Source organism: Sitophilus oryzae, unplaced genomic scaffold (assembly GCF_002938485.1).
Source record: "Sitophilus oryzae breed Bouriz unplaced genomic scaffold, Soryzae_2.0 scaffold_864_pilon_pilon, whole genome shotgun sequence".
Classification (NCBI taxonomy): Eukaryota; Metazoa; Arthropoda; class Insecta; order Coleoptera; family Curculionidae; genus Sitophilus; species Sitophilus oryzae.
The window spans coordinates 305,210-416,019 of NW_022147488.1; the positions used below are offsets into that span (position 1 = coordinate 305,210).

At 33.7% G+C, this 110,810-nt stretch overlaps 3 protein-coding genes and 1 long non-coding RNA gene across 4 annotated transcripts in view; 2 read left to right on the forward strand and 2 right to left on the reverse strand.

Annotated features, from left to right (window-relative positions):
- The first annotated feature begins 6,206 nt into the window (after positions 1–6,206).
- Positions 6,207–73,011, forward strand: LOC115890446. The gene is made up of 24 exons (XM_030910675.1): positions 6,207–6,301; positions 48,855–48,983; positions 50,238–50,415; positions 50,503–50,675; positions 51,398–51,679; positions 55,089–55,233; positions 55,317–55,447; positions 55,658–55,759; positions 56,831–57,025; positions 57,088–57,310; positions 57,376–57,495; positions 57,603–57,686; positions 60,345–60,575; positions 61,108–61,277; positions 62,825–62,990; positions 67,892–68,044; positions 69,600–69,766; positions 69,852–70,003; positions 70,224–70,390; positions 70,462–70,698; positions 71,004–71,180; positions 71,364–71,631; positions 71,806–72,082; positions 72,215–73,011. The coding sequence occupies exons 2-24, from the start codon at positions 48,908–48,910 to the stop codon at positions 72,469–72,471; spliced, it is 4,131 nt and encodes a 1,376-aa protein (XP_030766535.1). The 5' UTR covers positions 6,207–6,301; positions 48,855–48,907; the 3' UTR covers positions 72,472–73,011.
- LOC115890445 (cytochrome c oxidase subunit 5A, mitochondrial-like) lies at positions 15,007–24,428 on the reverse strand. Its single transcript, XM_030910674.1, has 4 exons — positions 24,323–24,428; positions 24,075–24,262; positions 17,101–17,323; positions 15,007–15,155 (listed from the first exon to the last, which is right to left on the reverse strand). Exons 2-4 carry the CDS (start codon positions 24,260–24,262, stop codon positions 15,057–15,059), a joined length of 510 nt encoding a protein of 169 aa, XP_030766534.1. The 5' UTR covers positions 24,323–24,428; the 3' UTR covers positions 15,007–15,056.
- Positions 73,012–79,939: 6,928 nt separating the features above from the next.
- Positions 79,940–110,810, forward strand: part of LOC115890442 (mucin-5AC-like) — a 45,907-nt gene continuing 15,036 nt past the window's right edge. The window contains exons 1-5 of the mRNA XM_030910670.1: positions 79,940–80,162; positions 96,519–96,738; positions 97,716–98,839; positions 99,213–99,435; positions 99,649–99,813. Coding sequence (XP_030766530.1) covers positions 79,986–80,162; positions 96,519–96,738; positions 97,716–98,839; positions 99,213–99,435; positions 99,649–99,813 — 1,909 coding nt within the window. The 5' untranslated portion in view covers positions 79,940–79,985. The remainder of the gene's footprint in view (positions 80,163–96,518; positions 96,739–97,715; positions 98,840–99,212; positions 99,436–99,648; positions 99,814–110,810) is intronic.
- On the reverse strand, positions 93,831–94,565 carry LOC115890447. The gene is made up of 4 exons (XR_004051646.1): positions 94,530–94,565; positions 94,225–94,481; positions 94,070–94,170; positions 93,831–93,973 (listed from the first exon to the last, which is right to left on the reverse strand). It is a non-coding gene; the product is annotated as an uncharacterized LOC115890447 (long non-coding RNA).

Sequence of the window (110,810 nt, forward strand, 5' to 3'; positions counted from 1 at the left end):
ATTTTCTACTGAATAAAGTAGAAATAAACCGAGGGTGCCATTTAAAAATCAAAAGTTGTGGTGAAACAGGAAGTGACCGAAAACAATTCAATACGTCAATCAATCCTGATTTTTGTCATATACTAACATACCAAATCTCGTTTATTTATCTGAAAAATTAAAACAGTTATAGGGGTGGGCCACTTTTGAGACGTACCCGGTATATCTAAAACTATATACATCTAAAACTCTCCCAGAATGGCAAAATAGCAAATTAGTTTTTTTACCAGCTAAAAAGTTTCTTTGATAATGTGTGTAACACATTATTGCAATATTAATGCATTTTTACCTTATTTATGAAGATAAGTACCGTATGATCGAAAAAATGGCGTCAGTTGGCTTGGAAATGACGATCGATGACATTTCCAATATAATTTTACATATAAAATGACAGCGATCTTCATTTCATAGCCATCGCTGACGCCGTTTTTATTCGATCATACGGCACATTACATTATTTTAGAGTTATATTATATTATTTTTAGAAAACAAGGCAAATAAAATTAAAAATATATATATACAGGGTGTTTCAAAACAAATGCGAAAAACTTCAGGGGGTGATTCCTTGTTCAAAATAAAGGGTAGTTTGCTTTATAAACGTTGGGTCAAAAGTCAACCATTAGGGAGATATCGCGGTACAAAGATGGCGGAAAAATAATGTTTTTATTTTTTATCTTGAAAACGAAAAGAGATAGACTAATGAAATTTTATGGAAGCATTACTGTTATGAAAACACACTTTCTGGTAATTTTTTCACTTTTTTAAAATGAGTGGAAGGGGTTGCAATAAACTACCCCTATCATTCTTGTTAATGAAATTTAAAGAAAAATCTTATCAAACACATGCAAAAAAAAAATAATTTTGATAGTTTAGTTTATTTAGAAACTTTTTTATCTCTTGTGTTTTTTTGATAGAACTCACCGATTTGAAATTAAAAAATAAAATGTAAAGCATTACATGTCAGGACAAAAAACATTTTTAGATAAAGAATCTAGTGGGCAGCTGTAATTTTTTTAGGAAAAAATCTAGTCGGCCGCTGTCACTTTTTAGGATGTTTCTATTATTGTTTTATTTGACATTACCCTACTGCAATACGTTATTATCTAGATGATTATTATTATCATTATTATCACTAGATTCTTAATCTAAAAATATTTTTTGTCCTGACATGTAATGCTTTACATTTTATTTTTTAATTTCCAATCGGTGAGTTTTATCAAAAAAACACAAGAGGTAAAAAAGTTTCTAAACAAACTAAACTATCCAAATTAAAGTATTTGCATGTGTTTGATAAGAATTTTCTTTAAACTTCGTTAACAAGAATGATAGGGGTAGTTTATTTCAACCCCTTCCACTCATTTTAAAAAAGTAAAAAAATTACATGAAAGGGTGTTTTCATAACAGTAATGCTTCCATAAAATTTCATTAGTCTATCTCTTTTCGTTTTCAAGATAAAAAATAAAAACATTATTTTTCCGCCATCTTTGTACCGCGATATCTCCCTAATGGTTGACTTTTGACCCAACGTTTATAAAGCAAACTACCCTTTATTTTGAACAAGGAATACCCCTGAAGTTTTTCGCATTTGTTTTGAAACACCCTATATCTAAAGGGTATCCCATTAAAAAACGTAAGTTTCGGTCATATTTCAAGAATAACAGCTCGCAGCAAAGATCTAGTTACGCCACTAAATACTACGTGAAAAACTCTTTAATAATAGGACTCAGTTTTCACCTTTTGGATAAGATACAGTACGTCTGTCCGTTCTGTAGCTATGGGGTATCCGTGAGAGGAAACGATATTCTCTCGATGTTTTCGTAAAAATTAGACGACGCGTCCCATCAATAAAAATTCGACAAATTTGCAAGTAGCCAATAAAATGAGTGGGCGGAGCGATTTGCGGTGACGTACTCGTCAAGTCGACGAATAAAATATATTGCTGCTTATTTAAATGTTTTTGTCCGCATTCCTTTCATAGACACAGATCCAGCAGACGTACTGTACAAGATACCGAGATACGAAGGGGATCGAAAAATGCAACATTTATACTGTAACTGTATAGTGTATATACTGTATACTAGCGTGTACCAGCGACTTCGTTCACGTCGAATTAATCATTTGTAATGGTGATGATAAAGCAAAGCAAGAATTTCCATTAACATACAAACTGGATAAAAATATTATTATATAACTTGGTAATATTTGAGGGGTAGTTTCATCTCGTTGGAATTTGACTTTCCAAAAATCAGTTTGCAAAAAATAAGCTTTTTACGTCAAGCAGTTTAAGCAGAATCGTGGTTAATCAATTACCCAACTTTTTGGAACACCCTGAATGATTTTTTAAAAAATTTCAAAATATGTAAAAAACCCAAATAAATTATGCCAAATTTTGTCCAAGCGTTTTCCCGAAAGGCTAACCGTTTTTTAAATAACAAATATTGTAATATTTGAGGGGCGTTTTCACCCTCTTGGAATTTGAGATTCGAGAAACCCCTCCTTATCGAACCTCTACACCCCACAGTCAATCCGTTTGCCAAAAATCAGCTTTAAACGTCAAGCAGTTTAAGCAGAATCGTGATTACTCTATGGTCATATTTTATGAAACACCCTGTATAAATTTATAAAAAATCTTAAAATATGTAAAAACAACAAAATAAAATATACGTGTTTAAGAGTTTTTCCGAAAAACTCACCGGTTTTTAAATAAAAAATATTTTAATATTTGAGGATAGTTTCACCCCCTTAGAATTGAGTTTCGAAAAAACCCTTCTTATCGAAGCTCTACACCCCAAAGTCAATCTGTTTTCCAAAAATCAGCTTTTTACGTCAAGCGCTTTGAGCAGGATCGTGATTAGTCAATTACCAGATTTTTCGAAACACCCTGTATACATTTTTAAAAAAATCTTAAAATATGTAAAAAACAAAATAAAATATACGTGTTTAAGCGTTTTTTCGGAAACTTGACCGTTTTTTAAATGACGAATATTGTAATATTTGAGGGGTGGTTTCACCCTCTTGGAACTGGAATTTCGAAAATCCCTTCTTATCGAACCTCTACACCCTAGAATCAACCTGTATGCCAAAATTGAGCTTCTTACGTTGACTGGTTTGAGCAGGATCGTGATTAATGAGTATGTCAGTCACTTAAGGATTTTATATATTAGTATAGATTTCTAGGCAAATTTTTATTACTGTAAACACAACTTCTGACAAGCAGCGTCCGTTTAGGTTTAACGCCAGAAGTGTTTACAAAAAATAACTATTTTATTTTGTAGATTTTTCTTGCAGTGCAGTGGCGAAAAACCCATAAGGATTTTTTTTGGATAGATGAATCCGCCACATAGGTATAGACATTTTTTACAACGAGATTTTTCTGGCAATTATTAATACTCTGCTATAAAAAAAATACTTCCCTGTATATTAATGTCGCATCATCTAGAATTGTACATCGTATAATGCCTTTCCAAGATATATTAACAGTTAACGTTTAGTTGATATCACCATGATCTAAAATTTAAATGAATAATTTAACCACCAAAAAATGTACAATCCTGTTCAACAATATTAATCAATTTAAATATATATGAGAATCTTTCTAGTCTGTTGAATTACCAGGAATATTTTATCCAGAACATGTTCTCTTGTTAAAAATAGGACAAAGCAGAGTCAAAATCCGAATAAGGTCAATATCTCTTTTATCTCAATTAAAAATTGGTTCGTCAACTTTATTATCTGATGTATTAATCTCTAATTAGCAAAAACGTCCAGTTTAATGTGTATTTAAAACAAATGTAGTGTTTTTCTCGTTCAATCAGTGGCGTAACATTTTTTATTACTTTTTTTGTGCCGCACATTAATATTAAAGGTATTCCAATATGATATCCAAGAGAATGAAGCTTTGTGTAAGGGAAATACTGAAGGAAGGAGAACCCGAGTTAGTTACCTATGCGATAGTTATCTATGAGTAGTCTGTTATTTTAATTTAAGCTGCTTTAAATTAAGCTTTAATTAAAGTAAAATAAGCTTTAATTTAAGCTTAATTAATCTCTAACCTTGTAAAATGTCGATAAGCTTTAAACATTATCTCTAGTGGTATATTGTCTTCTATAAATTTGTTTCAGCTGCGTATCACTGAAATAACCTTTGAATAAGAAGACTAAGGAAGGAGCATAATGCTATCCATGTATTCATGCATGGTGGGCGGAAAAAGCACTCTAGGGTGGGTATCCTTGACAGTTCTGTTTGACGATTCATTTGACACATTTGAATTTGATTTGAAATTTTGTGGATTTGTCAGTCTTTACGGAGCTTATTTTATGTTATTTATTATTTATTCTACTACTGATAGTTGTATAAAGGTAGTAAATCTAGATAGAAATTGTGGCAGAACTTAAATTAACAGTGACACTATCGCGATTTATCGAAAAAACTCTAAAATAGTTGGTTGTGTAGCGTGCGGTAGATCTCGGCAAAAAATCGAGTGAAATAATGGAACATACGTCTTGCTTAAAAATAAATTGCATTTATTTAAATTTGCCGCCACATTTGTTACTTTCCTGGGTGGCTAGATGGCGCCACTTCAATATACAGATTACAGATTTCTTTACAAATTTGAAACCGTTTTGAAACTAAAAAATGCATGGGAGTTAGCGTTCTTCTTTAGTGTGTTCTGTGACGTTAATTTGACTTACCTGCTTCAGTAGCGTATTGGATGTTTGTGTTAATAAATACTTATTATAACACCTATTTTTATTAGAATTATATATTTTTATAACAATTTTAATAACTACCAACATTTATTCACAACGTAAAATAAAACATCAAATTATTGAGTCTACCCCACGTCTACCCTACATCATACTTTTACATTTTTTATATAAAATTAGAATGGCACTAATAAACCGGAATTTAAGTCGGCCATATTTGAGGCCCATCGCGGTGTACCTAAGATTTTTGATATGCTCCTTCCTTAGTCTTCTTATTCAAAGGAAATAACAAACCCGGGCAAACTATTTTTTGGATTTGGAAAGCAATGATCTTTCAGTCCATTCTTTAAGCACTTCAAAATACCACTAAGTGAGGGCATTGGGAATTTTATTTCACGCAGAACAAAAATAGAAAGGAAAACTAAACGGTGGCAAATCGTACATCCTTAATAAACCGCACTAAAAATGATGAAACAAACTGGATAGTTTTTGATAAACACCTTTTTGTTAAGAAACAGACAAATCGAAAGCTAAAATTTACCTTTTCTTACCTCTTTTATAAAAAGGTAAACTAAAGTGGAGGAGGAACAGGAAACAGGAAGTTTAATTACCATCTTTGTTCTTATTTTGCGAGAATATTTGAAATTAAAGTAGCGGTAATTTTTGGTGCATATAAAAGCTGCCCCGAGAGTGGAAAGAGCATGCTTAATTGTTTTAGCGTTTATGCGTAGGTTAAGGGTAGTTTTTTCCATAACCTGGAATTGATTAGGTTAGGTTTGGTCAAGACAACGGCCTAAGACACTCGAAAAAATTTCGCAGCATTTACGACCGAGAGAAATCCAAAGATTTTCCATGATTTAAGTAAGAACAATCCTCGGATTATCACGGGTTTTTTAACAGGACACTCTCTAAAAAGAAGTATAAAAAAGACTCAAAGTCTCCCGGTTTCAACGTTTATGTTAAATTAAACAGTGACACGTGTTTCGTTCATACGAGCATCATCAGACAAATACAATAAAAGTCAAACCACACACACGTTCACATTTTACATATTAAAACAACACTAAAGAGTGTTGTTTTAATATATTTCAAATGTATCACGACACCCGGTGTGAGCGGGTCATGGTTTGGTTGGTTAATGTCTGGGAACGCACGGTAACTTTTTTTGTCAGATGTATTCTCGGCTTTAGATGCTGACATAAAAAATCTTAATCAGTTCCCTGTGCCCTTTACCTACACCGCTGGTACCACATATTATCGCTCCGCAGCATCAACGATGACAGAGAGAGAAAAAGAAGTCGATGGTCATCATCGGCGGCGTATCGCGTGTGAGCAGCATACCGGCCAGCGGCCGCGGCTTTCCCGGAAACCGCTTTGTTCCGTACTTCCGGACGCCAAGGCTCCGGGAGCATCTGTCACTTCGCATCTCCGCGCTCTCACAGTTGCGAGTACCATCCGATTGGGGCCGTACCGTGTTACACACTTTTTCGTTATTGGAAATTGCGTTATTAAAAAAAGTAGTGCGCTTGGTTATAACTCACGACGGATAATACTTGGTAAGTTTCCCATCTTCTTTTACACGTTTTTATTAGTTTCGCCCATAAAATAATTAACTAGAAAGAAGTGTCAACTCTGTGTTAAATCGTGGAAACACGATACGCCACCGAAAGCCTTCGTTGTCGTCTGGAGAACTAATTTTCCAATTGACAGGTTGACATGATAAGGACATGATGGCTTAATTTTCATTTCCGTTTCCGGTTATTCAATGGCGGGCTCTCTTTCAGTTCAAATGTATTTTGTATTTTATCTTTTCATAAATAAAACCAAAAAATAATTTATTCACATATATTTATTTGAAATATGGAACAACGTGACTAAATAAATATAAAAATATAGAGGATTGTATTGTTTCAATACCAATTAGTTAATTATATGTACTTTTAACGTAAATTAGTAAGGTATAAGCATGACTTACAGTAATTTGTAAATAAACACACAGGTAACATTAATATATCTGCATGACTTCAAGGAGAAAACGGACACAGGGACATGAAAACGGGAGCCTTATACAAAAACCTGGCTATACCAAAAGGCATCCTGAAAACAGAAAAACAAATTTTTTATACTAAAATTAACAATGTAATAATATCAATATTAAATTTATTTAATATTGATATATTAGGTATAAATTATAAATATACTGTTTAAAAAGCAAGCGTCCATTATTCCAAAGAGACTTGGCTTATAAATCAAAAAGCAACAAAAGAGACTTTTTAATCGGATAACATATTCAAATTATAATTACAAAATAATTATAATTGCTTCTACAGCCCTCCATTCAGTTCAATACAGTAACATCTTTTTCTCAGATTATCAGTCCGATTTATTGCATTATTGATAATAAATCGCACATACTGGAGATAACCGTAATGTTGGCTATAGTTAAAAATGATCTTACCTTGTTGTAAATTGTTTCTATTTTTCAAAAAATCGCCGATCAAAGAGGTGTTAACACCATTTTCTTTGCATCTAAAAAATGTAAAAACTGTTTATTTACTACCTATTTTTCATATTCATGGGACATACCTATTACTGCATGAAACGTCATTTTCTCCAGGATTCTTCATGTAATACATATTTTATATACTTTATTACCTTTATAAATTATAAATTTCAGCCGAAATATTAAATTGAACTTTCAAAACGAAACTAAACGGAATGAATTAAAATGGCGTCGAATATTTTCGAATTTGTTCTAGAACAAATCTGAAGTTGTCTCTGAAACTGAAATCTGTCAATTCTAAACTGTGAAGTTAGACAAGAGTTAAGGCGGGTTCTCACTTGTCAGTTTCGCTGACGCAGTCTGACTGATTCATTATCAATGAAAAATAAAAATCAACGATTGTATTCACACGTTTCATGTTTTGCTACATTCAGTATTCAGTTGGTCCAAACATTTTAACGTGGTGATTTCGCAGACATGAAAATGGTTAAAACAAAATTGAAACCAGGTGTTCGCGAAGTTTGTTTACAATTAGCAAATGAATTACAGAATATTCTGGTGAATCAGAAAAGAAGAAAACGTTTTTTTTTAAAGCAGATACGTCTACAAGAAACCGTTGACGTTCTATTTTAACAGAACGTCAACGGTTTCTTGTAGACGTATCTGCTTTAAAAAAAAGCGTGTTCTCATAATAGTTTGAATTTAAATATTTTAAAGAGTTTTTTTTTCTTTATTCTTTGAATTTTTTTTGGTTCCGACGATAGACTTTCCGAAACGTTAAGCATTTTTTTCTTTGTTAAGCCAATTTGTATAACTGTAAACATAACTTCTGACAAGCAGTGTCCGTTTAGGTTTAACGCCAGAAGTGTTTACAAAAAATAACTATTTTAAATTCTCATAGCTTCTCCCTGCTTGAAGATAGTTATCACCCACTAAACAGATAATTTTATCCCTAATATTTGTAGATTTTCTTGCAGTGCAGTGGCAGAAATACCCATAAAGGATTTTTTTGGAGATATATATTAAAATAATTAATTAACTTTAACTTGTAAACTGAACAAATCACGAAAATGTAGTTCTCACGCTTCAGTTTCTATTCATTATTCGATAATGATCAGTCAAAAATGAAAAAAGTAGAACTGGTTTTCACTTTAACTGAAAGTACGAATTTACTGATCATTTAACATGAAAATGTGTTCTGACGTTCATTATTTGTTCAGCATCACTGAATCAGTCAGACTGCGTCAGCGAAACTGACAAGTGAGAACCCGCCTTTAGACAAAAACAATGCTGTCCTTGTCTAGGCGGCCATACTTGTCGTGAGGAGAATGACAGGAATGGCACTAATGACTGTTTCCAATTTTCCTATTTCACTGTCACCCCCCTGGTTTCGCCTAGTGATACATGAGCAAATGCATATCATATATATATAAGGAAAAATAGTTTTAATCAAAAACGTTTTTGCCTAAAAACTGTTTCATGTGGTGCCTCAGTGCAAATTAAATGGCTAACGCACACTGATTAGTCTCTAGATGTAAGACAGGTTTAGTTTTATGTTATGTTAAAATATTTTTAGTCGCATCCCGTTCTGTATCTGATGCCGTGGATGTTTAATTGTAAATAAAATATTTTATGTACAACCACATATGTAATACTGACATTACTGACTTTTAAAAAATTTGAAAGTGTCAAATTATCTACATTTCTTTCTATTTCGCTCACTCATTTCCTTCACTCGGTTTTTCTTATTTCTCGCCTCGTTTAATTAAGCAAAATATATTTGTAATATCTTTATTAAATGTTTATCTAACATCAACAAAAATAAACAAGAGGATTAACAATAATAATTCAAGATTTTAATACATTTATTTGTTGAAGGTAAAAATGCTAGACTTCTTTGGCTTAAAACCTACATTCTGGCGTTTTAAAAAAGCAACGAGTTTGTGATATTTTGATATGTCAGTCTTTTCCCTTAATTCTAGCATTGTCCGTATCATGCTGTACGTAGCCTGAAGAGTAGATGGATTTTTCTGCCTTGCCATGTCGCTAAAATATGCCGTCAATACTGTCTCCGAAGAAATATTCTTAGCATTTCTTTCGGCACACCATTTTTCGTATACATCAATGCTATTTCATATCGTCCCCTACTTTTTCCCCGAAGTAAACCGGCTATTTTTGCAGCTTCTGTAAGTTCTGGTGGAGTACCAATATTAAAGTACTCTTCATTATCAGAACTTTCCGACAACATTCTGGTTTTCTATGTTATTAGTCATGGCCGGAACAGCGATTTTTTAATAACAGGTACAAGCTGTTCCAGTTGCAAAAGATACCTGTTCCAAGAAAAATGTTCCAGTTCCAAACTGTTCCAAAACGAAAATTAATACCGTACTTGCGTCGTTCTGATTCAGTGAGAACTACTGGGGATTTTTCTGTTTTCTCTAAATTTAATCTACTATCTATGTTGCTATATTACCAAGATATAATGTTTTTTAACTAAAAATTAAAAAAAACTATCAAATTTTCGAAAAATATAAACTTTTCAAAAACATGTTTTTCCCAAAAAAACTCATGAGAATCGAAATATACAACCCCTAAAAATATGTGCACTTAAGATCCACCCTGTATAAGCACTAATGAATATAGATTTATAATTTTGTTATATACTTAAAAAGTAAATTCTTGGAAGGGTTTAATTTTTTTTAATATCTACTATATTTATAATACAAAACAATAACCGACTGTTCTTACTCTGTATTTTTCAAAAAAAAACTATAATGCGATAATTATATTGCATTTGGCAACATCGCCAGCATTTTTTTATAATAAAAAATGTTCCTTACCTATTCTGTTTCTGTTTACATTAAAAAAATAAAATATTTAAAAAAATTATTATAAATTTAAAATTTATAATAAGAATTTAGTTGAATTTTAATGAAATATTTTAAATAATGGCAACAGCCACACTTGTTTTTTACGCCCCTGTATCCCGATAACACCTGAACGGTCGCGTCCGCTAGACTTGGCTAGACTAGCGAAACCGATATACGACCTCGATTATCAACCCAAACCAGTTCTTTTTACTTAACTGTTTCAAACAGTTCCAAGTTCCTAACTGCTCCAAGCCCTAAACTGTTCCAGGTCGCAAACTGTTCCAAGTCTCAAACAGTTCCAAGTCCCTAACTGTTCCAGCAGCAACTGTTCCAGTCCCTAAACTGTTCAGGCTCGCAAACTGTTCCAGTTCAAACTGTTCCAAGTCCCACTGTTCAGGTTGGGACTTGAAACAGTTTAGGGCTTGGAACAGTTTAGCGCTTGGAACAGTTAGGGACTTGGAACTGTTTGGGACTTGGAACAGTTAAGTACAAAGAACTAGTTTCAGTTGAGCAACGAGGTAGTATATCGCTTTAACGACGCGGTCGCTTGGCGTTATATTATCGAGATTGAGTGCGAGTGTACTAATATAGTGCATAGATATAGTGTTGGGAAAATTCGAATTAAATAATATGACTAATTCGATAGTAAATTAAAACTAACTAATTCGAATTATCTTTTTCGATATAATCGAGATAAAAATTAGTAGTATTTTATATTTATCTGTGGTAACCGAATTACTCAAAAATTATGGAGTCTAAAAGCCCTTTTTAAGCCCTCCATATCAAAAATCTTAGGTACACCGCGATGGGCCTCAAATATGGCCGACTTAAATTCCGGTTTATCAGTGCCGTTTTAATTTTATTTAAAAAATGTAAAACTATGAAGTAGGGTAGACGTGGGGTAGACTCAATAATTTGTTATTTTATTTTACGTTGTGAATAAATGTTAGTAGTTATTAAAATTGTTACAAAAATATATAATTCTAATAAAAATAGATGAGTTATAATAAGTATGTATTAACACCAGCATTAACACAAACATCCGATACGCTACTGAAGCAGGCAAGTCAAATTAACGTATCAAAATTCTTTGACATCTAATCTTTGACAAGTAGTAAATAAAAGCTAAAATGCAAGAAAATATATAATTTAGTTAATTTAAGTGAATTTCATAAATGATCGGTTTACTACACGTATGTATATTATATAGTCACTTACTAGCGAAAAGTTGTTCCATTATTTCACTCAATTTTTGCCGAGATCTACCGCACGCTACACAACCAACTATTTTAGAGTCTTTTTCGATAAATCGCGATAATGTCACTGTTCACTGAATTTAAGTTCTGTCACAATTTCCATCTAGATTTACTACCTTTATAGAACTATCAGTAGTAGAATAAATAATAAATAACATAAAATAAGCTCCGTAAAGACTGACAAATCCACAAAATTTCAAATCAAATTCAAATGTGTCAAATGAATCGTCAAACAGAACTGTCAAGGATCCCCACCCTAGAGAGCTTTTTCCGCCCACCATGCATGAATACATGGATAGCATTATGCTCCTTCCTAGTCTTCTTATTCAAAGCAAATGAACATAAAAGATAACCTCTTATGGACGAATACGAATATTAGTAATTAGTATAGTACTCTATTAGTAGTATTCTTTCGTTCTGAACGAACTGAAAATTTTCAGTTAAACTGATTTATAAAGGGAATCGACAAAGAAAGGAACGATCCGATATAGAAAAATCCAGAAATCATTGTTATTTCCTATACCACGTAGGAATAAATTAGTTTAAGTGAAAATTTTCATTTGTTCAGAACGAAAGAATACTACTATTATTTGGTTCATTTCCATCTCACCCAAATTTCACCGAACACCTGCCGAACACTAAAATTAATTTTCTTCTTTTATCTAAATAATTATTGATTGCAACTGATAAAATAAAAAGAAATACGAACCCTGTACGAACCGCACGTAAACAAGGACATACTTATATCGTTTTAGAAGAAGCTTTTATTTTAGATATGAGCTTTTCAATAGGAATTGAAACAATCATAAACCGGCACTTTTAAATTTAAAACTTTAAATTATGGTTTAATTTATTAAACGGCTTCGGCACAGTTAATAGAATACATTGAATAAAGAATATTTTTTTTTTATTTTTTATTCAGTGATAGAATATAGCTATGGCAATGGTTCAGATTTGTTTAAAATAGCCCCTAGACGAACACTAGCTGGGACGAATTTATTTTTAGGTTAAATTTATAATACTACTAAATAATTCGAATTATTAATTCGATTGTGAAATATGAATTATTACTAATTATTCGATGGTGAAAATAATTCAATTATTCCCATCACTACATAGATGTAAAAAAAACAAGGGTGACGGTTTTCGCAGCGTTGCCGATATTTGATATATTTAATTAAAATTCAACTAAATTTTTATTATAAATTTTAAATAGGAAATCAATATTTAAAAATAGAGAAAGAAAAGAATATCTAATATTTACTATTTAATATATGATAAATAGTAAAATACATATATAAAATAAAAATAACTTACATTCCTAGATAATAAAAACAAGCGGTTCCTTTGTCGGTGTGTATACATTTTTTACGCCGAGTTTTTTTGAATGTAAACAGAATGGGCGAAAAGAATTTCTTACCATTAAAAAAACGTACTGGCGATGTTGCCAAATGCAATATAATATATAATTATCTAATTTTGAAAAATACACTATTAAGAATCTAGTATCACAAATATAGTAGATAACATAATTTAAACAATTCCAAGAATTTATTTCTTTAAGTATTTAATTTAAGTTGTGGTGGTTTAAAACAGCTGGAACAGTTGGAACTGGAACTGGTATAGGATAGCACATAAACCTGTTCCAAGCCAGTTCCAAAACAAACCTGTTTCGAAAATAACAGATCCTGTTCCAAAGCGTCATCACTATATGTTATATAAATTCGAGAAAGCGAACGGGAAATTCAAAACTGTCACTTAGTTGTTTGTTTTGCTGTTGAAGGTTTGCGCCATAATAACCACTGGTAATATTGCTTCCCTTCGAAAAAAAATTTAATAAAAGACCAAAAAAATTTTACCCGGAACAAAAAAGTTTTTGACTAAAGCAGTCCCAAGTAGCATCTATCTGACTTTGAAATAAATCTGACCTGAAGCGACGTCAGACTTTGTGCAAATTTAGGTCAGGTGCTGGTGATACGACCGGTGACGTCGCTTTCCTATTAAAAGCGACGTCGTTGGATCCGAGTCGGGAAATCCAACGATCTGTCGACGTACAAAATAACAACGTACCATTTTTATTAATTTCCCAACGTCGTTCCCACGTTGGTTTGCACGACATACATATACTTGAACTAGCCCGACGTCTACCCGTTGTCCGAATAGGATACGTCTCACTGATAATCCCTAAAGTAACGTCCAATTATATTTTGTTGTATTTTATGTTCATATTTATAACCTAATTTACGTATCTCTATTTACGTCCGTAAATACAACCCATTAAGTAGCATTTGCGACCTAATGAACATCATGAACATAGCCTAATAAAAAGTTTTAGTAAACAAACTTAATTTTTAAAAAAACACTAAAAAGGCACTTAGACATTCATCTACATTTTACAGAAAGAGGTCGAGGCTTTTGCAAAATAATAATAGTAGTAGTGATGTCTTGCCTCCACCCATAAATGCTTTTTATCCGGAAGAGATGCTGCATTACACTGGTTGTAACACTGGTGCATCTTAATTTCATTTTTTAGCTTAGGAAACCAGCAGACCCTATCCCCCTCCCACATGTGAGGTTAGGCTTAAAAAAGTGGCTGTCCATTTTTTTTTAAAAAGAAAACATAAACTAAAATATAGTTGCACAAATCCACAAATCGCAAAGTGAGGTTACGTGGCGTACGTTGGAATTATATACGTTATAATACGATTGCCGGTCGTCCGGTTTGATAACTTCGGTCGTGCGAGACGACTAATGTTGGAGACCCGGTTGAAATTGGTATATTGGTAGTTCATATTAAGTCGGACACAGAAATCCGCCATTCTTAACCAGTATCCGATTGTCAGCCATTTTAAAATCGTTTTTTGTTTTTAAAATTTATATTCACATTTCGATTTCTAGTAGAATAATATTGATAAGGTTGAGTTTGGGGGGAACCACAGTACAGTTTTATGATTAAACCAGCTAGAAAATTAAAAAATATTTTTGCGAGTTACTTTTTTATAGATATTTTTATTTCATAAATCTACCTAATTTTGAAGGCGCTCGTTGTTTTCCGGAGTATTTTAATCAGATATATCAAAAAAGTGACTTCCGTTGACAAAACTGATGTCTGGATTAATGATTCAGAATTATTATAATATGAAATTAGATAGGCACTTATATTCGAGGAGTGATTATGAATCCATTTGTAATTAGGTAGTTTGGTTAGGTTTTTATGTATTCTTGGTAGCGAATATGAAACCAAACGTAACGTAAGTGCTTAGCGATGAATTTTAAGTGACTAAAATCCAACGTAATATGACGTTGGTAATTGGCAGAATTACATTCCCTATTAGGTCAGATACCGACGTCGAGGCGACCCGAATCTGTATTCCCCATTTAGGTGCAAATAAGGGTCGTCAGGCGGTCGAACCGACGTTGGTACCCGACGTCGGGTTTATTGAACGCGACGTATACCCAACGTTAGATAACGTCCAAATGCTACTTGGGGTTGCTCTTTCTGGGTGCGTCCAGCCTAAGTCTACGACACACAGAAAGCTACTAGCGTTTTAGCGTGTAAAGCCTTTGTAAGGCGTCCTTTTGCGACTAGAAACAAAATAACACTTAGATTATATATCTAAGTTTATTATATATTCTAAACGGTAATACATATATACCAGAAAACTACTGTCAAAAAACTTCTTCACATTTCATATACCGACTCTAACCAAAGCTCTGGCTTGTCATACCCTAGATTCTCTGGAAAATCACATCCTAATTCGGCTACTGTAGGTCCAACCTCCTAGACAATCAAAAAATTGTTTTAGTTTAACTAAATTTGTTTAAAAAAGGGATCTGAATCAATAAAGTGTGACCAAGACTGATTCAGTATTACTGAAAAATGGAAAACGGCTTTTGTGTTCACTTTGCTAGTTGAATATATTCAGATGGTCTAGACATCTTTCGTTGATCTCGTAAACATAAAATGTCTACCAAATCACAACCAATTGTTCGAGAAGCATGTTTATAATTAAGGCGCTTAAGGGATACAAGTGACTTTTTTCTAAATGCAGATTTAGATACTTTAAGTACCTACCAATTTATTTGGTATAAAATGGAATTAAGTAAATTCTACAGTGGCACTAAATAGAGCGTAGAATTTACTTAATTTCCTTTTACACTAAATAAATTGGTATCTAAAGTGTCTAAATCTGTATTTAAGTCCATTTAGAAAGTCACTTGTAACTTGTATCCCTTTTACTCTAAGCCCCCCAATTAGCATATTAATTATGATATATCTTGATGTATCAAAAACGACAAAAATGTCTTATATGCTTGCTTGGAACCATTGTCATCTGTTCAGTTTTAATTTAAAAATAGATGCAGTTTTTTTTTTAAATTACTTAAAATAGGCTTATCTAAAAAACTCAGATCTTTTTACTTTTTACGACTTCGCTGTAAAATTAACAGGGGAGCTAATACTCGTGCATAATAGCATGCCATTTCCTATGTTTCCAACGACGATGAACACCCGGTATATTGAAAGAATTCGTTTTATCATCAGTTAGATTGCTTTAGAGAGATTTATAAGTGACAATCCGGCTTAAGAGCTCTATACAGGGTGTTTCAAAACAAATGCGAAAAACTTCAGGGGGTGATTCCTTGTTCAAAATAAAGGGTAGTTTGCTTTATAAACGTTGGGTCAAAAGTCAACCATTAGGGAGATATCGCGGTACAAAGATGGCGGAAAAATAATGTTTTTATTTTTTATCTTGAAAACGAAAAGAGATAGACTAATGAAATTTTATGGAAGCATTACTGTTATGAAAAACACACTTTCTGGCATTTTTTCATTTTTTGAAAATGAGTGGAAGGGGTTGAAATAAACTACCCCTATCATTCTTGTTAACGAAATTTAAAGAAAAATCTTATCAAACACATGCAGAAAAATTAATTTGGATAGTTCAGTTTGTTTAGAAACTTTTTTATCTCTTGTGTTTTTTAGATAAAATTCACCGATTTGAAATTAAAAAATAAAATGTAAAGCATTACATGTCAGGACAAAAAACATTTTTAGATTAAGAATCTAGTGATAATAACGATAATAATAATCATCTAGATAATAACGTATTGCAGTAGAGTAATGTCAAATAAAATAATATTAGGAACATCCTAAAAAGTAACAGCAGCCGACTAGATTTTTTCCTAAAAAATTACAGCAGCCCACTAGATTCTTTATAAGAAAATGTTATTTGTCCTGACATGTAATGCTTTACATTTTATTTTTTAATTTCAAATCGGTGAGTTTTATCAAAAAATAGAAGAGATAAAAAAGTTTCTAAACAAACTAAACTATCCAAATTAATTTTTTTGCATGTGTTTGATAAGATTTTTCTTTAAATTTCGTTAACAAGAATGATAGGGGTAGTTTATTTCAACCCCTTCCACTCATTTTAAAAAAGTGAAAAAATTACCAGAAAGTGTGTTTTCATAACAGTAATGCTTCCGTAAAATTTTATTAGTCTATCTCTTTTCGTTTTCAAGATAAAAAATAAAAACATTATTTTTCCGCCATCTTTGTACCGCGATATCTCCCTAATGGTTGACTTTTGACCCAACGTTTATAAAGCAAACTACCCTTTATTTTAAACAAGGAATCACCCCCTGAAGTTTTTCGCGTTTGTTTTGAAACACCCTGTATACAGTCGATAGAGGTTCCTTTAGCACCCTATTATAATGGTATATACCTGGACGATATAAGGATATATCTCGGCCTCGTAGTTGCCGCACTTGAGCTTGACCATCTCCAAGAAGCGCACGGTGAGCGCGTAGTCGTTGAGGCGGCGGCAAGCGTGCAGCGCCGCTATAATAATCCGGGGCTCCGGGACCGAGTCGTAGCCCGCGATGTCGTTCATGGCCTGGCGCACGTCCCAGCCGTCGGCGTCGTCCCGCCCGAAGATGCACTCGTACCTGAAGGGGGGGAAAGAACAAAGGGAACAGATAGGACACAGGACTAGGGTTCAGAACCGGGTAATCCCGGCTCCGAAAGTGCCGGAAATTCCCGGTTCTTTTGAGCCATAAAAAACCACTCTAATTCTAATAAGAAGAAAAATCTCTTCTAAATATGTAGTGATGCCAGAGAGTGATGCTATTTCTTATAGTGCTTACTTACTTGCCCTTGGGTGACACTTGCGCGAGATTATCCTCCAAAAGTGGTACACAAGCTACCACCTCCCCCAGCAAATGTCGGGAACCTACCTCCAGACCCAATATGCGACACAAGCAGTGCCGGACTTAGGCCTAGGCCAACTAGGCCCGGGCCTGGGGCGGCAGATTTTTAGGGGCGGCAAATTTTGAGCATACCAAAATATTTATCTTTTTTTTAACTTTTATTTGTTCATAAAATATTTCGAATATAGCCTTAGCCGATTTCATATTTATTTATAGTAAACGCCACGAATGTTTGGGAGTGATTCATCGGTCGCTACCATGTGAACTAATCTGTTCAAGGTCACATAAAACTCAATTCCAGTGCCGTGGTGTTTCAAGTCATTAAATAATCAATATATAATCTGTTGTAATTTGTTGTTTTAACTGTCAAAGTCTTGTCAAAACATATATTTGGTTATAAATATAAAATGGAATGCCCCATTGGTCGCACTACAAGCACACCAATGGACTGACGCACAAAAACGAATCAATCAAAGAAACGTGATATAGTATCGTCTTTGTCAATCACGCTAACATTTTAGAATAAGTAGGAGGAGCGCAGGCAGATGATTAGACCGGGCCTTTGAAAACCTACGTCTGCGGTAAAAATTTACGTTTTTAATGTAAAAATGATAGCGCGCGTGTCGATTCTAACTTCATCAAGCGATGAATCACTCCCAAACATTCGTGGCGTTTACTACACTTAACTATTATTATTGTTTAAATATACAGGGTGTTTCAAAACAAATACGAAAATCTTCCGGGGGTGATTCCTTGTTCAAAATAAAGGATAGTTTGCTTCATAAACGTTGGGTCAAAAGTCAACCATTAGGGAGATATCGCGGTACAAAGATGGCGGAAAAATAATGTTTTTATTTTTTATCTTGAAAACGAAAAGAGATAGACTAATGAAATTTTACGGAAGCATTACTGTTATGAAAACACACTTTCTGGTAATTTTTTCACTTTTTTAAAATGAGTGGAAGGGGTTGAAATAAACTACCCCTATCATTCTTGTTAATGACATTTAAAGAAAAATCTTATCAAACACATGCAAAAAAAATAATTTTGATAGTTTAGTTTATTTAGAAACTTTTTTATCTCTTTTAACGTCTATCTCTTTTCGTTTTCAAGATAAAAAATAAGAACATTATTTTTCCGCCATCTTTGTACCGCGATATCTCCCTAATGGTTGACTTTTGACCCAACGTTTATGAAGCAAACTACCCTTTATTTTGCACAAGGAATCACCCCCTGAAGTTTTTCGCATTTGTTTTGAAACACCCTGTATAATTCGCTTGGGTTATTTTTTACTGCATTATGCCATGCAGTTAATAAATACATAAATACCTCGAATATAAAATCTTTTAACGCGAAATTTACTTTTAACGCGAAATTTACTTTGAAATCGCCGCAAAAAAGAAGGGCATAAGGAGGGCCATAGAATTGTTAGGTGAGAAAGAATATGCGGCAGATAAAAAGAGAAAAGTGAAAGGGAAACGACAATTTAATGAAACCAGTGATAATGAAACTCTATTTAACGCTAGGAACCAATGGGCACCTACCCCAGTATCCTTCAGGCAGAAATTTGCGCTATCGAAAGATGCGTACAATTTATCTTGGATAGGAACTATCGAAAACAGGAAATTGCCATCCTATCCGATAGTCAAGCAGCACTTAATGCGATCAACTCAGTAACCATCAATTCGAAGTTGGCCAAAGAATGCCTAGAGAAGCTTAACAAATTAGGCAAAGAAAATAAAGTCGGTGTAGTTTGGGTGCCTGCTCACCAAGGGATAGAAGGCAATGAAAAAGCAAATGATCTAGCTAGAAAAGAAGCGAACACTCCACTAACTGGACCAGAACCGTTCTGTTTTCCTAACGGGAACCAACTGAAAGCGGAACTGAAGAATCTGGAAGACTCCATCCGTAATATAGAATGGGTGTCCTCCAACGGTCTAAGACACTCGAAAAAGTTCCTCAGAACTTACGACCGAGAAAAATCAAAGGTTTTCCTTGATTTAAGTAAAAACAATCTTTGGATTGTCACGGGGTTTCTAACAGGACACTTTCTCCTCAACGAACACCTCAGTAGGCTGAAACTGAGAAACAACGGCGAATGCAGATTTTGTGGGGAAAATGGGGAAACACCAGAACACCTTATCACTGAGTGCGCCGAGACGACAACCATTCGTGCCATGAACCTTGGTACGTCTGATGTCGAGGATGGAGAGCTGGCCTCTGTGGAGCCGTCTCAGATAGTGGCTTTTCTTAAAGCCCTGAGACTGTATGATGAGTTATAACTCGTTATAACTCAAGAAAGGGGAACACACAATAGATCTATAAGGTCGCGGTGATTAACTCCCCTTCTAAACATTCTACATTCAACGCTAGGAACGATTTTAGGATAAATGTATTTAATGTTATTATTGATAAATTAATCCTTGAAATTTCCTACAGGAAAAATGCCTACAATGACTTTTCAACCAAATTTGGTTTCTTTTTTTAGTGATTTATCTACTTTAAGTACTGACAACATTACCGATAAGTCCAGACATTTAATAACCTGTTATCCAAATGATTTAGATGAGTCAATCAGTCAATGCCTAATGAACTAATACGTTTTCGTGAATTTATAAAATGCATTAAGTCAGCAAAACCATCTGCTAGAGAGCTTCTTAAAGTAATTTATGAAAAAAAAACGCTCAAGACCTGTTTCCAAATACTTTCATAGCATTAAGAATCTTCACATGTACTTTTATTACTAATTGTTCTGCTGAACGCTCGACACGCTGCTTTGACACGTATTAAAACTTATTTACGGTCCACTATGGAAACAGAACGTCTAAATCATTTAGCAGTTTTACATATTGAGTCCGACCTTTTAAAAACTAATAATTACGATGAAGTAATTGATAATTTTGCGAACAAAAAAGTACGTAGGAAACCTTTATAGGCATATAAGCAAACCTTATACGAGTATGTAGTTTTGTTGTTCTTTTGTTGTCATTTTATATGAATATTTTAATATTTATTTTATGTTCTGTGTTGATCTGTTGTGTCGGTCTATTCTGTTGTTGATCCTGTATTCAAATAAATGTTTTTATATCCGTAATTTTTTTAATTAAAAAAAATGTTAAGGGGCCTCAAATTTTGTTTAGCCTGGGGCGGCAACTTTGTTAAGTCCGGCCCTGGACCCAAGCTACCGTTTTGTTTACAAAAACCTGGGTGAGCCAGGCGTGCTAGACGATCCTCTGAGAGTGGATCTTAGTGGAGCAGAAGCACGGAGATACCTCCGTCTGCTCCACGAAGGACTTGCTCTAGACGAAGCAAAAGCGAAAACACGCCTTGGAAAAGGGGAGAGTAAAGGAACCAAGAAAGAGCGTGGCGCATTTCCACCAAAGGGCAAGAGAGGGAGTGAGAACCTCTCACCTCTGCTCCGGCAAGGAGGGAAAAACACCATCTACACAAGGAACAAGGCGAAATACACCATCTACTTGCTGGGCCTTATCCAGGCTCAACTGCAATGTAAGGAGTTGGCGAGTTATCAACTCGAGGGAGGAGGATCATGATCCGGCCCTTACAATAGGAATTGCCCTCAAATCCAAGGAGGCAATAGAGAAAGAGGGATAAATCCTCTATTACAGATACGGGACAACACCGGTGTCAGGTCTAAAGAGAGACCAAGTTAAAGAGGCGGAGAAAATGGAGACAGATCCTCCAGCCTCCACCTCTATAAAATATAAAAGTAGTAAAGTTTGTATAAATGTATGTCCTAAAATGCTTAGTTTTCGAGATACGCACGGTGTAGAAGTTTCATTTTTATTTCGATTTTTTCCAAATAATTTCTGCAGTAACGTCAATATTTGGATGAAAATTGGTGTCTGGGAGTTTTTTGACATGAGAAATTTGATTTTGATGGCAGTATGACTCCTACTAGTAGAGGGCGCCACCTACATATTTTTAACTGGTTTGAAGAGTAATAACTTTTCGTCCTTACCTGTATAAAACTACTGTGTAAAAAAATATACATTTACGTTTTTTACGTAAAAAAGGTCTCTTGGTAAAAATCGCTATGAGTATTGGTTCTCGAGATATTTGGAATCGAAATTATGAATACCTGTCATCATTGACAAATTAAATATGTTGACTAAATAGTTATTAAGGCCGCCTCAGACACGCATGCTTTTCGATCGTTTTACTTGCACAGTCATAAGTTGCAATGCAACACTGAACGCTGGCAATCCTTCATACACTCCGTCTTAAAGTACAGTTTTCTCTTCAGTCATCAGTCTTCAGCTTTCAAAATAAACATGGACCGTCAAAAATTAGCTGTTTGTTCAGCAACAGTCTTGATCATTAAAAAGAAAAAAAAAAGGAGAGACCCCGAAAAAGATGGTCCAAAAAATGGTTGCTATTGAGAGAAAAATTTACACATTTTAATTTGTTGAATGAATTGAAGTTAGAACCTTAAGTTATTTTTGTCGGAATATTCCTTGCTCTCAAATTTTCCACAAACATTCATGATTTCTATATAATTCAATGAAATCTGAGAGAAACTCTCTTGACATCAGTCTCAGGTCAGCCATTTTAAATTAAGTAAGATGTAATGCAACACTCTCTGAAGACCAATCAGACTCAACGTCTTCTTCGCAAGCAAGTTGGAACGCGAACGAAAAATCAACCCGCGGTTGATTGCGTTCAAGCCAGTCAATTGACGGTACACCATAAACAAAACGGACGACTTGAGGCTTCACACACACCATCTTGCATAGCAACTTAAGACTGACTACTTAAGATGCTTTTCCGTTTTGCTTGCACAGTCTTAAGTTGCAATGCAACACTGAACGCTGGCAATCCTTCATACACTCCGTCTTACACTCCGTCTTAACGTGCAGTTTTTTTTTGCTAGGAAGCGAGAGACTGGAGTTCGAATCTCGGCCGGGACATAACTTTTTATCTATTTTTTTAACTACTGTTGTATTCTATAGTTTATTTTTGTAGTATAAAAAAAGAACTATTTATTCTGTTATTTTTTAATCTCCGTTATTAATATAAATTGATTGTTGGTACAATACCTCATTTAATATAAAATAATATTCTACTTTTTGAAATGTATCGGGCCCTAATTGTACTTAAAAGTAATATATTTTTAGTGATATACCATATTGTAAACTATTTAATATTTCACTTAAAAAGTTAATTTGCACTGAATAATTGCCTACCATTAAAGGAAATTTGAGCTATATAATCCTTGATGGGCATATTCTGGGTATGCAAATACTTCCTCTAATTTTTTTTTTAAATAAGACGTAATGCAAGACTGAAGACCAATCAGACTCAATGTTTTCTTCGCAAGCAAGTTGGAACGCGAACGAAAAATCAACCTGCGGCTGATTGCGTTCAAGCCAGTCAATTGACGGTACACGATAAACAAAACGGACGACTTGATGCTTCACACTCACCGTCTTGCATAGCAACTTAAGCCTATGATTATAACATGAGTTGCAATGCAACACTGAATGCTGGCAATCCTTCATACACTCCGTCTTAAAGTACAGTTTTCTCTTCAGTCATCAGTCTTCAGCTTTCAGAATAAACATGGACCGTCAAAAATTAGCTGTTTGTGCAGCAGCAGTCTTGATCATAAAAAAGAAAAAAAAGAAGAGACCCCGAAAAATATGGTCCAAAAAATGGTTGCTTTTCAGAGAAAAATTTACACATATTAATTTGTTGAATGAATTGATGTTAGAACCTTAAGTTATTTTTGTCGGAATATTCCTTGCTCTTAATTTTCCACAAACATTTACGATTTCTATATAATTCAATGAAATCTGAGAGAAACTCTCGTGACATCAGTCTCAGATCAGCCATTTTAAATTAAGTAAAACGTAATGCAACACTGAAGACCAATCAGACTCAACGTCTTCTTCGCAAACAAGTTGGAACGCGAACGAAAAATCAACCCGTGGTTGATTGTGTTCAAACCAGTCAATTGACGGTACACCATAAACAAAACGGACGACTTGATGCCTCACACACACCGTCTTGCATAGCAACTTAAGACTGTGCAAGCAAAACGAACGAAAAGCATGCGTGTCTGAGGCGGCCTTTACAAAGAGATGTCCCTCGGTAGTTTTATACAGGTACGGACAAAAAGTTATTACGCTTCAAAACAGTTGAAACACATGTAGGTGGCGCCCTCTACCAGTAGGAGTCATATTGACATCAGAATCAAATTTATCATGTCAAAAAACTCCTAGACGCCAATTTTCATCCAAATATTTACATTATTTCAGAAATTATTTGGAACAAATCGAAATAAAAATGGAACTTCTACACCCTGTATCTCGAAAACTAAGCATTTTAGGACATATATTTATACGAACTTTTTTACTTATTTTTATCTGCAGAATATTCTGCCGAAGTTTCCGGAATACAGTTCGGACCACCCTGTATCATTCGTGAAATAGAAATTCATATAAGTTACTGACTGTTTTATAATACTAACCTACAGATCATTTCTTCTACAGATTCATCTCTAATAGCTAAATGACTAATAAATCTCAAATTCTCACTGCAATACACCGAGGGATTTTTAAGCAAAGCCACACGTCTGGGTGCAGAAGAAATAGTTTTGAATACTTGCCCGATGTGATGACGTATTATCGGTCGAGTGAACATCCGTGCCAGTGCCATCTGAAAAAAAAGGAAAATAATATTGAAAAAAACGTTAAATAACAGTTAATCGTTCTCTACCTTTTCTTGAATTCAAATCAATGTGTATTCGAGAGTTTGCTTTTCTTCTGATAATGACAGATATTTTTTATTGACAAGTTTGAGTGAATGCTATAAGTGACAATGTTGATGTTCGTGTTTCCTAAGTTACGTCGCTTTAGAATAAAAAAGGAATATACAATGTAAGTCAAAACCTTTGAATAAAAAATTAAGGAAGGAGTATTTTACATCGGGGGATGGACATAAAGAACCCCCAATTTTGACAGTATTGTTTGACGTTTCAAGAAATACATTTAAATTTGATTTGAAATCTTCAGAATTTTCTAAGCTTATTTTATGATATTAATTATTTATTCTACAATTGATCTAGTTTAAATGTAGTAAGTCTGGAAGGATATTGTGCCAGAACTTAAATTAACAGTGACGTTATTGCGAATTTTTATTTATCTGCAAAACTCTTCTACCAAATTACCTCAACAAACAATAGTAAATGTCCATTTTTCACCATACTGCAATCTGACATTATTAAAAATAAATTTAAATGTTACAAAAACTATTAGATTTAAGTATACACGGTGTTTCTAATTAGGCTCTCGTCATTGGAAATTGGAATCTCGGAAACAGTAAGAGATATCGGATGGCTTAAATTGGTTAAAAGTTGCCTTGTTAGTGAGCCCAGTGGTAATCGGTTTTGTGGACAACAAACTGCAGGAAAGAAGATTGGGAATTAGAACAGATACGACGGCGCGGCGGTCTGTTCGACATAAAAAGACTCAGGGAAAAACACGTACAAAATTCATAGAACAGAACTTCAATACGCTGATGACTGCATTAGAGTTGCAAAAACGTTACAGCGGTTACAAGAAATGCTGAAACACATATTCCTGGGCATACGAGGCTTTGGGTCTTAAGCTGAACATCGACAAAACTAAAATCATGTGCACTCCCCCAGGAAGATCACAACAATGCTATAAAAATCGGAGAAGAACTATTGGAATATGTACCGGAATTCAATTACCTCGGCAGTTTGATTTCGGAAAAGGCCAATATCGACTCTGAAATTCAGCACAGGATTAGCAGCGCAAAAACAAAATTTGCAGTGTACTGAGGAATAATAATCCCCACCATATTATATGGAAGCCAAACAAATAATTTAAAAATATCGTATTACTTAGCTGAACCCAAATAGGGGGGGGGGCTTGCTATTGCTCCAAAGTTACCCTGTATATCTTACCGTTTCCGAGATGCAATGGTGAGAGTAGAATTTGAAACACCCGGTATACCATGATATATATGACATAAAAAAAAACAAAAAATGTAATATGCGCCACACTTTTTTGAAATACCCTGTATACTTAAAAAACTTAAATGTTTATCTTAACAGTCCCTCCTAACTTTTCTATTTAACATTTTTTTCGTAATTCTCAAAACCCACGAGATAATGAACTTGTATCTATATCGTTGACTCATCCTGTAGGTATACATATCGTCGTCTAAGTCCGTACGTCGCGTACGACGTCACGACGTGTAGTGGCTCTGGTTTAGAGATGGGCAAAAGTAACCGGTTTTTTGAATAACCGGTATTTTCCTCTAAAATAACCGGTTATTTAAAGGTAGTTTTTTTTTCACCAGTTAACCTAATAACCTTGCATTACGTTCAATAACCTATAGCCGGTTATTTTTTAAAAAATCGTACTTGTTTAAAACAAGTAACAATTAAATATTAGCTGTTTGAATCGTAAATTTCGAAGGAGCGAACGGCACGGATCTTCCAGATATTACGACGATAACGGGAGATCCCGCTCCCGCTCCCAAAACGAAAATATATGACATCAAACATCAAATGTCAAAATTAAATCAGGCATCAGGCGAACGCTGATAATAATCAAAACAACAGCCGAATGGCCCTGACAGGTCAGGCCGTAAAACAAAGTACTAATGCCATAGACTACTACTAGCCACCAGCTAGCCAAGTGATACGAACCTAACTTCAAATAGATTCTCTAAATTCTATATTTAAATTTTAACCGACTTTAACGGAATTTCAACGGTTCTTCAAAAGTTTTCCATGGTTTCGCCCAGTTTCACCGTAAATATATTTTATTTGTAGTTTGAAGTCTCTCTTGAAGCTTAGACTAAGAATACAAAATTGAAGTTCAAGTAACGAATGAAGATACTCTTTCATTATTTATTCATTCAGTCTCCTTATTTTTCTTTGGTATTTGATTAAAATAACTTGGTTGTAGATTGTAGAACTTGTGAGTTGTGTGGTTTATTTGAACGTTAAGTAATTACTAGTTTTAATATCATATCCATGTCTACTCAAAAAAAATGAGGTTAGCATTTTTATTTAAATTCATTTTGTACATATACATACTTACATTGCTACAATCTCTATTTAATCATGCGATTTAACTAAGTTTATTATCTAAATTTGAAGTAGACCTATGGAGTGTAGAGGTAAGTAAACCTATGGAAAACTAAATATTTAGTTTTGCTAGGTTAGGTTATTTGAATAACCGGTTAATTTGTGTCGATTAATTTTGTCAAGTTATTATTTTTTAAAGATAATTCCGGTTAACCTATAACCGGTTTTTTACCAATAATCGCCCATCTCTACTCTGGTTCTGGCTCTAAGGACCTGACGGCTGCACGCATCGCCCGTCTCCAATTTTCTCTGTTTTCAGTTCTTCGTAGTGATGGGAATAATCGAATTATTTTCACCATCGAATAATTAGTAATAATTCATATTTCACAATCGAATTAATAATTCGAATTATTTAGTAGTATTATAAATTTAACCTGAAAATAAATTCGTCCCAGCTAGTGCTCGTCTAGGGGCTATTTTAAACAAATCTGAACCATTGCCATACCTATATTCTATCACTGAATAAAAAATAAATAAATAAATTCTTTATTCAATGTATTCTATTAACTGTGCCGAAGCCGTTTAATAAATAAAACCATAATTTAAAGTTTTAAATTTAAAAGTGCCGTGTTTATGATTGTTTCAATTCCTATTGAAAAGCTCATCTAAAATAAAAGCTTCTTCTAAAACGATATAAGTATGTCCTTGTTTACGTGCGGTTTGTATTTCTTTTTATTTTATCAGTTGCAATCAATAATTATTTAGATAAAAGAAGAAAATTAATTTTAGTGTTCGGTGAAGTTTGGGTGAGATGGAAATGAACCAAATAATACTAGTATTCTTTCGTTCTGAACGAAATGAAAATTTTCACTTAAACTGATTTATTCCTACGTGGTATAGGAAATAACAATGATTTCTGGATTTTTCTATATCGGACCGTTCCTTTCTTTGTCGATTCCCTTTATAAATCAGTTTAAGTGAAAATTTTCAGTTCGTTCAGAACGAAAGAATACTACTAATAGTACTATACTAATTACTAATATTCGTATTCGTCCATAAGAGGTTATGTTTTATGTTCATTTGTAATTCGGTTACCACAGATATAATATAAAATACTACTAATTTTTATCTCGATTATATCGAAAAAGATAATTCGAATTAGTTGGTTTTAATTTACTATCGAATTAGTCGTTTTATTTAATTCGAATTTTCCCAACACTAGTTCTTCGAACGGCACCCTCCAGGTTGGTATTCATAAGTTTTTCAAACATGTCCACCCATCTGGTTGGCGATCTTCCTCGGCGACGGGATCCTGCAGGTTTCCTGCAGGTATACATATAGGGCGGCTCTATATTCACTTATTTCTCTGAGATAATTATCCTCGAATGGTCATTCTAATGTCACACCGCTGCGATGGTCGTTCTTAATTACGGGCATGAGCTGTCGCGCGATTTTGACCGTTTTCCATCGGAATGTACCATTGACGATTCGGTCGATGGCCTCCCCCTTCAGGATGCCCACATCCGTTCTTTTTTACATAAATTGTTATTTGCGCGTACGTACCCATTTCGATGGGCATCGACAGAATCGGTGTTAATTTAATACCTACCCAATAATTTCTATTAAAATTATATCAAACTCCTAGGCAAAATATCCCGACACCCTATATTTTGTGTCAAATTTAATGTTCTATAATTTTCTTTTTATTTCTTATTTTCATTTTTTTCTTCTCTTTTTTTAATTTTCTTCTAATTTTGATTTCCATTATTTCCTACCATCGATCGCTATAAAGGTTAAGAGGAAATTGATTATACAGGGTAAATCTTAAATATAAGTACAAATATTTTCAGGGCTGGCTGGTAGATCTCGATAAAAGAATCATATTTTCTCTTTGCCGGTTTTCAAATACGTCCAAAATAACTGTGTTATTCAAGTTTGAAGTTTTTTAAAAAAATTGATTTATTTCGAAAAAATTTGGGAGCCACCGGATTTCTTCTGTATTTGCGTCTCTATCATAGACAAACAAATAAACAGAGACTGACATATCCCATGGTAAAGAGTGGGACCGCGTTCCCGTAGCGCAACTCAGAATAACAATTTTGAAACCAATTAGCAGGACCATGGCAGGACGTACGTCTTTATTGCTATCTTTCTTTATTATGTGTACTTTATATGAAAAAGAAAGAGATATGTATAAAACGTATCGTAAGACATTATCGCACATTCTGGCTGGCGGAAAATTTAAATTAGCCATTATTAGTAGTATTCTTTCATTCTGAAACTGAAAATTTTCACTTGAACTGATTTATATTCCCCTATACCACGTAAAGAGAGGCGTGGTGTAGGGAATAAATCAGTTTAAGTGAAAATTTGCAGTTTCTTTCAGAACGAAATAATACTACTATTATAAGGGAAATTATAAAAAAAGCAAAAATTGTACTGTTTTATAAACATATTTATTTATTCATAAAAATAAATAAACTTTTTATAATATAATAACAAAAAATAAGAGTGTTTATTCCACCCACCTATCAATTTTAAATGCAGAAGAAGACTGTTACAGGAAACAATCGGCCAATTTTTTTAAAGGGCATTAAAAATCTCATTTTCAAAAAAACTGCCCAATTGGAATAACAAAGTGAATATCCAAGCAAAGAAGACTTTACAAGAATCATGAACCTGAACCATTTTCAAGTCCAGTTTTAATCCTAAAACAAAAGTAAAATAGGTATATTAACACAGATATTAATAAAGTTTCTGGTTACTATAAACCAGCTATAAATTACCTACCCAAAAAATGAAAAAAATTAATTGTATTAATTTGTTATGTTAAGAGAGGTTCGAAATATAATAATTTAATTTTTGACACTACTACTTCTACTTTTTTCTTAATAAGATGATAAATATAACTATATACTTACCTTTATTTTACCGGGGGTCTTTAACATATCTATCAGAGAAAGGGGGCACCAGTACATGATACAAAGAATACAAGGTATGATATTGCGCCGGTTGGTCACTACGTCACAGGTGATAAACGGCACCATTGGTCGACAAGCTCTGCGCGCCAATTTCAAATTGTCAAACAGATTGTGTCATCTGTGAAATTTGATTGTGTCAAAATGTGAAAATAATTTTTCAAATGTCAAGCTCGATGATTTGACGTAACTTTTGGGGTCCTAATTCTTCCCTATTTTAGGTCTTTTTTTATTAGTGGCAATTGTACAATATGGATATTTTTTTGTATGGCGTATGACGTCACAGGTGGTATGCGCAAACTTAACGAAATTGGAGCCACTATCGATCATACCTTGTTTTCTTTGTACCATGGCACCAATACATATAGAAAATAGATGATACTGGCTCCTGCAGCAAATAAAATAACAAATATACTCTGTTTTTTTTCTCAGGTAAGATTTCGACAGACTATGACAGAAAAAAAGCAGATGACTTCCATACCAATCTATTTATTTTACTAAAAAAAGTTTCTAATAATTTTTAAGTTAACTATGGATGGGTTTAAGTATAAATTCGTCATGCGTCGTCTCTTGTTGTTTTTAACCAGTTTTATTGGTTTATTTTAAAAATGACAGATCGTATTTCAATTTTATTGGTTTGACGGAACGATGAACGACAAACGGACGCCGATGCGTATGAACTCGCCTTTAGATTTTTGACGTTTGTCAAAGTCTTGCCAAATTATAGGTTATAATTTTGTGACAACTTTTGTCAAATACCCTGCGTTTTGGAAGATGATGCATTTTGATTCGTGTTATTACGTGTGTTTTGTGTCTTTTGAAGTCAAGTGGAGGAAAAATCGAGTGAAAATTAACTGTAGAACCCAGAGCACAGTTTATGGTTAATACTCGCTGCCCAGGCAGAAAGTCTTATACAGATACACCAATAAAGTTACTATCAATAAAGTTCGTATACCATCTCGTCGTAGATAAGTGCATCTCGAATATGGTAGAGGACCATACTAAACACAAACACATACTAAAAAACTGGAGTAGCTGTAAAATATCGACATCACACGATAGGTAAATAATGGATTTTAGTACTGCAGAAAAATAATGTCAAAAAGTTAATTAATCAACCTGTGAGGTATAAAATTTGGTTTGTTAAGTAGTATTTAAGTGTTATTATTAATAAAATAGTTTGTTTTATTTATGTTGTTTTATTTATTGCTGCGGAATATTACAAATTTGTATTTGTACATAAGTTATATTGATAAATATAATCATAAATGCGGAAGTTTCATAAAGCTTGAAAGTAAGAAGTAGTTCTTTTTTATATTTTTTGGTATGTGGTGTCTTGTTTTTGTTTGTTTTGTTTTAACACATACCGTTTTTTATTAAATAAAATAACTCGATTATATTTTTCAGTTTTATACAGTTTTTTTCACAATATTTTGAAGTTACTTGTCAGTCAAATTTTAAATACATATATTAATTTCCTGCTATGCGTTCCAGTTGTACCAACCTATTTCTTTGTAAAATAAAATAAACTACTTTGAAATTAAAATGACAGACACATCTATCACTGTCAAGGATCTTCTCGTTGGACAGACTATAACTTCGATCTACTGAGGTGTTTATTGAGTAGACAGTGCCCTGTTCTTTGATTTTTCTCGGTCATAAGTCCTGAGAAATTTCTTCGAGTGTCTTAGACCGTTGGAGGATTCCCATTCCAGACTACAGATGGATTCTTCCAGGCTCCTGAGTTCTGATTTAAGTTGATTTCCACTTGGGAAGCAGAACGGTTCTGGTCCAGTAGGGTATTCGCTCCTTTTCTAGCTAGATTATTTGCCTTTTCATTACCTTCTATCCCTGGGTGGGCTGGCACCTAGAGTAGGAGGACTTTATTTTCTTTGCCTAATTTGTTCAGCTTCTCTAGGCATTATTTGATCATCTTCGAATTGATGGTTACTGAGTTGGTCGCTCTGAAGGCAGCTTGACTATCGGATAATATGGCAATTCTCAGTTGATCGCCAGGTACATTTTGACCTTAGATATATAAAAATTATAATAGAGTATCTAATAAACAGTTAAAAATACTAAAAAATGTGCAATAAAATGAAATAATAATTACATAGATGCCCTGATAATTACATAGTTTTATCAAATTTGACCTTCCGTACTCCCATTTACCGTACTGACGCAATAATATCGTCAAATCATAAAAAAAATGAAAAAAAAAGGACATCGACCATGATGATATATCGATGAGCCCATGCATGTCGCTGTGTGTCCCTCTCCCGGGAATGGTAATTAGGACAAATAATTGCGTTATAGTGAAGTACCGCTCGACGATTTTTCCCATTGTACGCTCTCAGTACATTTAAGTACCGTTATACATAGAATTTTTCGATTTTTAACGAGATCATTTTTTATCATACTCATAACGAATATACGATATTCGATATAAGAATGCTCTCTAATACAGGGATGTCTTAAGCTAGAAGAGTGAAAAGATGATTAAATGCATGGGTCTGGGGACGAAGAGGTCCCCACTAATTAGAGCTGTAATAAAATAACATAAAAATAATAAGTTTTTATATATTTTTCATTTTTTTTTATTGGCCAATCTACTGACTTTTTTGGAGAGATGAATCCGCCACAGAGGTATAGACATTTTCAAGTAATCCTAGTATCATTTACAGTACGTCTGCTAGATCTGTGTCTAGAATAAGACTTCTTCGTCTGGCACAGTCTTTAATTCACCTGAAGATTTAAACACTTACTTTGTTAATGTGGCTAAACATTTAGTGAACACCATAACTCCTTCCCATGATTCACTTTCATATCTCTCTAAAGCAAATGAGAATTTACACAGTTTCTTCTTCACGCCCGTAACATTAGATGAGCTCCGTAGTACAATTAAAAGTACTAAAAATAAATTCTCATCTGGGACTGATGGGTTTACTCTCAAAATGTTCTCTGAACTTCCGGAATGCACATTAATCTATCTTACTACTTTAATTAATGAGTCATTCCAAAAAGGAGTTTTTCCAAACTGCAATAATTATTCCTCTTCATAAAGGAGGAGATAAAGATCAAGCTTCGAACTATCGCCCAATTGCTCTCCTGCCCACATTATCTAAGATCATTGAAAGATTGGTTAAAAAAAGGCTTCTATCTTTTCTCCTTAAATATAAAGTACTTTCTACCCATCAATTTGGATTTCTAAGTAACTAATGCTATGTTCGACCTTTTTAATAATGTATACTCTAGCCTGTGAATAACCATCACTCTACAGCTACAATTTTCTGTGATTTCTCTAAGGCTTTCGACTGTGTAAATCATAATATCTTAATTAACAAATTGCAATACTATGGATTCAGGGGAATGCCGCTCGAATGGCTTAAGTCGTATCTTGGCAACAGAAGGCAGCTTGTGAGGATTGATACGTCTATATCTTCTTGTAAGCCTATAGAATGTGGTGTCCATCAGGGTTCAGTACTTGGCCCTATTTTATTTCTGGTGCTTATCAACGACATTGCAAATCTAGGCATTAGCGGTAAAATCTGCCTCTTTGCGGACGATACTAGTTTCACTTGGAGCGGCCCAGATGTTACGGCACTATATAATACCAAAGATAATACTATATCCAGTGACTTACGCACCATTAAATCTTGGTGCGATTCTAATCTCCTATGCCTCAACCTTTCAAAAACTAAAGTTTTGTCATATAAAAGTACTATACAACCTTTTGTACTTAATAACACCACTATTGACGTCGTGGACTCTGTGAGATTCTTAGGACTTGTAAAATGGGACTTGCACATCGAAGCCTTATCAAAGAAACTAAGCTCTGCCTGTTTTGCGCTAAGATCAGTGTCTAAGGAACTTAACTCATCAACCTCTAGAATGGTCTATTATGCCCTTTTTGAGTCGCATCTTCGTTATGCCCTTCCATTCTGGGGTACTTGCTGCGCGACAAAATTTGATCGTATTTTCAAACTTCAAAAGAGAGCAGTTCGATACTTATTGGGACTAAACAGTAGAACTCACTGCCAGAATTTCTTTAAAAATTTCAAAATACTGACTCTTCCTTCCTTATTCATTTTTGAATCCGTTTGCTTAATCCGCAAGCACATATTCTCTATTCCGGAAAGGCCTTCTCACAACTATCCACTTAGGAATGCGGAGCACGATATTTATCTGCCAACCCCGAGCTCAGAACTAGTTAAGGGCTCAATACTGTACAATGCCAAGAAAATGTACAATCATTTGCCTTCGAATATCAAGTCACTTTCATTCTTTCCCGCATTTCGCAAAGCTCTGAAATCATACTTACTGGAGAGAGCCCTATATGCGGTAAACGACTTTTTTGTTGATGTTTAATCATGAACAATTTAGAATTTTAATTTTAATATTTTGATCATCTCACACACTGGTTAAAGGTCTAGTATTTAATATTTTATAACTCTTGATTTTATGTTATTATAACATGATTTTATCCATTTACAGTTTTCCTTTTGTAAAATTTTCTAGATACGCCTGTGTTCTTGCAATGTCCATATGTTTTGTATTTGTACTCTTATGACGTATTTTATTTTGACATTTTTATTGTATGACATTTTTTTTATTATGTGTATATTTGTTTTTGTGCTTTTTTTTTTGTTTTGCTTTGTCGATGAAGCTATTTTGGCCTTTTGTACAATAAAGCGTTGTTTTTTTTCTATGAAAGCAATGCGGACAAAAAACATTTAAATAAACAGCAATATATTTTATACGTCGATTTGACGAGTGCGTCACCGCAATTCGCTCCGCCCACTCATTTTATTGGCTACTTGCAAATTTGTCGAATTTTTATTGATGGGACGCGTCGTCTATTTTTTTACGAAAAACATCGAGAGAATATCGTTTCCCCTCTCACGGATACCCCGTAGCTACAGAACGGACAGACGTACTGTAATATTTCTGATCAATTTATCAACCAATTGATCAGAAATATTAAGTGATGCTATATTTATAATTGTTTTGATTCGTTTCATGAGTTTTTTACAATTTTTCACAATCTTTAATTTTTGTTAAATTAACAAAAGGTATATCACACAGCCACCTACAGTACGTCTGTCCGGTCTGTAGCTACGGGGTATCCGTGAGAGGGGAAACGATATTCTCTCCATGTTTTTCGTAAAAAATTAGACGACGCGTCCCATCAATAAAAATTCGACAAATTTGCAAGTAGCCAATAAAATGAGTGGGCGGAGCGATTTGCGGTGACGTACTCGTCAAGTCGACGTATAAAATATATTGCTGTTTATTTAAATGTTTTTTGTCCGCATTCCTTTCATAGACACAGATCCAGCAGACGTACTGTATATCTTTTCAAATAAGAAAGATCTACGAGCCCTAACAACTATATGTTGGGACAAGGTCATATTTTGGAATTATTGCCCTGGTTTTTCAAAATGACTGAAAAATATATGTTTATTTTTTTAAATATAAACATAGCCATATATCCTAAACAATTTGACAATATTTTTATGAATTTGTAAATCAATCCATATTTACAGTAGCGGATTTTGTTCATAAAAGGACAAATTTGTCTGACAACTAAATGTTGGGACAAGTATTTTTAAATAATTAATATCATAGGCGGCTTTGCTATAAACGTCACAAATGTCGCAAACTGTTTACTTCAGCATTGACAGCTTGTAAGTGACTCGATACTTTGAGTAGTGAGGCTTACTGTAAGTAATTTTAATTTTATTAATTTTCAATTTTGTTAATTTAATCCAAAGTAATGGTCCGTGGAAAAACTACAAATCAAAAACTACGCGAAATTATCATTCGTCAATACAGTACTGGAAAAACAATTCGAAAAATCTCTGATGATTTAAGTATTCCAAAAACCACGGTCTTTAATATAATAAAAAAATACGGCGAATCTGCCAGTGTAGGCGTTAGAGGTAAAAGTTCGGGAAGGCCAAAAGTTGTATCTCAGAGAGATTTACGAAATTTAGTAGAAATTTGCAAGTCTGCGAGAAGAAGTACTCTTCGCGAAGTAACAGTTAAATGGAATACTGTAACTGGATTAAATATATCAAGATAATGTTGCCGAAAATATATCCATAAATGCGGTCTGGGGTTTTACAAGGTAAACTTTATTTTGTGTGGATACTCAATTACCTGAAGATTATTGATACAAATTCTTATTTAGGCCAAAGAAAAACCGCTACTGACAGAAATTCAAAAGAAAAATCGCTACAATTGAGCAAAATCTAAATTATCGTGGACACAAAATGATTGGAATAAGGTCATATTTAGCGATGAGTCTAAATTTGATGTTTGCGTTGGAGTTTATCGAAAAAGAATAATACGAAATAATGCAGAAGCCTTTCATAAAGATTGCTTAAAGAGGGTTGTTAAATTTCCTAAGGGGATTATGGTTTGGGGTTGCATGTCAGCAAGAGGTTTGGGCAAATTAAATTCTATAGATGGCACTGTTAACGCCCAAAAATATAAACATATATACTTGAGACCTCACTTTTGCCTAGTGCTCAAGAATTGTTTCCAAACGAAGACTATATTTTTCAACAAGATGGAACATCGTGCCATTCAGCAAAATCAACTAAAAATTGGTTCGGTAATAATAATATAAAATTTCTATCCTATCCTGCAAGTAGTCCGGACCTCAATGTTATAGAAACTGTGTGGCATTAAGAAACCACCCTCAACGAACAATTTTTGATTTGCGGACAAAACTGCAGGAAATTTGGGATAATTTTTCTCCTCAAATGTACCAATCTTTGGTAAATACAATGCCATTAAGAGTTCAGGCAGTTGTTAAGGCGAAAGGTGATGTAACTCCGTATTAAACGAAATTTCTTGTTGTGCTGTCCCAATATATAGTTGTCAGCAAATTTGGCTTGGAATTTGGCAAAATAAGCTATTATCAAAAGTGATTTGTTTGCAAAGTTATAAAAATATAGTAAAATTGTCCAGATCATATTGCAATGTGTGAATTTAGAATAATAAACAAAATAAATTGAGTCGTTTTAACACATTATTATTTTTATTGCAAAAAAGACCTTGTTCCAACATATAGTTGTTAGGGCTCGTACTGACGCAATCACATAAAAATTAAAATATCTAGGAAAATCTTTGTCTGAGGGGTAAGCAACCTTAATAATATTTTGAAGATATATAAATTCCCCATTAAACATCGGAAAAATATACTGGGTGTTCCATTTAAAAAAGGAGTAACATGCTTTTAAAAGCTTTTAAAAACTCACTTTGCTGAAAGAGATCGAAAGACAGAAATCGATTAAATGAACTAGAGACTTCCCAGCTACCTACTCCTATTAATTTGTAATAACTGTGGTGCCTCTACAACTAATGCCCGGTGTGGATGACCTTAAATTCCAATGAGAGCACACAAAACAGCCTTTACATTCGCACTGATTTGTAATGCAGAACGACATACATCGCTTACACAGAGCGTTTATTTCTGCCAGTCTTGGATAACCTTCGTTTCGATCGCCAGACCTGAAAACTCATCCGATTTCACGCCTATCCGACACAGAATCTTCAAAACGGACGCTCTCCTATTATAGATCATAATTACAAATAAAATGACGAGCGACTGCTGGCTCTTTATTTTTTATTTGCGAACGATCAGTTGGAGGGCAAATTTTTCTCTATAATATTGTGTGTGTGAGCATTGAGACTAACAGTCCCAATAAAGTTACTACTATAATTTTACATTCATTGTCGACTACTACTGCTAGGCCAGTATAAGCGAGGATAAAAATAGGGTATTACCTCCGAATTCTTGGCACCCACACCGATTAACGTGGAATTTTAACAGTGAATAGAGATATATGTATGAAACAAAAGTTACATAGTAGCGATGTGTGCTTTTACCCTGGGGGTGAGTGCCACCCCTTCTCGGGGGTGAAAAATAAATCATCTATTTTAATTGCAAAAATTAATAAAGGGATGAATTCTAAGTAAAAAATGTTCTATAACATTTTTTCAGAAAATTAATATATACCGAGTTATTTAGGATTTTAAATGTTGATTTTTCATCTAAAAACTGCATATTTTTCTGAATATTTGGGAAAAAAACAGCAAATTTCGCCTATTTTTAAAACGCTCCCTAATTCCATTATAATCTATTTTAGACAAAAAGTTTTCAGATAAAAGTTGTAGATAATCACATCCTTAATGAGACTGTGTGCTCTGTTTTTTCTAAAGCCTGTCATATTTGACATATGACATAAACATATGTTTTTTTTAAATGGAAACCATAGTTGGCCATGACTTCATAAAAAGCGTAATTTTTAAAGCTTTCCAGCGATAAGCTATAAAATGTTTTTTTTTTTTCGAAAAATTACTGAGATATTGCCAATTCTTATCTTGTTGACTAATGTCACATAGTTGGTATGGTATTCTTATTCTATTATGATTTATAACTTATAAAAAAAAAGAATATTTTTTAAACGGTTCTTTATAATTTACATTAAGCAAATTAAAACTTAAAAAACTACTAATACACTTTAGGTCATTTTAGTAAATGTTCAAAAATTCCGCCGAGTACATGAAATGCATCTTTTTAAAACTAAATTACAAGTTTTTCTCACGTACCGCCTCTTTGAGTGCCTCTCTTGATTCAGAAGTTCTCTTATAAACCTTGTTAACCATAACCAGGTGACCGAGGAGGCCCATGCAATTGGTCCACCTCTTCCTATCCCTGAATCTACATAATTATGATATAAAGAAAGCGTATACTGAAAGTCATATTGGAATCACTCTATTGATGCGCGAGTCTCTAAATTTAATTTTTTTAACATGTCTTGAAAACCGTTCTCTTAAAGTTCACCGGTCAACGTATCCTCGAAAATGTATTGCCAAGAAAAGTTGAACTAATAATCCTACGCTTTTAGTCATTTGAAAAATTCATATTTACAATTTAGTTGGTTCTCGATAAAATATTTTTATTAGTATTTTAATAAAGCACGCTTTTAGATGTTTCAAAAAACTTTTAATAAGAGTAACTTTAACTCTACATATATGTTTCGGCTTGTTAGGCCTTTTGCCATAAAGAATTCTTTTGAGTTGCTAGATAATTTGAAAAATATTGAAGTTCCACATAATGCAACACTCGTTTATTTCGATGTCAAAAGCCTGTTCACTTCTATCCCGACCCATGAATTGTCCTCTATTATTTATGAACTAATTGATAAATCTAATCTTAATATAACAGTAAAAGCAGATTTAATAACAATTATTGAAACTTGTTTAGAACAAAACTATTTTCAGTATAACAATGAAATATTTAAACAGAAAGATGGGGTTACCGATGGGTTCCCCAATTTCACCGTTATATTCGCAGAAATATTTATGGCAGATTTTTGAAAAGAAGCTATTTAAAAACAAGAGTAGTTTAATATCAAAATAAATTATTGGGCAAGATATGTAGATGACATTTTTGTATTTGGTCAGGGCACCGAGAGAAATTTAAACAGTTTTTTAACATTATTAAATTCAATTAACCTGAGAATACAATTTACTATTGAAAAGGTATTAATACCATCAATTTTCTTGATGTTACAATTATAAAACAGTCTAATAGATTACAATTTGATATTTACAGAAAACCCACTACCACAGACACTGTAATACATAGTCAATCACACCAATCCTGGCAAATCATAATGTCACCCTTTCATAGTTTAATTCATAGATTAGTAATGTTTCCACTGAGCCCAGAGAATTTTAAAAAAGAGTTAAATATTATTAAACAAATCGCCATCAACAATGGATATAAATGTTCCCTTATTGATAATATGCTAAAGAAAAAACAAAAGAAAATATTAATGAAAAATTTTTATTTCGCTAATTCTAAAGACAATAACAATTATCGACTTTTAAACTACATTCCTAATTTAACTAACAAAATATCAAATAATCTCAATAAAATAGGTTGTAAAACTATTAACGTAAATAAAAGAAATTTAGGTCAAATTTTATTAAATAATAAAGAAAAAACTAATGTCAAAAATAAGTCGGGTGTATATAGGGTGGATTGCAATGATTGTGATGCCGTGTACATAGGCCAAACAGGTAGAAATTTAAATATAAGGATTAAAGAACATGTAAAGTCTATTAATAATCTCCAGCATAGTTCTGGTCTTGCAACTCATTGTATAGTAAATAATCACAAAATTAATGAAAACTCAATTAAGTTACTACTAGGGTTCCCAACTTGAGCATCGGCGATTCCGGGACAATTATTTTTAAGTTTTTAAATAATTGAAACAAAACATTAAATATTAGAAATTCAAATATATTATATGTAAATGTGATTTTTTTGGTCCCGGCCAAGGCAAAATTTTCGCCGGGACAACTTTCTGATTCCTGGTTAATCCCGGTCAAACCGGGACGGTTGGGAACCCTAGTTACTACACAGAAAAACAAAAGGTAGACGCTTAAATTACATTGAACAGTTAGAAATACTAAAATCTGTTAAAAACGAAAATGATGTTAACGACCAACAAGGATTTCTAAACACATTTTTATTTACCCCTATTGTAAACTCTCTGAACCCACCCCCATAGCAAATATATATATAGTTACAGTGTAGTTAGACGATTAGTTCTTAAAAAACTCTTGAAAAAGGCCTAACAAGCCGAAACATACATGTAGAGTTAAAGTTACTCTTATTAAAAGTTTTTTGAAACATCTAAAAGCGTGCTTTATTAAAATACTAATATTTCAACGATGTTTCACAAGGAACCAACCACAGCTTCAGTACAAATATTTTTATTTGGATGTGACAGTTTGATATCTCTAGGAGCAACGAGCGCGACGATTGAACTTGTTTCCATGGCTAACTAAGTAAAATTGTTTAAAAAAAATAAGGATTGGCTATAACTCAGTAATTTTTCGACAAAAATAGTATATTGTTTTATTAGATCCCTTAATTTAAAGCCTTAGATTGACGATTTGATGACGTCAGTCCACAAAAATAGTTTTTTTCTGGGCTATTTTTGAGAAATTTAAAATAGAAAACCATATGTCTCCAATATCCTTTGGCACATTATGCCCTAATTTTCTAGAATACGAGCCCTAACAACTATATGTTGGGACAAGGTCATATTATGGAATTATTGTCCTGGTTTTTCAAAATGACTGAAAAATATATGTTTAATTTTTTAAATATAAACATAACCATATATCCTAAACAACTTGACAATATTTTTATGAATTTGTAAATCAATCCACATTTACAGTAGCGGATTTTGTTCATAAAAAGACAAATTTGCTGACAACTAAATGTTGGGACAAGTATTTTTAAATAATTAATATCATCATAGGCGGCTTTGCTATAAACGTCACAAATGTCGCAAACTGTTTACTTCAGCATTGACAGCTTGCAAGTGACTCGATACTGTAAGTATTGAGGTTTACTGTAAGTAATTTTAATTTTTTTAATTTTCAATTTTGTTAATTATTTAATTCAAAGTAATGGTCCGTGGAAAAGCTACAAATCAAAAACTACGCGAAATTATCATTCGTCAATACAGTACGGGAAAAACAATTCGAAAACTTTCTGATGATTTAAGTATTCCAAAAACCACTGTCTTTAATATAATAAAAAAATACGGTGAATCTGCCAATGTAGACGTTAGAGGTAAAAGTTCGTGAAGGCTAAAAGTTGAATCTCAAAGAGATTTACGAAATTTAGTAAAAAATTGCAAGTCTGCGAGAAGAAGTACTCTTCGCGAAGTAACAGTTAAATGGAATACTGTAACTGGTTTAAATATATCAAGAGAATGTTGCCGAAAATATATCCACAAATGCGGTCTGGGGTTTTACAAGGTAAACTTTATTTTGTGTGGATAATCAATTACCTGAGGATTATAGATACAAATTCTTAATTAGGCCAAAGAAAAACCGCTACTGACAGAAATTCAAAAGAAAAATCGCTACAATTGGGCAAAATCTAAATTATCGTGGACACAAAATGATTGGAATAAGGTCATATTTAGCGATGAGTCTAAATTTTATGTTTGCGTTGGAGATCATCGAAAACGAATAATACAAAGTAAAGCAGAAGCCTTTCATAAAGATTGCTTAAAGAGGGCTGTTAAATTTCCTAAGGGGATTATGGTTTGGGGTTGCATGTCAGCAAGAGGTTTGGGCAAATTAAATTTTATAGATGGCACTGTTAACGCCCAAAAATATCGACATATTCTTGAGACCTCACTTTTGCCTAGTGCTCAAGAATTGTTTCCAAATGAAGACTATATTTTCCAACAAGATGGAGCATCGTGCCATTCAGCAAGATCAACAAAAATTAATTCGGTAATAATAATAAAAAAGTTCTATCCCGTCCTTCAAGTAGTCCGGACCTCAATGTTGTAGAAACTGTGTGGCATAAAATGAAGCAATATTTAAGAAACCACCCTCAACGAACAATTTTTGATTTGCGGACAAAACTGCAGGAAATTTGGGATAATTTTTCTCCTCAAATGTGGCAATCTTTGGTAAATACAATGCCATTAAGAGTTCAGGCAGTTGTTAAGGCGAAACGTGATGTAACTCCGTATTAAACAAATTTCTTGTTGTGCTGTCCCAATATATAGTTGTCAGCAAATTTGGCTTGATTTTGTCAAAATAAGCTATTATCAAAAGTGATTTGTTTGCAAAGTTATAAAAATATAGTAAAATTGTCCAGATCATATTGTAATGTTTGAATTTAGAATAATAAACAAAATAAATTGAGTCGTTTTAACAAATTACTATTTTTATTGCAAAAAAAGACCTTGTCTCAATATATAGTTGTTAGGGCTCGTAAATATCTAAATAGATATAGAAATTAAATAGCACAAACTATCACAATACAATAATACTAACGTAAAACTATTAAAAAAGAAGAGCGGAGAAAGCCTATTAAGTCCATTTTTCTAAATTAAAAAAACGCGGTCCAGTAAATCGCGTTTGTTATCGGTACATGAGAACCCGGAACATCGCTATTGAACCGCGTAAAAGGTTATTGTGACATTTTTTTTTCTCGTCCAACTATTATCGCCCATTGGGCAATATTGCGTCCACCGTCCAGTGGGTCGGCCATAGCTAGAATGCCCAGCTTTCTATACACGATTAGGCCGTGGATCCTTTATACATAATTTAATTGCATATTGTATGTTTGCGAAAAAATACAAAAAAAAGTCGCACAAAAAACATTAAAATATGATTATTTCCTCTCATTTAATCTTTTTAGAATTAGATATGGAATATATGAGTGATGATGTTAATAATAGATATTGCATACAGATTCGATTTTTATGCCTAGCTTGTCGCTCTATTTATTTAGTAGTAGGTATTGCAAAAATGTATTAGGTTGCAAAAATTTGTTAGGTTGGTAAACTACGGTAAAAGCAAATGATCTAACTAGAAAAGGAGCGAACACTCCACTAACCGGACCAGAACCGTTCTGGTTCCCAAGTGGAAACCAACTTAAACCGGAACTCAAGAACATGGAAGACACCATCCGTAACCTGGAATGGGAATCTTCAAACCATCTGAGACACTTGAAGAAATTTGTCAGAATCTACGACTAAAAAAAATCAAAAATTTTCGTTGATTTAATTAAAAACCATCTTCGCATTGTCACGGGGTTTTTAACAGGACACTGTCGTCACTGTCTCCTTAACGAACACCTCAATGGATTGGAGCTAAAAACAACGGCGAATGCAGATTCTGTGGGTAAAAGCCAGAACACCTCATCACTGAATGCGCCGAGACGACAACCATTCGTGCCACAAGCCACAAACTTTGGTACGACTGATATCGGAGATTGGGAACTAACCTCTATAAAACCGTCCCAGATATTGGCTTTTGTCAAAGCCCGGAGACTGTATGATGAGTTATAACTCAAGAGAAGGGGACACAATAGCTCTATAATGTCGCGATGATTAACTTCTCCCCTCCCATACAATCTACAATCCATTAGGATAAAAAAGAGACCATATTATCCTAATGGAAAGTACACTGTCAGAACTGTTACGGGTTTTTACACTATCGCTATTTGCTTTAGCAATAAAATGTGTAAAAAATGTCTATACCTATGTGACGGATTCATCTCTCCAAAAAAATCCTTTATGGGTATTTCGCCACGGCACTGAAAGAAAATCTACAAAATAAAATAGTTATTAAAAAAATTTTAAATGTTAGAATTAAAGAACATAAAGATTATTTAAGAAAGGGAGATTTTCACAAATCTAAGATTTGTCAGCATTCATGGAACACAGGGCACAGAATAAATTTTAACAACGCCAAAATTATAATGAAAGAAGCGATAGCCTCTAAAAGAAAAATAAACGAGGCTTTTTTAATACAATATACAATAAAAATAAATGTATTACTAATAAAAATTAATGTATTACTCATGCATCTGTAGATGTTAGTACTGTATGGCAATCGCTTCTTTGATTTTAAAGATCATAACATAAATAAACATAACATACGTCAAAATTAAAAATAATCATACAGAAAGTTTGAGGCTTTTTACTTTTTAAGTTATTAAGGAATTATTGTCATCAGGTAGTAATTGTTAATTTTGAAGTTTAACTTGATATAATGTCATTTTAACAGAACGTCAAAGGTTTTTGTAGACCTATTTGTTGCTATTTGTTTCATTTATGTATGAGACGTATCTTGGACGTATCTGTTTTAAAAAATTAAAGTGTTCTCGAATAGTTGCTTAAATATTTTGAATAGTTTTTCTTTATTCTTTGTGTTTTTTTTTGCTTCCGACGCACAGTGGGCAAAAATCCAGAAGTATGTTGCAAAAATTCTTTTTTTGTACGATTTCATTCAAATTAGGTAAAAACATTCTATGCTAGTAGCCCGTGAACCCAGTTAGTTTTGGCTGACTTGAGGGTGGCTGGGGGTGGTGGGGGGGATTCATAAAATGGAAAAAATCATCTATTGACTAATACAGCTACCAAAAGGCGGTAAGAATATTTTATATTTCACTAAATTTTACGATTTTTGGCAGAGCCAAGATGAAACAGACAAATATTGAGCAATTATTACTCCTCCGGCATATACAGGGTTTGTTTTATATATTGACAACCTCTGTATCTTTTTTATTCGACGTTTTCGAAAAAAGTGTCTTGAATAAAAGTTTAATGGTTTCGAATACATTTTTCAAAACAGTCTTCTTTGCATATACAGGGTGCCTTATAAATCCTGTGCGTGGCCCAACTTTCTTATTTCAAATTAGTACCCAATTTCTTATTTGATTTTTATTTTCTCCTAAAAATCCTAACTACTTTTTATGTAGCATAGCCTATACCCTTGTTTATATATTCTTCTATACCTAATTTGAAATAAGATAGTTGAACCATGCCCAGACTTTTTGAAGCACTTTGTATATGCAAAATAGACTTTTTTGGCAAATTTATTCAAAACCACTTTCATTTGAGACAGTTTTCGGAAACGTCAAATAAAAAATATAAAGGGGGTGTCAATGTATAAAAGACAACCCTGAGTATACTAATCCAATCTATTCAAGATTGTTTATCATTTCAATAAGTTGGGTCTCTAATAATACCAGACAATATGTGAACAATATTTTATTATTATATTTTAAATAAGTAACCATATTCTGAGAATTAAACAATGATGATTTAGAAAATAACAGAACTTATACCTATTAAAAATATCTAAATTTTATTTTACCATTTACTATTTACTGATATTTTGTTTTATAACAGCTGGATGCAATGGTCACGAAGTGCACACATTTTTAAATCTGAAAGAAAAATCCATTTCATTTAATTTAAAAAATTTGGTACTGTCAAAATTTGTCAATTTGTCAAAAAATGTCATTTGACATTTATGACATACCTCTTCGGAAATCTTGAGAAAAAATACGTAACTTTATATTTCAAGTTCTTCTCTAGCTACTATAACAATTAATTTATGAGAAGTATCCACATAAAGGATCTTACTATACACATACGCATGGAGGCTTACGCTTCCAATAAATTTAATGTTGCGATTTTTTGCGATTTTTTTTGCGACTCAACTTTTCTAAGATAGAATATATGCCACTATCAAAAATACCTTAAATGATTATGTTCTACTTTGACCTTTACCTAGTTTTTATCCAAAAAATCAAAATAAAAGATACTTTTTTACTTACCTTGACATTAAATTTACCGCAACCGGGATTCTACGTAAAACACGTTATGACAATTTCACAATAATTATTGACAGCAAGCTAAGGTCGTCCGATTCAATTGTTATAATACTGTGTCACTTGAATGCAACGCCTACTATTTAAAAAATTGTAGAAAAAAGGCAGTTATTGGACACAAATTAACTGAAAATGTAGGTTTTGCGCAAAGTTCGTTTTATAGCCCCTCGAAAGAGACTCCGAATATATTTTTTTGTTAGTTTTATGTGGTTTTAGATTATATTTATCAATATAACTTATGTACAAATACAAATTTGTAATATTCCGCAGAAATAAATAAAACAACATAAATAAAACAAACTATTTTATTATTAATAACACTTACCAAATTTTATAGGTACCTTAAAGGTTGATTAATTAACTTTAATCTTAATTTTTTAAACCAGTACCTTTGGCATTATTTTTCTTGTGCAGTACTAAAATCTATTATTTACTTATCGTGTGATGTCGATATTTTACAGCTACTCCAGTTTTTAGTATGTGTTTAGTATGGTCCTTCTACCATATTCGAGATGCACTTATCTACGACGAGATGGTATACGAACTTTAATGATGGTAACTTTATTGGTGTATAAGACTTTTTGCCTGGGCAGCGAGTATTTAACCATAAACTGTGCTCTGGGTCTACAGTTACTTTTCACTCGATTTTTCCTCCATTTGACTTCAAAAGACACAAAACACACGTAATAACACGAATCAAAATGCATCATCTTCCAAAACGCAGGGTATTTGACAAAACTGACAAAAGTTGACACAAAATTATCAAGAACGGTAAACTAATTATTTATTAGGTTAACTCACGGGGATGTCACTTGTATGGGAAAACAGGCAACAGTCAAATTTAAACGTGCCAGGACCAACGACAAAGAAAGCAACATCTGCCAGGCATTGGCTTTCTTTGTCACTCACACTGTTTAAATCATGATACCGCGGCCATTTTGCCAACAAAGAAGTTGACCGGGCTGTCCTGGCAAGTGATTTAAAACAATTTTGCTTTTTTACAATATTAAATTACCATTTGGATGTATTTAATGCGATTATTCAGTTAACTGGTAAGTCAGAAATTACACACAAATACTTTATTCGTAAATACAACTAAGATGTAAACGTATTTTTGTATTTTTAGATTTCAACTTTTGCAAAGACCCGCCGATAGAACTTGCCTGGCAGCGTACCTATTTAACTAAACGTATTATTTCCTGATTATAATATCAAAACACGTAAGTACCTCTATAATTTATGATGAAAAATGATTTTGATTATGTTTTATATTATTTAAATACTTTCTAACCTCAAATAATAGTAAGATCCTTGTTTATATCGCACAGCCCGTTCAAAACTGTATTGTCTTCAAAAAATGTTTACAAAACAAACAATTATTACAAAAACAATGTCCTTTTAATCTGATTTATACCTCAGAAGGATGCCAGTAAAATTTTATTAAATCAACATTATATTATTTGGCCATTAATATGCAAAAAGGAGCATATTGCTTTAACTTAAATTTTCTTTTACTTCTCCTGACAATGTTCTCTATATTCTCTATTTTGACTTTTGAACGGGATGTGCGATATATAAAATACATAATATATCCAAGGGTATGATCTGATAAAAGTATTTTTTGATGCATTTTTTGGTTGTTTATGCACGTTGGCTTGGTTTATGTTTTATTCAGCTTATATTTATTTGGTATAACAGTTTTTTTTTACCTTTGGAATGGCATGCATTGAGGCTAGATAGTGTTTCATTAGATCATTAAAGGAATTTAAATTAGCATATATTTTTTGTGATATTAGTGTGTTATCATGATACAGGTAGCATAGTGCCTTATGCATGTTATTTACCTATTATATACTTATGTATTATCAGTAAATAGATGATAACATACTACTAAAATGTCTTATTAATAGTATGTTTATCTCTCCAATTCACTAGTTATTTGCAATGTATTTTGAACTAATTTAAGTCATTAATTGATCATCTTTCTTTTTCAGGTTCCGGGATATTCTTTTTCATTGTTAAATAAATATATATATATATATATATATATATATATATATATATATATATATATATATATATATATATTTATAATATTATTGTAATATAAATCGCAGCTCTAAAAAATAAATGATATTGTTTACTAATGTGTAATTTATTTACTATGAATTTTCTCTGAAAATAATAAGCCCTTTAATAATATTGATTTGCTGTGTAAAGTTAATAAACATATTTTTTTAATACATTAAATTATATTAAAGTAATAAAAATCTGTTTATTAACTTTAAACAGTAAGTCAGTGATTCTTATAAAAATATTTTTTTAAAAATTTCCCCTCTTTTAAGCCCCGCCCCTCCAATTCCCCTCAATTTAGCTAGTACTGCCAGGCGACACCAGGTGGCGTCTGTTTCCATTTTTTAACATGAAGTTAGCATTTCTTTAATGTACCTATTCTCTGGGTTAACTGTTCTTGCAAAATTATAACCTCTAATTTGGCAAGACGTTGACAAGCGTCAAAAATCTAAAGGCGAGTTCATACGCATCGGCGTCCGTTTGTCGTTCATCGTTCCGTCAAACCAATAAAATTAAAATACGATCTGTCATTTTTGAAATAAACCAATAAAACTGGTTAAAAACAACAAGAGACGACGCATGACGGATTTATATTTAAACCCATCCATAGTTAACTTAAAAATTATTAGAAACGTTTTTTAGTAAAATAAATAGATTGATATGGGACGTCATCTGCTTTTCTTCTGTCATGTTCTGTCGAAATCTTACTTGAGAAAAAAAACAGAGTATAGCTTCTATTACGTATAAAGTCAAAGCTTATAGAAACATATTATTTTTAAACCCCATTTGCTTTATGCAGCATTGTTGCATAGAGAACTACCTACTAATCTAGATCATTGGAATTTTTATATTTTAAAAGATAATCATATTTTTTTTGTTTTCCAGACTAGAAAGTATGTCCAAATAGTTTTGGTCTAAAACCTGCCAAGTATATCACAATGAAAAGTTATCCCTACATTCCCAGTATGGTGCAAGCTATCACTGTCCTTACGGTTTTGAAAATGATGACTAAAGGTAATCCAAATTTATTCTTATATTTAACAAATTCTCTGTCATTAAACTGAATGTAAATAGAAATAAGACCCACTTTCACAAATTAAGTCAACTGATCGATTCATTGAATTCATTTCGCATGAATCTTTGAATAAGAAGACTAAGGAAGGAGCATATCAAAAATCTTAGGTACACCGCGATGGGCCTCAAATATGGCCGACTTAAATTCCGGTTTATCAGTGTCGTTCTAATTTTATTTAAAAAATGTAAAACTATGATGTATGGTAGACGTGGGGTAGACTCAATAATTTGTTATTTTATTTTACGTTGTGAATAAATGTTGGTAGTTATTAAAATTGTTATAAAAATATATAATTCTAATAAAAATAGATAAGTTATAATAACTATTTATTAACACAAACATCCGATACGCTACTGAAGCAGGTAAGTCAAATTAACGTATCTAAATTCTTTGACATCTAATCTTTGACAAGTAATAAATAAAAGCTAAAATGCAAGAAAAATATATAATTTAGTTAATTTAAGTGAATTTCATAAATGATCGGTTTACTACACGTATGTATATTATATAGTCACTTACTAGCGAAAAGTTGTTCCATTATTTCACTCAATTTTTGCCGAGATCTACCGCACGCTACACAACCAACTATTTTAGAGTCTTTTTCGATAAATCGCGATAGTGTCACTGTTAATTTAAGTTCTGCCACAATTTCCATCTAGATTTACTACCTTTATACAACTATCAGTAGTAGAATAAATAATAAATAACATAAAATAAGCTCCGTCAAGACTGACAAATCCACAAAATTTCAAATCAAATTCAAATGTGTCAAATGAATCGTCAAACAGAACTGTCAAGGATCCCCACCCTAGAGAGCTTTTATGGTGGCTTTTCCGCCCACCATACATAAATACATGGATAGCATTATGCTCCTTCCTTAGTCTTCTTATTCAAAGTTTAGATGAGTTGATTCATTTCGCAGTTGACTACGGTTTAACTTTTAGCGTTGAAGTGGTGTTTTTGAAATGGCGTCAAGTAGGCCTCAGAAGAAAATTCTGTAAAGTTTATTAATATTTATGAAAAATATGAGTGTATACGGAACACACAGAATTCGATATACGAAATTACTTAACTTGGTTTTTAATTCTGGATGGAACTTTTTCCAACCAAAAAATTGAATTGCTTTGGAAAGGATTTTTCGTCTTTTATTTAGAATCTCTAGTAAATTTATTTGCCTATTTTTTTACTCCCAGCTCAAACATCTTGCGGTTCTGGTTCCTTGAATGGCAAAATATTGTACGAACGATTACCCAATATACAATTGCAAGGATTTGATGACGATGTAGTTAGAGATACGGCACCACCATTTACGGTTCTAGAAAAATGTCAAGATATGTGTCTAAGGGATCGGTCGTCAAACAACATCGTCAGGTAAGCAAAGACATTTTTTTATTAGTCAAGCAGTTTAATTTTAATACCTCTTCCTTTTTTAAAAGCTTATATTTCCAATTTTTATAGGCAATGTGCTTCTTTTGACTTTCAACCGGGAAGCAGGATAGCAACATTCAACGGAGACCCTCAATATGAAGAAAGTACGTGCTACCTCACTGGAGAACAAGCAAGACCAGAAGGACTAGGAACCTTGATGCTTGCTCCTAATAGTATCCATTTCACCGAAGTTTGCATATCATGTAAGTAATTTAATGATTGTAAAGGGTGTCCCATTTTCGTGTGTTTCAAATCTCCATATCTGTGTGTATCATCTTTAGCTTCATAAAAAAGTAGCACAGTGATGTGAAAATCGCATCTTTGTAACCTAACACTATTCATAAACGAGAAACCCCATGAAAGACACGAAAATGGGACACCCTGTACAGAGGTAGCGTGAACCAATTGTATAACTAACTAATATCAGATTAAAAAACGATGATTTTATCACCCGGCCGGATAGCCCCGGCAGCTATGGCCATTAAACCAAAGTACTACTACATCTATATCTCTGAATACTGCTACTAACCAACAATTTGTTTTGTGTGGTCTGTAATCTGTTTATGTTTAAATGTTTTGTTCATTATTCATGTTGGGGATTTATTTTTAAATTAATGTTAATCGATAAAGAACCAGTAAACTCATAGAATATGTATTTCTTTTGCGTAATCAAAATTATCACTCTAAATTTTACATAACCAAATTATCACTCTAAATCGCTGTCTTTTTTAGACAGATGTCACTTGTCTCAATTCATTATTGAAATTCTCAGAATGTTGTTAACAAAAGTTTCATCTTAAAATAAAATTTTAATCAATCACAATTGTTTATCTCCATCATTTACCGGATTAATAATACAGAAATTACAGTCGAATTCCAAACAATTCGTTATTTATAGTGTAATTTACCATATTATTCTTTGTAGCTAGTAGAACAGAACGAGAATGTCCAAACCGTCGATACGTGTTCGAGAGGCATCCCAGGAAGAAACTCAAACTACCACCGGCCGATATCAAAGAAATGGCCGCGACCAATCGCAGCGAATGCGAAGACAAGTGCCTCAACGAGTTCAGCTTCGTGTGTCGCTCAGCTACATTCGATTTAGGGTTGAGGACGTGTACTCTGAGTCGATTTACTAGAAGAACTCACCCGGAGTTGTTGGAAGATGATCCTGACAGCGATTATTTGGAAAATACATGTTTGAATGGCAAGTATAACTAAATAACTTTATTTCTTAATAATTAATTATTATAGCCTGTGTAACCAGGGAATACATAATATGATAGTGACAGTTGTTGTTTGTCATTATAATTTACAGGTAAATATTGTATTTTCTGCCATTTCTTGGATATCCTCTGTCGAAATCTTTCCTGGATCGTTGGACAAACTTGTGATTATTATATTAAAATTTTATCATAATATATGTGTATCTGATACACTTTTTTTGGAAAATAAAATTGTTACTGTATTAAGGCGCATTCTCACGACTAGTGTACTTGACAAACATTTGTTATTGGAATATACTTGCCATGTCGTGAGAAACTTCCTTGGTCACTCGTCGCGTCCCCACTCTCTGTCGGTAAATATAGCCCGAGTCAAACGATTAATCGTACACTTGCCAAGTGTACTTGGCCAGCCTTGTCTACACTTGCCGAGGCGCAAAAAAACGACTGCGCAAATAATTGTACTGTTATTAGAATTTAGAATTTTAGAATTTAGAATGAGTGGGAGGGGGGTTAATCACTTCGACCTTACAGATCCATTGTGTCCCCCTTTCTTGAATCATAACTCATCATACAGTCCCAGGGCTTTGACAAAAGCCAGTATCTGGGACGGTTTTATAGAGGGTAGTTCTTCATCTCCAATATCAGTCGTACCAAAATTCATGACACGAATGGTTGTCGTCTCGGCGCACTCAGTGATGAGGTGTACTGGTGTTTCACCATCTTCCCCACAGAATCTGCATTCGCCGTTTCTTCTTAGTTTCAATCTACTGAGGTGTTCATTGAGGAGACAGTGTCCTGTTAAAAACCCCGTGACAATCCGAAGATTGTTCTTACTCAGACCCAGGAAGATCTGTGATTTTTCTTCTGTGGTCATAAGCCCTCAGAAACTTCTTCGAGTGTCTTAGACCATTGCAAGATTTCCATTCCAGGTTGCGGATGGAATCTTCCAAGTTCTTGAGTTCCGCCTTGAGTTGGTTACCACTTGGAAAGCAGAACGGTTCTGGTCCAGTTAGTGGAGTGTTCGCTCCTTTCCTAGCTAGATTATTTGCTTTTTCATTGCCTTCTATCCCTTGGTGAACAGGCACCCAGTGTAGGAGGACTTTGTTTTCTTTGCCTAATTTATTCAGCTTCTCTATGCATTCTTTGACCAATTTCGAATTGATTGATACTGAGTTGATCGCCTTTAACGCTGCTTGACTATCAGATAAGATGGCTATTTCTTGTTTCCGATAGTTCCTATCTAAAATAAGTTGTACGCATCTCTCGATAGCGTAGATTTCTGCCTGTATTGTACTGTTATAGCGTATGTCCGATTTATTTCCGGATCGTAGTGTTTTTCGAGTTAATTGCTGATAATTTAAAACGTTAAAACAATAATAAATTATGTAATATCAAATTTACATTAATAACTTCAATATTGGCGGCATACCTAAATCGTTCCCGCAGCAATAAATGGAGTGTAGACAAATGAAGACTACACGGGAAAACCCAGATATGTTACATTTTCATAGAAATTAAGATAGCGATACAACTTTATGGACAAATGTTAACGTCATTCGAGAAAAAAGAAAGCAATAATACGCTTAGCCCCAGAGATATTTCAGCTTGGTTATTTTGCCGTACAAGGGAAAAAACAAAGTAGTCCCCGCGTAAATGGTAAAATCCAGAGATGTCCTTACGCATGGGCGACAAGCATGCATCTTGTAATTAGTAATACATGTAGTAAATTTATATATTCTAATAAAAACCTACTTAAATATTAATTTTCTTCCTACAAGAAAAAAATAATAGTTTAGATTTAGGTTTTATGCAACCTTTAATTAGAATCCCTGGGTTTTCACCTGTTTTTTTTTGCATTTTGACATTTTTATTTCGGTATTTCAGAATATGGTGATAATTAACAATATTAATAATTCAGAATTGGTAGTAATATATATTTTTCTAACTATTCAACCGAAAATAACATATTTCTTTAAAAGCACGAAATTGCATTTTTTTCGTCTCCAATTAACATGGACAACTGGTTTTCCCGTGTAGCCTCCAAATGATGCTGTTTTGAAATTTATGGATTTATACAAAAATGAGCCCTTCATATGGATGAACAAACATAAAGAACATAGAAATCGTATTGCAGTGTACAGTAAAAGAACTTAAAAAGAAAAAAGAATCACTAGCAACGACAATTTCAGGACGACCGGTATCCATGGATGCGACTATACTGTTTACTTGCCAAGGATTTCAATGTTTGTGCTGGCGTACTTGTTGAAATGAACACGTTGTGTGAGCGCCACACTTGCCACTGTTGTTTACAAAATGGGGACAGGTGGGGATACTTGCCAAGGACGCAAATATTGGCGTACTTGCCAAGTAAACCAGTAGTGAGAGTGCGCCTTTAGATGTATCTGTTAATCGATGCTTTAAGTGTTGTTTTTTGATTATTATTTACAAAATAATTCACAAAGTTCAATATACAGGGTGTCAAAAATAGTATACTAAACTTCAGTGGGTAAATCTACAGATAGGAACTTTTTTTTAATTTTTATCTGTAGAACCGTACAAAAAACGTTTCTAAATTTTTACGTTTCTAAATTAGTTTATTGATGTTACATATACTGGGTGACAATTTGAAAACGACCAGTATTTAATATTACCTCTACCGATGATAGTATGAAAATTTTTGGCGAAACACCTCAATTTACATATCAAGGGGGACAATTTTTGAGGCATTTGTTGTCGTGTTACTTTCAACCCCTTGACACCCAGGGCACCTACCCCTAAAATTTTAAATGGCAACCCCTATTTCTTTTACCATTTTTGTATTCCTTATAAAATTCTACATAACTAGGGTTAGAAGGCAGGACCTCATATGACTTTTTTAATAAAATTTTATTATTATTTTTTTAAAAAACTTTAGCAATATTTTCACAAAAATAATTAAAAATATTTTATTTGGTAATAGAGCATTGATATTTCGGCTCTATAAGATAATTATTCATCAAAAAAATAATAATTTAATGTAAAATTAGGTATATTTTTTGGATTTCCTCAAAAATCCTATCAAAAATGATACGAGGTACTGCACTGTAACCCTCGATAAACTAATGATAAAATAATGCAGTTTATGTAGAATTCTATAAGAAACAAAAAAATGGTAAAAGAAATAGGGGTTGCTATTTAAAATTTTAGGGGTAGGTGCCCTGGGGGTCAAAGGGTTGAAAGTAACACGACAAGAAATGCCTCAAAAATTGTCCCCCTTGATATGTAAATTGACGTGTTTCGCCAAATTTTCATACTATCATCCAGGTAGAGCGTAGAGGCAATATTAAATACTGTTAGTTTTCAAATTGTCACCCTGTATATCTAATTTTTCTGTTTATGATTTTTCTGTAGCCGATAGACGATGCGATGGTTTGGCTGTATTTATAAAAGAAGAAAACAAACGCTTAGGAGGACCGTTCGAGGTGGACCTATTCACCAATTTGACATTAGAAGATTGTCAAATAATGTGTGTGCGCGCTGAAAAATATCTTTGCAGGTAAGGAAATCATATTCTGGAAAACTAAATTAAAAAATATTGTAGTTTAGAGCATAAAGTATACAAGTGGTTATGATTTCCAGATCAATCGAATATGATGAAATGACAAAACAGTGCACGCTCTCCGAAGAAGATTCCGTGTCCCAAAAAGACGACATCGGAGTTTCTAGCAGCCCTACTCATCATTTCTACGATTTCGTCTGTCTAGATAGCCGTAAGTAATAATACAGTATGATCAAAATGTGACCGAGCACATAAATACTTTTTTAAAATAGTTCAATATCTTAAAAATGAAAATGTTGAGACAAAAACTTACTAGCTTTGCTAAGAGAAAGACAGCTCTCATTTGTAACCAAAATTACACTCTATACATAAAATCTTTTATGGTTATGAATAGAGATAAAAATAGAGTTATTATTTTTAGCCAGAGGATCAGAATATCCAGATAATTCTGTAACGTCCCATCTTTTTACGGATAAAAAACCAGACACGGCATTTCAACGATACAGAAACAGCAGATTGGGAGGTAAGTAGTATACAGGTTGTTAATTTGTTTATTACTCGCGGCAAGAGCTTTATGGTTGAAATATGGCAACCTCGGCCCGCTCGTCGATAGACGACGCGACGGGACGAGTTGGCAGAAAACCCTGTAAGTGCATGCGTTCTCAATAGGCAGTGTTGCCATTCTGTTCCCCTATAAGTAACTGTCCAGTTAACAACCTGTATACAGTTTATACCAAATAAACTTTCAGTCACGTGATTAAGCTTGACCGGTACAGCGTTGCCCACTTTTATATATTTTCTTTTAATCAAAATATTTTAGGAAACAGAAATAAATTAATTATAAATATATAAACAGTTATTATTTAGATCAACAAAACTCACTTCCTTAACAGCACTTAAGAGACATGGGGTCATTACTATCGCTTTCCCGTTCAAAATATTCTAATAAAGTTGCATTGAGTTTTTTACGGCTATTAAGCTATCTTGTACACTTCGCACTTAAAGAGGTTCTAAAAAGAACATTGTTCGACTGCAAGATCTGTTAGTAAACACTATTTGTTTATCGAACGAACCAAAAACTCATAATAAAAAAATATAGAGTCAAAACGAATGACAATGTCAGGAAATAAATAAATAAATTATAGTGATAAAAACTTATAGTGATAAAATGTAAAATATTCAGATTTGTATCTAAATATAATCCTACAGTACTTTTAATAATAAAACTGCTGGGGAATGATAAAACCTATGATAATTTCGACTTCATTTACTAAAAATTGACATAAAACTTTTAAAAAAATTAACACTAATAATTATAGAACGATTAAACAAGGATAGAACTTTTCCAGACACATATCTATATCAAAAAAAAATTTCTCGAATTTTAAACTACACCATTTAAAATTCTTTTTACTCGATATAAAAATAATTACAAGCTTCTCAAGGCCAACAGGCAGTAAGCGGCATTAAAAAATAAAGAGTACGGACTAAGTAAATGACGTCTAGGGCTTGACCTCGCCAAAATTATCATCGATTGCCATTCCTCAACCATCCTTGACGCCGTTTTTTAATCGTACGGTATATAACTTCATAGGAGATCACAATTCGGAGATATCTGGTCGATCACTCAGTGAATGTCTGGATGAATGCTTGAGACAGCCCAGCTTCCAATGCAGATCTGCGGAATATAGTGAGCGATACAGAAGTTGCAGGTTATCCAGGTTTAATCAACGCGACGGCATGAGAATAATCTACGATGCAGATTATGATTATTACGAAAATCTTATGCGTAAGTAGTGCCGTTTTCTATTTTTTTCAACTATAATTAAATTTCAATCGCAAATAATATAGTGGGTGGAGATGGAGATGGTTCCAGACCAGACGGAGGAGGAGTTTACCATCCCGGAGACAGTGGCGGTACCTACAGACCAGGAGGTGGTTCTAGATATCCACCGGGAGAACGTTATCCTATTACGACGGGAAGTAGATATCCACCTAACGTGGATGACTACGATGACAGATATCCATCCAGAAGACCAGGAGGATATCAGGATAGGTATCCCACTGATGACAGGTAGCTATAAAAAAATTACAAGTTTATACAGATAAAATATACATCATTTTATGATCTCTCTATAGATATGGTGGTAGATATCCCTCGGATAGGTATCCTTACAGACCTCTTGGTCCACCAAGGTACCCACCATCTTCAAGCGGAGGAGACAAGTTTTATCCTGTAGATGACAGAGATCGCGATAGGTAATAAAGAGATTAATTTAATATTAATATAGGAGGCTGTTGAATTTTGTAAAGAACTTCTTAGGATAACCCTGTATATTGTACATTATCTTTATCTTATGTCCTAGGTATCCTTCTTACATTCTTCCATCAGGTGAAGGAGGCTTATATCCAAGGCCTAGACCAACCTACAGTGGAGGATATGGTGACAGGTACTGTATCTAAAATACCAAAATGATTTGGCCTCAAATAATAACTATAGTCTGTGAAACGAATAACTTTGAATTTGACAGTTCCGGCGGGCTTTCCTAGTGTTAATTTTATTAAGTTAGCAACTTGCGGCCATGCTGATGCAATGCCGTCTCAGAACAGCCATGGAGCGAATTTTATGACGTCACGCTAGTTGGATACTACGTATTAATAAATATGTTGTAGAATACATGGAAAACATAATTATTCCTCGTATAGGTATATCATTTTATGGATTCTATTCGACACTATTTTTTTCATATCACACAACACTGATGAAGGCTATAAACGTTAGCTATAACGTTTTTTTTAAACCAAAAAAAATAATGAAAACTTAATCAGCGTTTATATTTATTCATGAAATGAAATCATTTTTTACAAGAAGAGACCTCAGTGCGGATCTCAGAACTCGAATGGCCAGATGCTACGTCTTCTCTGTGTTACTCTATGGATGTGAGAGCTGGACACTGGATTCACAGACCGAGAAGAGAATAGAAGCCTTCGAAATGTATATATACAGACGGATGCTGCGAATCTCATGGGTACAAAGGATCACCAACAATGAAGTACTCCAGCGCATGCAGAAACAAAAAGAGATACTGAACACCATCAAGGAAAGAAAAATGCAATACCTGGGTTATGTGATGAGAGGTGGTAGATACGAAATACTGCGCCTCATAATAGAGGGCAAAGTGCAAGGGAAAAGATCAGTAGGATGACGCCAGAACTCATGGCTAAAAGATTTGAGGAGATGGTTTGAACGCTCGTGTGCGGAAATCTTCCGGGCTGCAGTTTCCAGAGCCACAATTGCCATTTGGATCGCCAACCTTCGGCAGGAGAGGGCGTGATAAGAAGAAGAAGAAAATCAGCGTTTTTCCCGAACCTAAATCCCAAGAAAATCAAAAATTTTAGAATAATTTTACATATAAAATGACATCTTTATTTCATAGCCATCGCTGACGCCTTTTTTTCTATGATATTGTATTATTTTCAAATATAAATTTTTCAAACATTGATGCTTTCAAAATATACATATAAATTTTGTGAATGTAAATAATACTATATCACTATTAGTGATTATATCACTATTAGTGATTATATCACTATTAGTGATTATATCACTATTAGAGTATTATATCACTATTAGTAGATATTGAATGTTTTTTGTTAAATTAGATCGATTTTCAAACCCCAAAATTTAAAATATATTTTACATTTTACCCATTATCTTATGTACCTAGTCATTATTTGTATATTGTAAAACATTTGCTGCATTTGTATGGTTCATAGTTTATTTGCCAAAGTATTTATTACTATAAATAGGTATATATATTGTATTTATTAACTGTATATTATGTATATCATGTAAACTATATCATTTTTAAAATACAAACCAAAAATACGAGGAATAATTATGTTTTCCATACTATTTATTAATCCGTGGTATCTAACTAGCGTGACGTCATAAATCTCGCTCCGAGGCTGTTCTATTAGAGACGGCATTGGGCTGATATTTAGAAATGTCACAAGCTGATGACATTTTACTTTTGTCAATTACGACATTTCGCGTCGATTTTTGCAAGAAGAGGAAGAACTGTCACTTGTTTTATTATTTTCCTTTTCTATTTCACGAAAGTAAAAAGAGTTACCTATCTGATTCGTTCAGGCACTTATTTTAAAGAATATCAGTAACTTTTTGGACAGAGGGATTTGATATTTGCCATGTTGGTAAAAAATAACGGTCAAAATTCAAAGTTATTCATTTTATAGACTATATAAACTAGAGTTTATTCAACGCCAAGAAGCACCAAACGCAAACAAATACATAAGTCATTCACGTTGAACAGAATACTATTATATCATTCTCTCCAATTTCCAGTTTATTCAAACATTTCCAATTATGGTGTAGCCTCCATTACATAATTAAATAATATTCTTTTAATTGGATTCATTGTTGTCTATTTTTGTGTATATGGGCCCAAGTTATCCCTGCCAATTTCCTGATATCATCCCATTTTAGGTTTGGACTTCTACGTCTCTTAGTTCCTCGTGGGTACCATGGCTATCATGCTGTAATTTTTGTGGTCCATCTTCTTGCCAGTTCTTCTTGTCAGGTGTCCTGCCTATTGCCACTTAATGAATTTAATTCTGTCTGGCATCTATTACCCGTATCTTTTGTCGTATCCACTCTATTATTTTACGGTCTCTCTGGGTTTTTTAGTTCCATCGAGTGTCGTATGACCTGAAGTTCCCCTATGATGTCGGTTTTAAGTGTATACCTAGGTTTCGTATGCATAGGTCATGACTGGTAGTACACAATGATCGAATGTTTTCTTCCTTAGATAAAGTGGCATTCTAGATCTGAAGATGATTGAGTTTCTTCCATAATATGTATTCCATGCTAACTTAATTCTTCAATTGATGTATTATCAGTCTAGTACAGTGTAGTATTAACGATACTACACAGTACTACACTGTAGAAATACTACACATATCAGTGCAGTAATAATATAATAAAATATTAGTGTAGTACTACCGTTCACGTGCATGCCTCATATATTTGTTTACCTTAGGTGCATCTTGGCATTAATTGGAGTAGATATTAATATATTATTCTTCAGGTATGGCAGTAGATACGGTGACAGGTACGACTATAAACAAGACAGTTTTTATGGAGATAGACTTGGAGGAAGGGATAGATATAATATTGATAGATACCCTGTAGGTGTAGGAAGATATCCTTCAGACAGAGATAGATACAGTGGCAATAGGGATAAATATTACCCGGATAGAGATAGATATAATGGTGGATATCGTAGTCGATACGATGAAGATGACCGATACAACGCAAGGTATTTAAAAAAAAACTTTTTCTTACAAAATGCGCTTCATTTGATATTCTACTTGTTAAAAAATATCGCTCTTATACAGGGTGGTCTGGAAATTCTGTATCGAAACATTGAATTTCTCAAATATCTATTTTTTTCATAATACTGAGAACTACGATACTCCGTTTCAAGTTTTTGCTAAACAAATTACAACGAGCAAAAAATGATCGTAAACTAAAAAGTGTAAAGTGTAATTAAAACCACTAATGTTGAGGTTGAAATGAAGCTTTAGTCTCTCTCAAACTAGTACTTTTTTCATAACTTTGAGAACTAGGATACACCCTTTCTATTTTTTGTTAAACAACTTGCAATGAACAAACGTCTAAGGATGTCGAAGCAATATTGTCAGTAAAATCTCAGTTTCGTTGTCGTATAGTCCTAAGGGCTGTGCACATTATCATACACGTATCGTTTGCAGTAACGTTTTGATTCCGAGAAATATTAATAAGCAGCAGGTATCGTATAATCGACTTTAATAATAGAATTTAACTTTTAGGTATGGTGATCGCTATAACGATCGCTATGGAGGTACTAGATACGGCGGAAACAATAATAGATACGATGTTAACAGATACGACACCAATCGATACAGTTACTATGGAGATGACCGAGATGGTGGCAGCAGATACTTTTTTAGACCACCGTCACCGGATCGGCGACCATATGGTAAAGTTACAAAAATTACAGGGTGTCCCGTATAAGAATGCACATTACAGGGATATCGTAAACCAGAAGAGATACAGAGATGACTAAATTAGAGAGAAAATGCGTCTTGCTGAACCCTACAACGTCATGTCTCAAAATCTAAAAAAAAATCCGATTAACTTCCGAGGATATTTCAGAAAACATGAATTCTCCCGATTTCGTTTATTTATTAGAGTCTCAATCTGACGTTTCATTTTTGAGATACCATCATCAACTTTACTTTTTTAAATAGGGAACTAGATTTTATATTTAATTTTGTAAACGCTTATGATCTCCTAAGTACAATGATGCAGCACACTTGACTAAAAATGTATAATAAAGAATATTCTCATAAGAGAGAGGCAATGGGTTTGGGAGAGATGTGTACATACATGGTATATCTATTATTTCGTATATTTTTCATTTTATTGATTTTATGGAAAGCGCTGTTCATTAAAATGTTGTATCCTATGTTATAGGGCTTGTTTCTCTCTACAATTTCCAGTCTCACAATGTACCGTTTGTGTCCGGGAAGGGATCATAGTTTTATAGTTGTCGATTTTCGAAAAAAATCAGTACATGTATATTATTTCGTATATTTTTCCTTTGATTGATTTTATCGAAAGCACTGTTCAATGTTGTATCCTATGTTATAGGGCTTGTTTCTGTCTACAATTTCCTGTCTCACAATGTACCGTTTGTGTCCGGGAAGGGATCATAGTTTCATAGTTGTCGATTTTCGAAAGAAATACATGGTGATTCACGGCCATGGCACGTTCGACGTTTATGGCGAACCGGTGTTTTTTGAAAATTTGGATTTTTACATAAAGGCACCTGCCCCACCTTTCTAAAATATTTTCAGCATTACAGTGTTGCCGCATCATTTGAAAAGTGGTAGTATCTTTCTTATTTTAAATAAAACATCCAGTATATTATTACTTTTTTGGAAACTACTTTCATATCTCATAATTTTTCTATTATACTAACCTATACCTATCTCAAATAGTTTTTGAGATAAAAAATGAAACATATATGTGTAAAATTAACAAAAACATGGGTAAAATCATGAATTAGACATTTTTAAAGTTGAAATTTGCATTATAAGTTAACGAAAGTCGGTATATTCGATCTGTCTAAATGATTGGATATCAAACAGGGAGATCAGAAAAAATAATTATTTCCGTTTGTTATAAAATCGTTCAAATTATTGTTATTTTAAATTCAAGCCTATGTATATTATTTAAAAAAACGAAACCCAACCGATATTGCTTTTCAACGATATATTATGTTCCTATACCTAAACCTTCTAGTTCCTTCAGTAAAGCCATTTAAAAGATAATAATTCTATTATAATTGTTTCATTTAAAGAAAATTTTTACCAAGACAAATATTCAAACCTTATAAGTATCAATTAGATTATACGTTCTAATTTCTAAAATTATTTATCTCTTTTAGTTTACGTGATTCCTATAGTGTACCTTCTTATATAGATAAAAACAAATTATAAACTCAATATTATTTATCTTTAGGTCGCCCTGTAGAAACTCGACCACCACTAGCACCCAGTTCGATTGGATACGATGCTAGACCACCTTTGGGACCCTACACCAATCGCAGACCTCTATCGCCTGGACCAGATGGACCCATCTACGATGGTCTGGGGCCTGTTGGACCCGGTAGACCATACGCATCGAGGTATCTGTGTTGGGATAATATTTGTATTAATTATTGTACTGTAACATACAGAAAGTAATAAATGTGATGGACAATCGGTTATGAAAGACCTTTTTTCAGACCATATTATCATCATCATAATCATCAACCAGCCAATAAAGTCCACTGCTGGACGTAGACCTCCATTTGTTTCTATAACTTGAGCAATTTGTATCTTTGATTTTTCTCGGTCGTAAGTTCTGAGAAATGTCTTCGAGTGTCTTAGACTGTTCCCAAGTGAAGGATTCCCATTCCAGGTTACGGATGAAGTCTTTCAAGTTCTTCAGTTCCGCTTTAAGTTGGTTTCCACGTGAGAAGCAGAACAGTTCTGGTTCAGTTAGTGCAGTGTTCGCTCCTTTTCTGGCTAGGTCGTTTGCTATTTAATTGGCTTCAATCCCTTGAGGAGCTGGTATAGTGAGTACGAAGACTTTATGAAAGAGAGGTCTCTATATCTTTGAGATTCCATTTCATAATATACCCTAGATGTCCCCAAGTGCACCCAATTTCATCCAGCTTCTGTGGATGCGTTTTAAGTTATACATACATACCGCCATTACTCGTTGACGAGTATTTGACAAGCATCAGAAGATGGTCACGGAATGCGTTTTCTTTCATGAGCTTTTCTGTGAGTGAAAAGCCCGATACGTGATGTTATCTGTCTACCGCACTCCAGACATTCAAAAATCTCATTGCTTTGTTGCCTCTTTACTTTTTGGTTGTCGCTCTTAACTGACTTTACAGTTCTTCTCCATTCCGTTCTATTGTGAGCTGCCTCTTCCCACTCATTCTGCTTGTTAATTCCCTTTAAGTTTTCGTGGAAAATATCCTTGAACCTTTTGAGTTGTCCACCCGGCCGCCTCTTACCGTCTACAAGCTCACCGTAAAGCAGAGATTTTGGTATGCGGTTTTCTTGCATTCTGCATACGTGACCAGCCCATCTTAAGCGGGACTTTGTAATCATGACTTCAATACTCTCGCAGTTAGCTTTTTCAAGGACCGATACGTTTAAGACGTGATGGAACCATTTTATTCTTAAGAGTTGTCTAAGACGTCTCTGTTGCAACTTATTTAATGCGTTCATATGTCGGCGGTACGGCACCCAGGTTTCGCTTCCATATAACATGGTGGGAATTATTATCGCTCGGTACACCGCAAGTTTCGTTTTTGTGCTCAAGTCATGATTGTAGAAAACCCTGTCTTTTAATTTCCAGAATGCTCTCAGAAGTCGATATTAGCCTTTTCCGAAATCAAACTACCGAGGTAATTGAATTCCGCTACATATTCCAACAGTTCATCTCCGATTTTTATAGCATTGTTGTGATCTTCCGGGGGAGTGCACATGATTTTAGTTTTATCGATGTTCAGCTTCCAGTCCCAAGGCCTCGTATGGCCATGTATATGTGTTCAACATTTCTTGCAATTGCTGTAGCGTATTTGCAACTAGAGCACAGTAATCAGTGTATTGAAGTTCTGTGATGAATCTTGTACGTGTTTTTGCCCTGAGTCTTTTTATGTTGTACAGACCGCCGTCGTATCTGTATCTAATGCCCAAACCTCTCTCCTGCAGTTTGCTGTCCACTATAATGGAGAGCGCTGCCATGAATATATTGAATAGGAGAGGCGCTAAGACACATCCCTGCCTAACGCCTGTGTTTGTTAGGAAGGGATCGCTCAGTGATCCATGATATGACACTATTGATTTGTTGTTGTTATGGAGGCTTTTACACACTATAAGAAATTTGATGGGTACTCCGAACTTTTTCATAATTGCCCAAAGTGCATCTCTGTTCGCAGAGTCGAAGGCTTTTGTTAGATCGATGAATGCAACGTAAAGTTTAGACTGCTGCTCTTTTACTTTTTCCTATAGTTGCCGGATGGAGAATATGGAATCGACGGTACCGCGGTTGGTGCAAAAACCCGTTTGCGATTCTGGGATGATTTTTTCTATATGTGGGTGCAGGCGGTTTGACATAATTTTTGCAACAGTTTTTCCTCCGATAGCCAGTAGTGAAATTCCTCGGTAGTTTCCGCAGTCTGATGCACTTCCTTTGTTCTTAAATATATTCACTATATTCGCGTTGCAAAAGTCCTGAGGTACCTCTCCGCTTTCCCATATGACATCAAAGAGAGCCTTAAGATGACCAATAAGTTCTTTACTTCAACACTTATAGATTTCCGCCGGAATCGCGTCACAGCCAGCTGATTTGTTGTTTTTAAGCTGTTTTATGGAGTCCTTTATTTCCTGTTCTGTTATTGGAATGTCTAATACATCGAGGCTGTTATACTGAGGTATTATGTTGAGTGCTTCTATATTGGGGTTGTTTTCTCTTGGTTAAGGATATGGCTGTAATGCATGTAATGTTTTAAGTTATATCCTCTTTTCGAAGGACGACTTCTGCTCCTGAATGTATTTTGTCTCGGTCTATATCACAACTCGTTCATCGATCATCGTTTAGTCTTGCAATGTGCCCTGCCCAATTTCATTTGAAAGTTGTTATTTTTTCTGTGATACCCTTTTTCGAACCACACTTCCTTTTTTATAAAGTTCATTTCTTCTAGTAAATCTCATTAATCATTTTTCTCACTCTGTCTATTCAATTCTATCTTGGTTGGTTCGTCGTTATGATGTCACTCACTTTAAAGACTTTATCCCTATACATTATACAACTGGATTGTTAAGTGTTGTAGTTTACAGTTTTTTCTATGTTAGTTTATATTCCATCGGACTGTATGTTACATTTGTTGTAGTTGCATTCTGACTTTTAAACTTCTAGAGATGTTCTTGTCCATAACAATTCGTTTTTAGTGCGTTTACACTAGTAGTGGGAACTATCGAATGAATACTATCGAAACATTCGATAGTTGCAATTCATTCGAATAATTCGATAGTTAGTAAGAAAACATTCGTTGAAAACTATTCGAATAAAAATTATCGAATAGATCCGTCATCTGCCTTGAAATATTGTATTCTAGTAATTCGGCAGCAAAAACCATTCATTTATAAAATTCATTCATTTATGAAATTCATTTATTCGTCAGGATCGATTATAATAAAATATTAACTGAATTTTAGTTGTCGCCCGGCGACGTAGGTTTCTTTCCGAGAAATCCGACAGGCGGTCGGTGGCAATGCTATGAAAGAAGCCGGCATCTTTGATTTTTTGCGGAGTCAGATATAGATAAGGACACATTATTTTTTTTATTGAGGTGCTAGTATTTACACAGAAAATACATTATGAAGGGCGCTGTTGCCATATTTTGGTATTAGTTGATATTAGCAAAGAATATTATTGTTTGGCTTTAGTTAGTTAAGGCAAAGTTTACAGAATATTCTGTAAACTTTGGTTAAGGTTAGTATGTCTATATATTCTGCATTTTTTATTAATATTCTGTTGTTACACTGCAATAATACTTGTTATTTTGGATGTAGGAAAATGATTTTTAATGTTTTTAAGCAAAGACTGCTTTAATAAATAATAATAACAGTAATAATTTGTTATACCTATTAACAAAAAATTTAAAATCATTTAATATAAATATCTTTTTTAAGTAGTAGCCTTTGGTAGTAAAAATATAAACAACAAATTAGATGTCAAAATTATTTATATTAGATCCTATTTAAAATAATATAGTCTCTAAATTTTTTGTGTGGCAACGTTGGTTTATTAAATAATAATAATAATAATAATAACAGAACTAATTTGTTATATTAACAACAAATTTTAAAATCATGAAATATAAACATTTATTAATTTTCTAAGCATGCAGTGTAATGGAAGGAAAATATAAAAAATTAGAAATTAAAATTATTTATATTAGATGCTTTATATTACTATTAAAAATTATATTTACTTTTACTGGCATTTACTTTAAAAAATAAATGAAATATTTCTTCGCAAAAACTACATGTAAGAGAATTAGCATAAACAAAATACAAACATCGTTAACTTTTTTTTTAAATTGGCACGTGTAAAACTTTCATTTTAATTTTCTCACCCCATAGTTTGAGTTCGATAACCATTTACTTAACCACATTACTTTAATATGATTATTAAGTTCAACTAATTCATATTATTAAAACATCTAAAATACAAATATGTACTTTTAAAATTAATTTAAGTTCATCTCATCTCTCTTAAAAATTGCTACTTCTCAAAATTTCCCATTAAAAAATAGACCATATACCATATAAAATTAAATAATTGAAAGATCGGACTACGGAAAACCACACAACTTTTCGGAAAAATTTTGACCACCTGCACATGCACACAATCGTCAATAAATAAAATTAAAAAATAACTACTATTTTAGTATTTTAACTATTTTAGTAAACGCAAAAATAGCACAGTATTTATACGGTGAAGTTATAAAAATTTGGAAGAACTAATAATGCACTGACGCATACAAAAATCAAACGAATACTAAATTTCATTTATCAAAAGCATTCGATAGTCGTGGCTCAACGATAACCATTTAGTCGCACGGCGAGGTTGTCACATATGCTTTAGTATACAAATGAATGAATGATTTTATTCGAATAAAACCATTCGATAGTTGAAATCATTCATTCATTAACCATTCGATAGTCTAATTCATTCGATAGTTCCCATCGCTAGTTTACACATCTATTTTCTGCCATTATTCTTGATACAATTTCCTGGATTACATTTGATTTCCTTAAAAATACGGTTCCTAGATATCTGAATGTATCTACTTCCTCAAACTTGTATGGTTTCCCTCTCTCGGAATCTTATCTTCCCCATCAACCTTATGTACGTTATCACATATTATTTAAAAAAAAGACCAATAAAATTGCTTTTCGACGATATGTTTTGTCCCTACATCAAAACCTTCTGGTTTCTTCAGTTATGTTATTATTTTAGATGTGACGACAGTGACAGTTTCAAACAGATGGGTTCCAGACTGAGGGCAAGAAAAGAATACGTCAGAAAAAGCATATTTACGCCATCTTTGGGCAGATGTCAGCAGGAGTGCGTAGAAGAAAGAGATTTTATATGCAAATCGTTCAATTTCAGGTAAATTATATGTACCGATACGTATACATCGGAATCTCGTTAAGTATAAGAGATACAAACGGTGTTTAAAAAAATTTTAAAAAATAAAGTTGCGGAAAATAGCTCGGGAACGAAACGTAGGATTTGATATTTCATAATATTAAGAGAAAAAAGTGAAAAGATGAAATGGTATTTATTTTAAATATCTCTTGAAATAAACTCAAGAAAAAATAAAATGATTTTACAATATGTAGTTTTTTTTCTAATATTTTTGAGTTTTTTCATTTTCAAAGCATCATCAATTATCACCCTCGAATTTAGGACATCCTTTATATCGTTTAACGGATTTTATATTTGTCTCGCTCCAGTGTTATTACCTGTGAACATACAGTTACTGAATGAATATTTCGCAATTTATACTATTAATGGCCATAAAATCTAGGTATTTGTGTAATTCATTATTTCGTACATTTCCGTAATTACACGTATTATTAATAAAAATGGGGAAAAAACTAAAATGTAAACAACTACCTACTAACGTCAAAAATAATAGCAATCATGGGAAAAACTGTCGTCCCAATATCGTACAATTTAGACATTTAGTTCAATGTAACAATTAATAGTAACTTAAAAAATGTCACGAAACTAAGTTTTTCAATCGCAAAGTAATAAAAAAATGGCATAGTTCTTTATATTTTGTAGCTAATAAAATATATACAGGGCGTTCTTTTTTGAAATTTCGGGCGAAAATATTTCATCAAAAAATATGACGGGTGTCTATCTACTCTCTAACATACAGGATATTAAACTTTTTTAAAAAAATAGGTTTTATATACCATACGATAAAAAAAACGGTGTCAAAGACGACTGGGGACTGAAAATCGGCTATAATTTTAGCGAGGTCAAGCCCTAGATGTCATTACTTGGCCCACACTTTCCTTTATTTTTTAATGGCGTTTGAATGGTTTTCCTTTATTTTGTTGGCCTTAAGAAGATTGTAATTTATTTTTATATTGATTACAAATGATTTTTAAATGGCGTAGTTTAAAATCGAGCAAAAATAATTTTTTGGACATAGATTGGTGTGTCTAACGTTCTATCCTTTTTAATCTTTCCATAATTAGTGTTAATTTTTACAGGTTTATTTCGACTTTTTGTAAATGACGTATAGAGATTGACTTCGCCAAAATTACCATCGATTGTCTTTCCTCAGCCGTCTTAGACGCCGTTTTTTTTCGATCATACGGTATTTATTTTATATAGAATTTCCTTGAAATTCGTCAATGTTATTTTTTTAGTAATCATGTCCTAATTTAGGCCCAACTAAAATAAAAAATATTAGCATCAGAAAAAATGTACGCCATTGACTTTCCTCGCAGTTTTGATTTTTCTGGATAAGGCAACTAAAAATAAAACTTTTATTCCCTTGTATCATACCTATCCAGAACTGCTTTCGAGAAAAAATCCAGTTCATGTCCAGAGATCTGCACTCAGGACCCCATTAAAAACAAATAAAATGCTTGCTAACAACTAACAAACTATAAAATAATTATTAAAGAAATAAATACAATTCTAGAGAAGCGGCACCGGGTCATGAAAGCGACCGAGAAAACTGCGAATTGAGCGACAGAGACACCAGATACTTGGAAATGGGAAATTCGCAATATTTTGACAACACTGGCAATTTTGACTACTACGAGAGATCCATATCTGCAAATGGACTTGATGGAGACTGCCTAGATGGTAAATTTTCTTTTTTTTTATTCACAAAAGATAATTTTCAATGATCTTAAGATTATTGTTATCAAATAAAAATTTTCTTGTACAGTAAGCCAAGTGTGTAGCGAGGATGGAATGGAATTCACGCTAAGGACTCCCGAAGGCTTCTATGGTCGTATCTACGCACATGGATTCTATGATAGATGTTTCTTTAGAGGGAATGGTGGAACTATCAATGTTCTAAGAATAAGTGGTGCTCAGGTATACCATTTTTAAAACTAAAAGTCTTTATGTTAAAAAAACAACACGAAATACATAACTTTTCTTAAACATTTAAAAGAACAATACAAATATGAATTGTTCAAGTTAAAGTTGTATCAGTGATCATCGAACAATATCAGTATCGAAATAATTAATTCTATCTAATTGTTATTATTATTGTCATTCTTTGATAAAAATATTTTATACAATATAATTTTAGGGCTATCCAGAATGTGGTACTCAAAGATACGGAGACACTATGACCAACATAGTAGTGGTTCAGTTCAGCGACTACGTTCAAACCGGTAAAGACAAACGGTTCAATTTGACCTGCTTGTTTAGAGGACCTGGAGAAGCAGTAGTATCGTCTGGATTCATTGGTGCTGGGTAAGAAATTACCAATTTATAGTTATTCATGTATCAAGGGAATTATAAGTTATCTTCGGTGTATGTTTTAGATCTGGTAGTCCGATACCCATCGAATACTTGCCAGCCGAAAATACCCTAAGCTCAAAGGTGAGGCTGATGATCTTGTACCAAGGCAGACCGACCACCACTATAGCTGTGGGTGACCCGTTGACATTCAGACTGGAGGCTCAAGATGGATACAACTACGCCACAGATATATTTGCCACGAATGTAGTAGCTAGAGATCCGTACTCAGGAAGATCCGTCCAACTTATAGATAGATTTGGGTAGGTACTTGAATCACAGCCTATTAATAAACAGCCAGTCGACTTTAACCTTGCTAGTATAATTCTTTTATCTTAGAAAATAAAAAAGTTATAGGAGTGAAACAATTTTAAAAAACACTTGGTAGACATGATTAAAATTTACGCGTATCTTCTTGCTCCTTCTTGCTCCATCCAATTCAAAGATAAACTATATTTCTAGTCATTTTTTGGTTGTCGTTTGTCTAAATATTTTCCGACTCGTTGAACAGACTTTATTTTGTATTAACGGTGTATAAATCTACATAAGTGTCAATTGGTTATTTCAGATGTCCTGTGGACCCCTTTGTATTTCCTGAGCTGGACAAAGGAAGAAATGCCGACAGCTTAGAGGCCAGATTCAACGCCTTCAAAATACCGGAGTCCAACTTTTTGGTGTTTGAAGCCACTGTCAGAACGTGTAGGGAAGGCTGTCAACCAGCCTACTGTCAAACAGGAAGCGGAAGGTACCATTTTCTTTCACTCTTAAAAAAATTTCAGTGTATTTGTAAATACAAAAATGGTAAAATAAATCAATTCGATTCTCTCTCTCATCATTGGGATCTCCGATACTTCCAAAGGTTTTTCCAAAAAAAACCGATTATTTGCTGCCTAAATTGTATTCTTCTCAATACTGTTTTCTTTTATAGATCAGAGCCATCATTTGGACGAAGAAGACGTTCATTAAATGACACGCAGGATGTAATTGAAACTCCGACAAAGAACAGCACCAACTCTAACTTGATCATGTCCAAAGACACGCAGATTACTTCGAAGGATTCAGCAATGTCTGCTTTAAGCTCTAAAACTGACGAGCAAAAAAGCCAAAACGACGTTGTGGTCGGCGAGGAACCTACCAAAGTTTCCACGGAAAAAGCTAAAGAAGACGAACCTGAATACGTGAGAGAAATGATAGAGGTTAGTTAGATCTACTGAATCTATAAGTAATATATTTATTTATTCACAAGACTGGGGTGCAACAGAAAAAAAATTGTGTCAGGAAGTGGAAAATATTTAAACATGAAATATATAAATTCGTATCATCGAAAAAACTCTTAATGAACCCTGTATAATTCGTTTGGCGTTTCTCAGGTGTTTGATTCTCGCGAAGAGATGCCTCAAGCCCGGAAAGCAGAACCGGCTCCGGAATACGTCTGTCTCTCTCCCGGAGAGTATCACGGATTTATTGGAACTATTTTCGTGCTGGTCGCCATTTTGCTCACAGCCTCGCTATTGGCCGGTTTAGCCTATCGCAAGTACTGGCTCGTTATGAAGAAGAACATGCTAGCCGATCGTATTTCATCCTCTTCAAATTCTTCTTCGACGGCTACCTCGTATCCCACGACTAGGAGCAGCGGATTGTCTACAGGTAAGATTGCAAATTTTAAAGAGTAGTAGAGTAGTATTTTTGACCGGTCGCGGTCCCTCAATAAGCGACTTTATACTGTACATGTTTTTTTTCCTTTTCTATGTACTTTTATTTTTCTTTTTCGATGTCAAGGCGTGTCTATATTTGGCACCAACATCCAAAAACCCTTTTCCAACTTCAGCGTGGCGCGCGCCAGTAACTTCCCGATCCTACCAAAGATGGCGGAGTACGGCGAGGCCGCCGCCTCTATGTCAACGCCCCCTGGCGGCCCCTTCGAAGACCCCAGCGAGCCTATCTACACCGACCCGTCACTGTTCGAGCGGTCGCGCAGTCTGCGCAGCATCGCCGTGTCCGCGAAGCGCAGACTGGCCGCCCATCAACCCAATTGACGTCACGACCGCGAGGAAAGTGATCGTTTTAATTATACAGGATGGTTTGTTTTCATTGGATGAAACTGGAAAACATATAAAAATAGACTTTCCTCGTTATTTTCTTGTGAATGAAACTCAAATAATCATCGCTTTAGAGATAATATAAGCTGAAAAGGGTAAAATAAGTCTGTTTTCCCATCTAGTTGCATAAATAACTATTGTAGTTTAAAATATAATGTTAAAAAATAGTACCATCTGTTCACTAAAAAGCCTGTACCTATCGGGTGTTCCACTAAGAATAGTTTTCGACTGTATCTCCTAAGAAGTATTAGCCGAAGGGCCTGCAGAAAAAAATATTTATTACTAAAGAGAAATTAAATAAAAAGTCAGCAAAAAAACGCACCTCAGTATCTATTTTCAAACCGAAGATGTGATGGTAGGCTTCTAGGAACTTAAATAATGTCCAGCAGTCGCATGGCTTCTTTGGAAATATTATTACTAGCTAAAAGTTTCCGAGATACAGCCGAGAGCTATTCTTAAGGATGATTCACGGTACACCGGACCGTACCCGAGTCGGGCACGTTCCGTAAAGTAGACACCGAGCCACGTCCGGGCCTTCAATATATGCAACACCGAGTGGACAACGGGGATCATGTCCGTGCCGATTATATTCTAGAAAACAGTGTTGCCGCAGTGGTACGTTTGTACCAAATTTGATACTTTTAATTCTATTTGGTACAGTGGAGCTACATTTTCAAATCCAGGATGATTCGGTACAATAATTATTTCCCACGCGCACCGAAAATGAATAGATATTTAATAATTATCGTCGTTGATATTGCATTAAACGCGCTTACCGATACCATTCGGAGACAATCCGCATTAATTAACGACGTATTATAAACGTTGTAATGTCTATAGGGTTGCCTATATTAAATAACCCGAAGAAAAAACTTAAAAATTTGCTGTTTCTAACATGCTTCTATATTTGCGTTTTTTTTTAATAAAATTTAAGTTTTCCAAGTATCGTGTGTAGTATTAGAATTACTTACATTTCTTCAACCTATACATACTTATAATTGCGTTTTCTGAATTTCAATTTCATGTTTTTCGTCTCGATTTGTGTCTTTCTCCAGGAAGTTTTTTATGTAGAAATTTATGAAGAAATTCACACATACCAAACCGGATAAAGTCATTTGCAGATGTATTTTGTTGTGCTTTTTTGAAAAAATTGTACCAAAGTGGGTGCGGCAACACTGCTAGAAAACAGTCGCTATAGGCCCGTAGACGAACGAAGTATTTAGCCGCGGCGTCTCATTTATGTTTGCCGCAACGGGGCCGGAACGTAGCGGATCCGAGGAAAAATGTACACCGACATTTCTTGGACGGGGCACGGACGCGTTCCGGCGAAGCTCGGAGCGTGTTTGGCTTAGCAAGAATGTATAAGTATAAATAACATTTGACAATGTTAGGCCCTGCCTTCACCGTCGCACGGCTCCGGCCCGTCCCGGTGTACCGTGAATCATCCTTTAGTAGGACACCCGGTACTTTTATCAAGAACAAAAATTATGTTTACAAAATACATATGTTTACAAAATTCCTGGATAGACTACACACTACATAAATGTAGTGATAGTTCTACATACTCCTTGTGGTTTGAAATACAAATTAACTAAGCTAGACAATTGAACCACCTCTTCATTAAAAATGCAAAAACTTTACAATATTGTTTTTTTTATACTTAATATAGCGTTTTAATAATACACGAAATTTCGTCAATATTGAAATTAAATCAACCTGTATATTAGGCCATACTACTATTTAAACATCAGATAAAAAATGAACGATGGACAGTAGTCTTTTTGTTATAAGTTAACTTTAAATTATTAGATTGAAATAATATTTTATATAAATATTTTTATATATTATAATATAAATAGTTAGGTTTAAAATAATTTGTCTTTTTTCGTTAGTCAGTAAAACTGACAATATGTTTAGAGTGTGTTAACTGGTAAACTTGTATATTTTCTTTATTTCATTTAATTTTATTGGTCTTTTGTTTTTATTTTACTTCGATTACAAGAAGATTCCTTATTACTTTCCCTATTCATATGAATGTTATTTTTTATACACATACGAAGCGATCAAAAATTTTTATGATCCATCATCTTGCTTTGAGCTATAGCAAATAAAAAGTATTCTTATTGAAAATGACTAACTTTTCGATGATATAGTTATTTATCACGCTTCTTACATTATAATTATCTATATACTACCACCATATATTTTTAGATCGTATTGTTATACATATAGATAGAGATATTGTCATAAGTCTATTTTTAAATAGTAGGTATCTATTAGAAGTAAAAATAAAATATTTGTAAATAAAAGCCCATTATTTATTTCTCCAATAAACAAAGCTTACAGTTCAAAACAAAGGATCTAGGAGATTTATACTGAGTGAAAAAAAAAACGGAGAGCACCTATACCGTCGTCGTTGGAAACATGGAAAATCCCATGTAAATTTTGAACTGTCCAAATATTGGCTCCCCTATTAATTATACAACTCAGTCGTAAACAGGTTAAAAAAAATAATAAAATTAAATAGTTATTTAAGAAAGACTGCCAGCGTAGATAAAAGAAACAAGTTTAGATTGGAAAGTACTCATAAGAACAATGTAAATACTATTTGGCGCTATTCTTACAACGGTTGCGACCCAAAGCTTTTGATAATTTCGGAGCAGTTCGGCTTTTGGGTTCGGCTTTTTCCAGAATTATGTCGCCAAATATTGTTTATTCAAATTTATTATTATTTCCTTTTAATTTTTTAAATAAAATACAGTGTGTACAGGACATGTATGAAATACCTATGAAACATTGGAAACCGACGTTATGCCACGATCCACAATGGTTTTTGCAGTTCACAGGTCACACAACTTTTTAAGTTTTTAATACCACTTTTTCGCAATTATCACGGGTTTGAGTAAATAAGTCAAATAGTAAAAGTGACGTAATACTAAAAGATTACGTCAATTTTTGATATTTTCGAATATGGTTTATTTGAAATTGTAACAAGTGGTTCATAACGACCATTTGAGTCGAAATACCAAGTGTATGGTATCAAATTATTCGTAAAAAAATATTTTTTCCAAATATGCTAATGAGCCACCCTCGTTCGATTTGAAAAAATTGAGATATGATTTTACAACAATACACAATCGATGTTAAATATGACACAGGGCGCTCTTATCACTGTTTAGAAATTCCGCGAGGGAATAAAAAGCTCCTCTGCACAAAAAGATGGTTAAGCATTTTTTAACTTTGTTTTTAGGCATAGACAAGGTAAAATTTTCTGGAAGGGAATTGAATATTTTTATTAGAGAGTAATCTATATTTTTTTGAAGATAGCTGAAATTATTGTCAAGAAAAATGGCGTATCCGCCAGAAATTAAAAATGTATTACTGGTTGCCTGCACAACCGCAACGTATCCGCCAGAAATTAAAAGACTTTTTCAGGCGCCATCTCTTAGTCAAGTCGAGAAGTAAGGGAATCAGACAATGGAATTGTCTGGTATGAAGAAGTGCGCTTTCCGAGAATTGGGAAATTTCGAGAAGCAGTCAATAGAGTATATAAGCCGGAGCCATCGACCACTGAGACAGTTTTTTGAAATTTGAATATACCGCGTGAAATTGAAAAATCGGACAATTTGGTGAAGGAATCTTATAAATAGTTAGTTGTTGTGTGTTATAAGTTAGTAATTGTGTATAAAGTAAGAAAAAGACGGTAAATTCGTTAAGTATTTTATCGTGAGTTTAAATTAGTGGACCCACGGAATCAGGGCAACAATTGGTGTCAAAAGTGGATTCAAGAGGATTTTAAGAAGAAATTAAGTGGATTGGACGATTTTTACACCGAATTTGGGAATTTTTATGGTTGGTACGAGACAGCAAGCGAAGAAATGGAGGAAGTAAGCAAATTATTGGGCGATTTTATGGAGAATATGAGAAGAGAAAAGGCAGAAGAACAAGAGAGGCTGCGAAAAGAAAAAGCAGAAGATCAAGAAAGACTCCGTAAAGAACGAGAAGAAGAACGAGCCCGATTGGAAAGAGAAAAAGAAGAGGAAAAACTACGACGTCAAGAAGAACAAGACCAACTACAGAAAATGCTTATGGAGAAAATAAATTCGTTAAGTATTTTATCGTGAGTTTAAATTAGTGGACCCACGGAATCCGTAACATTATATTTATCCGAAACCAGCTGTAATCTGTGTCTAGTATCATATTCATGTTCGAGCCTACGGTGTCCAAATAAATTCCAGTTTTCCAGGACAAACACCACAGCCTCCAAAATATACATGGAAACAACTGTAAGAACGTTATGTTCAACAAAAATCTCCCTGCAGCTTTCTTGCTGACTCAATCCGAAGATACTACGTAAGCATTTTTTCTGTATTCGTAATATTCCTTCCACCCCCGCAGAGTTGCCCCAAAAAATAATACCATACTTAAATCTGGAATAGATAAAAGCATAGTAAGCTGACATAGCAGCATCGATCCCCACGGACCCCGATATTACTCTCAGCGCATAGCAGAACTGAGAAGTTTTAGATGCCAGTACTTCAATATGGTGAAGCCAATCCAAACGTCTATCGATCGTTAAACCAAGAAATGAAACGCTATTTACTGAACATATTTCCTGTTGCTCGTGCTGGAGGATAAAGGGAATTGAGTATCGATTGCTAAATAACATACACTGTGTCTTGGATATATTGAGAGATAGTCCAATAGAGTGAAAATACTTCGACAAATCGGACACAGTAAGTCGGCAGATCCGAGATATAATACAAGGCGATGACGCTGGATTCGGCCTTGTCTATTGCCGCAGCCGGCGCGGCGTCATTACCCAGGGGGGTGACAGTGAAATAGGAAAATTGGAAACAGTCATTAGTGTCAATCCTGTCATTCTCCTCACGACAAGTATGGCCGCCTAGACAAGGACAGCATTGTTTTTGTCTAACTATTGTCTAACTTCACAGTTTAGAATTGACAGATTTCAGTTTCAGAGACAACTTCAGATTTGTTCTAGAACAAATTCGAAAATATTCGACGCCATTTTAATTCATTCCGTTTAGTTTCGTTTTGGAAGTTCAATTTAATATTTCGGCTGAAATTTATAAATATAAAGGTAATAAAGTATATAAAATATATATTACATGAAGAATCCTGGAGAAAATGACGTTTCTGCAGTAGTAGGTATGTCCCATGTATATGAAAAATAGGTAGTAAATAAACACTGTTTTTACATTTTTTAGATGCAAGAAAATGGTGTTATAATCTCTTTGATCGGCGATTTTTTTGAAAATGGAAACAATTTACAGCAAGGTAAGATCATTTTTAACTATGGCCAACATTAGTTATCTCCAGTATGTGCGATTTATTGTCAATAAAGCAATAAATGGGACTGATAATCTGATTATGTTATCCGACTAAAAGTCTCTTTTGCATCTTTTGATTTATAAGCCAGGTTCTTTGGGAATAATGGACGCTTTTTTAAACAGTATATTTATATTTTATACCTATTGATATTTTACATTGTTAATTTTTGTATAAAAAATTGTTTTCTGTTTTCAGGTTTTTGTATAAGGCTCCCGTTTTCATGTTCCTGTGTCCGTTTTCTGTCCTTGAAGTTTGCGAATGCGTGTGTTTATTTACAAATTACTGTAAGTCATGCTTATACCTTAACTAATTTACGTTAAAAGTGCATATAATTAACTAATTGGTATTGAAACAATACAATCCTCTATATTTTTATATTTATTTAGTCACGTTGTTCCATATTTCAAATAAATATATGGGAATAAATTATTTTTTGGTTTTATTTATGAAAAGAAAAAATACAAAATACATTTGAACTGAAAGAGGGCCCGCCATTGAATAACCGGAAACGGAAATGAAAATTAATCCATCATGTCAACCTGTCAATTGGAAAGTTAGTTCTCCAGACGACAACGAAGGCTTTCGGTGGCGTATCGTGTTTCCACGATTTAACACAGAGTTGACACTTCTTTCTAGTTAATTATTTTATGTCATTACCACAGAAAATTGTCGTGGATACTGTTTTTGATTTTTAGTTTGTTTTTTAAATATTTTTTGGGAATGTTTCACTTTAGGTCCCTAAAATTAAGAAATATCTTATAAAACGAAGTAGATATTCTGAATTTTTAGACAAAAAAAAACTTGAAGTGAGGAAAAGTAAAATTTTTGTAATATTTGCTCGAATTGATTTGTGATATAGTTTTTTAAATTCTGATTTGAGTTTTTTTTTTAATTTTTTTTATCTGCTATAAAACTTACCTATATGTTTTTAACATACACAATTACACGTCTCGTTATATCTCCGTACATTATAAAAATTATACAGATCATACTGTGAATAGTTCTGACTGACAACGAAACGCATTAGCAAGCAAGGGGGATGTCAATGTTAGTCGGGAACTATTGTGAACTAAAGACCTAGTTCAAGGAACTATTCCTCTGGAGGAACTAGAACTAAGGAACTAGTTCCTCCCAAGGAACTAGAATTCCCACCTCTATTTCCGCTACGAACCGAGGATTCAGAGTTCGAGAGCGGGTCAGGGCAAAAACTTTTTTATTTTATTTTCGTTTATATTCTGATAGTAAAGCATGAAATATTTGTTTTTTTTTTGAATCACCAGAATTATTCAATACTTTACTATCAGAATATAAACGAAAATAAAATAAAAGCCCTGACCCGGTCTCGAACTCTGACTCCTCGCTTCATAGGCGGAACCTCTACGCGCTAAGCCATGGCGATTCGGTCGGTTTATATTCAATACTAGAATTTGAAGGACTAATAAAAATATAGGATCTTCTTTCAATGCGCAGTAGGGAACGCAACGTTTATCGGCAGCCAGACGGGCCGCATGCTGTTCCAGAGAGCATAGTAAACGATATATTACAGAGCCAGCTTTCTTAAAATACTTGTTTTCCCGACGTTGCTAGCTCTCGTACTAGAAGCGGAAAGAAGACCACATGATTCTAGTACTGATCCCATTGAATTCTCTCCCTATGCCACTCCAAGCGGTTACGCCGATGTTCAGGAGTACGAGGCAGTACTCAATGCGGACAATAAGCAAATAGGCCGGATTCCGCAAAAAATCGTACGCATACCAAGCCCATTCATACTATTTTAAAGTATTTTACGTAAAAACTACGTAATGCGTCAGTACTATTCTTCAAAAATGCGTGGGCTATTTTCTAGCCTCCGTGATTGGTTGACTCAAAATTTGATCACTTTAACTAAATTACCGATTAATAAAAATACTTAAAACGTGTTAGAATTATTCTACATTCTACGAAAATATAAATTATCTTTACGGTTTCGCCTACTCAGGCACGAACATATCACTTTAAAATTCGAAATCAGTGAAAATATACCTAGGTAATAATGTGGACACGAACTGAAAAAATTAATTATTCAAAAGTTAAATTTAGTTCACGGCGGGTTTATTATGTATGTGCATAGATTTTTACTGTTCACTGTTACGTGCGTTCTTCCATGGAGCTCGGGGGGTACCGAAATTTATTTACCCCACGGTATAACAAATACAAGCGCCGTGCAGCACCGCATAAGCCACGACCATTATTTAACCGAATTATTCGAAATTGAAGAATTTACACCGAAACAGGTAAGTACAGGGTGGGTCAAATTGGACGCTTGCAAAGGGAAATACCCTTTTCAATAGGAGATATACAGGGTGTCCCAGAAATAAGTGCAAGTATTTTAACTGGTAGTATATTTCGGCCTCAGAAACACGCCTATGAGGTTTTCTGCGAAAAATTTTTTTGAAAATTTAGAATTTTTTGAAAAAAATTTGGAAATTTTTTTAGTTTTAAGTTAAAAAACATAATTTTTTGATAATATAGCCATATTATCAAGAAATGGTAATGCCATATTACCAAGAAACATGGGTAGTAGATTAAATTTACATGAAAGAAAATCCAGAAAAGATCCAGTGGTTCTGAAAATTTAAGCAAAAAAGTATTTTTTGTTTAAATTTTCAAAGTAAAATAGCTTGGTTATTTTGGACTTTGGAAAAATAGTAAAGAGAAAAAGTGTTCCTTTTGACCAGATCTACCACCTCTTAAAATACTTGCACTTATTTCTGGGACACCCTGAATAGAGGAAAAAAAGACAAAAACTAATATCGGTGTCTGGAGATCAATTTTTATCAAAAACATGTTGGTGAAAACCACACATCGATATCTGTTACAGTTTCGGAGTTACGAGTTTTTTTTCAAAAATGTACATTTTTAACAAATCGCTGTTACTTTTTTGCCGTAGGGGAATTTTGTATTTTTGTGAAAACATTTCCAAAGCACCTTTTTACGTAGAATTTAATGGTTTAAGTATAATTTTTTTTAAATTAATAATTTAAGAATTACAACAGAAAAGAGAAAATTTGATTTTTGATATAGGACACCCTGTGTATTTTTAATGAATTGAAAAGAATTTAAAATTACCCAACCCAAAAATGTAGCATAATTAATATTTTGCTCGATTCCTCTTTGAGAAATAGATTTTTTAAAAATTCGCCCACTTTGAATATACGCTGTAATAAGGGCTGTAATGCAAAAAAATTCTAGCTGTGAGCAGCAATTAAAACGAAAATAATATTTGCAATGAGATATGCAGAATTCTATAACAATTTAAACTATATTTAACAACATCAACACATTTAAACTATATCTAATAACAATAAAAATTTAATAACAAACCAAGACATGAGATTTTTCCTATACAAAACAATAATTTATGTCAAAATTTTAATTTGTTTAGACGAAAACAACTGGAACCCTATTTCATAAATTATAATTATAAATAACTTAATTTTAAATACAAAATATAATATTTAAACCTTAATATTAATATCTCATTTAATTATTATACTCTGTAATTCGATTCGGTGTACAGGGCTGCTTCTTCGTGGAACTCTGCTTTCTTTTTTTGCAACTTTTATTCATTTAGAATAAAATGAATTTAGATCTTTATAATAATCGTCTTTAACCATACTCTATTTAAGAGAATTATCAGATTATCACATTTTGTGCCATTATTTCCTAATTTTGAAGGAGAAATTCAAGAAATGTCATTGATTTAATTTAGGTTAGTTTTAGCAATCCCGCGTAAAATATTTTGTGCGATCTGACTAGTCTTCATTAGGTATTTTGCAAAGCGTCTGAAAACAGATAAGCTCTTTGTAAAATATCCTTCTATTGTTAAAAACCCCGGAGTTTTTTAATAAGCCTAGTCATTTTTCAAAATGCCGAGTTATTCCGATACGCCTGCGACAGGGTTTCCTACGATGTTCTCTGTTGGTATCTCGGAAAATACTGGAGATAGAGAGTCGGTTAAATGGGGGAAAGAGTTGCAGTTTTGTGGAGCATAAATATGCGCCTTTCAGATTTTTGAAAAAGTTTATGGTTTACTAGATTTTTTTACATCGTAAGAAACTCACCCTGTATATTTTTAACTAACTCACGTAAACTCATAAAAGTATAGATAGATACAAAAACATTTTATTTTCTATTAAATTATGTAATTTCTGTAGCCATTAAAGGAAAATGGGGTCTTTCACTATATTTTCGAATTAGCATAATTGAATAAAGCAATTAATTCTAGAATTTTCTGCTATCTCACTTTCGAAAAATTTGAAGTCGTTCTTAAGAAAATAAATAAAAACAAAAAAGCCCAGAATAAAAATCCGCACTTTATTTTTAATACGTCACACCTGGCATGTTGAAAAGCGGCAACACGGGCGATATGGACGGGCGACCACAAGCCACAAAGCGCCACCATGCCGCCCAGCCCACCACCACCTCCACACAAGGCTATTCAACCTTTTCCAATATGGTGGAGTTAGAAGTGCTTTATTTGGCACGTATTTTAAAACCTGTTTTATTTCCAAATAGACATTTTTCACACAAATGTCGGGTTAGATTACGTAATATTTCACTAATTTTTTAATATACAGGGAGTCTAAAGCTCTCCACATAAGTATGGAATTTTTTGTATTATTATTTTTATGAAAACATCAGTTAGTTACTTTTTATAAAAAGGTCTGCTTTCTCAGAAAATAGGTAGGTAGTGTACTAGTGTGTAAATATTCAAACTTGAGGTAGCATATATACGGTGTTCAAAATCATCGGAAAAATAAATAACCAGAAATATATGACAGAAAATAGCAATATAGACTAAATATTCAATTGCAAACACTTATCTACCATAGTTTAGAATTTACTGTACGTTTGATAAATATATACTATTATGGACAGTATAGGAAGTTACTTGTCTTAGTAAAAGCCTTGGTAAATGCTCTTGGAATTGTAAACTACACTGGCTTGGGTCAAAAAATATGGAATATTTTTCCTATGTTTTGCAGCATTACACAAATGGGAATAAATTTAAACTATAATAGGTGAGGATAACTAAAAAATATAATATGTGTTTCAAGATTTTATATAGAAAAAAACTAGATAAATACCTTTTTATAACCTTTTTATAACGACTTTTTTTGCATAGTTCTTCAATAAAATATTGGATATTCTGAACAAGATGGATTTAATAATAAATTCTGACGTATGTGAGGGGCAATTGTGACTTAAAAAAAGACTTACATCAAGGCAGGCCATTTATATTTTCAAATGTGAATGTTGTCAATATCTTTCTGTGATCTTTTTGATGTAAAAGCTTGATTATTCTTCCAATATTTTACTTATAGTGAGGTAAGTGTAAGCAGTAGCCATAACTACATCCTCACTAGGGTAACAGAGGCTTTGGCCTTTGGCCTTTTTGAGGCATATTTAATGCACTTCTTACCCGAGAACAACTAGTAGGAGTGAAATTATCTTTTTTAATAGTTGTCAACTATTTTTTACGAAGCTCGTCATTTTTGGGGAATATAAAAGCAGAAACCTTGGGACCCCCTCTATAATTCTCGTGACAATTTGGAACAGAGCATGTAAAAGGTATGCTACAATAAAATGTTAATACCTATCTTTTGATTATTGTAAGTAACTATTATAAAGTACTATGCAGACTGGCGGTGAAGGCATTTTACTCATTTAGGTGTAATATCTTCATAAATACTTCTAGTTCTTACCTTAAAATAATTAATAATAGAGGAGTACGACAAGCACAAAAGTTTGAAGTTCCCTATGTGGAATCAATCTGGTTTGGATTTTTATTACTGTTATTTATCACAATTTTCTGATCACACCATGCACTGAACACTAAGAACTAAACAAACGTGTTGCAGAAGCACAACAAACTAGAGATAATTAATTATTTCTGGTATGCAATCGGACCGAGAAACCACTACCGGCTTTTCAGGTTAAAGGTAAACAATTTAATAATGCGCTGCCTTCGTCGCCATATTTGCCTTGCCCATATCATGTTGATTGGCCTTGAGTTGAGGTGGTGCTGGTCAAATCAAATCGCAATGTTACCAGTTGTTGGCTGGCGCACGAGCACGGTTCTGCAATGTGATTGGGCGTATTTTTCATACGTCATCAATTGGCGCTTTAAAATTATTTCAAATTAAAGCAATTTTGAGGGCCTATAAAAAAGTTATTCAATGTCATGGAACTATTTTTTTGGATAAATATACTGAAAATAGTCTTCTATTTCAGATTTTATCCTTGAATTGGGTATATAATTTTTTGTGAAAGAGCCCATTATTTAGTGTAGCCGTTAAGGGTTAATGGTGAGTTTTGGTGTAGTTAGTCTTTTCAGCAATGTTCCGGTGGGAAAATAAAAAGATTATAAAAAAGGAAAAAGCACGCTCTAAGTTTCAAACTAATTTTTATTGATTCAAAATTTAATTTGGCATTAGTTTCGAAGTCTTTGATGACGTCAACGCCAACTTTTATTGCCTTCTCTATACTTTAAAATCGGCTAGCACAACAAAAGTTTAAAAATAAATAATAATATCTATATATATAAATCTGACTGTCCTGACTGATACTGACTCATCAACGCCCAGACCAAACCCTTGACCCTAGAAAGCTGAAATTTTGCACAGGGGTTCGTTTTATGTTGTTTACGTGAGATAAGAAAGGATTTTTTAAAATTCATCCCCTAAGGGGGTAAAAAGGGGGGTGGAATATTACAATATTTTTTATTTAAAAAACGGTCAAGTTTCCGAAAAAACGCTTAAACACGTATATTTTATTTTCTTTTTTTACATATTCTAAGATTTTTTAAAAATGTATACAGGGTGTTTCGATGATTAATCACGGTCAATGATTAATCACGATCCTGCATAAAGCGCTTGACTTAAAAAGCTGATTTTTGGAAAACGGATTGACTTTAGGGTGTAGAGGTTCGATAAGAAAGGATTTTTCGAAACTCGAATTCTAAGGGGGTGAAACCACCCCTTAAATATTAGAATATTTTTATTTAAAAACCGGTGAGTTTTTCCGAAAAACTCTTAAACACGTTTATTTTATTTTGTTGTTTTACATATTTTAAGATTTTTTAAAAATGTATACAGGTATACAATGTGTTTCATAAAATATGGTCATTGAGTAATCACGATTCTGCTTAAACTGCTTGACGTTTAAAGCTGATTTTTGGCAAACGGATTGACTGTGGGGTGTAGAGGTTCGATAAGAAGGGGTTTCTCGAATCTCAAATTCCAAGAGGGTGAAAACGCCCCTCAAATAATCTATACTAATATATAAAATTCTTAAGTGACTCACTGATTAATCACGATCCTGCTCAAACCACTCAACGTAAGAAGCTCAATTTTGGCATACAGGTTGATTCTAAGGTGTAGTGGTTCGATAAGAAGGGATTTTCGAAATCCCAGTTCCAAGGGGGTGAAACCACCCTGCAAGTATTACCATATTTTTTATTTAAAAACGATCAAGTTTCCGAAAAAACGCTTGAACACGTATATTTTATTTTGTTTTTTACATATTTTAAGATTTTTAAAAATGTATACAGGGTGTTTCGAAAAATCTGGTCATTGATTAATCACGATCATGCTTAAAGCGCTTGACGTAAAAAGCTAATTTTTGGAAAACGGATTGACTTTAGCGTGTAGAGGTTCGATAAGAGGGGATTTTTCCAAACTCGAATTTTAAGGGGGTGAAACCACCCCTCAAATATTAGAATATATTTTATTTAAAATCCGGTGAGTTTTTCGGAAAAACTCTTAAACACGTATATTTTATTTTGTTGTTTTACATATTTTAAAATTTTTTAAAAATTTATACAAGGTGTTTCATAAAATAGAACCATTGAGTAATCACGATTCTGCTTAAACTGCTTGACGTTTAAAGCTGATTTTGGAAAACGGATTGACTGTGGGGTGTAGAGGTTCGATAAGGAGGGGTTTCTCGAATCTCAAATTCCAACAGGGTGAAAACGCCCCTCAAATATTACAATATTTGTTATTTAAAAAACGTTAGTCTTTCGGGAAAACGCTTGGACACGTATAATTTATTTTGTTTTTTTACATATTTTGAAATTTTTGTAAAAAATCATACAGGGTGTTCCAAAAAATTAGGTAATTGATTAACCACGATTCTGCTCCAGTTTGTATGTTAATGGAAATTCTTGCTTTGCTTTATCATATCACCATTACAAATTACAAATGATTAATTCGACGTGAACGAAGTCGCGGGTACATGCTAGTAATTTATAAGTTATTGACGTATATTGTTTAATATCATATTAAAAAATTGCAAAAAGCAAACAACAAAGTGCATAAAAGTCGAGCTTAGTAAGATAAAAAAAAACAATTTTATCAGGCACACGAAATCGTAAAATTGTTTAATGGGCCATTTCATGTAGAAATAAATGTGGCAAAAAATAAAGCTGTAGATTATTTTTATTCATGATAAACTTAAATAGCTATTAAGAAATACTGACCAGCAATTTTTTTAAGTGCCATTTATAGACGTGTTTTTGAATTACAGCGTCAATAGGGGGATTCACCAGGGACGAATTTTTTTCTCTCGATCTTCTCTCGCAGCCATGAACATCACACTTTCTTGTACAGAATTGAACGCTCTACAAAAAAGGTATCTTACAATTTTTCGATAAACCTTCTCCTTCAAAAGTTATTCACGGCTAAAGTTAATCACTCGGTAAATTCCTAAATTTTTCAACTTTTTTGGCAAAATTATGATTATTTTTGAAAAACTTAATCTATTACTGTAAAAATATACATATCTGATGGTGTTAAGGTTGGGAATTAAGAAATCTTCAAGTCTCATGAAGTTTAAACAATTTCAGTATAGTTGATTTATTTTAATAAACATTGTTTAGTTGGATTTTGATATTTCTTCTTATACTCGCTTACAATCTGAATCACATATTGTTTTTCATCTTCACTTCTAGATAAAATATTAATGTATTCTTCTGACAATTTAACAGCTCTTTCTGCAGTATCATTAACTACTGTCAAATTTTTCACAATTTCTTTCATATATCCAGGATCCTTTAACTATTCCGTACTGCCTAACTGCAGAAAACTTGTATCAATATTAAACCGTGTAAAAAATTATAACAAATTTGTAATTATGAAATAATCAATGTTTTCGTTTATAAACCATTTAAAATCATCCTGAAAAAAATTATTATATATCGGTCTAGAACGCCTTGCGACGTTGTCCGATGCCTAACCATGACCAACATGACAGACAGGCCAGAGACATCGATTTGTGACGTCACCGCACTAGTCCGGCTTTTGTATTGTGCCATATGGTACTGCATATAGGTTTTGCATAAATAATAGTATTTATTGATAGTTTTGCCAGATATAAATATGAAAAATATTATACAGAATGGTATTAAAAAATAACATTAACTTTTTATCGCGTTAAAGTAATTGAATAGCATTAAAATTTAGATCTAAAGCACGAATATTAATATGACATAAACTACAGCATAAGATGAAAAAATTAAATCTAGATAATAAAAAGCGTGTCCTAAAATTGCGTTAGCGAGTATTTAGCAACTAGTGATAATATACCTGTGATAAAAAGTTTCCAAATATTAAAAAATTTGAAAACTATACGTTTATCGACAAGTTAAGAAAATGTATTGTATATGATAACGGCAGAATACATTTTAAAGTTTAATTAAAAATAATTGTAAAAATTTGCGTAACATATTTAAAAAATGTGGATATCAGATAGAACTAACTATTAAGATTAAGTAATTTGTAGTTCGATGTTCATCAAGTAACCATCTCCATAAATCGTAAATAAAAAGATAATGATATCATTTTTTTTATATAAAATACTGAAATAAAGTACAAATTCATTTAATTTCTTTAAAATATATTTGCCATTTCATAATAATAATAATACTTTTCAATATTTATTTCATCCTGAATTTCCAAATCTTGTTTTCTTTCATCGGGACGTTTTCTCTTTATGGGAACATGCACAAAGGGTCCATAAGAGGGTTGATTTGGAAAAATTGTAGGCACAGCATGTTCTGTAGGTTTTGGACGTGACCTAGTTACAGATAATATTGTTTGGAAAGAGAATGTAGACAGATCCTGAGGACTTATTATAATTGCTGCTACAAGGCACAGGCACAGAACAATGTCGCGGAATTTTTTATTTCACAAAGTAAAAATAAAGAAACGAAAACTGTTTTTCATAAAAATACACGTCACTTACGTTGGTTTAACACTATACACTAACACTAACGCTATTAATTATGTTTTTATATAAATTCCCTTCCTAATTAACTTTTTCCTAGTCCGGACACACAGCCGGCATTGCCGGTGTTACTATAATTTTTACCGAAAGTATGTTTTTTTTCGCGGGTACGATGTTATGAATCGGATCTAGATAGTTCACTATTCACTCAAAATTATTTAGTATAATTTTATTAGCATAGAAACGCGTAAAAAACACAGATTTGTTGCGAAACTAATGAAAACAATTGGTTTGTTTACGACTACTAATTCTGGACCACTTCGGTAGAACTGTCAAAACAGTCAGGCCTTGAATATGACGTTAGCCACGGCCTAACTTCCACGTCTTCCGATCGTTCCATTGTCCCTCCCTTAGATTTCTGGTACTCATTGCTCTTGTGACACCCTCCTTCCAAGTCTTCTTGGCTCTTCCACGTTTTCTTCGATGTTGGGGTATCCACTGCATAATTTGTTTTGGAAGTCGTGTGTCATCCATCCTCTGGACATGTCCGTACCACATAAGTTGTTGGCGTTCGATGTCGGTTGCCAAAGATCCCTCTATTCCTATCCTCTGTCGGATTTCTTCGTTTCGGACTCTATCTCTTCGGGAAATTCCTAAGGTTCTTCTATAGGCATCCATTCTACCGCTTCCAGTTTTTTTCGGTTGGCCTCTGTTATTCGCCAAGTCTCTGCACCATAGAGTAGACTGCTCTTTACCAGGGTCTCGTATATATTAATCTTCCGTTTCTTTACTATTGCATTAGTCCAAAATACTCCATTCAGACAGCCAACTGTTCTTCTAGCTTGTGTGCCGCGTCCTTTTCTAGTTTGAAGTTCAATAAAACACAAGTTTACTTAATTAGGATGAGTTGCATAGAGGCCACTAGCTTTTTAATTTTCACAGCCGGGTGGTCGGGGTTCAAAGATATTAATAAAAAGGCGCCACGAGATTATACTCTATGAACTCGGCATATAAGATGTTATTATTAAGTAGACTTCAACACTAACCTCGAACTGTTGAGTGCAACTACCATGAACTTCAAATATACTATAACTCGCTAAACTTAAGTAACTCTAACTTAACTATGAGACTAGACTGCAAATACTAAAAATGTTTAAGCAATTTATTAAAATATTAAAAGTTAATATATAAAGGAATGAATAAAATGTATGAGAATTGAAATAAAATGTAAATGATTGAACTATATTAAATCAGAATTTAAATCAATAAAAACTAAATCTATGACGTCATCCCCCTTGACTTAAACTAAGTATGCTCTAAGGGCGGAATACAAATCGCAAATCTAAACCTAACTAATATCTAAACAGTGTTACTCTACTCGATGTGATATACTTGAAAACTTCCTCCGGCTGAGCTAAGGCGTATAGCTACAGGGTTGCTACGGCGGTGTACAGCAGCTCGGTGTACTGTCACTGGAGCCCACGGATGTCAGCAGAGGTGCAGATGCAAGGCAGGTGTAGGACTTCAAAAGGTGACATAAAAACCCTAAATAATATTGGTTGTCTTAGAAAACAGCCTCAATTATAGAACAGGGACTAGCACAACGTGTAGGAGTTAATAAAGGTAATAAAGAAGGACTAATCAAATCTTATGTTTATGATGGGCAACGGGTTATGATGTCCAACGGGTACCTCTACACGGACAACAGGATGGAATACTGGACTGTTCTGTTGTGCACTACGGTCTGGATCGGTCTTCTTGCTCTACAATTACGAACAACCAAATAAGATTTAAGAAAGATAACACTCAACTAATCTTTCTACACCACGTGGGCGTGGAAAAGTCGAAAACCAGACAACAATATGAACAAAAATCAGTTGAGCATTGACTTAGAATAGGCAGAAGAATTATAGCATACCTTGGAACTATTCGGGGACTTCTTGGGCACGTGCAATCGGAATATCGGTCGGAAAATTTGGCTATTTTAATCCCATTGCGGAAATTGGTCGGCGGTCCATACAAATCAACAAAATCCAACCACGTCTCTGACCAAAGGTGTTTCGGAAGCCTTAATCCTTCTTTACGAAGACCTGCTATTCACCAACAGGGAATGCTTCACGAAACGGCAGCCACTTCTTCACGACGATATTCTCGGTCGGGGAGTACACAAGAAGTGATGCAAGGATTCGATTTCCTTCACAAAATCAGATTTCAACCGGAAATCTCCCTCCAGGATATAGATAGAGAACTATATATCTTGACTAGTCCAACTCACAAAAAGGCATAAATAAAAAAACGATGTTCTAGAATATTTTCCAACAGCCATATTTCATATCCGGTCAATGAACGAACTTAACTCAGAAATTCCACAATTGAAATGAACGAATTGCACACTGCGATCCACATCAAAAATAACCAATTTAATTACGAAATTTTATCTAATAATTATAAAATTTCAATAACCAAAACAAGGGATAAATAAATCCAAAAACATCTGATTTGATCTGACAGTGACAAGTGACGAACAGAGGATACATGAGTACGTTCCACTAAGCCACAAAACATCCCCCTTTAGAACTTTTTCTTTAATGGCCATAAGCGGGAGTAAAAGCCCAACCGCCCGAACAAACGCTAGAGGCGCCACCGGTCATCAAATGGTGTAAAAATTGCGAAAATTTAATCATCTAATTTTGACACAAGGGGTCGCGCTTAACTTTTTCAATTTTAATTCAATATTCATTGTTTTCAAACTATATTATTAGACTTTGTTGTATTTTGTGAATGTATAAATGTTTTCTTACTATAAAGTTGCATTATAGTAATTTAAATTATATTACATACATATTTAAGATTCAAATATTATGACATATATGTCAGTTGCCGTCTAAAATGTCATCTTGATAAAAAGTTATTGTCAAAAGTAGTTAAAATCATGTTAAAATATTAAAATTTACAAGTTATATAATTAGATATATATTTTATATTATTTCAACAACAAACATATAATATACAGCGTAATGTTGATATGCAGGTCTGAAACAAAAAGTGCCGTTATATTTTTCAGTTTTCGTTGTCAGCCGCGGAAGTTTCAGTGATTTTATTGTTGTCGGATATTTTTATTTGTGAAATAGAAATATTGCGTTTGGATTGCAAAACTAAAAGTGGAAGTTTTATTGCAATGTAAGTAAGCGTTTGTCCATTTCATATTTTACTTTTTTCATACCTACGACAAATATACAAATATTGAAATTTTATAATTCGTTTTATTTAAAAAAATGTTAGAAAACAAGCTTGTAATCCTGTAATTGACATAATTGTTATGTAATATATTCCATTTAAATGTAATATATTCCATTTAAATGTAATATATTACTTTACAATTAAAAAAATGTAAATTTAAAAAATATATTAAAAATATATACAGGCATTAATTGAAATTTTTTGAGTGCGAACAAACACGAGAGGCGCTTTATTATTTACTTTCATTTCTTAACATGACAGATGAAGTTCTAAAGGGGGATGTTTTGTGCACTAAGCACTCATAACGTTCACGCTCAAGATCGCGATTTTTCCCGTTCCACTTGCTTGCGAGCGTTACAATAATAAACTCAAGTGGAATGGGTTATGGGGCGTTTTAAGCGTCAATCCTGTCAATGTATGTAAATAAATAGTAAATAATAGTCAAAATCACAGAAGAGAATTCAAAAAATCTGTCTAAAAAAAAGAAATCAAAATGTCTTTGGCGACAGTTGGATATTTGGTGCATCGGAATGTGTCTGAAACTTCTTCATCTAGTTCAGACGACTAGTGGAATGCAATTTTACAAAATCGCGATGTAAAAAACGAACACTTAGGCCACGTATTATTGGCTATGAGAATCTATGAAAATTTTTTATCCTAAGTCGATAATCTTTTGTCTAAGTTTTAAAAATTGCGCCAAAATTCCTCAACGTCCACCTCGATCCTAATATTCAGATGGGTCGTTGTGAGCTCGGCGTGAGCGAAAATAATGACGTCATTAGTGACGTTTACGCCGCGACCACAACGTCCGCGATGTATCGTCATGTGGAACGACCAGGGTTCGGAAGTAGTTAATTAAGACGTAATTTACCTGATTGACTACGTGTAGTTTTTCTTCAAAAACTACGTCTTTTTCCCGTTTATTAACTACATAGAAAACTACGTTAATAAACTATGTATTGATATTATGAATAATTTTGCTTTGTATGAGTGGTCTAAATAATATGATGTGTGAATATTATATTTAAAAGTCATATTTCTTTCTGTTTTCTTAAATACATTGTATTTTCTAAAGCTTCAACTTATTATAACCTCACCTCAAACCTTTGATATTTGAAAGTTACATACATAGGTTACATAAACTACACCCTCTACATAAACTACATTAACTACATGTAATGTAGTTTATGTAGTTTAAAGTAACATGTAACGTTTCCGATCGTCATGTGGAACGACCGAAGGCATATTTTGAGCATTATGAGCGCTTAGTGGAACGCACTCATTTAAAATACGCAACCAACCGTCCAATCAGATGAAAGAGGTACGTACCCTATCGTTGGGTATTGTGCAATCACGTGATGCTCATGTCGTATGACGGTTAAATCTTTGGTTAGAATTTTTGTGGTTAGAATTTTTGTTGTTGTTTTTACCTGTTTTTAGAGTTTTTACTTTATTTTTCTATTTACATCAGATTTATATTTTGTAATTGCCTATCAGACAATACGTATTTAGAAAAATAATAAGAATTAGGATCGTGTTTTTTTTTAAATCCTGTATATTAATTGGAACCCTTGATAACATTACTGCTTTTGATATAAAAAGTGCATTTTTGATTATTTACTTGGGCTAGGATATTAAAATATCGGTTGGATTGTACGACATAAATAGATGTAGGTATGATTATTTATATATATGTATGTATTTATAAAGCTTACTATCTGATTTGCATTTTCAGTTTTTGATCAGATATTTCATTTTATTTGTGAAATGCCCACAAAAAAGCTTCCAATGATTCAACATCAGTGTGTTTGCTGCATAATGGATCATTCCTGCTGAATTTTTAGATCATTTGAAGACTACACGGAAAAAACCAGATAATATGTTACATTTTCATAGAAATTGATAGCGAGACAATTTTATAGGCAAGTGCATTATTCGAGGCACCATCAAAGAAAGCAATAATAATATGCTTAGTCCCAGAGATATTACAGCTTAGTTATTTTGCCCTACAGGAGAAAAACCAGAGTAGTTCACTCGTAATTGCATTTTCTCGGCTCCAGTTAAAATGAACAAAGCTGGTTTTTCCTGTGGTCTTCATTTGAAATAACGTAAATAAATGTTTATACATATGTATGTGATGATTAAATTGGTGTTAAGGAAATAAAAATGTCTTTCGATATTAATATATATTTTTCGATATTAATATATACCTAGGTATAGGTATATGTATATTTATTTTGAAATAAATTACACTTTTAACAGTTTAATGGAGTTTTTAAAGCCAGTTATAATATTTATATTTTAAAAACTTGAAATCATAATGTGGATGTAATCACGCATTAAACCACAGACTAACTTATATAAGTCAAAAAGTAGATTTTAGTGTTAACTTTATATAACTTGTAAGTAAAATAATATATAAAACAAATATGAAAAAACCAACAATTCTAATGTATATATTAAAATACAGTACAATAATAGGTATCTGATATCCTCACTTAACGTAGAATAATATTCTACCCAACTCAATACTATGTCCAACATGAGTTTCAAATATATCGGGCCCTAATCGTTCCTGAAAATAGTATTTTTTTACATTGTTATACCATATTCTAAACTATTTAATATTTCAGTCACTTAAAAAGTTAATTTGTATTGAATAATTGCCTACCATTAAAGCAAATTTGGACTAGTATTCTTAATGGGCATATTCTGTGTATGGATATAGGTACTTCCTCCAGATTTTGGGTTCAACCAATTTATTCTTAAAACCTGAAACATCTACATATAAAAAATAGACAGGTTACTAATTATAATAAAATTTACCCTTAGAATTATACTTCTTTAACAAATAATTTCCATTGGTATACTTTTCCATGACAAGTAATCAACTTCCTAACATTTTTTAATTGATGTAATACTTCCTCACGATGCGAAAAGAAAATCTTTTCTTTAGCACACAAAGGACAAACGATATGTTGGCTTACTTTCAGATTAGTTACTTTTCCATAGATATCCTCATGTCAATTCAAAGACGATGAACATGAAAATGATCATCACATGAAACATCACAAACTAAAAACCTAATAAACAAGTTTATATCGAATATAGAATAAATTTAGTGTTCTTACCTATTGTCGTCCAAATCCACGTTAATAGATAATTAACTTTTGGATTTTTTATCTTTTATTTTTAAATATATCTTTCGAACTACTGGTTTTAGTAATTATTAAATTAAACGAACTAAAAAGTCAAAAATAATAAATAATAAACAATTAATTCTCATTGAGATAATAATAAATTTTAACTAGATAACAACACAAACGAAAAAAAAACAAAACAAACAGATGTCAATTAAAGAGGGGAAGTGACAGCGAGACCTGGAAGATGTCTGCCATCTTGCCGTCGACAAAAATTTGGATGCGCACTCGTCGAAGCTCATTCTCCCACTTCCATATCTCTGACAAAAGCCTACTGCTGGTCGGCATCAGTGACAATAATGTGTAGCTGTAGCTGAATAATATCGCGGTGTATATCGGGTTGCATAATTGTAAAATTTAAATAAAATAATATTTAACAATAAAATTATAGTAAACATGACACTCTTTGCGAGGAAATGTGACTGTTACATGTGATATTCGTTTTTTAATTTCTTTGTCATCTTTAGCTGTTGTCAAATATCACTCCTAGATAGGTGTATTCATTGTAGGCTTCTATCTCTTCATTTTCTAGATGTACGCTAGATAGATCTACACCAATAGGTAGATATTTCGTTTTCCCTGTGTTTATTTCCAAACCCCATCGTTAATATTCCTCTTGTATTTTTCTTGTCATGTACTCCAAATCATCTTTATCGTTGGCCATAAAAACTTGATCATCTGCGAACTGCAGGGTATATAGGCAGGTGTCTCCCAGATTAATGCCCATTCCATTACATTTTCTCTTCCATTGTCTCAAAGCCTTTGCTACATATATTTTAAATAATGTGGGAGAAATAGAGCATCCGTGTCGTAGACCTTTATTGACAAAGAATTTTCCAGATAATGTGTTGCCTATTTTGATTTGTGATGTCGATTCTTCGTACAAGTTTTTCAGAGCTCTAATTAAGGTGTAGTTAATGTTGGTGTCCTGTAGTACCTTGAATAGTCTGCTAACTGGAACGGTATCATATGCTTTGCGAAGGTCAATAAACATGAGGTGTGTCTCCTGATCAATACTACTTTTTTTTCTCTATTAGTTGTTTCAGACAGAAAATATTGTCGGTACAGGTTCTCCCAGTCCGAAAACCAGATTGTTCCTCCTCTTCTGGTTGTTGGTATTCCTGTTCTATTAAATCTCTAAGGATCAGTCCGTGTAATCGACTTAGGGTACTTGTTACTGATATGCCTCTATAGTTGGAGCACACTTGTTTATTTCCCTTTTTGTGGATTGAGGATATATAGGCGATTTTCCACTCTTTTGGTATTGGGGCGTTGTTTAAGAATCTATTTATACACCAGGTTAAGGCTTTAAATAGTTTTTCTGTTCCACATCTTAACAATTGCAGTGCTGCCACGGCCTTTTTCGTTTGCGGTATATCGATGTTAATAACTTCTCCGGAAATATTTATCTAGCATAGCATTAATATAATATAGCATTCTGATTGGTCCTGGTCCGGTCGTAGCTCACGTCGTATTGGTCGTATTTTTGGTAAGCAAAATCCCTGTCCAAAAATTTTGACGATCAGCGCCATCATCCGTCATAATTGGGAAACTTTTGCTGGAACCATTTTTAATATTTCACTTACATGGCCCTGACTACGACTGACTACGACACTGGTTAATTTCTGTTGCTGGCACCCATAATGGCGGCGTGCGCAAGGATATGCGCGTAGCGTTCCCGCCAAGGCGAGTTGGCCTGCCGTGTGATTTATATGCCGTGGTATAGGTCTATCGAAAAATTGTAGGACACTTTTTTTAGAACGTTCAATTCTGTACAAGAATGTGATTTTCATAAAATTTAGAAAGCGTCGTGAGAGAAATGATAAACTTTGTAAATAACGGACACCTCAGTGTATATTACGAAAAAAAAAATAAAATAAAACATTAATTAAAGCACCAAACTTAATTGGTTTATTCCAGATTGTATGGCATCCAACAACATGCGACAAAGAGGGTCAATATTGGATCAGTCCACAATACACATCCAAGGCTACTTGCGTAAAAACTTTTTTTAATAGATTAAAAGTGAAAGAACAACACTGCAATGTAGACGAGATTATTAATACTAAAACAAAGGAGTGCGAAAGACTACCAGGAGGGGGATATGCAATATGCTATATTACAGACAGAAACTGTCCAGGTTTGTAACCAGCAAAAAATACAGGGTGTTTCAAAAAGATGTGCCATCTCTCGTAAAAAAGTTTCGTGAGATTCATCATAGACGTGCATATGGGTTATCACTGGAAAATTTTTCTAAAAAAAGCACGTGCGCCACTGACTTTTTTCTCTTCTTAGCAAAATTGTGTAGGCCTTTTAATGCCAATTAAAAGTTGTATCTTGATATTTTGTCGATTTCGATCTCCTTGATGAGATAAACGCAATTTTATTAACCCCAATTAATAAAATTATAATAGAAATACTTAAATTTAATAAATTATTTATTTTATCTAATTTATTATTACCAAACATCGATATTCAGTGCTACCTAGAGCACATTCAAAAAAAAAATCATGTTATTTAAGATAACTACAAAAGGCTTAATTGTTTAAAAGTTTTAACATCCCCTAACTTTAAAATTATGCATTTTCGCAACTGTTTTTCATATTTTTTAGTGGGAATCAATCAGTACTGATTTAATACATTCTTCAGTTAAAGACATTAAATTTTTTTAAAGGTTTATTTGTTTGATATAATACCCACGACGTTCTCATTATTAATGTATTATTATCAATGTGTCGACAGATTAATATCAATAATATATCAATAATATATTGATATATCATTGATACTAATCTGTCGACACTTTTATGCATTAAAATATGTAGCACTTATAGTAATTATTACCCTCAAAATTTCATTCGAATCGCTAAAAGCACTTAAATTAGAAAATTATTATATATCGGAAAAAAATAAGACTTTGACACTCTGTAGCTACGAAACAAAGCAGAATCAGATCTATGTTTATATAAATAATAAATCTTATTTTTACGTGTGGAATCTTTCCACGAGTGATGAACCATGTTTTTTGAAACACCCTGTAGAAAAAGAAAAATATAGAAAGCCACTAACATCAAAAATAATCAAAATGCGTTAGTTAATAAATAGTATTTGTTGAAGGTAACAACAGAACGACCGCGCCACATCCCAATAAGGACTTTTACAAAAGTTACTTGGTGTGTATGCCTCAAGGTGGCGTAGTCATAGCCGATTGCCATCCACAAGAACACTACAACGAAGAACTAGGCGTATGCGAGTTGAACTCTGTAACAGAAACTGTCATAATATCCTCAATGTGCGAAGAAGCGAACATTATAAAATGCGTCAGGCCAGAGGTTAAACCCGTGTCATCTTATTTTAAGACATACGAGGGTAAAATCGACAAAAACGCATGCAACAATTGCTACTATATTTGTGGATCTAAAAGCAAAACCACTTACGAATTAACCATACATTGCATTCATGACGGCGTTCCAGAGAGCAACGAGGACGAAACAAGTACTAATGAAGACTTTGATGCCAATTGGGATCATTATACAATAGAAATACACGATAATTCATCAAACAATTATCAGGAAATGACACACACTACGCAGACATATAACGGCTCAACATGGAGTGAAAACGATAACCCTTATCCAACTCTAATAACCAAGCCTGGCGGTTGGCCAGGCATTACCTCTGAAACAACTGAAAAAGAGCGCGTTAGTACAACGCCAACAAGCGGGCATTCAAGTGTATCCCCAGTAACAATTAAAACAACAACTGAAGAAGAAGGCACTAGTACAACGACAGCAAGCGGTCATTCAAGCATATCACCAGTAACAATTAGAACAACTGAAGAAGAAGGCACTAGTACGACGCCAGCAAGCGGGCATTCAAGCGTATCACCACTAACAATTAGAACAACTGAAGAAGAAGGCACTAGTACAACGCCAGCAAGCGGGCATTCAAGCATATCACCAGTAACAATTAGAACAACTGAAGAAGAAGGCACTAGTACGACACCAGCAAGCGGGCATTCAAGCGTATCACCAGTAACAATTAGAACAACTCAAGAAGAAGGCACTAGTACAACGCCAGCAAGCGGGCATTCAAGCATATCACCAGTAACAATTAGAACAACTGAAGAAGAAGGCACTAGTACGACGCCAGCAGGCGGGCATTCAAGCATATCACCAGTAACAATTAGAACAACTGAAGAAGAAGGCGCTAGTAAGACGCCAGCAAGCGGGCATTCAAGCATATCACAAGTAACAATTAGAACAACTGAAGAAGAAGGCATTAGTACGACGCCAGCAAGCGGGCATTCAAGCGTATCACCAGTAACAATTAGAACGACAACTCAAGAAGAAGGCACTAGTACAACGCCAGCAAGCGGGCATTCAAGTGTATCCCCAGTAACAATTAAAACGACAACTGAAGAAGAAGGCACTAGTACAACGACAGCAAGCGGTCATTCAAGCATATCACCAGTAACAATTAGAACAACTGAAGAAGAAGGCACTAGTACGACGCCAGCAAGCGGGCATTCAAGCTATTATCACCAAACAAATAATTAAAACAACTGGAAGAAGAAGGCATCTAATTACGACGCCAACAGAAAGACACTCAAACATATCACCAGTAACAATTAGAACAACTGAAGAAGAAGGCACTAGTACGACGCCAGCAAGCGGGCATTCAAGCGTATCACCAGTAACAATTAGAACAACTGAAGAAGAAGGCACTAGTACAACGCCAGCAAGCGGGCATTCAAGCATATCACCAGTAACAATTAGAACAACTGAAGAAGAAGGCACTAGTACGACGCCAGCAAGCGGGCATTCAAGCGTATCACCAGTAACAATTAGAACTCAAGAAGAAGGCATTAGTACAACGCCAGCAAGCGGGCATTCAAGCATATCACCAGTAACAATTAGAACAACTGAAGAAGAAGGCACTAGTACGACGCCAGCAAGCGGGCATTCAAGCATATCACCAGTAACAATTAGAACAACTGAAGAAGAAGGCGCTAGTAAGACGCCAGCAAGCGGGCATTCAAGCATATCACCAGTAACAATTAGAACAACTGAAGAAGAATGCATTAGTACGACGCCAGCAAGCGGGCATTCAAGCGTATCACCAGTAACAATTAGAACGACAACTCAAGAAGAAGGCACTAGTACAACGCCAGCAAGCGGGCATTCAAGCATATCACCAGTAACAATTAGAACAACTCAAGAAGAAGGCACTAGTACAACGCCAGCAAGCGGACATTCAAGCATATCACCAGTAACAATTAGAACAACTGAAGAAGAAGGCACTAGTACAACGCCAGCAAGCGGACATTCAAGCATATCACCAGTAACAATTAGAACGGCAACTCAAGAAGAAGGCACTAGTACGACGCCAGCAAGCGGGCATTCAAGCGTATCACCAGTAACAATTAGAACAACTGAAGAAGAAGGCACTAGTACGACGCCAGCAAGCGGGCATTCAAGCGTATCACCAGTAACAATTAGAACGGCAACTCAAGAAGAAGGCACTAGTACGACGCCAGCAAGCGGGCATTCAAGCGTATCACCAGTAACAATTAGAACAACTCAAGAAGAAGGCACTAGTACGACGCCAGCAAGCGGGCATTCAAGCATATCACCAATAACAATTAGAACAACTCAAGAAGAAAGCACTAGTACGACGCCAGCAAGCGGGCATTCAAGCGTATCACCAGTAACAATTAGAACGACAACTCAAGAAGAAGGCACTAGTACGACGCCAGCAAGCGGGCATTCAAGCGTATCACCGGTAACAATTAGTACAAAGCAATACGTAACTGAACCTCGATATATGTGTCGTTACAACAAAGAAATAAATTAGATTATATTTGTCCCTGTCGCTACCTTAAAAATTCAGTGGAATCGAAATCATACGATTTTGATGAGTTTCGACGAAGTTTGTAACCGCTGTTAAAAAATTTTCAACATCACCTTATTGTTTCTTATTTCTCTCGCAAATCAGGCGGTCCATCGTTTCACATCCTAGGAATGTCCATTTTATAAAAAAATATCGATATATCTACAATATGTCCCCGGATTGTCTTTACAAGATGAAAAACTTTTTTATTATTGATATTTTGAGAAAAATTCTTCATAAACATTTTTGCTTGTTCTAAAATGGTTAATTTCGTTTATATTTTTTCAAATTTCCATATCGTTTTAGAGAAAATTAGAAAAAAAACATGAAAATATAGGTATTTGATTTTTTTCCGAAAAATCAAAACGCGTTTCCTTGGTTCCTTTGATAGATTGTTGTTGATAGAGAATTTTAATTAACCTAATATATTTTGCTGTTTTAAAATGTTAAAGAAGCACAAAATTTATTTACTTTAATGTTACGGAAAGAGTGATAGAAGTTATCAAAAAATCTGTCTGATAACTACTATTTTCTGAGAAAATTATAGAACTTCATCTATCATGTTAAGAAAATGAAAGTCAATAATGAGCGGCTCTCGTGTTTGTTCGCATACTAAAAAATTGGCGCCGCGCCGGGAGACACGTATAGCTATAGTATGGCACGTATAGCCCATACTAAAGTAAAGAGGCACGTATAGCCCATACTAAAATATGTTAATAAAAAGTTGGTAGGCAGTTCTTTTAGTTTCAAAGTAAAGGAATTTTTCCAATTTTGGTCCGCGGTTATTTCCCCTATACGCCACCTGGGGTCGCGTCCGATGGGAGTTTGAAGTTCTCCACACGGATTTTCTCAAAAACGGACTACGGAAACACGGAATATCTCAAAAACTGCGACTTAACTGATTCTGATGTTATTACAAATTTTGTTGCAAATATTATTCCTAATCTTAAATTGAAAACCGCGTTTCGCTAGCTACTGTAATTTTGGAGTTACGATTTTTTAAAATTTTTAACCCCCTCCCATACCCCCATATCAACCCCCCCCCCCACCAAAAAATAATGGCCAGACTCTCAGGTGCCACAGTATTTTTGTGCCAAATTTGGTTAAAATCGGTTTAGCGCTTTTTGAGTTATCGTGTTACAGACGGACAGACAGACAGACAGACACCATGAAAATATTTTGTATTTAGGTCATTTATGACCCAAATAACTCATTTTGAGTGAAATTAAAAAAACTTTAACCTGTTGGTATGGTCAGCTAAAAATTCAATTAATGCCTGTATATATTTTTAATATATTTTATCATCAGTAATATTTATTTACATCTTTTTAATTGTAAAGTAACATAATACATTTAAATGGAATATATTACATAAAAACTAGATGTCAATTACAGGCTTGTTTTCTAACATTTTTTAAATAAAACGAATTATAAAATTTCAATATATGTATATTTGTCGTGGGTATATGAAAAAAGTAAAATATAAAATGGCTAGACGCTTACTTACATTGCTATAAAACTGCCACTTTTAGTTTTGCAATCCAAACGCCCCCATATTTCTTTTTCACAAATAAAAATATCCGACAACACTAAAATCACTGAAACTTCCGCGGCTGACAACGAAAACGGAAAAATATAACAGCACTTTTTGTTTTGTTAGGTTAATTTGAACATAATATCAAAATTACGTTGTACCATTATGTTTTTTATTTTGAAATAATAGAAAATATAATGGAATTGTCTAATTACTAATTATACTTGTGAATTTTGATATTTTAACTATTTCTGACAATAATTACAGAACGATGGGTGGGCAACAAATCTCTAGAATGATGGAGAAATTCACCAGGGCAGAAACAGGCGAAAAAGTTCATAGTAGAACATTCGACAAAATTCATAGCACACCTGATAAGCGAAGATAGAAAGCAAATCAAAGCTGTAGTCTACTAACAGGTCATTTTGTAAGCTGAATAGGCCATCGGGATTAACGGGATTGACGGACCAAGCCATGTGCAATGTGCAGGTTCTGTCAATCTGAAAAAGAAACGACAGAACATATTTGATATGTTAGGCATGGGTCTGGAAAATGTAACCTAAGGGATCAGAAGAGGGCCATAATAGATCGGAAAAGGTTGCAGTAGATTTGGCCGATAACCATCTCAAAGAATCTAATCTGATCTAATACTACTTACTTTACCAATGCTCTAAATTTGAAATGCCTTTCTAATCTAATTAAACTAGGTACTGCTAATTATCAAATAATGGATTTCGGTATTCATAATGTGACACTTAATTTACCAATATGTGGAGATATCCATATCAAAGTTTAATTTCTATCGATATGCATATTATATTGATATTAATGGATATATTAAAATAGAAAACAAATCACTACCGGTTTCCGAGCCCTACTCCATCATCAGGTGAGCTTGGGCAGATCCACAAAATGAGAACCACAGCGTAGAGATAGTTAATTCCGATATGTCGGAAAGTGTCGGTTATATATTAAGTCCCGAACGGTTAGGTTAGGTTAGGTTAGATATTTTGTTTTCTATTTTATAACTTGACTTGCCTGAAAAAAAGTCTTTTACCATCTTTTTACTATCCATAGTTGCGCCTCGGTGGTACGAAAGTACTATCATTGCACGCAGGCCGCTATCTCCCGTTCGGGACTTAATATCTAACGACACTTTCCGACAAGTCAGAATTAACTATCTCTGCGTTGTGGTTCTCATTTTGTGGATCTGCCCAAGCTTACCTGATGATGGAGTAGGGCTCCGAAACCGGTAGTGAGAGTAGGTTGATCCACATTATGACAAACACAGCGTAGAATTAAATTTTTATATCAGCAGATCAGCAGTTAAGTGGCAAGAATCCTTATATAATTTTGTGGATATATTAATATATATCGATATGTTGGTACGTCGCTATTCCTTGAACGTCCCTTTTGCAGCTAGCATGATGTATACTAAATAATTCATTTTTCGAGAGACGATTGCGACGAAACGTCAAATAATGTGAGCGTTGGCAAACAAAGCATTTTCGTACACGTTTACAAAGGAAATTGATATTTTCAGCTTTCTTTTGATGTAGCCGAGGAAGAATCTGGGAAAGCTTTGTGAGCACACGAAGGCGTTTCTTTTGTCAAGGTGGAGCAATTTAAAATAATTATTCGGCTTTATGTCCGTTTCCTTGTACGATTGTTGATGATACATAATAAATTAGACTTTTTTGTGTTTTTGTTTTTTTGCAAACTGGAGAAAAATTTTATTCGCTTTTGATTGGAAGATTTTCGAGATGCGCTCAAAGGTCTTGAAATTTTTATTTTAGATAAAAAAATACGAAATTATTTGAATGAAAGAAGATTTTTCTTCATATCTTTTTAAACAAATATATTTAACTAAATTACATTAACTAAAAAAAGTTTAAAAGACATTTTACGAAAGTAATTATTAAAATTGCTAATAAAAATTTGCCATGTTGATATTAGACTTTTTTTTCTGGTTAATGGCCACTTGCCTTACAGCATTTAACTAGCTTATTATTAATTATTATGAGCTTTTTAGTTATTACTATGAACGTATTATATTATACAGGGCGAGTTATAAATAAGTGCATATATTTTCAGGGCTGGTAGAGCAAAGGTAGTAAGTCCAAGACAACCAAGTTTGAAAAGTAAGAAGAAAGTGATTTATTTAAAAAAAAATTGAGAGCCACCGAATTTTTTTCTGTTTGTATCTCTTTTTACCATAGAGTAAAGCTAAAACCATGGTAATATCAGATATTAAGAAATTATACCGTGGGAAAATTTGCACTGAACAGGCAGTTCTAAAAAGTTTCCTAAAATATACAGGAAAATTAAAAAAATGCACGATTTTTCCAACATCATTTTTTTGCGATAAAAACTTATAGACTTGTTGCTGGGGTTACTATCCCTAAAAATATTTGCACTTATTAAAGACTCACCCTGTCTATAACTAGACTCTGAAAAGATTTTCTATATTTTTAACTATGTGTGAGTTAACTAATATTTTTGAGTAGTCGGCAAGTAGCAATTCGTCCTGGTAATAATCCTGGTTTTCCAAAATAAATCCTGGGTTTCTCTTTTAAAAAATAAAGAATAATAAATGCATTTTTGAATAAAACGTTTTTATTTAAAAATCTGAAAATATGATAAAAATCTTAAAGCTAGCATATATTTTTTGAACGAAATAAAATAATTTTAACTAAATAAAACTACAAAAAGGAATCAATACTCATATTAAAATTAAAAAGTTAAATATTTTAAGTTAATGTCTCCTTTTTGCTGCTAAGGTTAATATGGAGGGGGCCTAATTTGTTTACGCGGAATAGCCTACCCACTGGGTGTATATCCAAATTGACATTTACGGCTTTTACTCACGAGATATCCGATTTTATCCGGTCTCGAACCGGCGTGACCAAATGACAAAGTTGACTTAATTTAGTTCCATTTATGACTATTTTAAAACACCTTCCCCTGGGGTCTCCCAGAAAAAGGTGTTTAAAGATAGTCATAACCTCTGGAATCTCAGTGGATGATATACCAAGAATGTACAACTTTGAGAAACACCTCACTGTAGTATTGAACAATAAAAAGTATTGGAAGAGAGAAACGTTTGTGCAGCAGGTCACCATACCATAATGTGGTATACTGATGCTTCCAAAAACAAAGCAGGATAGGAGTATTTGGGCCGAAAACTAAATACTCCGAACTAATGAGCACGTACCTCAACACCCTTCAGGCAGAAATCTACGCTATCGAAAGATGCGTACAACTTATCTTAGATACGAACTATCGGAAACAAGGAATAACCCATCTAATCCAATAGTCAAGTTTAGATAGTAAACGCGATCAACTCAGTAACCATCAATTCAAAGTTGACCAAGGAATGCCTAGAGAAGGAAGGAAGTTGAAAAGATTAGGTAAATATAATAAAGTCCTCTTACTCTGGGTGCGAGCCCACCAAGGGATAAAAGGCAATGTAAAAGCAAACGATCCGGCTAGAAAAGGAACGAACACTTCCTTAACTGGACCAGAACCGTTCTGCTTCCCAAAACCAACTTAAAGCGGAACTAAAGGAGACTCCATCCGTAACCTGGATTTGGAATTCTCCAACGATCTAAGACACTCGAAGAAATTTCTCAGGACTTACAATGGAGAAAAATCAAAGATTTTCCTTGATTTAAGTAAGAAGAATCTTCGGATTGTCATGGGGTTTTTAACGTGAAACTGTCTCCTCAACGGACACCCCAATAGATTGAAACAATGGCGAATGAAGATTCTGTGGGGAAAATGGAAAAACACTAGAACACCTAATCACTGAGTGCGTCCAGAGGACCACCATTCGTGCCATGAGGTTTGGTACAACGGTTATCGGTGATGGTGAATCAAGAAAGACACAATAGATCTGTCAGGTCGCAGTCATTAACCCCCCTCCCATACATTCTGCATCTTGGAACACTCACAATACGACTTTTGCAATTTGAAATTACTCTGCCCTCACCGTTTTTTTCCCCCCATTATCTGCCAGAATGGCCCACCGAGCCCATTTTTAAAGTTCCTCTTCCGTGAACTCCCGAGCGCGATGTATATGTGGAGTTATTGTGCTGCTTTTATTCCCGCCAGTCGAGGGTGGGTTGCAGGGACCTGAAAAATCGAGGACAAGGGGCCAGAGGGGGTTTAGGTGGATAGAGAGACATTTGGCTGTTTTCTTATTCGGCACCGCCACCGAGTTCAGAAAAATCTATACGTAGATATAGGAGTTACGGGCGTTGGCTTCCTCGATGCTTTAGAGCGTCTAGGGAATGTGCTTTTCTTTTTCTCTTTTGTCGAAATTGAGTGGTTTTTCTTATTAAAGTTGAAAGCGTTTTATAGGAAACAGAATGGGTTTAAATAAATGTAATGCTGAAAAATAAATAAGTGTTAATAAAATGAACAAATGTTCAGCTGAAATTAAAAAAAATAAAATAATGTATAATAATAAAGGTCTCATATATACTGCATGTGAAATAGATGATAGACGGGGACTTAGTGAAGTTATAAAATTTCTTATAAAACTCATACTAAATTAAATATTATATTATCTTGATTGAAATCAGTGATTGTTAACAATTAGTGATTGTTTACAATTACTAGTAAAAGCTCACTGATTTGCTAAGACTGCGCCAGTGAAAGTTCAACAGCTATTTTTGAAACCAACTTTTACTAGTGAATGCTAGCATTCCATGAACGATAGCAGTGAGTTTGAAAGATTCAGTTAGCGCGGTTGCCACATGTAAAATATGAGGATAAATAAGGATAAGTTGAACAATAGGCAATTTATCTTAGTCTAAGTAGGCAATATAAGGATAACATTAAATTGGGCTAAACGTTGGCAACGTTGACAGACATCTGGCGTAAATTCGCTTTATTTTTGTCTGGTTATGTATAATTGTTTTGTTCTCGTTGTAATGTGCGGTATTTTCACTATGGAAGAAATTTTCTGTGAAAAATTATGGTAAACTAGGCACTCACAAGAATGTAATAATGCTTGTTTTTCATTTTTGCAATATAATGAAGTCATAGCAAAAGTTAAGCGTGCAAGAGAAAAAGATATTGAGGAACCTAGTGACTATGAATTTTTTAAACGTTTTGATATGCTTGAAGTGGCGTGTTTGAAAAAACGAATAACTCCCGTTGAAGAAAATTCGGGCATACCTTATTTTGTCTACGATGAAGAAGTGTGAAGAATTTTATTAAAAAAGCCTTGTACCAATCAGTAATCTTATGTTTATGAACGTATTTTTAAATTGTTTTGTAGGCTTTAAAATGTTTAATATGTTTTCGCTTTTAATATTTAGAAGGTTATGTCGTTATTTTCTACCGGGCGTTTCAAAAGTGGCTCACCCCCTATAACTTTTTTATATTTTCACAGGGAATGATTATAACTTTTGATTTTTAAATGGCACCCTCGGTATTTTCTTATGTACTTCAAAATATTATAACTAAAATGATAATGTATAAACTAAAACCGTAAAATCAATATGAACAGAGATAATGGTCTAATTCTTGTTAGGTCTCTGTTCTTATTACCCTAATTCCTGTAATATATTGATTGATACCTCAATTGATTTTCTTTCGCTTTGGTGATTTTGTCACGCCTGGTCAATACCAACCGCGTGCCTATACAGGGTGTCCCAGAAATAAGTGCCAGTATTTTAATGGGTGGTAGATCTCGATAAAAGAAACATATTTTCTCTTTATCGTTATTGAAATAAGTCCAAAAAAACGCAGTTAGTTTACTTTGAAAATTAAAAAAAAAATATTTTTTGCTAGATTGCTAATTTTGAGAACCACTGGATCTTTTCTGGATTTTCTTTCATGTAAGTTTAATCTACTACCTATGTTGCCACCATATTATCAAGAGATTATGGTTTTTAAATAAAAACTAAAAAAATTTCGAAAAAATTTTTCAAAAAATTCTGAATTTTCAAATTTTTTTTTCGCGAAAAAACCTCACGGGCGTGTTTCTGGGGTTGAAATATACTACCAGTTAAAATACTTGCACTTATTTCTGTGAGACCCTGTATAAAGGCTCAACTTGTAAAGAGTAGTTGATTGAGTAACCATCTTCTGATTATGCTAGCATGGTTTGCAAAACGCGCGTCCTGGGTTAAAAATCAAGTGGTTTGGTGTATTGTTGTGAACTAATGTTATATTATATTTATGCAACTTTTGTACAGGCATATATATAATCAAAATGATTGTAGTGAAAATTTAAAACAGGGAACTTGATGTGGAGCTTTTTAGGAATATTGGTTCACTTTGTAGACTTAATAAACCTAAGCTCGCTCTCTATCTCTTTAAAATGTAAAGTGTGGACAATACGTAATACTTAAATATTTCTTCTACTTAAGTAATCATTTACTTATAAATTTCAATTAGCAGAGATATCTCTCTCAGATTTATCATCTCAAATATTAATTTGTACGAATTAAAATGGTAAATGGGAACACTAAGATATATTTCCGTGCAACGTCCACCATTTAATTCACTTAATAACTAGAATTAATAGTGGAGGAACGAGATAAAGGCACTCCCATTTTTAATGATAATCAGGCGTTTAACTTCTCCAGAGTGCAAGAAGCTTTACGTCCGCTTCCTCTTATATAGCGTCGTTTTTGCGTCATTAGTGACCCTTCCTTCTTTCGGATGTATTTACATTTTCATACGCTAAATGAAAAAAGCCTTGGAAGTAACTTCTTTGTTTAGACTGAAATAATATTTCAATTTAAAAATTGCTATTTATTTAAAGAGGCGAATTCGATATAACAATGAGAGTCATATTGTTGTTTGCTAAATGTTATTTGTTATCATATTGATAGTGATCTTAATACCTTACTTTTGACCACTTGGATAAAGCAAAAATATTAATTTTTACTAATCATGAGAACATACTATAGCTGGCTAAATTGCCAATACACATTTCTAGTAATTCTACTTCATAGTTTATGAATTATTGCCAAGTTAAGCTTTATTATTATTCTGAAAGACATTCCATCAGAAACGTAGAATGTAAAAAAGGTAAGTCTCGCAACGTAATTCTTCCGTTAAAAAATTGTGAGAACTCTTGTAAAACTAAGTCAGTTTATTTTATTTTGTATTTATTGAAGCACCTAATCAACAATTTTCTTATAAATTGCTAGCGTCAATATTAGTAATAATTATACTAATTCAATACTAGTAAAAATTATAATTAGACTTATTATTTTAGTAATAATTATAATTTGGCAATTTTAATGAACGAGAAAAGTATTATAACTTTAATCATAAGCTGATAAAGCTCAAGATTGAGTTGAAATTTTTCGAAAAATTTGCATTTTTTATTTATGTCATGCATATTTTTGTTGTAATACTGTGTAACTCGTAGGAAATCATAGTAAATTCTGAAAGAAAATGTCAAATATACAGGGTGATTCAGATTTTACTAGAGTAACTGTAAGTATCTCGATAGAACTAACCGAAATAATGATAGTTTGTATTATAAACTATACTCCAAAAACGCTTCCGCTTGGAGTAAAATGGCGCTAAAATTTGAATAATTTTTGGGTTTTTATTTGATTACTCGTAAGCCAGATGATCTAAATACGTAAGTGTTTGGTTAAATGCTAAGGGCAACGTGGCTGATATGTGTGAACAAAATTGGATTAATTGCTATACAGAGTGTTGTTTTTGTGAGTGTCAACTGCACGGATCCTTGTCGAACTTTTTTGTTGCACGCCATTGGATAAATTTGTATTTTTTTCTGATACCTTCTGTCTTTTTGCTAACTTTTCTTGTTCTTAAATTTTTTTGATATGTTGCTTAGTTTTCGAGATATTCCACAAAATTCCGGACATAGCTCAGCTGCATTCGAAAAATGTTACTTAATTAGCAGCATTAGGAGAACAAAACACAATCTAGCGTAAACTGTCTTAAGTCAAAATAAATTTCATTGTTGTTTGTGACCTTAGTTGTGAAGTTTATTGTGCAAAAGGATGCCCAGAACTTTTACTAATGCCGAATACGCCGACATGCATTATGTTTATGGTTTCTGCGACGGAAATTCTAATGCTGCCGTTGAAGAATACCGCCTACAGTTTCCGAACAGAAAAGTTCCGCACTCCCACACTTTTGTAGAAGTGCATCGTCGTTTTCGTGAACATGGATTTGGCGTTCCTAATAACCAAAATCGCATTGGTCGTCAAAGAGATAACAATAGAATTCTTCAAGTCTTCGACATTAATAGAACAATGAGTACACGTCGAGCAGCCCGACAACTCGGTGTCTTCACCGAAAAGCCTTCCATTTGCAGCCTGTCCAAGATTTGGTACCTGAAGATGCTAAAAGACGACCTAACGTTTTGTAGATGGATTTTGGAGTCTGTCGAAATAAATCCACATTTTCTGCACAAAGTTTTGTGGACAAATGAGTCGGAGTCGTGAACTGTCATAATCTCCGCGTATGGGATCACGAAAATCCTAGATGTGTTAGGCAATCTTCATTTCAGCACGAGTTCAGTGCAAATGTCACGTTATAAGTAATAATCTGTGCGAACCACATTTTCTCCCTCCTCGCTTAAATTCCAATTTGTTCCATGATTTTCTGGAAAACTTTCTTTTTGAAGTTCTTGAAGACGTTCCATTAAATTTACGTGAAGAAAATTGGATGCAATTAGACGGTGCTCCTGCACACTCTGGACGGCAAGTGCGACAGTGGCTAGACGAAAATTATCCTCGCCGATGGATAGGACGTCTACGCGACAACCGTCAAAATTTAAT

Bases quoted from the DNA above. Each gene is read 5' to 3' on its own strand.
- LOC115890445 (XM_030910674.1), bottom strand. From the start codon at position 24,262: ATGGCACTGGCACGGATGTTCACTCGACCGATAATACGTCATCACATC. The intron at 17,324-24,074 runs GTTAGTATTATA...CCCCCCCTTCAG, and splicing joins GTAGAAGAAATGATCTGTAG to GTACGAGTGCATCTTCGGGC. The intron at 15,156-17,100 runs GTATATACCATT...TTGATTGTCTAG, and splicing joins TATATCCTTATATCGTCCAG to GAGGTTGGACCTACAGTAGC.
- LOC115890446 (XM_030910675.1), top strand. From the start codon at position 48,908: ATGAAAAGTTATCCCTACATTCCCAGTATGGTGCAAGCTATCACTGTC. The intron at 50,416-50,502 runs GTAAGCAAAGAC...CAATTTTTATAG, and splicing joins TCGTCAAACAACATCGTCAG to GCAATGTGCTTCTTTTGACT. The intron at 55,234-55,316 runs GTAAGGAAATCA...TATGATTTCCAG, and splicing joins GCTGAAAAATATCTTTGCAG to ATCAATCGAATATGATGAAA.